Source organism: Arachis ipaensis, chromosome B3 (genome assembly GCF_059453495.1).
Source record: "Arachis ipaensis isolate K30076 ecotype BB chromosome B3, ASM5945349v1, whole genome shotgun sequence".
NCBI classification, from domain to species: Eukaryota; Viridiplantae; Streptophyta; class Magnoliopsida; order Fabales; family Fabaceae; genus Arachis; species Arachis ipaensis.
The window spans coordinates 131769317-131912328 of record NC_142438.1 but is presented as its reverse complement, the minus strand read 5'-3'; the positions used below and the strand labels follow the sequence as shown (position 1 = coordinate 131912328).

Sequence of the window (143012 nt, the reverse complement as noted above, 5' to 3'; positions counted from 1 at the left end):
TTTTTGTCACCCTTAATATATTCAATTTTTATTGGATATTGTAACAAAAATAATTGCCATCTTACCAATCGTCCATGATTATAATCAACTTTTAAATTATATCGTATGAAACCTGTTAGGTAACTTGAATCTGTCCTTAATGTAAATTCTCTGGGTAGTAAATCAATTTTCCATTTCTTAAGAGATTTAATTGCTGCTAGAGTTTCCTTTTCATGAGTGGTATATCTCTGTTCTGTTGGAGTAAAAGTCCCTGAAATATACCTGCAAAGTAATTCCTTTGGGGAATATTTAGAATCTAGTGATTTTTTTTCTTATTCCAAACTTTTTATAGCTTTCTTAGCTTTTAGACATCCTGACCAAGTTATGTCTAAAGCATCTGTTTCTACTATTAAGTAGTCGTTTTCTTCTGGAATATAAAGTTTTGGAAGTTTTTCACATAATTCTTTAACTCTTTGAATTTGCATACTATCTTTTTCATCCCATTTCCATTCTTTTTTAGTATTTATTTTTGGAAATAAGCTTTTAGTGTATTCTGTTACATTCTTTAAAAATCCTTGATCAGAAATATAATTTATACATCCTAAAAATCTTTGTAATTGTTTTCTATCTTCTATTTTATTAGGAAATAAATTTACCTTTTCTAGAACATTAGGTTGAAGTTTTAGCTTTCCTTGAGTGGATAGAATTAATCCAAGAAACTCTATTTCTTGTTTTGCTATTCTTGCTTTCTTTTTGCTAAGAACTAATCCTTTTTCTTTACATCTTTCTAAAACTATTAATAATTTTTGAAGATGATCTTCTTTATCCTGTTTTGTAAAAATTAGTATATCATCAATGTACACTAAAACAAATTCATTTAACTCTTTTAGATTTTCTTCCATAAATCTTTGATAAATATCTGGGGCTTGTTTTAATCCGAATAGTAATACATTCCATTCATAGAGCAATACACTTGTTGATTCTTTTGTTGGGCAAGTAAAAGCAGTTAATTTCTTTGTTTCTTTGTCTAAACGAAGTTGTCAATATCCTGATTTTGCATCAAGAGATGAAAACCAAGTTGTTCCTTTGATTTTTTCTAAAATATAATCTTTTCTTGGAAGTTTATGAGTATCACCAATAGTTGTTTCATTCATCTTCTTATAGTTAATAACCGTTCTTCGTTTTCCCCTTTTAATTTCATTATTGTTTTCGACATAAAAGGCTGGAGCCGCATGAGGACTTTTACTTAATCTTATAATTCCTTTTTTCAAAAGATCTCTACATTCTAATGAGAACTCTTCTCTATCTCTTGCGGAATAAGGAATTTTATTTGGAACATTTATCTCTTTTGTAGGATCTTTTAATTTAATGCTTACTAATTCGTTATTTGTATTTTTAATATCTAAAGGATTTTCAGCACAAATTTTGTAATACCCGGTCTAACCGAAATTAATTAAATAATAAGTTAAATGGGAGCGAATATGGTTGGAAGATTTGGCAATTGGAATTTGATGATTTAAATATGATATTTGGATTCAGTGAATTTTTTCGAGTCGGAAAATATAGTTTTCTGCGCAAAAGCGCGCAGTGGAATTTTGACCGGCAGTACCGGCTGAGATCTGTCTGGTACTACAGCTGAGAAAATTGATTATGAGTAAATAAGATTAAGAAATGAGGAATTATAATTAGGGAAGGTAAAAATATTTGAAGTGCGATTTAGAGCGCTAATCTTAAAGGTTTTGGTCCAAAATTGGGCCAACGGACAAAAATAAGTGAACCGGGCCTAAGTGAGCCCAAGACCTAACATATATAAACATTAGTTATGAGTATTTCAACTCATTTTTCCCTAAAGAAGGGGTGTTGGGCGCTGATTTGAGAAGAGAGAAGAGAAGAGAGAAAACCTAACTCTCTTTGATCTTCAAACCACCATAACTTGAGCTACGGAGCTCCGATTAACGAGCCGTTTGCGGCCACGCGTCGCTCTTCTCATTCTCTACAATTCTATCTAAGTTTTGTGGTGAGTATTCCATTCATCTCTGCCCAGTTTTCGAAATTCCCCACTGTTACACGTTTTTGGGTAATTAGTGTTGAAATCTTGTGATTTTGGGTGTTTAGGGATACTCCAACATGGATTCTAAGTGGGTTTTATCCCTACTTCATATGGGCTGAGGTAAGAAGTACTCAAACCCTTGTGATTTGTCATTTTTATGAGCCCTAGGTTGATGTATGTATGTGATATTGGTTATGTTAGTGTATTTGGTGATGTTGGTGCACAATTAGGAGATTGGTATTGCTTGAGGAGCTTTGGTGAGGCTTGGAGCTAAGGTTGGTGAAGACTTCCATAGAAGAAGCTCAATTGGTTTGGCTACAAGAGGTACGGTTTAAGTTTCATTTAAGTACCGTGTGTTGTGATGAGAATTCCTAGGCTAGATGCCCCTAGGATTAAGTTTGGATTGTGTAAATGGTTGGTGCTAATATGCATAGTTGGTATGTAATGTGAATTAATGATTTGGGTTGAGAATTGTGTGGCCTTGTATACTTGGTGTATTGAGAATTTGATGTACTGGGTAATGAGTATTGATTTGTGGTTTATGCATTTAAATTATGAAATTGGGCCGGAGGCCGGAAAAAGGCAAGAAAGGTAAGTTGATGTGTCCATTGTATGATGACACAAGTGATTGGATGAATTTCAGATAATGAATATATGAATGATTGGGTTGGTTATTGAATAATAAGGTTTGAGGAGTTGAGGTGTGGGATTTGGTAAATTTGGGTGCAATTATATAGATGAGGTATATTTGGTTTTGGTTGAGATATATTATATGGTCATATATGTGATTATGATTATTGATGCCTTGATGGTATGATGATGCACTAGAGATATGTATGTCGTGATATATGCTTGAGGAATGATTAATATTGATTTGTGGGTGAAGCCGCGTGATAGTGAGTACAATATTGATTATGTATAATGATGGTTGATTGGAAATAGTGTTGTTGAAATTTGGCATGAGAAAGAGTATATGATATGTAAATGTGTTTGAGTTTGAGAAAGTGTCAACGTGCGAGTTGAGGAGGTTTGATGTTGATTTTGGTATATTTTGATTGATTTCAAAGAAAAGGCTGAAATTGGCATGTTTTGATTGATTTTGAAAAGAGTTGAAAATGGCTTGTTTTGAAAATGGCACTTTGTGGTTTTGTATGAAAACATGATTTTTGGGCATACTTTGACGGGACATAACCTGGACTACGGATCTCTGTTTTCTGCCAAATCTATTTAGAAATGAAATTGGATCCGAGATGTCCATGCCGTTCGAAGAATGGGTGAAAAACGATTTAAAATGAGAGAGTTATGTCCGTCGGAAGATTGGGGGTTGAATCTGTAAATTCTGCAACTTTTAACTTGGAAAATTTTTAGCAGAACGACCCTACACGCGTAGGCGCACCTAGCGCGTGCGCGCCATTCTTCCAGAAAGCACCATCCACGCGTGCGCGTGGTGTGCGCGGGCGCGTCGATGCGATGTACCAAATGCCCAGCCATTTTCCAGAGAGTTGTGCCAGTTTTGTGCCTGGGTGCAAGAGCACCCACGCGTACACGTGGCTGACGCTTGCGCGTCGATGAGTTTTTGGCCATCCACGCGTGCGCGTGGCTCTATTTTCATGCCAAAGTTGATTTTTGAGTTTTAAAGCCAAACCTCATACTTTTAAGCCTCCGATCTCACCCCTTATGTATTAAATCATTATGGTATGCCTAGCAATGAGGAAGGAGCTAGGGGATGTGGTAACTTGCGAGTGAAGCAAGGGAAAAAGGTTATGATCAATGATGATCAGATATGATTATATGAGATATGGAGGATGACGGTGGAAGTACCGTGTAAGCCATAAGCCGAAAGGCTATAATTATTGATAAATGGCCGGTTCTTGATTGAACCATGGGCCGGATGGCTGAGTTATTGTCGGGTTACGGCAAAGCCATTAATGTTTATGGCTGAGTATAAATGCATATACGATTAATGAATGAATGTGTTAAATGGATAATAATGGAAAATGTTGAAATGTGATGTGTGACCCCGGGTAGTAGGCAGTGGCGTTGTCCACTTGCTCCGGTTATGAGACGGAAAAGGATGTTTATGATAAATGAGTTTAATTATGGAGTTTTGAATGAATGTATTTGTGATACCTGGGTAGTAGTAAGGGTTGTGGTTCGTCCCACTTGCTCCAGGTTAATGTTTGAGATTTGATAACAATGAGGATTTATAATATGAATTGAGATTGAATGAATAATGATGAAAAATGTCAAATGTAAGCATGCTTGTGTTTTCTCTCTGGTTGTAAGGGTGACAGGGCACCGATACCCTCTAATGGCGACAGGGCGCAGATACCCTCTAATGGCGACAGGGCGCAGATACCCTCTAATGGTGACAGGGCACATATTCCCTCTAATGATATTAATACGCAACAGAGAGACTGTGCCCGGGTTAGCTACCGGACATGTCGGGTTGGCTTGATAACCGACAGATGATATCATCAGGCATAGGGCAGGCATTCATCATTTGCATATGTTTGAATTGTTTGGGTTTGCCATTTGTTTTGGATTTCTACATCATATATGCCATGTTACCTGACTATATGCTACTTGTTCTACTTGTACCATATTTGTGTATTACTTGCCTGAATTGCTTGTGTTTGTACAACTGAGATGCCCTCATGCTGGTGTCGGTGGGTGTGAGGGCTGTTCTTGATGGGATGAACTGATGATGCGATTGCATGATGATGATGATTATTGAATGAGATAATCGGAGCTCCCTGGGTAGACGCAGTGATGTAGTTTCACTAGCTCCAGGCGAGGGTATGATGTATTGATATAGAATTGCTGAGGCAGAACAACTGGTGATGGTTTTGCTTATAATTCTGAGTCTGATTCGTGGAAGAGTCAGCGAGTTGGGAAATATGTGAAACATGAATTAGATTTAGCACTCCCTTATGACAGTTGCCTATTCATGGATTAGCGAGAACCTAGGATGAATATTTGGTGAAGAAGTTTAGGATGCTTAGTGAGTTTTTATTGCAGTGCATTGTATCTATTTGGCACTTTTACCGTACTGGGAACCCATGGGCCCGGGGTTCTCATTCTGTATATATCTCTTGTTTTTCAGATACAGGTCCAGGTGCTCAGAAGTGAGTTGTGGGTCGTCTGAGAGACGGCAAAGATCTTTATTTCCTCTACTTTGTGTGTTGATTAGAATCTCTCCACCTTTGTTTTGAAAAGATTATATTATGTATTGAACTCTTTTGGAACTTGCCTATAGAGGCTCTTATGTTTCCTTTGGGAGAGATTAGGATATGCTGTTGTCATCTACTTTCATACTGTACCCTAGCCGGCCTAAACTTCGCGGGTCGCGACTAGTGGCTATTTACTTATGTTATATATATCTATCTCTTAATCTCCTTTATGCCTTGTCCGTATATCGCGTTTGGCTTAGCAGTTTAACTTTTCGTTGTCGAAACGTGAGTGATATGCCTTCGCGATTTTATTTCTACTCTTTTCAGGCTTCTCGATTAATACTCTTTTCGAAATTACCTATATTTATATATTAAAAATCCACCTGAGAGTCGTACCACCGTAATATCATTGACTTATGACTCGAGCATAAGGATTTGAGTATTAGGGTGTTACAAATTTCATCCAAAAGTTCTTCTATCTTTATTTTAAGATTATTTTTTGGAATATTTATCTGAAAGTATAAATTTAAATAACATGTCTCTAATGTAGAAAATATTTTAAATTTTAAGATCTTATCTATAGTAGTAGTTGGTATTTTTATACGTTTTGATTTTTGATTTATTGAAGAATCGTGTGGAGCTTTTAAAACTATATATGTTAATTCTTGAATGAATGGATGATATAGCTTTAAAAAGTTATTTCCTATGATAAAATCCATTCCAGAATCTAACATATATATAGATGGAACAATGAACCTATAATTTTGAATAAAAATTTCAGCCATCTCTACTTTTTGGTCAATTTTATGTATTGATTTGTCAGCTATTCTAACTCTTAATGGTTTCTTTAATTTTTTCCAATCAAGTTTTATATTTGTACTAGCAAAGCATTGTGTTGCCCCAGTATCTATGAAAACATTTATAAACTTTTCTGTTATTTTTATAGTAATAAATGTGGCATTATTACTCAGTCTCTGAGTCTGTTTCTGAGACATATTCAAAAATATAGTCTAAGTTATCATCAGATTCTTCTAATGGTTCCATGAAACAAGACTTAGCAATTTTTATTTGTTTAGTAAGATCCTTTTTATCTTTTTTTTTTGGACATTCATTTGCATAGTGTCCTTCTTCTTGGCAATACCAACACTTACAATTTTCTTTTTTATTCGGGCAATAGTCATTTTTTTGTCTTTTGTTTTTATTGTTATTTCTTTTTCTAAAATACCTCTTTTTTCTCCAGTTTGGATAGTATTTTCTTTTTCTAAATTGATATTTTTTTTTCTTTGAAAATTTTTATTAAGACCATATTTTTGGGGTATCTCTTCATTATCCTGACAGCAAATTCTAATTATATTTGCAAATCTTTTTTGAGTCGCTTCTTGCATACAACGTTCTTTTATTTCCTCTCTTATTGCAAAGGTTGCTCCACCAAAATTATTTTCAATTGTCCCTCTATTTATTTCTCTTATAAATCTTCCCATTATAAATTCATTAGCAAGATATGGAAGTTTTGTTATATACATACTAAGATAATGATTTTTATCTTCTTCTTTTAATTTATAATAATGTATTCTATATTCACATATATAAGACTCCACATTACATAAATCATATATCTGAATATTAGTTAAATGATTTTTTGCTTCTTGATATTCTTTATTATAGACTTCTTGTCTATGATCTATAATATATTTTCCAAAAAATTCTTTATATAGAATCATCATTATATATAATATCTTATCATAAGCTGTTGTTTTTGTTGCTAATTCTTCTATTATTTGGTTTTCTATTGATGTCATATAATCTCTTATAATTCCTTTAGTATGAAACACTCTGTAATTCCAAATATCTCTTCCAGACAATTCACTAAGTTTTGGATTAGTAAAGGCTTCTAATAAGAAAGAATTCAACCAATTTTTGAAAATTTCTTTTTCATTCTTTTTACCGTCTAAGTCAAGCATTCTTTCTCCTTCCATTTCCTGGATTTTAGGAACGTATTTTAATGGTATTTTTGTATATTTTGAATCTTTATTTATAAACCCTTTTTTAAAAGCATAATTATCAAAACCTGTTTCCCATTTAAATTGAGATTGATTATCCTTAGATGTTCCAGCTTCATTTTTTACTTGTATTGAAATTGCTGGTTCTTTGTCACTTGAATAATCTAGAATGTGTTTTTCATTTTCTATATTTTCAGAATTTACTAATTCTTCTTCTATTTGAAATCCCTATTCCATAATATTATTTTCTTGAGCCATTTTTAATTGTTTAAAAAGCATTGTAACTTCTTCTAATTTTTCTTCAATATTCATAATTTCAATGGTGGTTTTACTTTTAAATCTGTTATGTTGATTATATTTTAAAATTTTTCTTCTTTGGGATTCTCTTTTTCTTTATTTCTTTGAAATTTTATGGATACTAATATTTCTTCAAGCATATCTACTATAGAATTTAATTGTGGGTTAAAAGTATGATAAAGATGTGGGGAATCATTTCCATGGTAACATTTTTTTAAAATTCCGTGTGAAAAATAAGTTTTTTCAGGTTTTTGAAGATCTTCAATAAAATTTATAGTAAAATAAAGATTTTGAGAAAAATCATTTTGTATTGATTTTAAGAATTCGGTGTCATTACAATTAACATTAGTTAGAATCATTAATTTTTGATCTATTAATTTTGATAATTTAATTATTTTTTCTCTTAAATCTTCTAATTTACTTTTTTTTCATTAGGTGACGCTTTTCTTTGTGAAGAGTTACGATTTTAAGTAAAAAATGTGACTTTAAAATGTATGGTTTAAGTTTTACCACATAAGTGTCTTTACCATAAAATCATTTTTGGGATCTTTATTTAATTAGTTAAAAGGGTCCACAATTCAAAGTCTTGTCTAGCTAAGGCTTTATCATAAAGTATGAAATGCATTAGCGAATAGGAAACGAAGAAGCCAAAATACGAAGAGAGAAAAGTGAAGACTTCGTGAAGAAGGAGTGTATGAGTTCGTTTGGGCGGCATTAACTCGTTGAAAAATAATTATACAAAAAAATATTTTTTATTCTTTAATCTATTTAATAAATTTTTAATAATAAAAATAAAAATACTATTAAAATAAAAAATATCTTTTTTAGAATTTATTATTTATATTTTTTTATTTTAAAATTATTTTTTACATAATAAATAAATAAAAAGATATTTTTATATTATTATATTTAAATACTTTTTAAGTTTAGCACAAATAATTAGAATATTTAAGAGTTAAATAATGTTCGATTTTAGTATATATGTAAAATTGATCCACTAATAATTATAAATGTAAAAATTTTTTTGTTAATTATTCAAATTAAATTTAATGGTAGGATAATATTAAATTCGTTTAAAATTTTTTGAAATTGAAATAAAATATTTAAAATATTATGAATCAAATTAAAATTTAACATAAACGATAAAGATTAAAATAATATTTTTTTTAGAAATATATGGAACATCAATTAAATTAAATCTTTGAAGTTGATCAAGATTTAAGAATGAAATTACGTGATTGCATTGACTTTGAACATATTGCACTTTCAAATTTCAATCCAAATCATGGCTTATTATTTTTTTTAATAATGTTTGCTTGTGTTAATTTAAGTGGAAACGAAGTTCTTTTATATATAAAAAAAATTTAAATGCAGTATATATAAGCCTATTAATTTTCATTTCTATTAATATAATGCTATATTAGCTACACGAGTTTATTTTTTTAATAAAAAAACATTTTTATAAACTGATAGTGTAAAAAAATTTATATAAGCAACTACTTATATATAGTTATATTAGTAAAAATAATTAATTTTTAAATTATTACATAAATAAGTATATAAAAATATGAATTTAATTAAATAAATTCAATTTTTTTATATTTTCAGTGTATCAAAATTAAACTAAAAAATATTATATAACATAAATTGATAAAATAGTATATTTATAAAAGAAAAAGTTATATGTCAAAATTGTATTTAAGTCAGACGACTTAAGAAAAAAATGATATTATGTATCAGTTTTTCTACACATCTAATTTTTTTTTACAACTAATTTTAACTAAGTTCGTTCAAATTTAACAAAAATTAGTTTCATTAGTGAGAGTGTGTAGACACGCTCCAACTTCGAGCAGCATCGTTGCTTTTTTTTTTCTTTTTTGCACTCCTTCTTTGCATTCCTTTTTCTTCTCTGCACGTAGTTACTATGTTTTTCTTTTCTTTTTTTTTTCATCTTTCTAGTGATTTTTTGCAGTATTATATGTCTTTTTTTTATTTGATTTTTTTCTCTTTTTCTTATTTTTATTCTTGGTAAAAGGGTAAAAATAAGAAGAATTATGTGAATATGAGACAAAAAAAAAGATGATGATGATAACGAAGAAGAGGATAAGGAATTTTGAGTTATGCAGGATTTATTAAAAAATAACACCAAAATTTTTTAACAATAACACCGAAATTTATTAATTTTGATATCGAAATTTAACTATAAAAATACAGCTTCTTTAATCCTACATTTTTTTAGCATCTTATGATGACGATGAGAGGAGTTTTGAATTGTTATTCTTACTTGATAGTAATCAGTGGCTAAGAGAAGGGGTTGAATCTTAGCCCTTTTTTTCGCTAAGTAATACTTGTTGCCTTTTAGAATGCTTCAGGAGATTTTTTTGCGTTTTGTCTCGTACCTAGTCAGGAGATATTTTTCTATTTTGTCTCTTTAGCAACAGAAACTGTAATGGAGTAGAAGAGAAAGAGAGAATCACACCAAGAAGTATCCTGATTCAGCTGCTAAGTGCAATGCAGCCTACGTCTAGTCTCCATCACAACAATGATCGAATTTCACTTATAATCAACCAAATTACAAACACCAATTCTCCCTAGGAACTACCCTTCCTATCTGGGAGAAGTCCAGAATCTATCCCTAATCCTGAACTTGACTTGGTCATCTACCAAATTTTCAACTGCTAAGTGCTAACCCAACTTGCAAAGGGATCCCCACAGAATCATGATACACAACACATAGATGTACAAAGGACCTCTAAGACACCTATGGCTTTTTTTTTACTTTTGTACACTTTGCCTTTTCCACTTACTAGCTTTTTCTTACAAACCTCACACTGTTTGCCTTTTTCACCATGAGACTCAGACAGACAAAACTAAAGAAAATACAAAATGAAACACATTGAAGGAGAAGAACTTCTGTTAGCTTGGGTAGCTATGAGAACTCTGTGCTTACTTTCCTTGCTTCAACCCTTGGCCGTTCACCCTTATTATAGAAGGGGAAGCTTCCAAGGTTGAAACCGGTTGAACCAAGCCACCTTTCTTCTTCTTCAATAATCAAAACCGGTTCGGACAGAGAGAAGAGAGAGAGAAACCGAAAGCAAAATTAACATGCAATTACCTCTCTCTCATCCCTTCTCATCAAGCTTCATCAATCTGAGCCTTCCATCTTAACTTGGTCCCCAAGAAGGATTTCTGACCCTTGATGAACCCTTGACAGCTCCATCTGTTCTATTTTTGCTTCTTCTTCCACGTAGCTACAGTAGCTACCTTTTGTGATGGATGAACAAAAAGTAGAAATGAGCTTCACCTAAGGGATCTTCTTCTCTGACCGAAATGGATTGCTACCATTTTAAGTATGGAGATCTTGAGGCTTCTTCACCACATCTTACCTTTAGTGGTAAAGATTTCAGTCACGTCATACTGTAGATCTTCTTTTTGCAAGGACCATCATTACCTTGGCTGCTTGCTTCTTCCTAGCTTCTCTGCTTCTACCTCTGATAGCTTCTTCCATCTTCTTTCCCTGATGGAAGTGACACACGAAACTAGAGAGAGAAGAAAGAAAACTTTGGAAGTAATGAGTGAATTAAAATCAATTAAAATCCACTTTCCATACTTTATGCATAGTAACGTGTGAGGCATTTAAAGCAATCAAATCAATTTGTAATTTTCTCTTTCCTGTTACTAATGCTTGCATTAAATCCAAGTTAATTAAATTTGAATTTCATCAAAGAAGGGAGTGGGTAACCGAGAAAAGCATGCATCATTGCTTTCTTTTTTCTTCCAATTTTCAGACCAACTAATTGTTGTGTCACATAGAAGCATTGCTTTTGGGCTTGCTCAATAATTTTCTGGCCCAATTATCTTCCTAATCAATTAAACATTTCAGCCATATATCATATGTAATTTTGTACAAGGTTGAATATTGACATTACATTGGGCTTGTGTAAATTTCGACCCAGTAATAAATCTGCACAAAACAAAATTGTTAAACAACCAAATTATAATCATAATACAATTAATTTAACAATATGTAATTAATCTTTTTTAATCAATGTTTGATCATCATACAAATTTTGGACTTTTCCAAACTCAACAATCTCCCCCTTGATGACTAACATTATTAAAAATTGAATTGAAAAAGGATAAGGATTAAGAGTATTTCCTTGAAGATTTTGGATCCTCTCCTTTTTTATCTGTTAGATAGCTCCCCCTTAATATGTGCTATTTTATTAGTGGAAACATTACCTGTAACAGTCTTAAAACCAAGCTTAATACAGTTCCAAAAATATAATGTATTCAACATATAGAACATAAAAATGTTGAACAGCTTAATTTTTGAGCAGGTGAATAAAATAATCAAAACTTGATTTGTTATCTTTTTAGATAACCTACTGCTCAATAAAAATAAAACTAAAGTATACTTGAGTACTTTCAAAGTAGATTGCAACAGTTAACCAAGATTCAACATACTTTATATCAACATGTTTAAAATCACTAATTCCTGTTAAACAATTTTCTGCCAAAATATTCAATAAAAAATTTTCAACAACATAAAGTTCATCCAACAAATTAAATCAAACAAAATTGGCGGTCACAGAATATCAGAAAGCTGTAATTAGAGTATCAGAGCAATAATTATAGCAATTAACATCAGATTGGCAAATCAGTTCCTCCTTTTTTCTACTTTCCTCCCCCTTTTGTCATCAAGAGGGGAACCTGCAAAAATAGTTAGAAAATTTGCATGACGATTATACAGAATAATAGTTTAATAACCAAAGCAAAGGGGTCCAAATTATCCAAGTACAGTCAACCAACAACATATAGTTAAAACAAGTACTAAATCCAAAGGAGCAGTAAACTAGACATTGTTCAAAAAAATAACTGGGTAGCAGTGATCCTAACAGTTAGGCATCAGACAGATTCACATCAGAGTCAGAGAGATCATTGTCTTTGTCGGAGGGAGCCATATCCTTTTCAAAGCTTTGGAGAAGCAGATTGATCCTTTCATTACACTTGTTCCATGCTTTTTCATTTTGGTAAGCCTACTTACGAGCTTCTTTGTAGGAACGCGCCATCAGTTTGAACATATGTGAAAGCTCATTTACAACGTCCTTGATTGATTCAGTAATCTTAGATGGCTCAGAAGGACGACTTTCAAGATCACTATCAAATGACATGGTTGGCATCAAGCTTTTTCCTTTATTTCCTTTCCTAGTTCCAGAAACTCCGCCTCCTTTGATGGTAGACACCCTGTTTTCTACAGGCTCATTGATTAAATCAACATGAAAATGTTCAAAGATACATGTGAACAAAATATCATAAGGCAGATTCGCCTTCTTATCACTATGTACACAGTCCCACATGTGACGCACTATTAAATAAGCAAATGAAATAGATGAAGAAGTAAGAATAGCAAAGAGAACTAGGGTATCACAGACTGTTACTCTCTGATAGGAACCACTCTGTGGCATTAGAATTTGATTGATAATGCTGTGAAGCAGAGCTCTCACAGGCCCGAGAGCTCTGTGAGTCAGAACAGTCCCATCAAGTGCAGAGAAATTTTCACAAACTTGAGTTAGGACAATCTGATAAGAAATCCCAACTTGAGAGTCCCACTTTCCTGACATATATGTTGTGGCTCCTTCATCAGTATACCCTAAGGCAACACTAATAATTTCTCTGTTCAAGGTCAGATGCACCATCTTGACATAAGAATGAATCGCTCCATCATGGTACATCATGTTTTCGTAAAACTCGCGAACTAGATTTGGATAAACCGGCTTTTGAATCTTGAACAGTGGAGTCCACTTGAGATTGTCAAACAGAGTAGAGAAGTCAATTCCTTTTGTACTCAGGGTCTCCAGATTTACTATGTGAGAGGCACACAGTTGACGGTTGACCAGAACTTGACCATGGAACTCGTAGGCAGCGCAAGAGTTGAACCGAGCCGGATCAAAGTGAGAATGATTCTTGTTGAACTTATTCTTGAAGTCTAGAGAATCCAAGTTTGGTGGTTCTCTAGTGTTGCGAAGAACGTAACCTTTTGAATGCTGAGAGCTTCGGCCAGATGGATGAGGAGTTGATCGCCTTGGGGGTGAAGGAGGTGGAGAGGATTATGACGCTTCTTCTTCTTTGACCATAGGCTCTTTCTCTTTTCCAACCTTTTTGCGAGAAGAGCTTCTCTGAGCAATTACTTTCCTCCTCATTGATGCGGTTGAGTGTGAAGAAGGGGAAGAAGATGAAGCAGAATGTATATAGATATGGCTGTGAGTTTGGGGAGTAGAAGAGGATGGAGGAATTTTGGAGGAAGGGGTTCGGTTACTTCTTCTAGGTACCAACTTCTTTTTCATGATAAAAAAATAAAGAAGAGACTGAGAAGATGAAAGAGATGGCCGAATAGATTGGAGAATGGAGAGAGGTTACAACTGCATTTAATGCTGAGTGGAGAGAGGATTAATGGAATAATGGGCATTTAATGGGGCGGTTATCATCAAGGAAATCTTTTAAAATTAAAAGTAACTGAAAGATCTTTTCCTTGAATCAGGGGAGAGAGTAGGGGAAAAGATTTTGATTTGACATGAACTCCCCTTATAAAGGTATGATGTGATAACCTCCAAAAATTATTTTTAAAAAAATAATGAAGAAATCCAACGGGCCAAAGTCATGGAATGGGTCAAAAGAGTTTGGTGGGCCTTATGTTCAGTAACACTTGTGATCAGTCTCCCCCTGTTTCCTGGCTTGCTCACTACCTTCCCATATTGTCTCCTTCCAACCTACGAGACAAAAAACAAACAGGATCAATAAAATCACAATTTTTCAACAGAACTTAAATCCAGCATACCCAAGCTGTTCTTCAATGAACAGAACCTATCTTCACACAGAGGTTTAGTGAATATATCAGCGAGTTGTTCTTCAGATTTCACAAATTGAATATCAATGGTACCTTTTTGCACATGTTCTCTAATAAAATAATATCTAACCTCAATGTGCTTAGTTTTAGAGTGCAGAACAAGATTTTTAGAAATGTTTATTGCACTCATATTATCACAGAATAAAGGTATACTATTGATTTTCAATTTATAGTCCTCTAACTGAGTTTTTAACCAAATTAATTGAGAACAACAAGTAGAGGCTAGGGGTGGCAACATGTTCCCTACCCGCGGGTATCCAACCCAACCCCACCCGGTCGGGTAGGGTTGCCAACCCGATCCGCAGCAGGTAGGGTAGGGTGTGGGTAGGGTTCTCGTGCGGGTCGGGTAGGGTGCGGGTTGTGCCTCAACCTTACCCGACCAACCCGCACCCTATATATGTATATGTTATATACTTATATAAAAATATGTTTTAAGTGGATATTGAACGAAAGACCTCTCACTAAATGAAAAGATCCTTAGTCATTAAAAGAAGATCATTAATTGATAATTTAATATTTTTTACATAAAAGTCAGTTCTATTTTAAATTATCATCAAGTTATATAATAATGTTGCATCTTTTTTTGTAACCCGCGGGTGGGGTCGGGTATCCGCGGGTTAATAGTGGGTAGGGTTAGGGTTGAAATATTCTCAACCCGCGGGTAGGGTTAGGGTTAGATCCAAACCCTACCCTACCCTATCCATTGCCACTCCTAGCAGAGGCAAATATGTATTCGACTTCAGTCGTGGATAAAGCAACAGTGGCTTGTTTTTTGCTTGACCACATGTTTAGTGAGCTTCCAAGGAAGCAACACATTCTGGATGTGCTTCTTCTATCCACTCGATCTCCCGCATAATCTACATCACAAAATCCTACTGCACAAAAATTATTAGATCTAGGATACCATAAGCCAAAATCACAAGTTCCCTTAATGTATCTAATGATTCTTTTGACGGCCGAAAGATGGGATTCTTTTGGGTGAGATTGAAACCTTGAACATATACCCACACTTTGAACAATATCCGGTTTAGAGGACGTAAGATACATGAGTGAACCTATCATTCCTCTATACCGTGTTTCATCTACATCTTTGCCATTTTCATCCTTTTCAAGTTTAGTATTTGGATGCATAGGTGTTCCCATTGATTTGGAATTTTCAAGGCCAAATTTCTTGATTAATTCTTTTGCATATTTACCTTGGTGAATAAAAATACTACTAGGAGTTTGTTTAATTTGGAGACCAAGGAAAAAGATTAATTCTCCCATTAAACTCATTTCAAACTCACTAGTCATAAGTTTTTCAAACTCTTCACACAAGGTTTCATTGGCCGAACTAAACACAATATCATCCACATAAACTTGAACAAGAAGAATATCATCATTAGTTTTTTTGATAAATAAAGTAGTATCAGTAGTACCTCTTTGAAAGTGATTTTCCAACAAGAAGGCACTAAGCCTTTCATACCAAGCTCTTTGAGCTTGCCTAAGGCCATAAAGAGCCTTTGAAAGTTTAAAAATATTATTTGAAAATTCTTTATTTTCAAAATTGGGGGGTTGTGCCACAAATACTTCTCTATCTATAAAACCATTAAGGAAATCACATTTAACATCCATTTGGAACATTCTAAAACCCTTATGGGCAGCATAGGCAAGAAGCAACCTAATTGCTTCCATTCTAGCTACTGGGGCAAAAGACTCATCAAAATCATTACCTTCCTCTTGATCGTAACCTTGGGCCATTAATCTAGCCTTGTTACGAACAACACTACCATCCTCATCCAATTTATTTTTAAACATCCACTTTGTATCGGTTACCTTCTTACCATTTGGATTTGGTACAAGTGTCCAAACCTCATTCTTTTCAAATTGAGCTAGCTCCTCTTCCATGGCTTTGACCCATGAGGGGTATTCAAGAGCTTGCTTTATGTTGAGAGGTTTCAATTGGGACAAGAATGCAACATTGCTAGGTTCCAATTGCTTCTTGCTCGAGGATCTAGTGGTTACACCTTGGGAAGGATCACCAATGATAAACTCATGAGGATAACCCTTCAAAAACTTTCATTCTCTTGGCCTTTGAGGTAAGGTTCTGCTTTATTTGATGAGTTTCAGCAGACTGTTTTGTTTCGGATTCTCTAGCTTGTTCAGGAGACAAAACTGAAATGTCTCCTCCATCCTGATGAGACATTTTTGGACGGACAGGTTCTTCACTTGGGACAGTTTTGGAACTTTCTTGACTTGGTTGGTGGTTCATATCAGCTTCACTTCCTGTATCATCATCTAAAAGGGCACTGAGAATTGAATTAGTATCACAAAATGACACTTGTATGGATTCCTCTATGGTTCTATGTTCCTTGAGGTAAATTCTAAATGCTTTGCTAGTGGTGGAGTATCCAACAAACATTCCTTCATAGGATTTTAGATCAAATTTTCCAAGATTTTCTTTATTGTTAAGTACAAAGCATTTGCATCCAAAAATTTGGAAATACTTAAGATTAGGTGGGGTTCCTTTCCATAGCTCATAAGGAGTTTTCTTTAACTTTTTTCGAATGATAGTCCTATTCAAAATATAACAAGCTGTATTTACAGCTTCAACCCACAGAAATTTTAGAACATCATTTTCACAAAGCATAACCCTAGTCATTTCTTGAAGACTTCTATTCCTTCTTTCAACTACCCCATTTTGTTGAGGAGTTCTAGGACATGAAAAGTTATGTGCAATTCCAAAATCATCGCCCCTCCTCGGGCGGATTCCTCCTTTTGCTCCTCAGCCTATGGGGTATTAGCAGTCGTTTCCAGCTGTTGTTCCCCTCCCAAGGGCAGGTTCTTACGCGTTACTCACCCGTCCGCCACTGGAAACACCACTTCCCGTCCTTATTCAGCAATAAGCCAATATGAGTCTAGTACAGATATTTGTTACTGAATATACTTCTTAATATAGATATTATTAGAATATCCGTTAGAATATATGCACATAGATATATCTATTATCTACATATCGACTCATTAAAGGACAAAAAATTCGATTTACCTAGTAAAAAAACATATAGTTAATAAAAAAGTTTATTGATATTAGATTTGATTTTCAATGATAACAGAATTTTTCGAAATCTTGATTTTCAAATTCTTTTCCATGATTATTTCTTAAGTGGGCAATTTTCAAATCTTTTTCATTTTAAATTCTTTTACAAAGAGTTGAAAAAGCATGGAAAGTATCATTCTTATGAGCTAGGAAGAGTACCCAACCGAATCTAGAGTAGTCATCCACCACCACCAAACCATAGTGTTTACCTCCTAAACTTTGAGTTCTAATTGGACCAAAAAGATCAATATGCAACATTTCTAATGGCCTCTTGGTAGAAATTCTATCTTTTGGTTTAAAAGAGGATTTTACTTGTTTGCCTAATTGACAAGCATCACAAGTAATATCATTATCAAATTTAATGTTTGGAATTCCTCTCACCAAGTTTTTCTTAACAAGCTTAGAAATTTGGTACATGCTTGCATGACCCAATTTCTTATGCCAAAGCCATTTTTCAGATTCAAGTGAAGTAAAGCATGTTACTTTTTGATCTTTTAAATCCTCAAAAGTCAATCCATACACATTATTATACCTTTTAGCTTCAAACAAGATTTCTCCAGATTTTTCCCAAATAATTAAGCAATCCAATTTCCTAAAAATAACTTCATATCCAAGATCACATAATTGGCTAATGCTTAGTAAATTGTGTTTCAACCCATCAACAAGTAAAACATCATTTATGAAAGAAGAAAAACTCTTACCAACTTTACCTATGGCCACTATCTTTCCTTTTCCATTATCACCGAAAGTGACAAATCCTCCATCATATTCATCAAGCTTAATGAAGAAGGTTGCATTTCTGGTCATATGCGTAGAGCATCCACTATCCATATACCACATATTGTCCTTTCGCTTGGATGCTAGGTAAACCTACAAAATAAGCTCAAGTGACCTTAGGTATCCAAATCTCTTTGGATCCTTTGACGTCAAACTATCTTCTTTGTCCCAAGCCATTATAGTCACAAACAATTTTACAAACTTTGTTTTCAGTCATTCTTTCATCAAAGAAACACTGAATAGGAAAGTATCCATTCCGGTTGTATAATCTACAAAATCTATGAGTTGTTGTTTTCACAAAGCTTGTTGGGTTTTGAAACCTTACATCATTTGAGGATGATGCCATGTTTGTAAACGAAGGTTTTTCAACAAATTTTGCAGTTTTATGAAAATCCAACCCAACTTTATCATAAAGAGGTTTTTGACTAGCCAAGAGTTGATTTAAATTTTCTGAACTTTGAGTAAAGGTGGCTAAGTCCTCTTTGAATCATTTTACATCTTTGAGCAGCTTCTCATTTTTTTCAAAACAATTAAGATATGCAACCACAGAATGTTATTTTTCACAACCTTTTATTTCAGCTTTCAACCGCTTGTTTTCTTCAACAAGATCAACAGTGGTTTCAGCTTCTCTCAATTTTTCTTTTAAAAAATCATTTTCAGCTTTAAGAATTTTGATTTGAGACTTAAGAGTTTAGTTTTCATTTAAGAAACATCTAATCTTTTCAAAAAAAGTGATCTATAATGAGATGAAGGTCTTTAGTGTCAGGGTTATGGAATACTACCTGCTCTACGTGATCTGCCATGAGGCAAGTTTGAGACTTGGTTTCTGATTTTTCATCTTCATCAGAATCATTTTCCAAGTCTTCCCAAGAGGCCATCTGTCCTTTCTTCTTTCCCTTCTTTGGCTTGTCCTCCTTCTTCAGTTTGGGACAATCGGATTTGAAGTGCCCAACCTCTATGTAGTTGTAGCAGATCACTTTACTGAAATCCTTCTTTGGTTTTCTTGAGCCGCTCCCTTTGCTTCTTTCCTTCAGTTTTACCATTTTCCTGAATTTCTTAGCAAACAAAACAAAATCATTTTCAGATGAGTTATCACTGGATTCATCATCCAGAGGGTTAGTAACAGATTTGAGAGCTATTCATTTTCTTTTTGTATCTTTTTTCAAATATGTGTTTTCAAAAGCAAGTAAATTTCTTCTCAAATCATCATAAGTCATAGAATCAAGGCCACTACTCTCAGATATTACTATTGCCTTAGTTTCCCACTCTTTTGTGAGACTTCTCAAAATTCTCCTCACAAGCACAGATTCAGGATATGTGATCCCCATAGCATCCAAGCCATTGATGTTGATGATGATGTTGAACCTTTCAAACAGTTCATCTATCGATTCTCCTTCTTTCATTGAGAACATTTCATATTCTCTATTCAGCATGTCTATTCTGGTCTTCTTTACTAGGGTTGTGCCTTCATGAGTGATTTGAAGTTTGTCCCAGATTTCCTTTGCCGTTGTGCATCTTGATACCCGTCGGTATTCCTCGAAGCTAATCACACAGTCGAGCAAGTTGATCGCTTTGGTGTTGAGCTCCACCTTTTTTCTGTCTTCTTCTGTCCAGTTGGCTTCATTCTTGAGAGAAACCACACCATTAGCTCCTGTAGTGGTTGAAAATTGAGGACCTTCCAGGATTATCTTCCAGAGTCTGTAATCTACTGATTGAACAAAAATCTTCATTCTTTCCTTCCAATAAGTGTAGTTCTTTCCATTAAAGAGTGGAGGTCTGTTGCTTGATTGCCCTTCTGTCAAAATGTAGGCCACCATATTTAAGCCACTGTTATCTGCCATCAGAATCTTTTCTCCAAGCTGCAAAGCTTGATCTTTTTGAGACCAAGCTCTGATACCAACTGATGGTAATCAGTGGCTAAGAGAAGGGGGTTGAATCTTAGCCCATTTTTTTCGCTGAGTAATACTTGATGCCTTTTAGAATGCTTTAGGAGATTTTTCTGCATTTTGTCTCATAACCATACACGAGACATTTTCTTTTTGTCTCGTACCCAATCAGAAGATATTTTTCAATTTTGTCTCTTTAGCAACATAAACTTTAATGGAGTAGAAGAGAAAGAGAGAATCACACCAAGAAGTATCCTGGTTCAGCTGCTAAGTGCAATGCAGCCTACGTCCAGTCTCCATCACAACAATGATGGAATTTCACTTATAATCAACCAGATTACAAACACCAATTCTCTCTAGAAACTACCCTTCCTATATGGGACAAGTCCAGAATCTATCCCTAATCCTGAACTTGACTTGGTCACCTACCAAGCTTTCAACTGCTAAGTGCTAACCCAACTTGCAAGGAGATTCCCACAGAATCATGATACACAACACATAGATGTATAAAGGACTTCTAAGACACCTATGACTTTTTCTTTAATTTTGTACACTCTGTCTTTTTCCACTCACTGGCTTTTTCTTACAAACCTCACACTGTTTGCCTTTTTCACCATGAGACTCAGACAGACAAAACTAAAGAAAATACAAAATGAAACACATTGAAGGAGAAGAACTTCTGTTAGCTTGGGTTGCTATGAGAACTCTGTGCTTACTCTCCTTGCTTCAACCCTTGGCCATTCACCCTTTTTATAGAAGGGGAAGCTTCCAAGGTTGAAATCGGTTGAACCAAGCCACCTTTCTTCTTCTTCAATAATCAAAACCGGTTCGGACAGAGAGAAGAGAGAGAGAAACCGAAAGCAAAACTAACATGCAATTACCTCTCTCTCATCCCTTCTCATCAAGCTTCATCAATCTGAGCCTTCCATCTTGACTTGGTCGCCAAGAAGAATTTTTGACCTTGATGAATCCTTGATCCTTGACAATTCTATCTGTTCCATTTTTGCTTCTTCCTCCACGTAACTACAGTAGCTACCTTCTGTGATGGATGAACAAAAAGTAGAAACGAGCTTCACCTAAGGGATCTTCTTCTCTGACCGAAATGGATTGCTACCATTTTAGGTATGGAGATCTTGAGACTTCTTCACCACATCTTACTTTTAGTGGTAAAGATCTCAGCCACGCCATACTGTAGATCTTCTTTTTGCAAGGGCCATCATCACCTTGACCGCTTGCTTCTTCCTAACTTCTCTGCTTCTATCTCTGATAGCTTCTTCCATCTTCTTTCCCTGATGAAAGTGACACACGAAAACTAGAGAGAGAAGAAAGAGAAGAAAGAAAACTTTGGAAGTAATGAGTGAATTAAAATCAATTAAAATCCACTTCTCACACTTTATGCATAGTAACGTGTGAGGCAATTAAAGCAATCAAATCTATTTGTAACTTTCTCTTTCCTGTTACCAATGCTTGTATTAAATCCAAGTTAATTAAATTTGAATTCCATCAAAAAAGAAAGTGGGTAACCGAGGAAAGCATGCATCGTTGCTTTCTTTCTTCTTCCAATTTTCGAACCAACCAATTGTTGGGTCACAAAGAAGCATTGCTTTTGGGCTTGCTCAATAATTTTCTGACCCAATTATCTTGCTAATCAATTAAACATTTCAGCCACATATCATATGTAATTTTGCACAAGGCTGAATATTGATATTACATTGGGCTTGTGTAAATTTCGGCCCAATAATAAATCTGCACAAAACAAAATTGTTAAACAACCAAATTATAATCATAATACAATTAATTTAATAATATGTAATTAATCATTTTTAATCAATGTTTGATCATCATACAAATTTTGGAGTTTTCCAAACTCAACATTACTTCTTTTTTTAGGAGCATTACTTCTCATATTAAACTTGAATGAACATGTATTATAATTTTATTTAATTGAACGAATGTAAAAAATTATATAATAAAAGATCACAAGATAACACTGAAATTACTTGAATGAACATGTTTGTACTATATTAGAATCTTGTTTAGTTGAATGAATACATGTTTATATTTATTGGATTGAATTTTCGTTTGAAATAAAAAAAAAACATCGAAATTTCTTAATTTTGATACCAAAATATTGTTACAACTTACAAAAACAAATAAATCCCTTATTTAACGATGTATTTTTTTGTTTTTTATTCTTTTTTTTTCTGTTGTTCTTACTTTTTTTAAGAGTATTGCTTTTCAATTAGACTCGAATGTATACTGATTGGATTAAAATTTTACATGTGCAAAAATTTCAAAGAGAATGAAGAAAGAAATAAAACAAGGTAATTTACGTATAAAAAGAAAATGACAATAATGATAATGATGGAGGAGGAGAAAAAAAAAAGAAAATAAATTCAAATAAAAAAAAAAGGAAGAAGAAGAGAAAGAGCTAGTAATAGTGGTGACGACGACAATAAAAATATAAAAAAAAAGATAATAATAATAACGACATATGAAAAGAAGAAAAAATATAAATAAAAAATACATTATAATAATTTGATTAGGTAAATGGCTTTGATGTAGAACTTTTTTGATTATGTAAAAAATTATTTAAATTTATATGACTTTGACGTAATTTAATGCGGAGACTACTTAATAAAATTACAATATTACCAAAATGAAATCCAATCCTCCAATAATTTACAAAAAATATTGTTATTAGAAACTCACTCGATTTGAATAGAAAGTATGAAAGACAAAAGCAAATTGATTGTTCAACCAATGGAGATTCAAATTTTCGGCTTCGAGCCTCTTCCCCAGCCAAAACCGCGCAATCTCGTCTCGTGAAAAGTTTAAAGTTATGCAAGAATAAACAATACAAAATAAAAATGACATACTTCTATTAATTTCTATCATTCTATGCAATTCAGTGTGTTAAAATAATTGCACTTTTACATTATCTATTAAATTAATACTTTAAAAATAGATAAATTTTAAAATAATTTATAATTTAATTTTGATGCATAATAGAATAAAATTTACATATACATTTAATTATATAATATAGATAATACTAAAAAACTAGCAAAATTTAATATTTTTAAAAATATTGACTAAAAATATGTTATTATATTATTAAGAATATTAGATTACTAACTAAAAGTATTGACCAATATAAAATAAAAAGAGTAAAGTAACATTTTTGTCCCCATTGTTTGGGATAAGTCCTATTTGTGTTATTAACGTTTAAATAGTTCTATTTGTATTCTTAATGTTTATAAAAGTGATTCAATGTTATCTGACTATCAATTATACTAACAAATTAGATTATATTTTTCAATTATTCTCATTTAGATGTATTCATTCTCAATTAGGTCTCACTTGGATGTGTTCGATTTTAATATTATACCCACTATTTGTGTTTAGATTCAATTATGTCCCTAAAAAAGTGATTATGTAAATATTGTAGGAATTAGTTTCAACATTTGATGAGCTATTTTTTGGAGTAGATCATCGATTCTGTAGACATTTGTATTCTAACTTCTAGAAGAGATTTTTAAACTTAAACTAGAGCGCTCATGATGTGTAATTGATGGCAGGATAACATTGAATCACTTTTATAAACGTTAGGGATACAAATAGGACGATTTAAACTTTAGGGACACAAATAAGATGATTTACCCCGAACGTTGGGGATAAAAACGATACTTTACTCAAATAAAAATATTAACCCTTAAACTTTTTTCATATAATATTTCATCAAAAGAAATTATGATTAAATTTATCACATGATTATTTAAAAGAATAAATGTTATTTAATAATTGAATTAAAATTAAATTTATATTTTTAATATATTAAATAATAAATGTTAAAACCTTTCAAATAAAGTAAGGGGTATAAGTCAATTAAGAGGTTGCGGGTTCGAGTCTCCTATCTTTGGTAAAAAAAAAAAAAGTAAGGGGTATAATATTTTTTAAAAAAGAACTTATTATTAGAAGTAATAAATAAAATACATGTTATTATTTTTCATTAATAAATGTAATTAGTCTATTTAAAAATATAAAAAATAGTTAATCGGATTGATAGGATATTTTTTTAAATATCAATAATTCATATAAAATATAATAAAAAATATAATTTAACAAAAATAGTGTTTAAAGAAGCTCCTTTAAATTCATTCAAAATTTTAAACCCTGAAAGTATTAAATATTAATCACCAAAAGAAAAGTTGAAAAATGTAAGCAGAAGTAGTGAAGAACAAAATGGTAATTTCACACAGAATTCATGGGAAGTATATAAAAAGGCAGAGAGAAGAGAGAAAAAACTGGTGGTAATTAGGAAAATGAAAAAATCGAATTGTACAATTTCCATCCTTTTTCCCTTTTGCTACTTGATTTGATTTCTCTCTCTCTCTCTTAACTTGTCACTCCCAATTCGGACTTCAAAGTTGAAGCTTTTTCTCTCTAACTATCCCTCAACCCTTTCCCTTTCAATTCATTTCTCCCATTCGCATAGCCCTAACCTCAATTCACAATCCTCCACCTCCGATTTCGGCCGGAAAAGGAATCAAAGCTGCCTTCTTCCCACGTCAGCAAAAAAATACGGTTTTTTTTACGATACCCAAAAAGCTATTCCTCTGTTTCTCGGTTGGCGAATCACGAGTCATTTTCCGTTTCCGTTTCCGTTGTGTTTGTTACTATTCGAGGTTGCCGTTTAGATACCCGCAAAGGCTGGTCTTTTTCTTCTTCTTTTTTTCGGTTTTTCTTTTTACGAGGGGCCTGGTTGCTAACGTGAGCCCGGGTGCGTAGGATTAGGAGGGTGTGTTATTTCTTTTGTAATCGGGGGCGTACACGTGTACGGCGGATGGGAGCGGAGGTGATGGTGACGTGGGGAACCTGGGAAGAGCTTCTCCTCGGCGGAGCTATTCTCCGGCACGGCACCCGTGACTGGACCGTCGTCGCCGCCGAGCTCAGTGCCCGAACTCACCTTTCTCCCTGCACTTTCACACCCGAGGTAAATTAATCATTTTTAAATACAATTAACTAAGCCTATCTATCTAATCTTTATGCTATTCTGTTTTAAAGTATATATAATAGAACAAAAATGATTTAATTTGTGATAAGTCGATAACATTCCAAACCGTTACGTGGTCATGACTCATTGCTATTATAGTAATACTATATTTGCTTAGCTGGAAAGTCGTTTTTATCATTCCCTTACTTTAATAATAATTATTATGTTTGTGACTTAGATAATAAAAATAATATACTTTCTAATCGCGGTCAACCAAACGGAATGTTGAATTGAAACGAAGATCTTAGATTGGACCCTTTAATGGGTCATTACTGAAATTATTATTCTAAGAAGATGCGAATACTACTACAATGAAGAACATTAACAAGTTGAAGAAATGAATGGTTTGCGTGAATTTAACGTGGAAATATAATAAGTGGCGTACACGAGGGGCACTTAGTTATAGTTAACACTGCTTGCATCATCGTTTGCACATGCTTGCTCTCAAACCATACCTCTCTTTTGTAACGTTTATTTAATAGAAATCGCCGCCATCACATGGCAGGTTGCCTCAACATATCTAGAGGGTTCGAATCTTGTGGCCTAATTGCTATTTTTAATTACTATCATGTACAAAGATGGTTATTTTTGTAGGCCTGCAAAGCCAAATATGAAGACTTACAACAGCGTTATTCTGGGAATAGCACGTAAGTTGAATAACTACTTTTTTTTTTTTTTTTTTCATTCAAACTTTCCCTGTTTGGCTAGTACATATAGAATAGAAGTCTAATGCTTTAACTCATTTCATTGTGGTATCAGGACTTGGTTTGAGGAGATTAGGAAGAAGAGAGTTGAAGAGCTTAAGAAAGCTTTGGAGCTATCTGAAGATTCTATTGGGTTGGTTGCATGCTTTCTTTCTTTCTTTCTACGGAAAGTTAATCATATTCTGAAACATAGGATGGTACCATTTTTTGTATTCCAGGTGTCTTGAATCAAAGCTTGAATCCCTTAAGGCTGTGAAGAATGAGAATATAGATGATTGTCATGTTGGTGATGGCTCAGCTGGACCTGAATTACATCCTCCTCCACAGAAAATGGCAAGAGTTGAATCCTCCGCTAAAGAGACGTCGAAGGATGGGCTATCTGCCGGGAGTTTCACACACGAAACTCGGCCGAACTGGTCAACTGAATGCCAGGTTCCAGCAGTGTCTTCTGAAGATGTTGAGACTAAGCCCGAACTTGCAAGGTCTACCGACCACGAGAAAGATTTAGATGTAGATAAGGTAGAACAAACTATAGATGAAGGAAAAGGTGTAAGTTTGAAAAAACGAAGAGGGACGAGAAAGAGAAAGGATTGTGGCAAAAATGCTAATGAAGCTAGCGGTCCTGAAAGTGACAATTTGGTTTCTATTGATGCATCACGGTGTAAAGAAAGTTCTACCAGCAACTGTGATGATGTTGCCAAATCTTCCGGCATTGGTGAGGACAATACAAACCCTAAAAAGGATGGAATACAAGAAATGATGGAGACTTTAGATTCCATTTTGGAAACCAAAGGTGCTTCTGCCTTCCGCCGCAGACATGATAGTCAGGTATGTGTATATTAGAAATCCCATCCCATCCCATCTTTCTATAGTTGGCTCCTGAGTTTTGTCACCATAAAATTGCTATTTAATCACTGATACAACGAAAGAGGGATGGATGTATTTTACCAATAACTATATTTCATAACAGAAGCGCGGAAGGTACAAGAACATGATCCGGCAGCATATGGACTTCGACACCATACGAACAAGAATTAGCAACCAAACAATTAAGACATCGAAGGAACTTTTCAGAGACTTTCTGTTACTGGCCAACAATGCTCTAGTCTTCTACTCCAAGTGCACCCGTGAATATAAAACTGCCCTATTGCTTAGAGACCATGTCACTAAAATATTGAGGGAGAAGCTAAATGCTTTTGGCAGCAGCATCACTCATGCTAATGTCTCAACTGCATCGCTGACCACGGATCCTCCTGTGGAAGGTGGAACTGTGCGCCCCAGTGATTGCAAGATTGCTGCACCGGCAACAGCTGATGGCAGCAAGGCAGCCAAGAAAGCCAGTGAAGTGGCTTCGCCGCCTTCAGTGGAATCCTTGCCCGTCAAGAAAGCTTCTGCCAGAACCAAAAAGGGAGGACGCGGAGCCGCGGTTGAGAGAGCTGCAACACCAGTGAAGGGAAAGAAAAGAGGGAGAGCAAAGTAATATTGCTGAGGATTAATTTTAATTTTGAGCGGTGTATGTACAAATATTTCCCTTTTTCAGTTAGATTTTTTTGGTTGCATGATGAACCTTGAATGAGGGAAGCTAACATATGAAATAGTTCTAAATTACAGTAGTTAAGAATTAAGGTAGTGTGGTCTGTGTCTAAATGTTCTATAAGATGTAAATACGAATTTTGTTTGTATCAATAGAGAACTATACTAAGCTTATTAGTCAAGTGATTGTCTTGTCTGTTGAGACTAAATTGCTAGTATTTAGATTTTATTTGACTAGGAAGATGAGATGTTAGTTAGTCTTATAATTAAACTTGGATGTAAATTAACAGAAGTGAAATTTTTGTTAATATCATTATTATTTATTCAATAGTCAAGGCCATTGGTAAATGGGTTCTTGGCCTGACCCATTGTGATTTTGGTTTGGTTCGGTTCAATTTCATCGTTGTGAAATTGTTATTTCAAAAGCTTCATAGAGTAGCATGAATGATATATATTGAATAAATTATCATTTAGCCATATAAAAATATGTATAATTCTATGAGAAAGATATTTTTTTTAAAGAGAATAAAAAATAGTATATAATTTACTTTAAAAATTAATAAAAATAAAAGTGACAGTTTTTTTTTTAAATGTGTTTTAATTTTCATTTTCTTTATCCTGCTTAGCATGCATTCCGTTTATTTTGGTTTTGGTTAGGTTGGGTCCGGTTTGGGTCAACCGGTGGTGTGCAAAAACTAGTCTCTTCGAGAGCGGTATACCTTACAGGGAAGATGAGGTACCGAGGCGGCGGCGTAATCGGAGGGTTACCGCCGCAATCCCAACCGCAGCGTAGGAAGAAGCGGAAGCACAAGCCCGCTCACCCTGAATCCGTTACTTTTGATTCCGTTAACGGTTCTAACCATGACTTCGAAGTCAACACCAGTCAACTACTCGCTGAGGTCACAACCGACGAGATGCCTACCACTTCCGCCACGGAACAAAGTACAGCCACTGCTGCCAGCGGCCACGGTTTCAGCTACGGCGAGCTGCGGTATAGAATCCTTAACGGCGGGGCTACTTGTGCGGTTTCGGCGCTTGATGACGGTAACGCCAAGGAACTTAGTTCGGTAACTTCGGCAGAGGTTGAGAATTCGCAGAAAGAACTGGTCCTGAGTGGCGGTGGTAATGTTGCCAGATCTGACACCGTGGAGTTGAATCGTGTTTTGCTGGTTCATGGTTCTGATTGTGAGTACAAAGATCCAATTCAATTAACGTCATTGCTTTATTTCATGGTTCATCAACCAATGGGAACTAGTGAAGCAGTTTCTTACCTGCAATTTGGTGTCTTATTCGTGATATTGTGCTTTATATGTTTCAGCGGATAAGTCACCTGTAACATACTTCCTGGAGGAACTGTACAATGGAAATTCTTTGAGGGGCACAACTACTCTTGGCGACGAAAAGGGAAGAGAAAGAGTTTATGACACTATCTTTCGATTGCCGTGGAGATGTGAATTGGTACTTGTATGCTTTCATTTGTTTTCTTTGTTCACCAGTAATGGAAAACAATAAAATGAGGAAATCTGGTTGCAGTTCTGTGATGCCTCTATGGGTTTATGCTCCATTGTTTAGACCTTAGTCCTTAGGTGATGTCTGAGTTATGGGGAAAGGATTTGGCTTGAGACTTTATGCTGACTGTATGGTTGTTATTTTTTACAATTGCGTATTTCTAATGACTTTCCACATTTTCTGTCCTGTTGTCTCATACATGAAATCGATTTGCAGCTTATAGATGTTGGCTTCTTTGTCTGTTTCAATTCTTTTTTGTCATTGTTAACTGTGATGCCGACAAGGATTGCTATCACCATTTGGAGACTTCTAAGAGCAAGGTCTGTGATTCACCTCAATATTTTCTCTTATTGTACTTAAATATAATCTGCAAATGGCAGTAGGATTTTGATGATAGATTTATCCTGCTGTGCTTGTTTTCTTTTGCTTATTATTTCTGGTTTAAGCAGTGTCCATTCAGTACAAAATCATTCTTCCATGTACTCAGGCTCTGAAATCGTAGTAAATCTTTGAAAAAGAGAACAGGGTGATTGTAGTTGAACCATGTTACCTGTATTATGCTGTTAGATACGTTGTAAGCTATACAGGCATTAGGCCTCAAAGTCTCAAACTTTTACTGCTTAAGCTGTGTTTGCTGAAGAGATTGGAACTTTATGATATGATCTTCCACTTTATGTGCTTTGATTTGTATGCTTTTCTACCAACTCTCTTTTACTGTCCAAAAATTTGTGGTAGGTTCTCATGGTTTTCCTCATTATCTTATGATCTTTTCACGCCTATGACAGGAAGTTCAAGAGGCCATCTACTGTTGAGTTGTCGGATTTTGGCTGTTTTCTTATGATGGTATGTGGAGTCATTCTTTTGCAGCAAATAGGTACAGTGATAGTGTGCTTTGATATTTATTGGTTATATATTTTCTTTTTGTATTAATCAGTTTTGTTTTGTTGTAACAAATTGGTTTTTATGCTCCTCCTTTTTAATGTTTGTTGTCTTTAGATATCAGCTTAATATATCATATGATCCGAGGTCAATCAACCATCAAATTGTATGTGATCTACAATGTATTAGAGGTGAGCATAAATTATTATTTGAATCTGGATTATACTGACTAGTGACTAATTAGATACCCAGATATGTCAAATTTATGGACCTCTGATTGCAAGGTTGATATTCAATTAGATTTTGTGCATGACATTTCCTTGTAATGTGAGTGTCTGTAATGCGGCCTTTTGGTATTTGAACAGTTTACTTTACAATTACACAAATTGTAAGCCAAGGAGTCAGATGCTGTTATTTTTGGTGCGTTGTGCACTACTATGGCGATTACATTCATTTCTTAATGTTCTGGACTGAGTGATCGTTGTACTTTCTTGCAGATATTTGATAAATTATGTCAGCATTTTAATGGGGATGTAATGAGAATGTTATTTCATTCAGCTGAAGGACTAGCAAAATTTCACCCAGAGATGGAAAGTACGAGATTCTGGATTTGGAGATTCATTTCTGACCAAGTTGTAGCTATTGTTGCTTCAAATATCCTTTTTCTTTGAGGATAATATTTTTAAGATTAGTTTGCAATATTATTTTATTTATGAAGGTTAAAGAGAAAACTGAAGTGCCGATAGTTTCCTTGACTAGTTGTACTTGTTCATTCTTGCATCCTGTTAGTTCAAGCAATCACTTTATCAGCCTGTATGGTTGCTCACAATAATGCATTGCCAGCTATGCTTGTGTCAAATAATTTTGCCGAGATCAAAAGCTATGTGTTCAAGGGTTATAATAAGGATAATGTTCGCAGTTTGGTGTACTTCGGTGAGGTGTCTTTTTCCCTTTCTTTTTCTTACTATATTTTGTGCAGTTTGGTTGGGATATCATTCTTTTTCATTTCAAACTTGGAAAAGAACAATAATGTTTGTACTTAACACCTTGTTGTTAGAATACTGTGTACACGCCAGCATAATACTTGCTTTCCATGGAGTGCATGTCTAGCAATTCATGTTTGTATTTAAGATGTGCGTGTGCGCGTCCATGCATGTTTATATTTATAGCATTTGTTCTTAATTTATCAATTTCTGTTTCCCATTTCTATTTTACTGCTGACAAGCAGATTCCATAGAGAGATTCCACATATCAGCACTTATCTTATTCGTTTTGGCTCAAAATATTCTGGAAGCAGAAGGCTCTTGGTTAGGAAGTTTTCTCATTGTAAGATCATTTGGAAAATTATACATTCCCTATGTTTATTTAATGGAAATCAAATTCTCTGCTTCTCTCGATCTTGCTACTAACACAGGTATTCTGTATGGTGCAGAATATCCTCTTGGTTTTTCTATGTGAAATGGCTATTGATATTATCAAGCATTCGTTCATTGCTAAATTTAATAACATTAAGCCCATTGCATTCTCTGAGTTCCTTGAAGCCTTGTGTAAGCAGGTATTGTCATGACTTTTTATTTTGATCATCCATTTGCCGAAACATTTTGTTTGTTTGTTTTTTTTAATGGACCTTCTTTTTTAATACACCTGACTGCTATTTTTATTTATTAGACACTAAATATAGAAACCGAGGATGCAAAGAAAAACCTAACTTTTGTCCCTATTGCTCCAGCATGTGTGGTAAGCATGAATTATTTATTCTGTGTTTTACCATGGTTTTTAGCTGTTGATTCCATGTCTTTATATCTTCCCTTTTTTCCCCTGTTCTTAGGTCATTCGAGTTCTGACTCCAGTATATGCTGCTAACCTTCCTTACAACCCCCTTCCTTGGAGGCTTTTCTGGATTATGCTGTTTTCAGCAATGACCTACATTATGCTCACAAGCCTCAAGGTTCTGATTGGCATGATTCTTCAGAAACATGCCACTTGGTACATTAATCGCTGCGAAAGGAGGAAACTTCATGCAGATTAATTTACATGAGCTACTGAGTTACCGTACACTGCTGCTCAAGCATTCCTTTGTGTTGTGCCTCAAGAGTGAAGACCACATGCTGAGATGGATCTGTTCAGGTGAAGTATTAACTCTGGGATCATCATAAGGACCTGCCACATACAAGAACAGGTTCAACCAGTTTTTTAGGTTTAACTTGGAGTCTCAGAGTGATTTCCCCTTTGAAAATTTGTTTGTAAGAAATAACTTATTGATGGCTTCCATGCAAGTTGCCTAAATAGTGGGTTTCTCTAGTAAATAGTATTGTTCCACTATAGTTGGCATAAAAAGGAAAACTATGTCTGGCTACTATATTTTTTATTTTCACTGTTACGCTATTGTATTAACTGCAATTATTGAGTATAGTAATCAATTTTTCGTTATTCTATATATTAAGTTTTACTGTAATGAAAGTTCGTTTTTCCCTTGAGGAAAGCTTCTCATTTGTTCATAATTATTAATTAATTAGAAATGTTAATTTAACCTCATTTAGTAATATGTGGATGATTTACCAATTATCACTACTTTGTTTGAATATAAGAAAGAAAATGAAAGGAAAGAAAATGAGAACAAAGAAAATAGAAGGGAAAGTGGAGTTATTTGTGTGTTGTTTGGATGAAGAAAAAATGAATAGAAAGAAAATAAAAAAAAAAAATTTCTTAAGATAAAAAAAAAAGTTAAAAAAAAAAAATTATAATGGTGTAAAATTATATTAATATCCTTAAGTATTTTGTTTTCTTTGATTTTTATTAATCAAAGGATAAATTTGTATGTTTACTAATCTTTATCCATTTTCCTTCTATTTTCATCTCATTTATGGGGAGAAAAATTTTTCATGAGACCCATATTTTTTTTTTTCACCCAATTTTCACTTCCCGTCCAAATAATAAAAAAATTCACTTTTCCATCTTTTTTCTTTTAACTCATTTTTCTAGGGGTGTATATGGGTTGAGCCACACCGAATTTGGCTTAATCTATACCCGATCCGAAATATAGACCGGATCTAATGTATAGACCCTAACCCGATCTTAGACCCGATGAAATCTATGCACCTTCGGGCCGGGTAAAAACCGGATGAAAACCGGGTCTTTAGCATGTAAAAATCACCTAATCTCCAACCATTATTTCATAATTTACATAGTAAAATTCACTTAAAAAAATATAACAAGAACCAACCCTTTTCTAAAATTAAAGCATAATCATAATCAATACTAATATTGTCTAATAACACCAAATATTTGAATCAATACAAATAACACAATATTATGCATTAGTCTAAAGTCTTATGATTTTAAACATAAAACATTAACTTATAATCTTATAATGACTAATAACACAAACTATTAAGGTTTACAATATTTAAATTCCACATAAGAATAACCATCATCTATCACTAATAACACAAAATATTAATTGTGTATGATGATCGGACCACTGGGCCAAGTTCGGGTGACCCGAGCTATGACCCGGACCTGACCCGAAATAATGACCGAGTCTATTTTTGAGACCCTTACCCAGCCCTAGACCCGATGAAATCACACTTAATTAGCCCCTAAAGTGTTCGGGGTCGGGCCGAGTATTCGGGCCGGGTCGGGCCATGTACACCCCTACCATTTTCTTTCCCCTCATTTTTCATAGATCCAAACAAGTGTGTGTTTGGAGTAGAGTTTACAAACCAAGTTGGTATAAAATTGATTTTACAAACTTGATTTTGATGAAAAGTAAGTTTGTATTAAAGTGATTTATGTTTGACAATCTTTATATTAAAATGGATTATAGTAAAATAAATGTTGTTTGAATTACACTACTTAAAATTACTTTTAGATAAAAAATTATTAAAATAGACTTCAACTTAAATAATTTTTTATATTATCCTATCATTTTAATTTAGATATTTAAATAGATCTTATTAATTAATTTTATAATAGAATTAATATTTATTTACTAAAATAAAAATAATATATAAAAATTAGTATATATATATATTACATTTTTCTTAAATTTTAAATATTAAGATCAGAATGTTAATTTAGTATTCTTTTTACATTGTACTTTTATTCTAGTACTCTCAATAATCTTATCCTTAATATTATTTTGAAATCCAACGTTTATGATTTTATTACTATGTATGATTAATTTTTTATTTAATTTGTCTTTTTTGAGAGAATCATAATCTATATATAAAAAAATCACACTAAAACATAGTATACGAGAATTATAATTATAAAAGAGAGTACTAGAAATAATAAAAATTAAATATTTACTTTGATAGTGATAAAAATAAATCTAAAAATTTTTTATGATATTTTTATATAAATACTTTTAATACTCTTAATACTTTTTTTAGTACGCTATAATTTTACTATTATTATTTCATAAAAAAATAATAGATAAAAAATTTATGTAAATAAAAAATAATAATATGCATGAGAGAATATTAAAAAAATATTATAAAAAAACATCAAAATTAATTATATGAATAATTAAGGACAAAATTAATAAATAAAAAATAGATTTTAATTTAACATAAAAAAATGAATGCAAAAGTTAAAATTTGTAACTTTGAATAAATTTGGGTTGGAGAATAAAATTACCCAAACTAAAAAATAAAACTTAAAAAAAAAAACTAAACCTATGTTTGATCCTCTAAACGCTAAGCCAAACACACTGCTGAAAGGTTGAGGCAGGAATGCATGGTAGATAACCGACTAATAATATTGAGTAAATGGCAAGTTAATTCTTAATCAGATTTTAAATTAAATTTTGGCTAACCAGAAAAGCCACACCTAAGGGTTACTTTTTCGTGTTTATTTAATGCGCCGACTAAGATATGGAAACTCCCTCGATCATAGATACAAACACGTCACACTTCATTAATTATTAGTTATAATTTATTTGTGCTTAATCTGCTGTCTTCCTACTTTCGAAGATACACATAAGAAACTGTCGTAAAACTTTTTCATGAACTCGAGAAGTTGTTGGATGACATACACAGAACAATAGATAAAGACACTAGCCAAAGTGAGAGTTTTTTTATGAGTGAAGGAATTGCTAAAAGGGGCTCTTGATATTGTGTGCGCCAATTATTAGAAAAGCACACCATTAGAAAAGGTTGAAGGGACAATATATAATCATTAAGTTAATAATATTAAATATTGAGCAATCTCAATTTCTCAACTGTTGAATTTGCCCAACAACTCCTCTGTTGTCTGACTCTAAATATACATCTAGCTTCAACAATCAAAATCAACCAACTATATATATCTTGTTAGCTACTCAAACTTTTAGGTTAAACTGATTTAATTTGGTGTAGGTCGTTAGACACGTATCCTGTATGGTGAGCTTAACAACCGGGATTAGAAACACCAACCGATTATGTTTGTTAAGATTATGATTACGAAGAAGCCTTCCCTGGAATCCAAACGTGTAATTGAAAACCTGAATTTACAAGTAAACAGATGTAAGAGCAAATGAGCAATCTACATTTCAACGTTAGTTTAGTTAGCCTAAGATATCATATCTATACTTTCCTAGTGATTTGTTTCAAATTCCAAGTTTAGCCTTTTTTTTTTTATAGAAAAGAGCTCAACATAAAATGGTGGAGAACTAAAAAAAGTTAATTAGCTAATATGCAAAATGAAATTTTCTTGGGATTATATTAATTTTCTTTATTGGTATGAATTTTCAGAAACGAGTGAGTTTCAGATCAGTAGAACAAGGAGAAATTCGTGTTGAGGCAGCAGCTCCTCCTTCCTCATAGTCATTCATGTGGAAGCAATCATAGCAAGATAGCCACAACCTTCTTTTAACTCTCTCTTTGAAGCTAGTTAATTTTTGTACTATAATCTGTAGACTCTGGTAGTCTGGTATATATATTGAAATAGACATAGACATGTCTATAAATTCATACATCTTTAGTGCTCAGATAAGATTAAGCAGATGCAAATGTTATCTCAAATTATTTTTTTTTCCCCTTAAGAAAAATAGGTTCATATGTCAGTGTGGACATAAAACTATAAAGATGAGACATTGAACAAGGAGCAATTGGTGTCTAGCATGACCACTCAAATCAATCAACTTTCGAAATGTGTAATGGCATTGCTTTTAGAAGCACCAATTAGGAATAAGTACTAAACTAAATAGCATCCATCACAATTCACAGATATGAAGTATTCTAAATGTCAAATGTCCAAGTCTTAGTGTTCAACTTCAATTTTCAGCTTGATATCAAGAGTTCGATAGGCACTGAATTCCTTGCCAAAGAATCACAAAATTGTAACATATGGTTATTTAGACAACCTAAGGTCATACTTACCTCTAATGGATTCCCAGAAGGCAGGTATTGAGATTTCATGAGGTACTTCTTTAAATGAAGGGAGATAATTAACATCCACAATTACATGATCTTGCGTACCTTCCTGAATTACAACATCAAAACCAAAGATAGTAAGCTGAAGCCTTCTTCTAAGCCAATTTGCAGCATCTGTAACCAGTTTAACATCAATAGACTCTCTGCTTGTCATGCTGCAGTCACCACTGGCTGTGGGTAAAGATTTTAAGCTGTCAAACTCTATAGGTTTGAGTTCAGCACCGTTGGATGATTTCTTCAAAACATCAGCATTTGGTATCGACTTCTTGACAGCATGGAAAACTTTCTCACCCAAGACATAAAATTTATACAAAGTGGACGAATGATCCACATATTCCTGGATAACAGCTGGAAGAGGAACATTTACATTCTTAAAATCATCAACTCTGAAAACAATTGCCATCTTATGTGCATCACTGACACCACAAGCAACCTTAGGTTTCACTATACATGGAAGAGACAATCTGGCTTCAGCTAACCCAGTCTCAAAATTAAATTCTTCAAAATTATCGATCTTAAGAAAATGGGCCCCTCTGATCAAATGGCTGCCTTCCTTATTTAGTTCTTCTAAACCACGTAGAATTTGCTGTATTTCTAGTCTATCCAATAATGGATATATGTTCTTCAGTGGGTCAATCACACAAAGATCCTGGTGAAGTTCCAAATATCTTTGCAGTTCTTGTATGCTGTCCATGAAAGTAATTTTATTGTCTTCAATGGATAATATCTCATCTGTGGCTTTGTGGAGAACTATATCAACGTCCTTCAATTGAGTTGATAAAGGAAGCATGGGTGTGAGAGGCACGAACATCAACCCATTTTGAGTAGGACATAATGGAAATGCACCCCTCATTGCAAAATCTTCAACTCGAGAAGGCTTCATTATATAACCCACAGTTGCAGCATTAGTTCCGGTTGAACTTTTATTTAACTGGCACATAGTCAAGGGAAACTCTGCCAAATTTTGTATTCGAAGTGCATCTGTTGTGTAATACAAGGTTTCATCTCCATCGTTCAAAACAACAAGAAGCCATTTATAACTGCTTAATTTAGGTAAGACCTCCTTCTTGTTAGAAACTAGATAAACAATCCCGCCATCAGTATTAATGCTCCATGCAGGCATAATCTCACTCGTAGGATCATTTAAGATAAAACAATCAAAAGGGTACGAACTTGCACTTTGAAGAACACTCACCTTGTCATCTGGAGAGTTTACGTCATACGAGATTCCTATATGAATTTTGGACAGGGAGAGGGTTTGGATGAGAGACTCAGCTCCCGGCCGTAGTATGAATCCATTTTTATCCCCACCACCTTCAGTTAAGAGTGCCGATTCATCCAATATCACTCCTCTCACTACACCCATCTGATAGTGTGAGCAACAATACAAAAGACATAAAATTATTACAAACTTTGCCAAGTAAAAAAATGAACAAGCATGACTTAGTAATGATCAAGTACACGCTATCAAAGTTTTTCCAATCAATCTACTACAAATTTTCAAAAAGAAAGAAATGAAAAATGCACTAGATTTATCCGGCATATATATTCTATATAGTATATAAACAATGGTCTAAATACCAACTTTTCTTTAAGTTTCAATGCATCCAAAAAGTTCAGGGTCCCCAGTTTCAACCCCCCCCCCCCCCCCCCAACCCAAAACCCCCAAAAAAGAAAAGTATCCTGTTTACTATGACATGATTAATTCCATAGTGTCTTCCATTACCTATTTTATTTCATATATCATCAAAGTTGAGCAGATCTCTAGAGGGGGGAAAAGGCATTTAATGAAATCGGTAGATTACAAGTTTAAAATTTTGGAAATAGACCCAAATTGACATTAGGAATTAGTTTATCAATGAACATGGCACTGGGAGTGTGAATGCGACCCAAGAAAAATAACCTCAAATAGAAACTTGTGGATGTAACATAGAATACACAAAGAGAAATAGCAACGTGTAAAGTGAAAAAACCCAAACATGCATGCAAAATTGGATGAAGAAATCATGGAAAGGGTGAAGAATTACCGAAGACCTGGTACGGATTTGAATTTGTCTCTGCGATATGAGAAAGTTATGTGTCCTAATAGGTAGCTGGAATTGCGAGGGATGGGTTCTGAGTACGACGCTGTAAATCACAATTTCAAAGCTTTACTAACTGAGAGTTTGGAAGAAGAAGAAGGAGGATCAAGTGCAAATTGCATTTAAAGGAGTGCATTCATACGACGCTACTTAAATTAAAATTAGAGAAAAGGATAAATAGTTTTCTGACCTTTTGTACTGCTGATATTTTGTCTCTCACCATTAAAAAATATTTTTAAGTTTTTGATCTTTACAAAATTTAGACGGATTAATCTCTTCGTTCAAATGCCTTCGTCAGGGATTAATCTGTCTAAATGTCTCTGTTAGGGATTGATCATTTCAAGTTTTGTGAAGGTCAGACACTTAAAAATATTTTTTAATGATCAAGAACAAAAATATTCACAAGAGATCAAGAACCTATTTATCATTTTCTTTTAAAATTAAATTAGTTTGAGTCAGATTTTTAGTTTTTGTCGCTACTTAAAAAAACAAAAATAACAAATTCAATTTCACAAAATTTAATTTGTACTAGTTTTTTACCTCCTCTTATGATATTAGCCAGCATTTTATTAATATATTTTTATATTACAGACCATTAATGTTCAATACTTTCCATGCAAAAAACATTCATATCATCAAGAGCGCACCTACATTGTAGTAAAGAGGATAATGACTCCTTTAATTTTAATTTTTTATAAATAAATTATATATTTTTTATAAATAAATTATATGTAAATTTTAGTTTAGTTTTTTTTAAAATTTTATTTTAATTTTATTTTATTATATAAATATTTTTTGTCTTTCTCTAATCTTTCATTTAATTCGGTCCCTGGATATCATATAGCACCACTCAAGAAAATTATGTACACATGTTAAAAATGTAGTATGTGCATAAAGAAAAATACCTTAAAATAGTAGTTATAAGATTATATTCAGCATTACATATAAAATAAATGAACAGAGTATCATAAATACGAAAAGGGTGCAGATTGAATCACTTTTCATACCAATGAAGAATCAGCCAAATTGAAGGTAAAAAATGAAGGCAGTTTTGGAGAACACAGTGATAAAAAAAAGGTTTCATCACAGTACTGGTTTTTATGATTTTCAAACAAGTTCTTAATGTAAAATTTGAAAAAAGCTACTTTGTCAATGCAATAGAATAAAATTAGTGGTCGTGTTCATGCATGTGTGGGTCATAAAACCCTAATCACATGGTGAGTGTGAGTGTATGTGTACGTTGACATGCTAAATTGACTATGTTAATGGTAACATAAAAACACAATAAAAGAATTTTAATTACATGCCATGTATATAGATAGTTCTATTAGAATGAGTAGAACCAAAGAAAACGCATTTTAGAATCCTATTATCTTTCATATTATTTAATTCTTAATTCTACTTATTAGTTTGGGTGCGTGGCATCAAGTTATTGGACCAAGCTCTTCACACCAAACCCATTGATTCTAAGCTCTCATCATTTTTTATATTTAGGAAATGGCATTCACATAGAGATTCTGACAATCAATTGCCACTAGCGTGTTAATAGTAATATTTTATTTCTTGATTACTCAACATTTTAATAAATCTCAGTTGAGAATCATCCGTACGTTGGTTTTCTAAACAACACAAGCACTAGGAATTTAATTAGTTAACATGATCACCATGTAAAACCTTTATTATTATTATTATTAGTTAAAGCTATTTATCCATCACCAAACTCAGCTTTTTCAATTATACGCATGTTTCCCCTTAATTAATTAATTAATTAATAGTTACAAACTTACAATACAACTCTTTCTCCACTCTGTTTCATTTTCTGTCAAAGATAGGAAAAAATATTGGGCCTTACACAAATACACATAGCTGTCATCACTCGTATAAATTTCATTATCGTGTGCTCAAATAAATAATTGGCTACTCATTCATATTTATGGTTTTTCTTCTTTTTTTTTTTTTTAAAAGCATTTCCCCAACAGTGCAAAGTTCGAAGTATTAATAATACTTTTTGCTGCTTAACTTTTCTTTCCACCACGTTTTCCATGTAATAGCGCAAAAGAGCAAATCCAGTTTTAAAATTTTACTACTTTTTTCTTTTTTACAAGAAAAGATTCTTTCGCTTAACTTACCATGTTTCATTAAAAGATTAATACCAAAGAGAAAATAAATGAATAAAAATTGAATAGTTGAATACTATTCATAGCAACATCTCACGAGATTATATTAAGAAAAAATCTTTTGAAAGATGAGTATATTAGAATTTTAGTCCGACAATGTCTATCAAAGCAAAAATATTATAAAAAGTTAAATGTAACTATAATTAAATAAAATATGAAAAATAAAATAAAATAGCCGGTATTGTGACCGTATTTAAGAATATATAGTAATCTAAACAATATCATTATTTATGTAACATAGTATCACGATTCAGGAACCGACAGTGTTAGCGAATAATTTAAGCGTTTGAATACTTCAATATTGTGCTCTTTATTCCATGAGCAAGATTTTGATCCTATATTTATTGTATTTTATATTGATGATTTATTATTTTAATTAGTTAAAATTTTCATAATATATTATTTATGATGATAAAAATTTAAATAATATCTTACTTTAATAATTAAAAAATGTTAAATAATTTAATAAGTTTAGCTAAATTATTAAATTTTATATAAAATTAATTGTATCTAAATTTCTATCTTAAATATAACATAAATATATAAAGAATTTTATTGTACTATAAAACACATTAGTATTTTGGTTCTAAAGAGTAAAAACTATGTAAAAATAAAATATCAGTAATTTTTGAGAAGCAAATATGTTTAGAAAAAATTTAAATATATTAAGAATATTAGTATTTTAATTATTTTAATAGTTAATCTAAATTATAAAAAATATATATAATATATATTAATTGAAATCAAAGGCTAAAACAAGTGAAAGACTGGTGCAGAGGAATGTGAGCACGTCCTTCATAACTCTGTTGAAGTATTTCTAAATTTGGATTACAGTAATATGTATGATTTATGGGTCCAATGTTTTTCGATTTCTGAGTTACCAAACAAAGATGAATGAGCTTTATAGTTGTTATAGCTACCACCACCATCCATGCACTCCCATTCTTCACTCTCTCCCTCTTTCTCGCTCTTATCGCCACATTTCTCTCTCTGTTCTTTTTGATCTTCATCTTGGTATTCTGATCTTCAAAGTTCCTCTGTTTTCCTTTTTTTCCTTCCTGCCCTTTTCGTTTTCCTGCCTATTCTATCTCTATCTCCATTGCCTTCTCTCCTTTTTCGCTTAACATTCATGCAGGGGGGAAGATTTTCAAATGTAACGAACCTCTCATTAAAATAAGTTATATCCATCATTAACTTCGTTTTTGGTTTTTGTTGTGAAGCTGTTATTTTGGGTTGTGACTGAAAGTTAACTCTTTCCTAAATGGTATTGAGAATAAACTCTAGGAGGAGTTAGATCTGATTGAAATGGTAACAGTCGTTTTCTTTCTTTGTTTTTTTCTGTGGAAAGAAAGTACTTTTGTTTTTTTTTATCCTCCTTCTCATGCCTTCGTTTATATATTTATTTTCTTTTTTGCATTTAGCTTATTTCATTTTTTTTAATGGGAAAATCAATTGGAATTTGCTGTGAAAAAAGAATTTTGATTTTGAGGTGTGTTTTAGTTATGGACAGCTATGCATATTTTCATGTGATCCTTGGTGCCGTGGATTCCAATACATAGAGTTCTGTTTCCGTGTTTCTGGGTTGCTTGTTTTGTACCATACTATCATGTGATGTCAGTTTCAACAGAATTGCTTTGGTTTGGTTGTTCTCTTTTGTTGCTATCTTATTATGATTGAGGTTTTGTTGGTGGAGTAGATAACTTAATGAGTGTTGATTAAGCAACCTGAGATTCCCCTTTTTGCCATGATTGCCAATGTTCTAAGCATGTTTATCTCAAATTCACATGATGAAGTGCCTCTTTCTTCTCACACTCATAACAAGTGCCTTTGTTAATCTTGCCAAAATCCTGCATGAAATTCACTCAGTTCTAACAAAGTTGTTTCTGTTTCATACCTTGGATTGACTTTGCCACTAATAGCAATTCTGGCAATCGTTGTAACATAGTTTCTGCACTTTTTGTTTCCAGCATGCAGTGTTTGTGATGAATAAGAGACTCAATTTTCTATGAGGTCAATCAAATCATGGAGGTGGTTGATGGGAAGAAAGATTGTCTTGTCTGATGGTCTGTTCTCTTTACTTTGGAATCACTGGCCTTTAGATTATTATAAGTGGAATTTCTCGTATACATTTTTTCAATATCGAGTTCTTTTGTGCTTTGTAACCCTCAGTTGTGCTTTCTTGATGCAGGGAAAGTCAAGTTTCAAGATGAGACAACTGCCTATGGCAGTTGTTTGTATAGTGATGTTGTTTGTTTTGTTTAGAACTATAAATTATGAGTATTACCAAGAAGAGGTATGAGATATATAGAATTCTTCTGTTTATTCTATTCTATGACAATTTCTATTTAGAGAGTATCACAACATTGCAGTGTGCTGCGTGTGCTAATTTGAAAATTTCTTCTTCTGTTAATCATTCTGGCATAATCAGATAGAGAAAAAGTGGAGTTTCTTTGGAGAAACAATGTCACAGGTATTTCAATGTCTCTATCTTGCTTTCTGCAAATTGTCAAACTCTTTGTTCCAGATTTTATTTTTGATGAATTAAACAAAGCATTCGATGCGCACCATCCTACTTTTCAATTATTGATTTAATTTGATAATGTAACTTGGATGCATATGTTATTCACACTGGTACTTTTGATGCCTTTGCAGGAGAATGCTGACAATTTTGCAAAGTTAAAAGGCCTGCCGCAGGGTATAGTACACGCTACTTCAAATTTTGAGTTGAGGCCTTTATGGTTACCAAGTGGATTAAGGTCAAAGGTAGGCATTGTTGCATTAATACCATTACATTATAGTTCTATTGAAACTGAGATTTGATGGCCAAAATTTGGTAATGAGCATTCCCATGTTTATAATGTTGCTTCACCTGGTGATGAGCATTCCAATTATTTGACTACAGGTTAGTGATTACTCTAATAGGAACTTGCTGGCAATGCCAGTTGGAATTACACAAAAGAACAATGTAAATGACATGGTGCAAAAGGTATTTTCATCTTTTATTATATTATCAAAACTATTCGAACCAGCATTCCTTATGTAATTTCATTGATTTCAGTTTCTTACAGGAAATTTTACAATTATTTTATTCCATTATGATGGCAAAGTGGATGAGTGGTCAGGTTTTGATTGGAGCAGAACGGTCATACACATAGCTGCTCAAAATCAAACTAAGTGGTATGTATTATGATGGGTGATTTCCTGTCTGAAAATCTTATATTGCGAATCATATGTTCATTGGAGGGAGATTACTCTAAATCTTTTTAGGAAAACTAGGAATGAATGGCGTATCTTTTATATATTAATGGCAAGGATTCATTGAACATCAAAAGGGTTCTTGAGAACAAAAGGAGCCAGTGAAGTTTGTAAGCTTCATTGAAGTTGGGAGAACCATTTATTCAATTAATGCTGTGGATTCCATTGTTATTGTTACCCTTTTTCTTCCTGGGAATCAACACTAACCAACTGAAAAGAATTTGCATAGCAATATAAGGTCTCATTGAAACTATGAGATGGATTCTCCTCTTACTTTGGTTTCCTAACATTTATGCTTTCCTTTTAAAAAGACTTGCAACTTATGGACTTCAATTGTTTACGATATTAATTCTTGTGTTCTTTTCTAGGTGGTTTGCAAAAAGATTTCTACATCCAGATATTGTATCTACTTATGATTATATCTTTCTCTGGGATGAGGATTTAGGGGTGGAGCATTTTTCTCCATCAAGGTATGACTGATTCATATATTCCTGAGTGTTCATTCTTATGTGTCAACTGTCAATAATGGAGATGCATTATCTTGTTTCAATTTAAATATGGACCTGTGATTTCAGTATTTCTAAAATTATTTCCCACTCTATTACATCCTTATTAGATTGATGGGGTCACATTATGTTCCTACATGATCTTTCCTAAATAGTATGAATGGCTGTTTTCGTAGATACATTGAGATTGTGAAGGAAGAAGGATTGGAGATATCACAACCAGCTCTTGACCCAAATTCAGTAGAAATACATCACAGAATTACAGTTAGAGCTAGGATGAAGAAAGTTCATAGGTGACTTACATGTAGAGATTATTGAAATGTACTGCTAACCAACATTTGTTATACTCATACTGGAGCTTTTATACATGCAGAAGAGTCTATGAACTTAGAGGCAAAACTAAATGTTCAGAGGAAAGCCAAGGGCCACCATGTACCGGGTAGCTCTTTCTTTTAATCTGATCTCGCTGTTTAGTTGTTCATTCTGGATTTCATTCATGTGGTACCATCCTTCTATCTGCCATCAAGATGGGAGGAGATTTTCAAATATAACCTCTCAATGTACTGAAAAGGAAATTTAGTAAAATATTTTATTTTGTTCTGTAATTTATGATAAATTTTACCATTTTGGTATACATGGTTAATCATGTTATGAATGACATAGATTTAACTACAATCTTTGCAGCTTTGTGGAGGGTATGGCTCCTGTTTTCTCTCGTTCGGCCTGGTTTTGTACTTGGCATCTTATACAGGTAACTTGTTTCCAACTTTTCACAGTCCAAAGGAACAGAAACAACTCAGGAATTCCTTTCAAAAGTATACTGTTATGAGCCGAGTGATATGATGAAACCTTAAACACTCATTATTCATTTTTATCTGTGCTCTCTCCTCACTCATGTTCTACTCCATTAATCTTCCACTACAATTTTGTTAGGCTCCTCCCATTCCTTTCCATTCCATATTCTCATCGCTTCTCTGCTCTACCCCCTTTCATACTATTTGGTTCCCTGCTTAAGCCTTTTTGAATAAACAGCTGTTATGAACCTAACATACTTCTATTTTTGTGGAAGCATCACTTTATTATATTCATACCAGTTGTTACAGCCTGCTTACAACTTTCAGAGATGAGGTTGTCGATTGGCTTTTTGTCCTCATCTAGTAGCCAAAAATAGAGCTTAATTCCAATATACTTGGATTCAATTACATTTTACTTTGATTGATTTCATGATAAAGTTTAACTTTTTCTCATTATTGAATCGTTGCATTGGATCAGTAATAGATCAAAATAGTCCATAATTTTGGTAACTCATTGTCATAGTCATTTTCGTTTTGTCAGAATGACCTTGTCCATGGATGGGGAATGGATATGAAGCTAGGATATTGTGCACAGGTATACTTAAACATCTTTTTAATTGTGCATCAACTTGGAATATATATAAAACTTGGTTGTGTTTACACTAGACTGATCAGCACTTCTCCTTTTCTTTAATCTTCATTTACTGAATGACAAAGATCATGAACTGCGCAACAAATGCTATTTTTCAGGGTGATCGCACAAAAAATGTGGGGGTTGTCGATAGCGAATATGTTGTACATAAGGGAATACAAACTCTGGGTGGTGATTTAACAAAAGTATTCTCCTCCTCTTCAAATATTTTGAATTAATTTTGGATCAATTAGCTGCCTTTTCAGTTGTTTTGAAAATATCTATCTGTTCATTCTTTGTATAGTTGATCTTAAGATTCTTTTCCCCATTTTTGTGCAGGATGCAAGTACTAAAACACCACCTACGGTAGATCATTTACTTTTGAGTGTCATTTAGACTCTTCTTCAGTTATCTATAATCCTTATCTATAATTCACTTAACATTCTTGTTGGTTTACTTCAGAAGCATGGCTTGGACGTGCGAACAGAGGTGAGGCTTTTGAACTTCTTTCAAAACTTAGGCTTGTTTCAATCATCACTCAAAAAGTAGCTTAGAAATGATTTTATTAACATTTTGGCATTGCTAATGAGCAGATACGAAGACAATCAACATGGGAACTTGAAGTCTTCAAAGAGAGGTGGAATCGGGCTACTTCTGAGGACACTAGATGGGTAGACCCATATAAAAGTGATCAAAGGCGCTTCAGACGAAGGCGCAACAGCAAACGGCTATCATAACTGCTTGTTTAACTAACTTGGTTTGATTGTGTTAGCCCTACTTCTTTCATGGGTACAAGTCTTGCTTAAAGGTGCAAGGCCAATTGCGGTATTGGGAAGGTGATATGTAGCCTTATAGCCTTATCTGCAGCATCAAAGAGGCCGTTTTCTGGCTTCATACACAGGCATGAGTCTTCTTTATAGGCATATTAGCATTTTGGTAGCTCAATGAATCCTCAATTCATTCAATTTTGAAAAAACATTCTTCTTTTTTTTCTTCTCTTATTCTTTTGTTCTTTTTTTTATATATCCTATATGGCCAGATTCTGCTACTAGCAGAATTGGCTACTTCCATTTTGTAATTTCTTTTCAATGTAATTATCATATATAGATAAAATGCAGCCTTAGTATTTACCATTAGAGCTGAAAATGAAGAAGTTTCAATTTTCTTATAGTGATTTTGATTTTGGATTCTATGTCCATATAGTACTGAACCTCTACAGCACATACTGCTATATATTTGGGATACATCATAGTATTAGTATCATGTTTATTCATTTATTTTTTAGAATTTATCAGCTGTCGTTATTGTTCTTTTTCATCCTATTAGTGGATTTTGATAAGATGGTGTAATTGTAATACCAATTGCTACCTTAAAAAAACTGTAGCTGCTGCAAGACATTTTCCAATATGCAGAAGGGGAAAAAAAAAAAAGAATCAATACATTGTTTGTGTTTATAAAAAAATTGTATAATCTTTTAATCATATATTTGTAATATTAGATTAACACATGATTATGTAAAATTAATATCTTAAGGAAGAATGATTTGTAAAGGGCTCGGTACATTAGTAAGGTTGAGAAGTTGGTTATCATTTATTATGCCATAAAGGACACTAATTTTAGGTAGGGTTAACATAACATATCATGTATATGTCTCCTCTTTTTTGGTGACTGTATATGTCTCCTGACTCTCCTCTAATCTCCAACTTATATTACATAATTAATAATTAAATATGACTAGTAAATAAGTTTTACATCTTGGGTTGGACTAAAAGGTATTTGCGAATATAAGTAACTATTTATTAAAGTAAAAATAATCAATTATATTTTTATATAAATATAAATAATAAAATTTAGGTATATTTTTAAATTTTAAGAAAGAAATATTTTTTTTACTTTTACTATCAAAAGATATATAATTATATATAGTTAAATACTTAATATTTATTTTCCAAACAAAAGTTAAATAATTAAAAGCAGTAACGCAACGTTAAAAATGAATTTTTTTAATTTTTTTTTTCACTTGATAGTATGAAGTATGGTTATTAACTCTTAAACGTTTTTTTTTTAATATTTGTTTGTCTTACTTACAAAATTTATAATAAAAAATTATACTTTATCTTTTTAAATGAGAAAAAAATTGAGAAAATTCAATCCGGACAAAGATTAGCATCCAAGTTGAAGACATATGGCCTAATTTTTGAATAACAGCTTTGGAGAAAATGAGGGAATCAAAATTTGAAAACAAATTTGTCCTCTTTCTAACAGCAGCTGCACAAGACACATTGGGACAAAAAAATTATTGATTACCTTTTTTAATTTTTTCGGGGTGGTAATCACCTTTTCTCTTTTAAGTTTTAACCAGAGGTATGGCAACACATTATTTTCAAAAGAAAACTTGATTATGCTTTTCTGTCACCGAATGCAACTCTAGTTCGTTTTTCAATTCGGTCTTAATAAACCAAATTAATAAAAGCTCACATAAATTAAATTTTATAACATATTTTTTTTACTGAAAATAAAAAAATTCGAATCCACAAGTTCTTAAATGTGTATGAAGAGATTATGCCATTTAAATTATAATTCATTAGCAAATTTTATAACACTTACTCTAATTAAAAAACATATAATGAATGATAATTCGTACACTAATTTTTCATTAAGAAAAAAAACACACACAATGAATTAAAATGAAATTCCACAATATTCATTTTTATTTTTTTAAAATTTACATTCCAATACTTTTTCAAGAAAAAATTTAATTTGTTTGGAAAAAAGTTGATTATTATTTATTATTATTATTATTTATTCTTTTTTTTTTTCTTGGTTCATGAGCAAAGTTGAATTTGAAAGCAGAGTGTCTGTGTTACTCTGTTTTCTTCTGTATTAAGCTGACCAAAGATAAGCTCTTTTCTTTTGTAGCTGTAATTTTTGCTTCTCTTCTTGCAAACCCTTTCTTCCCTTCCCAACAAAGTTTCCAACTTTCAGTCTCAGCTATTCGAAAAATTCTCTCTTTCTGGTTACCCATTTGACTCTGTTCTCCGCAGAGTCCCCAGATCTCTTCACCCCCTTTATCTCTGCTTCCAATTCCAATGGCTGGTCGCTATGACAGTAACCCCTTCGATGAAGAAGAAGTTAATCCCTTCTCTGTAAGTCCCTTCTTTGCGAATTTTTTGTTTGATGTTTATCATTTTCGGTTGACTTGTTTTGATTCTATAATTGATGTGCTTGAGGAAGCTGGTTTTCGGGGCTAAGGTAATTTTCTTTTGGAACCAAAAATAACATGGTAGTTATAGTTTTTGTTGTCTGTGGTTCTTCATGTGTATATGGGATTTGGTGCTATCAGATTTTAGTTTTGGATTGTGAAGCTGTCTTTGCAATTGGGTATAGTGACCGACGTTTTTTATTGAATCAAGATGAAGTAATCATCCCGTATGAGGTAGGGTTTTGAAGAGATTTTCAAAAACCATTCTTAATGAAAGAAAAGAAATATTAAACCAACTAGTCTTGAGTATCAACTAGAAAGCTAATGATAATAATTTAGTCCGTGAGACTGCAGAGAAACCATAATTTTAAAATATGCAGGTTAAAGCTGTATGATAGTATGGTTGATCTTTGGCTGGAATATAATCTCTAGCTTATTGTCAAACTTTATTTTTGGAGAGTGTGATTGTTAGATGCTTTTACTTGCGCCGTTAGAATTCTGAACAAACAATTCCCAACTTATGCTCTGTATTGTTTATCGATTGTCAGAATCCTGGGACTGTTGCCCCTGCCACAAATTCAAGGCTTCCACCTCTGAAGCCGGAACCTGCTGATTACAATTATGGCTTTGGTGCGACTGTCGACATACCTCTTGATTCATCGACGGTATGTATTTAGGTTCTTGAATTCCTGCTTCATTTATATGTGTATTTCGTGTATTGTTTCTATGATTGATTGTTTTTTCTGAATCTATTTCAAAATTTAGGATATGAAAAAGAAGGAGAAGGAACTCCAATCCAAGGAGGCTGAATTGAGAAGACGGGAACAGGTATATACCTGGATGTTTGGTGGTTTTACTTAGTTTGGAGTTTCCATGATTGGTAACCATAACCTGATAACATGGGAATTAACGTGCATCTTATTTCATTTGATGTATCAAAAATATAGGAACTGAGAAGAAAAGAAGAAGCAGTTGCACGAGGTATACATTTCCTTTACGGCTACATTTTTGGAAGACCTTAATGTTTGCTGATTTGGGTTAAATTACTGGAATAAGCAACTATGAGGCATCTTGTATTTAATGTTTTGGCTTGAGTTTGCTTGTTTTTGTAAACTTGGTGATGAATTTTTTGGTAATGAATTAAATTCCATGTTTTTTCCCTTTTAAAAACTCCATGTTTCTTTTGCTATTCAAATTCTGTGCTTCATGTATTAGATTCTGTTTTGCAGCTGGAATTGTTATTGAGGAGAAGAATTGGCCACCTTTTTTCCCCATTATCCATCATGATATTGCTAATGAAATTCCAATTCATCTTCAAAGACTGCAATACGTTGCATTTACTACGTTGTTAGGTATGTTACTCCTCTCTTTCTCTTTCTCTTTCTCTCCCTCTCTGCCGGAGTATTTGAAGGTGTTTTATGCATGTTTATTATTATTATTCTTGTTACTTCATTTCCATTCTTTAAGAAGATTCTGGTCCAGGGATCTTTTTGTATGTAAAATTTAATGAAAATAAAAGAAATGTTTTTTGCACCCAAAGAAAAGGGGAAATTTTTCTAAAGTTGTTGTCATTAGCTATCACTTTACATCTTCTGCTGCCAACATGGAACATTTTATTCTTTTTACCCCGAAAATCTTTTGAAATGAACGATTTATAATATTAAAAAAAAAAAACAAAGCGAAGAGGTTAGGTACTGATAAGCTAGTTTTATGAGCAATCAAAACCGCTAACATGTCAGGCTGGAACTAACCTTTTCTCCCTCCTTTGAGTAAAATAATGGCTTGATAAGACATGGTTCACTGTGGAATGTATCTGTGATATATATTATTATATTTATTCACATGTCATGTTATATCATTCATTTCACCATGAAGTTGTACGGATGATGTGTAGTCCATGGCCATTCATGAAAAGTTATATTTTGCAGGATTAGCATTGTGCCTGACATGGAACATTGTAGCTGTCACTGCAGCTTGGATTAAGGGTGAAGGTCAGTTTAAGGATATAGAATAAGAATATTTCTGAGTACTGAAAAGCTAGAATGAAAATTCTAACATTTCCAAATTCCATGCATGTGGAACTTGGCCTTTTCTATTCTTTTGTAGGTGTAAAAATATGGTTTCTTGCTATTATCTACTTCATAGCAGGGGTTCCTGGAGCATATGTTTTGTGGTATCGCCCACTATATCGTGCTTTTAGGTATTTTTCTAAAAGCATAGGAATTTTAGATTTCTAAAGTAAATGAATTTAATATGATTGTGCTTGTTCCTCCTAAATCAATTAATGCGTTATTCAACGGGACACAGTTACCCGAAGCGAACCTCTGACTAGTATGCCGCAAACAACTCCTAGAGGCACCGAATCTTCTTACTTGTTTCCCAAGTAACACGCCCCTCTCAGCCTCTCATTCCTCTCTACTGTGTTTTTAACCCCAAGTAACTAACCACGATTAACTGCGGATAAGCACATCATTATGCGATTGAATGTATTTCCTCGAAATCACGCCCCTTCTCTCTCAATCTCAGCCCATTATCCTCTGATTTTTCCAGCCCCTTTTACGGTTTTACCACAATTAATTCAGCCAAGACTCAGATTTTTATTTAAGGAATCCTTGATCACAAAATTCATGAAACACTATGCATTTTTGCACAAAATGGCAGAGTTTTAGAGAGAGAAAGAGAGTGAATTCCTGCACTTCTTCTCTGCGTCCCAGCCCTTATTCCAGCTGTTCTTCCAATGTTCTTCAAGTGTTCTTCTAGATCCAAGCCATACAAACACAATTCACTAATTCTTGTGTTTTTACCGAAATTTCAGCAAGGTAAGCTCTTGTTCCTTCTCCATTCTTTTGTTTTTTCAGCAGTAATCATGATGAATTCTTGCTCTCTTCCATGCTAGAAAACCTCTCTTGAAGCCTATATGGAGCACACCTAAGGAGCCAGAGAAATTCAAGCTCAAAGAGGCAAAATTTCATCACTTTTTGTGACACTTTTTGGCATAAAAAAAAACTGCACCACAACCAGCCATGTCCCTGCCTTTGTGTGTGTTTTTTCTGGTGTTTGAGAGGTCTAAGAACTGAATTAAACAAGAGGTAAGGGTTAGGACTAGATAGAACATGTTTGTGCTTGTTTTAAGAGGTCTATGAACACCGAATCAAGCACAAACATATTCTAACTATTCCTAACCCTTACCTCCCCAGAAAATACTCTCATAAAGGCAGGAACTCGGCTGGGTATTGTGCAGTTTTTTTCTTGGCCGAAAAGTGTCACAAAAAGTGATGAAACTTGACCACTTTGAGCTTGAATTGGTGTAGCTCCTTAGGCGTGCTCCATATGGGCTTCAAGAGGGGTTTTCTAGAGAACAAGAATTCACCATGATCACTGCTGGAAAAACAGAAAAGAATGGGGAAGGAACAAGAGCTCCCCTTGCTGAATTTTCGATAAAAATGCAAGAATTAGTGAAAACGGACAAAGAATTGTGTTTGTATGGCTTGGATTCTTGAAGAACATTGGAAGAGCAGCTGGAATAAGGGCTGGGACGCAGAGAAGTTCAAGAATTTACTCTCTTTCTCTCTCTAAAACTCGGCCATTTTGTGCAAAAATGCATAAAGTGTTTCATGAATTTTGTGATCAAGGATTCCTTAAATAAAAATCTGAGTCTTAGCTGAACTAATTGTGGTAAAAAGGGCTAAGAATTTCGTGGTCAAGGGCTGAGGATTAATGAAGAAGGGGCATTAAAACGAGAAAGTTTGGTCAGCGCTTTCATGTCGAGTTTATCTACAGTTAACCACAGTTAGTTACTTGGGTTAAAAACACAGCAGAGAGGGGTGAGAGGGACGTGTTTACTTGGGAAACAAGTAAGAGGATTCGGGGTCTCTAGGAGTTGTTTGCAAAATACTATTTTGCTAAAAGCATAGGAATTTTAGATTTCTAAAGTAAATGAATTTAATATGATTGAGCTTGTTTCTCCTAAATCAATTAATGCCTTATCAACAAAAAATGTGAGAATATTTCACTGATGATAGGGGATTTTATCGAGATATCCTAGTCCTGACCAATTATTTTCCTTTTTATGCTTTTTGGAAGCATTTACTGGAACAATAGTCATTATACCTGCATATTTTGGTCCTCCTTATTTGGTGTCACAATAGGTTTTTGTAATTTTCTCAATTATTATTTTTGCAGGAATGAAAGTGCTTTGAAATTTGGATGGTTCTTCATGTTTTACCTGGTAAATTTATTATATTTATAATACAAGCGGTATACTTCAATTGGAAGGAATCTAATCGCTTTTTCCTTTTTTCATCTGCCTTCAGCTTCACATTGGATTCTGCATCTTAGCTGCAGTTGCTCCTCCTATAGTTTTCAAAGGAAAATCCCTGACGTATGTTGCCTTCATATATCTACACGCTATTTAACATGCTACTATTAGTTATACGACTTCCTTTTGGTAACGAAGGAGACCGAACATCAAATTTCTTTTCCTTGCAAAAGATAGATCCCTTTTCCTTTTTCATTTTAGGCTAAATTGAAGTACATATCTTTTCATACTTATTTATTTATTTACCTGACGGTTGCCACTGTGTACTCATTGATGCAGAGGCATTTTGTCTGCCATAGATGTGCTGGGTGACCATGCTTTGATTGGCGTAAGAATGCTCATCTGGATTCTTAGTCCTGCATATTATTTAATTATTTAATTATCCAACTTGATTTTTATGATTTATAATGATTTAGATATGTTCAGTTGAGTATTTTTATCTTCATTTAAGATTTGTTCTACACACGTGATTTTAATGCAAATACTGCTGAACTCAAACTAAGTTGATCATTCGTTTTCGCTTTTCTCTTTTTGCTTGTAGATCTTCTACTTCATTGGATTTGGACTATTCTGCATCGAAACATTGATCAGCATTTGGGTTATTCAGGTTTGTTTCCACCTTTTTCAGATTTTGAATGACATGATTTACCTTACCATTCACCTATTCATTTTCTTTCTTGGTTGCCATATACAGCAAGTGTACATGTACTTCCGTGGCAGTGGCAAGGCTGCGGAGATGAAACGGGAGGCTGCAAGGGGAGCAATGAGGGCTGCAATCTGATCAAATCATCTCGTACCAGAAAGCAGTGTGGTCGGCGTTGTGCCTGGATCAATGTAAAAATCAGTAGCCACAGAAATCATGACAGAGAATATGTTACCTAGCGTGATTTTTGTTTATAACGTTTGTTCATGTATTTTCCCACCGTTTTGTTTTACATGCTACCTATTAATGTGGTTTGTGTACTGTATATTATAAGCAGAGTAGTAGACATAACAGTGGCTTGTAGAAACGTGCTCAAATTTATTCTTAGTTTTGGTTCACTATTTCTTCCCTCTACATGAATTCTGATCACTTTCTTATCCCAGAAACTGGTACTATCAATCTTGAATGTACAAAGAGATCAGTGATATCAGGCGTGCCAAATAAAATGAAATGCATCATTGCAAATGAATAATAGCAGCTGAACAAACTCCATTCCGATCAACATGGATAATATATAACAACTTTTATTTACTGATGAGTTTCAGACACTAGTATGGTAAAGCGTGGAGGACTAGAAGCTTCCCTCAACAATAAGCAGTGCACTTGTTCTTGCAATCAATGGTGCAGCCGCCGCCACCGTACCCCCTGCCAGAATGGCTGAAGTAGTAAAAGCACCTAGCTGGACATGTGACCTTCTTCTGGTAACAAGGACCTCTGTCTTTGAAGACAACAGTTGTCCTTACTACACCACCCCTTGAATACCCTCCATTTGGACCTCCATATCCTACTCCAATGTCGATTCCAAACCTGGGCACGTCGAACCTCCTCTGGCCAAAACAGAAACGTTTCTCTGTTTAAAGTTTAAACCGTCCTATTGAAGACTCAACTTATTATCTTACTTCATTCTCTGTGTTATTATATAATTTATGTAAATTAAAGCAACATAGTCAATCTTGCAATATATATATTAGGTGTGGAATTAATGACACACATGACATGCTTGTTTTGTATAATGGAAGCAGCATAATTAAATACATACAGCTGTGCAGTTTCCCTTGTGGAAAGAAGAGATTTGTTTATATGACAGTAATTAACGATGGCATACTCTCATTTATTATATCAAATGATGTTGTTGCAATACTTCATTTTCAGTCTTGGGAGTAGGAATCATGCCTTATTAAATGTTACTTAACTTTTTATTATTCATACAATGCCATACACTAGTAGTTTTCATGATACCAATACTGATCATTCAGCAGTAACATAATTGGAGTTGATACAGGGGGATCTCTACTATAAGGAACTGCATATAATTAACAGAAAACAAAAGATTAATAATATTATTCACATGAACACAAGTCACAACATGCATGCATATCAACAAAAACAGTCTTTTAAAGGCAAGAGGAGGTCCAGCTAGCATCAATAGCATCAATGATCTTCTCATGCAATGTGGCTCCACAAGAAGCAACTATACCACGATCAATGCCTTCTATATCTAATCCTTTTGAGAAGTTTAGGGGACTCCCTCTAGCATCTGTTACCATGCCACCTGCCTCCTGCATGATGATAAAACCAGCAGCATGATCCCATATTCTTTCCTTGTAACCTGCCTTTGCAAACTTCATGAAAGCCTCAGCATTCCCATGAGCAATTGCTGCATATTTTGCCATGCTATATACTTTTAATGGTTGCTTCCTGCATAAATATTGAGTTATTGTGAGAGTAATTTGAGGGTATCTAATAGTGATAATGGAATGAATCAAAATATATGCACCTGAGACCAACAGTGTGAGCTAGTCCTTGAGTAAAAGAGTGACTTATTGGATTAGCTTTCTCAACTGTTTCACAGAAAGTGGCCAATGAAGGATCCTCAATGGAAGAGAAACAAACTTGCTTTGCATGGTTTGGCCACACAAACTTGTCATGAGCATGGAGAAGAAGTGGTTGCTTCCAAGCCTTGCCACTTCCTCTTCTGGCATAAACCACACACCCTTTGTTCCAAGATTCATGTGTTGGAGGAGCCAACTTAGACATGATCCTAAGATAGCTGTAAGGATAACTAGACCATTCCTTTTTCATAGGGTAGTTAGGACAACCAAGAACTCCAAGAACCACTTCTCCATCCTCTATGAGTGATAGAGCTACAGCATGCTGATCAACAGGACTAAGCGTCCAGAATTTTCCAGACAGACCCCCAACGAAGTTGTTGCAGTGACTTTTGATCATGTCAATAATCTCTGAAGCTCCAAGAGGTGATTTTGTTTCATGGATTCCAAATCGAGGCGATTCGGCTAGAATTTCGTTAACTGTTTTGACAACAGATTCTAACAAACCAGATGCATCAGTTTTGGTGAGAGTTTTGACATCATCTTTGACTAGAATTGAGAAGTTTTCATTCCCTAAACACCGGGAGAATATCCAACTCACAATTGCTTGGACACTCCAATCTGTTTCAAATAACATAATGAAGTACTTTAACATGACTGAATTATTTGAGTATATTAGATCATGAATAACCACTATGAATTCAAGTTGGAAGTTGGAACCAAGATCACTAGTCTTAAGTATGATAACATGTCCAAGATCATAGGATAAGCAATTGATTTCTTCAACATGGAAGACCTTGGAAGCAGTTCAATCAACCAATAAGACCAGCTAACTTGTACAATTCCATCATGATTATTGTATAACCCTTGAAATCCTCCAAAACTAACATTTCATTGACTTACAAGAACTTTAGAATATATGTATAAGTATTTATTTTGATGATGATGTCCCACAAGTGAAGAGGCCACTTGTTATAATTTTACTGGAAACCATGAATCTTAGCACAGGTACTATGTCCGTACACTATTTATTCACTAAAATATGTTACCGCACACCTCTATTCTCGAAAATTGTTCCAATATAATCTAACATAACCCATGTTTCTTTTAATAGAAAATTCCGTAAAATAAGTTTTTGGACAAACATAAAAGTATAAAATGTCATAAAAACAAAGAGTTGTGTTATCTGTACATGTTATTTTTAAAATATGAGTCGATATGTCTCTAGCATTATATATATATATACACATGACAATTTTGTAGAACACATAAGGTTCAACAATTATGCAGTTGAGGAACATTGACCTGCAATTTCATGTGTAGAATTATGATCCAGCTTGTGAGAGAGGCAGCATGCCATGTGCACTGCTCTAACAGCAACATCCAACTCCTTAGAATAACATTTCTCTTGTTCAGATGAGACAAGACCAAACATTTTCCTGTCCTCCTCCATGGCATGAGAAGAGTAAATTTCGTCGAATTTCGACGCAAAACTGAGGTGCCTAGATAGATTGTGAGGGTGTTTATGATGGAGGAAGGACAATAAGGAAGAAGTTGATGAAGGCTCTACAAGGGTGTGTGTGAATGTGTCATGTTTCAAGGTATATGGCAAGTTTGCACACAAGGGGTAACAATATAAAGGCATCTTTAGTAGTACCAATATGATTGAATTTGATTATTTATGGAGTAACCATAGAGTATTATATATATTCTCATTAATTCTATTATGTTTACATTTGCTCTTAGTAACTTTTTCAATAAGAAGGCTATTTTTATTCAACCTCCATGACATTAATATTAAAAATTATATTCTAAGACAGCAAACTTGTTGATACTCCGCCAATGAGTTATAGCTCAAATGGCATAGTCTCCCATACTCAATTAAGAGGTTGCGGGTTTGAGTCTCCTATCTTTGGTAAAAAAAAAAAAAAAAACTTGTTGATACTCCATCATTGAGTATAAATCTTCTCTTAAATAGTAAACAGGGCTCGTGTGAATTTTAATCTTTTCAAATTTCATTCATTACCTAGATTAGAATCATTCATGTTAGTTTATCCTCAAGTATAATTTTACCCTCCCCTTTATTTGGAGCAGGGAACAAAGGGTGATCCTCGAATATGAGCTCATCATCGTCACCATTTTGTAGATATCTAAGAACTTCTTTATTAGTTATTCTTAGAATAAACAATTACTCTTGCCAAAAATAATAACTAAACTTGTTTTCATTTATACATAGTGTATGTATTCTCCCTTTTTCAAAATAAATGTCTCTTTCAAAAACATTGAAGCAATTTGCAAATATATTAAACCTTAAAAAAGAATGATATATGATTAATTTTTATTTACCCTCAGTATCCCCCAATGGGTGTTTTGAGTTATAGGGTTAATCATGTAATTCCTCTATTACATACTATTAGTCTTTTAGTATTAGGAATTGTAACTTGGATTGGTCGAGGGTCACTCGTTCGCTTAAGTATGTATCGAGGGTTCGAATCTCACTTTGTGCATGCAGCAACCCATTGGTTGGTCAGTAGTAACAGGAATTGTAACCGATGAATTAGCCAATTGGGTCAATTATTGTACTGCCTCACGACAAATTGGCGGTAACCATCACTAAAGCAGTGAGAACATACACAACACATCATTCATTTTTTTAAGCCATAATCAAGTGTTAATTAATTCAAAAAGTATGATATATCCATCTAACACTATCCTTTTGTGTGTGAATGACATAGACATGTGCCATGAGTTTCAGTAACCTTGTTCATATGATTCAATATAAGCATGATTGGTTATGCAAGTATGTTGGTGTTTATACTGCATATACATCTTTTATAATAAACACAGTTTTAATATTAGTATTTTTTTAATAACTAAGTATATATCTTTTAATTATGAAAAATTAATTTAAATATATAATTAATTAATAACAATCATATTTTTATACAAATATTGAGAATATTTAGTGTATAAATATTTTTTAATTTCATGGGTTTAACATTTTTTATTTATAATAGTAAGCGTCTGACTTAATAATACTAGTAAGAAGTGTAACATTTATTGATAGATTTTGACTTTTTGCTTTTCTTTTTGTAAAAATATATATTCAGTTATTTGAAAATTCAAAAGAAAAATATAATTAACTTAATTAATAGCATAGGTTATTTTTTTAAAATCTCAATTGTATATATATAATATAACAAAATGAAAAATTACGATTTATAGTTCTCTTTACTTAATAAAAAATATTTAAGGATGAATCATATGCTTAGATTCAATTTGTTATAATGATGAACACTATTAATTTGATTGAACAGAATATATTGCGTGTACAATGTGTAAGTCTGAAATCTGAATGCAAGAAAATAACTGAAGACAAGAAAGCTCGTTTGATGGTTGATGCTACCACATACATTCTGAAAAAGAAAACAAAACTTGATCATTCTGGAGTGCTGGCCCTTAATTGCGGGTGGGTTCAATTATAATATTGATGTGAAGTCATTCTTACTTTTATAGATAAATTAGATGTACTTAATATCTAGCTGTTCCTCTATGACGTGAACCATATGCAAAAGTGATCTCATCCATTCTCTTGTTTTTTTTAGTTCACTCCTGTATCAATCATATATGAGTGAAGTTGTTTATTTAAAATACTTCTCCTTTTATCAAGTAAATTGGACAATCTTCAATAGTAAGTATCACAACACATCCACACTACATAATCACTCACACAACATTAAGCCTCAGCTGCATTTAAAATATTTTTTTTAGTTGTCCGCGATATTCTTCAACCCGACAGGCTAAAGACTAATTCGTCGCGAATTAAAGCTCTATTTAAAGATCTGCCGCAATAAGTTGCAGCATGCACAAGTCAGAATTCACATTTAAAATACTTTTGAGTCTCTTTTTTTTTTAGTCTCTACTTTGTAGAATTTTCCTTGCACCAAGAGCCCGGGTTCTTCAACTAGGTATTTTGTTTTTGGTACATAAAGGGAAACAAAGTTTGACATAGGGGCCGAAGCCCAAGAGGGAAAACATTTTTTTTTGGTTCGATCCAAGAATGGTAAGTTAAAGCTACGTTATATCATTTCATAAAAAAAAAAGCTAGGTTACATCATGTCCAAAAAAATAAAACAAAGCTACATGTATAAGGTTGACATGAGATAATGGCATGCTAATTAACCCAATATTATTGCAGTAACAAAATTATGCTTGAAATTTATTGGGTTTTCCTCACAGAACTACAGAAATAAGTATACGATGATATGTGAAAAACAAAAAGAAGATAAGTATGAATGAAAGAAATTAATTTTATTTATAAAACTTAGTTTCATTTATGACTATATTTATCAAAATTCAGAATTTTTATTGATAAAAATGATAATTTATTCATTTTTGTAGTACAAAATTAATTTCATTCATCCATAAATAAATTTATCAACTTTCTAAATTTGTATGGATAGAAATGGTGGTTAGGAATGTGTTTGCGTGCGGTTTGGATTGGATGTTTTTAAAAAAAATCGATCCGATCCGATCTAATTTCAAGCAGTTTTGATTGGATTGGATTTGCGATTTTGTAAATTAAAAACTTAAATATATATAACAAGTCTCAACATCAAATTTTAAATAACCAACAATGACATAACAAGTCTCAACAATATCTTAAAAAACTAACGATAACATAACAATAGAAATAAAATTATAAGTTAATTAAAAAATAAATAAAATCACATTTTGAACATAAATATTTATTAAATAATAATAATTGTTCCGTCCTGAGTGAGCTTCCGAAGTGTACTCGGCGTCGAGGCAGAGAGGGGACTCAGAAGCGTTCTCCTGCGAACTGTTGACTTCGGCGTGGACCCTAAAAAAAGGACTCCGACGCTCAAGTCAGTTATGAGAATAAGAAACTCGGAAGAAAATAACGTTAAGAAAAATAAAACAAAGAAAAAAAATGGAAGATGATGATTGCTCGATATTTCTTGTGAACCGTAGATTACTCGTCTTTTCCTCTTTTTCCTTGACTTGACGAGTTATGCTCGTCTGTTTAAATAGGTTAATATTCGAGTAATGCTCGGTGTTGTTTGTTATTTGGATTGGGCTTCCGAATTTTGTTACGCAAGGATATCGGCATCATTTGACTTGGTGGACTTATTCTCGGTTGTATAGTTTGTTGGACGAAGATATTGGAAGATTTGGCCGAGGATATCGGGAAGGTACACAGCCCCCAAGCTCGGCATGAGAAACATGTTGAGCTTTTCTATATCCTCGGTCTGCTGTTTTTGGAGCTTTTGTTAATGTGGGTTTCTTGCCTGGGGAGCCCCCAAGCTCAACGTGTTCCTCTTGCGAGGCTTGTTTGTTTTTGGGCTTGGTAAATTGGGCCTTGCGTAGAATGTGTTGTGGTGTTTTTTTTTTTTTTTTGAAGGCGGGAAGTGGGGGGATGCCAGTTGTGGTTAATGGGGAAGTGGAGGGGGCTACGTGGGGTACTGTGTCGAAGTAACTCCTTGTCCCCCTATCCGTTAGGCTTCTGCGAGTTTGGTTTTTGTTTTTGAGTAGTAAGATGAGTAAGAAAGGTAATCTTCTTTCAGTTTCCTCTTGTCTTTTCGTTACTGTTTGTAGTTGGCTTGCATGGGTAAGAAGGGAGTTGCTTTGGATGAAAATGACCTTTATGGTTGGGTTGATAGCGACGTTAAGTCTCGGGTTTCGGTATTTAGTAGTTCTAATATGTTGTCGCAATTGAATAGTGCGAGGTGGGTCAGGGGTGGAGACAGTTTGAGGGTTAGGTTCTTACCTTGCGAGAAGAGTGATAGAGTATGTGAGAAGAGGGATGACTGGGCTTACTTCTATGTGTATACGTGCATGTTGAATGTATTTGGGTGTTCGCTTTCCTTTTACTGATTTTCAGTGTGGTGTGTTGTCTCTGTTGAATTGTGCTCCCACGCAGCTTCACCCTAATTCGTGGGCTTTTGTTCGTGCCTTTGAGTGTCTTATGGAGTATCTTGGTTGTTATCCTTCCCTTGGGGTTTTCTTTTCGTTATTTCAAGCGAAAGGTGTTTGGAAGGGTGGCTGGGTGAACTTGAGTAGTCATCTTGGACGAGCTATCTTCAGCCTGTACAAGTCTTCTTTTAAGGATTTCAAGGAGTTCTTTATGAAGGTTCAGATTTGTGAGGAGTGTTACCCGTTTTATCTTGACGCTATGATGGAAGAGAGGTTTCCGTTATTCTGGTCTGCTGATCCTCGGCAAGTTTTAGAATGCGAGGATAGGGTTAAGAGTGAAGATTATCTGATTGGGTTTCTTATGTTTGCTATGTCCTCCTCCGAGCTTTTGTCTATTCAGGCCTTGCTGAGGCTTGAGGGGGATAGGGAGGCAAATGTTACTGAGTTGGTGGGGTTGAAGGCAAGGGTTGCCGAGCTTGAGGAGGAGGTTTTGACTGCCTTTACTCTTGGCTTTGACCGAGCTGTGGCTCAGGTTGGTGTCGTTGCTCCGGATGCTGATGTGAGTTTACTTGATGTTACGAAGATTGTAAGCGGTGGTCGCCTTATGGATGATGGTACCCTGCCTGAGAATCAGGGTGAAAGTGAATCAGTTGAGAAAGGAGCATATTAGAGGACTGCTTTTGTAATTTATGTTTGTTTAATTGGGCCTAGGTGTTTTGTACCCGTATAGGGTGTTTGATACTTTGATTTTGAAGGTGCGCACATTAACTGAATATTTGACATATTGGGATAGTTGGTATTTATAAATAGATGTTCTGATTAGAAAAGTGTGTAGTTGATTGTTTTTGTTAAGTATATGACTGATATGGGGTGGGGGACCTCATTAAAACCTCTCCAAGAAAAACCCTGTTTTTTGGAAAAAACCTTGTGAGTAGGAAAAAGAGTGTCTCCCCATGGCCATATCTTCTTATGATAAGTAAGATCTAAGAGATGATACATTCCATATTCCAGGGATGTCATTTCCTTGTAATGTTTGAAGTTTATATGCTCCATTGCCGAGTATTTGTATTATTCGGTAGGGACCTTCCCATGTTGCTGCGAGCTTTCCATGTGTTTGTGGTTTCCGTGCTTCTTCCGTTCGTCTTAAGACGAGGTCTTCTTCGGCGAAGGACTTGGGTTTGACCATCTTGTTGTATTTTCTTTTTATTATGCTTTGTATTGCTTTGTGCCTTATCTCAGCTTTGTATCTGTCTTCCTCTATTGTATCCAATTCCGCTTGTCTGACGTTGTCATTGTTTGGTGCCGATGTTTGTGCTGTTCTTCCTGATGTTAGGGCGATCTCGACTGGGATCATTGCGTCGGCGCCATAGACAAGTCGATAAGGGGTCTCCTTGGTGGTTGTTTGTTTTGTTGTATTGTAACTCTACAGTATTTCTGGGATTAACTCCGCCCATTCTCCTTTGGCTTCGCCGAGTTTTTTCTTAAGTGCGATGAGAATTACTTTGTTAGCTGCCTCGACGAGTCCGTTTGTTTGCGGGTGTTCTACTGATGAAAAGTGATGCTTAATTTTGAAACCCTGCAAAAATTCTGCCAGGTTTTGATCGGTAAACTGCCGACCATTGTCAGTTATAATAGCATGTGGTATACCAAAATGACAAATAATGTTTTTCCAGAGAAAAGCTCAGACCTTTTCAGCCCCTATTTTTGCTAAAGGCGTTGCTTCTATCCATTTCGAAAAATAATCGATTGTTACAAGTAAATACTTTACCTGCCCGGGAGCTTTGGGGAAGGGGCCGAGAATATTAAGCCCCCATTTCTAAAATGGCCAGCTTACCTCCGAGGTATGTAGGTTCTCGGCCGGGTTATGTATTAGTGGTGCGTGCTTTTGGTAGCTGTCGCATCTCCTTACCTTTTCGATACAATCGCTCTTCATTGTTGGCCAATAATAACCTGCTCTGGCAACCTTAGATGCCAGGCTTATTCCTCAAATGTGGTTACCGCATACTCCTTCATGGGCCTCGTCCATGGTGATCTTAGCTTCATATGTGTTTAGACATCTTAGTAGTGGTTGGGAGAAACCTCGTTTGTATAGTTCTGTTCCTATCAGTGTGAAGGATGATGCTCGCCTTTTGAATGCTCTTTGGTCTGCAATTGTTGTTGGTATGGTTCCAGTTTGTAGGTATTGTTTGTATGTTGCCCTCCAGTCTTGTTCCTGTGATATAGAGAATATTCTTTTGCTAAAGCTCGGTTCAGCGAGGGTTAGCTGAGATATAACAGAATCATGCATACATTTCCTAGTTGTTGCTAGTTTTGATAAAACATCTGCTCGGGTGTTTTGTTCCCGAGCTATATGTGTGATTTGTATTGAAGTAAATTGAGGTATAAGTTCTCTTACCAGTGCGTGATATTTTTCTAACAATTGATCCTTTACCTAAAAATTCTCTGTTACATGTTGTACCACCAATTGTGAGTTACAGTATACCTGTAGGTGTGTTATGTTTAAAGATTGTGCAAGTCGAAGTCCGACGAGTAAAGCTTCATACTCGGCTTGATTGTTGCTTGTTTGGAATGAGAATTTGATTGACTGTTCCGCTTGGAGGTCGGATTTGTCTGTTAGGTATACACCTGCTCCCGATCCTTCTGAGTTTGAAGCTCCATCTACATAGAGCTCCCAAGTGTGTTCATGATCTGCTTGGTCTGTTAATTCGGCGAGAAAGTATGCTAAGAATTGCGCCCTTATTGTCGTCCTCGGCTCGTATGTTATGTCAAATTCGGATAATTCTATTGACCATTTGGTGAGTCTTCCTGAGACCTCGGGTCGAGTGAGGATCTGTCGCAGAGGCTGATTTGTTTTAACGATGACTTTACTGCTTTGGAAGTAGTGCCTTAATCTTCTTGCCGTAAGTATTAGTGCATATGCTAGCTTCTCCATTGGTGGATATCTGAGTTCGACATTTTGTAATGTTTTACTGATGAAGTAGACTGGCTCCTGCTTATCTTGTATCTTCGTGACGAGTAACGAACTGATAGCCTTTGAGGATACCGATAAGTAGAGTAATAGTGGTTTTTCTAAGTTCGGCTTCTGTGAGATCGAAGGTGACGAGATTATGGATTTCAACTTCTGGAAAGCTGCTTCACACTCCGTGTTCCGGTTGAACTTTGTTTGCCTTTTTAGTATTTTGAAAAAATGCTGAGAGTGTGTTGATACACCTGGTAGAAATCGAGAGAGTGCGGCTAGCCTTCCATTTAGTCTCTGGACTTCCTTTATTGTTCGGGGACTTCTCATGTTAATGATTGCTTCACATTTTTTGGGATTGGCTTCGATGCCTCTTGATGTCAACATGAAGCCCAGGAACTTTCCTCCTTTAACCCCGAAGGCACACTTCTTCGGGTTAAGTCGCATGTTATGTTTCCTTAACTGGCCGAACACTTCCTGTAGGTCGGCATCATGGGTGTGTTCTTGTTGAGTTTTGACGACCATGTCGTCGACGTATACTTCCAAATTTCTCCCTATTTGTTTGTTGAAAACCTTGTCCATGAGGCGTTGGTAGGTAGCCCCTGCATTCTTAAGTCCAAAAGGCATAACAGTATAATAGTAATTTTCCAGTTCAGTTATGAAAGCTGTCTTATCCTTATCTTTTGGATGCATTAATATCTGATTGTAACCAGAATATGCGTCTAAAAAGCTTAAAACGTTATATCCTAATGCATTATCTACCAGTTTGTCTATGCATGGGAGTGGATAAGCATCCTTGGGGCATTCTTTATTCAAATTAGTGAAATCTACGCACATTCGCCACTTACCTGAGGCTTTTCTTACCATAACCACGTTTGATAGCCATGTTGTGAATCGGAGTTCTTCTATGAATCCTGCTCGGAGGAGCTTCTGGGTTTCCTCCAGACACGCTGCACGCTTTTCGTCTCCCATGTTGCGTTTCTTTTGAGAAACAGGTCGAGCTCTTGGGTCAATTTGTAATTTGTGGCAGATGAGGTTCGGATCAATGCCAGGCATGTCTGCCGGTATCCAGGCAAAAAGATCGGCGTTTTGCCGAAGTAGACTTGTTATCTTCTGTTTTGTTCCTGGAAGGAGAGAAGAACTGATGTGAGTGTAGTGGTTAACGTTGTTATCTAATTGTACCTTTTCAAGTTCGTCGATTGGTGTTGGCTTGTCATGAAGGTCTCATCTCGGATCAAGCTCGGTCGTTCCCGATATGTTAGCAACGTTATATGTTTCTTGAGTCAGCCCGGCTCCTTGTCGGTTGTCTGTTCTGATTTTCAAGCTTTCATTGTAACACCTGCGAGCTTCAATGTGGTCGGAATGTATGGTGGCTATTTGGTCCTCTTGTACCTGAAATTTGACACACAAATGGAGTGTGGAAACAATGGCACCGAAAGAATTTAGGAAAGGTCTGCCCAAAATAATATTATATGGGCTAATGCAATCAACCATGAGGAACTGCACATCCTTGGTTTTGCTCATGGGATGTTCTCCTAAGGTCTTTTTCAGCCAGATGCTGCCGAGGATTGACATACGCTCTCCTGAAAATCCAATTAGCTCCCCTGAAGATGGCAGCAGAGTTCATTCACTGAGTTTCATCCTTTTGAAAGTTGAATAGAACAGGACGTCAGCACTGCTGCCAGGGTCGAGGAGGGCTTTCTTTACTAGGAGGTCCCCTGTTTGAATAGAGATTATGACAGGGTCGTCCAAATTATCTGAGTTGGTTTGACAGTCTGATTGTTTGAAAGATATGTTAGGTATTCTCGGTTTGCTGGTCAATACATCGGCCGTCCGCTGGAGTGTCAACATATCCCTGTAACGTCGCTTTCGTGCCGAGCTTGTTTCGCCTCTGCTCGCGAATCCTCCAGAGATGCAATTGATGATTCCCCTGGTCGGTGGGGGTTGGGTTTTGGCTTTGTCCGAGGTGTGTAAAGCTCGCTCTTGGTGTCGGTCACTAGGGTCGTCGGAGGTTGCCCTTGTTTTGTTGCTGATGTATTTGTCCAAGTGCCCTTGTCTTGCTAGCCTTTCTAAGAGGTCTTTTGCGACCACACATTTATCAGTGGTGTAGCCGAACTTCTGATGAAAGGCACAACGTTTGGATTTATCCACATAATGCTGGTCTTGGTACAAGCCGGCTCTGCTTGGTGGCTTTATTAGTTTGTTATGTAGTATCTTCTTAATGATGTCTTCTCTCCTGGCGTTGAATCTTGTGTACGAATCGTATTTTGGCGTTAGCCTGAAAGGCTTCTTAGTATCTTTGGCGGCTGACTTATCCTCGTCCCGTTTGTTCGGCTGCCTTTCACTCCTCCAGTTTTCTTGCAATTCTTCTATTTCGATTTGCCCAGTTGCTTTTTCTCGAAACTCTTCTAATGTCTTTGGCTTTGCTACTGCTATGGCTTCTTGGAATTTTCTTGGGCGCAAGCCGCTTTTTATGGCATGTAGTTGGACTTCGGGATTAAGGTCGGGAATCTCCATAGCTGTCGTTGTAAAGCGGGTCAAATAATCCTTTAGGCTCTCGTGCAGTCCCTGCTTGATAGTACTGAGGTAGTCTGAGTCTCGTACGTAAATCTTGGAGGCCGGGAACTGATTAATATATAGCTTGGAGAAATTGTCGAAATTCGTTATTGAACCTGCAGGCAAATTGGAAAACCACAACAGCGCGGCACCATCTAAAAAAGTAGGAAAATATCGGCATAATATGGGGTCAGAGTCACTATTGAGGAACATCATGGATTCAAATTTAGTAACATGAATCTTAGGATCTCCGATTCCTTTATAAGGTACCAGCGTCATGGGAAGTGTGAAGTTTTGAGGCATCTTAAAGCTCATAATTTCCTCAGAAAAGGGGTTAGCTCGCCGCCTCCCTGTTTTCGGGGCTCTCTCCTCCGTCTTGGCATTGGATTTTGATTGGTGTTCGTCTGGTTGGTCAGCGTTCACCTCCTTGTTAACATTTTTTCTTTCACCTTTATTCTGCAAGGTGGCTAATAGCTCGGCCATCCGTTGGTTTTCTGTAAGCAGTGCTGCGTTTGCTGCTACGAGGTCGGGACCGGCATGTTGATGGGTGCCCGATTGATCCGTCATGCTTCAGTTCCTGAAAAGGCAAAAAAGAGCACAAGGTGTATGGGGTTACACTTGAAGATGAAAAAATTGGGCCCCACGGTGGGCGCCAATTGTTCCGTCCTGAGTGAGCTTCCGAAGTGTACTTGGCGTCGAAGCAGAGAGGGAACTCGGAAGTGTTCTCCTGCGAACTGTTGACTTCGGCGTGGACCCTGAAAAAAGGACTCCGACGCTCAAGTCAGTTATGAGAATAAGAAACTCGGAAGAAAATAACGTTAAGAAAAATAAAACTAAGAAAAAAATGGAAGATGATGATTGCTCGATATTTCTTGTGAACAGTAGATTACTCGTCTTTTCCTCTTTTTCCTTGACTTGACGAGTTATGCTCGTCTGTTTAAATAGGTTAATATTCGAGTAATGCTCGGTGTTGTTTGTTATTTGGATTGGGCTTCCGAATTCTGTTACGCAAGGATATCGGCATCATTTGACTTGGTGGACTTATTCTTGATTGTATAGTTTGTTGGACGAAGATATTGGAAGATTTGGCCGAGGATATCGGGAAGGTACAATAATAATACATGAATAATATAAAAATATATAACAAATTGAACATGTTATAGGTATAAATTGTAAATATATAATAAAATAATAATATTATAGTACATTGTGTGGTTTAGATTGGATTGGATCGATTATGAAAAGTAAATCTAAAATTCAATCCGAATCAGCAGTTTGTAAAAAATAAAATCCAATCAAATTCAAATTAGTGCGATTTTAATCAATTTTTTTATTTAAATTGAATTAGATAAAAAAATTAATTTAAATCGAGGGCAAATCACATAAATAAACCAATGGGAGCAGAATATTACACAAATCAGCCAAACCAAAAACTGGTTCACGAATCAACCAAACCACATTTTTATGTAGTTCAAACTAGGTCAATTCGAACTTGAAAAGCATGTAATTCGAATCAAGGTGATTCGAATTACACACAAACGCACACACTCACTAATTCGAATCTACCTGATTCAAATTACACTATGAATAATTCGAATCAGGTTGATTCGAATTACACAATTGCACGAAACCCCAAGTAGTTCGAATCTGGTTGATTCGAATTAGTCACATTTTGCCTCTAGTAGTAATTCGAATGGGGTTGATTCGAATTACACTGGATTCGGATATAAAAGGAGTCCGAACCCACCTCATTCGAATCACTTTTCCATTCTCAAACCCCACCAAATCTCAGAGAAAACGACCCAGATTCGCTCCGACAAAGGCTTGACCAGGATACTAAGGCGATGGGGGACGATCCGGAAGGACTATATCGTTTGGATGGAGTTGCTTATATAGCCGGGGTCATCAACGACGAGGTTAGTATTTAGAAAATTTTTTTTGTGTGGTATATTTTAGTGGTTTTGCATGTGGTTTATGTGAGTGGTTTTGCATGCGGTTTATTTTAGTGGTTTTGCTTGTGGTTTTGTTGGTGGTTTATGTTAGCGGTATTGTTAGTGGTTTAGGGTAGCGGTTTTGTTGGTGGTTTATGTTAGTGGTTTTCGATGTGGTTTTGTTAGTGATTTTGCACGTGGTTTATTTTAGTGATTTTGCATGTGGTTTATGTTAGTGATTTTGCATTTTGGTTATGTTAGTGATTTTGCATGTTGTTCATTTTAGTGGTTTTGTTTGTGGTTTACTTGGTGGTTTATGTTAGTGGTTTTATTAGTGGTTTCGAATGTGGTTTATGTTAGTGGTTTAGGCCAGTGGTTTTGCAAGTGGTTTATGCTAGTGGTTTAATGCCAGTTGTTTATGCTAGTGGTTTATGTTAGTGATTTATGTTAGCGGTTTATGCATGCGATTTTGCTAGTGGTTTTGCATGCGGTTTTTGTTAGCGGTTTGTGTTAGTTTTTTCTGTTAGTGGTTTCCGTTCATGGTTTACGTTGTTAGTGGTTTCTGTTATTGGTTTTGTAAGTGGTTGTAATTATGCGGTTCATCTTATGCGCAGCCCCAGCAATGCATTTCGATTATGCGGCGGCAGCAGGGCATGCGACTCGATGAGAGGTACGTCCTGTACCTGCAGATGGCCGGATTATACCATCTTGCAAGGCTGAATGATAGATGGTTCAGATTGGATGAGCCTCTTGTCAATGCTTTCGTCGAGCGGTGGCGTCCGGAGACGTACACGTTCCACATGCCATTCGGGGAGTGCACCATCACACTACAGGACGCGGCGTACCAGCAGGGCTTGCCGGTCGACAGACGTTATGTGAGTGGTTACTTGACAGACTTCCAGATATACATCCAAGGTGGCCGTCCTGCCTGGGTGTGGTTCCAGGAGTTGCTTGGTGTGTTACCTCCTGTTAACCAAATTCAGAAGTTCGCAGTGAACTGCACCTGGTTCCAGGAGACTTTTGGAGAGTGCCCCAAGGGAGCCGACGATGAGATAGTGAGGTACTACGCTCGTGCCTATATCATGATACTGTTGGGCACTCAGTTGTTTGCCGACAAGTCCGGCAACCGTATTCACATCATATGGCTACCCAACGTAGCTAGGCTTGAGGAGATGGGTGGCTACAGCTGGGGGTCGGCAGCACTAGCGTGGTTGTACCGGTGTATTGCCGAGTGGCCAACAGACAAGTGGTGAAGTTAGCTGGCCCGTTACAGTTACTTCAGTTCTGGATTTTTTGGCGCTTTCCTGGGTTTAGACCTGGTGGGTATGATACGTTCAACTGACCCTTGGCATCGAGGTACTGTTGTAGGATTTTTCTATTATGAGTTAAATTATTTAATTCCATGTCCGCTTAGATTGTTATATTATTTTGTCATACTTTTCTTTCGTCATAACACCGATGTGAGTTGTAGGTGGTCAGGTCACAATCCTTCCGGTAGTGAGTGTAACATCCCAACTTTTTTAATCAAATTATTATTTAATAACTAATTAATTAATTAAAATGGTAATGATTTAAGATTTGAATTTCAAATTTAAACATATGAGAGTACTAGTAGTAGTAAATCTCTAACCGACAATAAACAACCTTTTAAAATATAGTCATAATTAATTCTACGTTTATTAGATTTGAATGATATTTAGTTATATGAAAAGATAAGAATACTAGCTCTATCCCTTAAGTTCAGTATAAAATCAAATTCAAATTAAATTAGGTAGATAAATCGGTTACGAGTTTAGAGTAGAAAATTGCGCACTTATCAGCCAGCCTGATATACTAACAGTATTTCAGAAATATCTCAAACTGTGGTTATCCGATTTACTTCGTTTAAGATTCTTTTTAAAGCTAATTCAATTCTATATAAATTTTTCTCTAATAGATAATTCCAAATTCCAAACGTAGAAAAAGTTATAGGGCTCACAAAGTGACGATCCAGATTGAAGATTTCACCTAAATGCCTCATAACATAATCTGCACATACCTGAGAGCTATTTGATCCTTCCTTTCTCATTCTATTCCCTTTTTTTATACAAAATATTCTAGTATACACAAAGTCTAGCCATGAAACAAGTCTCTCTTCACTAACAAACTGCATCTATTTGCATCGGAATACCTAGCGAAACTTCACTCGAGGTAGGGGGTTTTATGCTAAATTTTATATGTCATATCTTAAATGTTTTTTATATAGATGTTAGCATTGCATGTCATGATATAATATCTCTTTCCTTCATATCTTATGTACATTAAAGAACTGAGGGAATGGTTCTTCGGTAAGGGAAGGTGACCCCTAAAGACAAGATAATCGAGATGATCCTTCGGTAAGGGAAGGTGATCGGCAAACTTTTGGGAACCTTCGGTAAGGGAAGGAAACTCCCATCAATTTTATAATAATATATATTTTGGTTGCAATAACTTCCTTCTTGTGTATGTCTAAATAACCTTGATTGTAAATTGAACTGAGGGAATGATCCTTCGGTAAGGGAAGGTGACCCCCAAAGACAAGATATCGAGATGATCCCTCGGTAAGGGAGGGTGATCGATCGAGATGATCCTTCGGTAAGGGAAGGTGATCGCCAAAATGTTCGGGATAAGAACCTTCGGTAAGGGAAGGGGACTCCCATTTTTATACCGGTTTGAGCTCAATACCTTCCATAAAAGCTACGAGAAAAAGTAATGAAAAGTACAATGAAAAGTGTGATTATGATTGTTCTTATTTTATCTTTTTTTTTATGATTATGTTTATTATTGCATTCAAAGATCCTTCTTTTTTCCAAAGTTCCTTTTTGTATGATGTATGATATTGTTTAAAGATCTTTATTTTATTCAGATCTATTCTGTTTGACTTATCTATGGCAATGTTATTATTCTTCTCTTATTTATTATTTATTTTGTCTTGCTTTATGGCCCATGAGAACATCATACTAAGGTTTATGAGTTACCTTCATATGTTTTAACGCTATAGGCATTTTGTATGCATCACACATGTCATAGCATAAGTAAATGAGAAGCATCTAAAAGTCACACCACTCCGACTAATCAAGACTTTTTGAAAATAATAATTGAACAACATTGCATCATCACTGTTTTTATTTTAAAACTCGGAGTGGCTGGAGATGGATACGATGATACCATATAGATAAACTATTGAGAAACTTTTGTTTCTCACCCCTCTCTCCGTACCATCTTCAGGAACGATGCAGTACGAAGCAATACAGTTGAGGTGAAAAGACAGGTGCACTAGTGGGAGTAAGCTATCGAGGACGTAGATATAAAACATTAAACATTTACCTTAAGAAGGAAGAATATGCGATTGTTTTAGCCATAGTTAAACAAATTAAGAGAATTAGGATTTCTTACGTGTCTTGTTTTTATCCTTATTGACTGATTGCAATTATAACTATTATGTTTCCTTTTTTATTTGGTATGAGTAAAGCTTGTCATTGTTGTGCCTTCATGGTTTAGCACACCGATTTTTCATGTTAGTATTTTCAAATCCACTTATATTTTTCAACTAGTAACTATTCTAATAAAAAACTAATTATTCAATATTTTTATTTATAAATTATTTTATATAAATATTTCACATTTATTTTAAAAGAAAAATTTCGCAAGGTTTTGAATATCAGCTACTAAATATAATCCAAATAAAGTTTAACTCAGTTTAAAAGTATTAGGGTGTTACAGCGAGAAGGGACCTCGAGTGTAGATGTGGAGGTTGAGAATAGACTTGTTACAGTCCACGGATGTGAGTATACTCATCGCTTGTGTTAACTTAATTCACCTTTCATAGTTCACGTCACGAACCAGACTAAGATTGTTGTTGTTATTCTGCAGTTTATCTGGATGCCGTATAGCTCTCCCGACGTCCTTCAGGTTGTGCATCCTGAGGTGTTGGAGCCTCGTCATACGGCGTTATGGCAGTGTGTGACGTCGTTGATATACTTTTCCGTGATAGAGTGGCATCAGGTTGACCGGGTGTTACCGCAGTTCGGCGGAGTTCAACCCCGCCCCCAGCCCGCCCTGAACATCGACTTCTTGATGTCGAAGGATGGTAGAGGCGGTGATCGTTGGTTCCCGTACAGTTTGCAGTTCTGGCATCTTCATTGGGAGAGTCGTGCGGATCACGTTTTCTAGTTTGATGTTGTCGCAGACCCCGGTACCTCACATGACTTCTTGGACTGGTGGCGTCAGCATGGAAAGAGGTTCTTGTCACCAGAGATGTACCTGGAGGATCCGAGAGCCGTGCCTATTCCTGTTGAGGCTACGCAGAGGGGTGCTAGACGAGTTCCTGAGATGGACTGTGTGGACGACGTTTTGGATAGGCGGCGGGTTGAGCGGAGAGCGCGTGTCGGGACCCGACAGAGCCAGCATGAGTGGAGCTGGCTCGATCAGGCCATGAAAGATGGTGATGCGGGGGGTATGGGTGCAGGTAGACGACGAGGGCGTGGAGGCCGACGCAGAGAGCGTGCTGCGGTGGACGATCACGGTGATCATGATGACGACGACGACGATGGTGATCAGGGCGGGCCTGGTGGAGGAGACGCTGGAGGTCATGCTGGTGTAGGGGGTGTTAGTCCCCATCATGGAGGTCATGGTGGAGAGTGGTACGGTTCCGGTTTGGGAGATGGCTCGGCCCATCGTGACGGTGGACTTGGATCTGGGCCGCTCGGCGATTATTTCGTTGGTGTCCCCACTGACGACCACACACTTCAGGAGAGTCAGCCATGGGTTAGTCCAGGGACTCTATTTTCAGACTTGCTGGCCAGCGATGGTCTTGATGCGGATTTTGGCGAGTCACACTTCCTAGATGAGATCAGTGCCATTATGCAGGAGGATGATGCAGCACGTCGGCCGGGTCAGATACCGAGGACACAGGCACCATTAGATGTCAATTTGAACGAGCCTCCTACCATGCCAGCACCTGAGTATTTTGCATTGGGTAGTACCCCTCCTTCCGCCTTTACTACTGGGTCACATTCAGTTGCCGGAACGTCCAGGGCACCCGTTCGCAGAGAGTCAACCCCCTCAGGGTCTTCCTCACGACCGTTGCCAGTCCAGCCTAGGCCACCTGCACAGGCAGACCCGGATGATGACGATGATGACATCGAGGACGAGGAGCCGCTCGTCAAGAGAGGCCACAGGACACGGGTCCCCCGTCGTTGCTTCACCGGTTCACACCTATTTAGATGATCTGTTTATGGTGTATGACTTTTGTCACATTCAGTGTTGTATTTTAGCTTCCTTTATTTATTTTGGCTTTGTATGCTTAACATCCGAGATGTATTTTGTTATTTATGGTATGTACCTTATTACTTTCTCGTGTATCCGTTACTTTGGAAATTGGTGTACATTGTGTATTTAAGTTATTCAGACATGTTGGTTGTCCACCATCACTTGATTTGAAGATTGCATTATTGCTTTATGTATTTTTCGGAGAGGTGACATTTTGTTTCAGAAAAGAAACACATGGAGTAATTATTAACCAACGCAAAATACATCACATTAAGCTAAACAAATTTTTGTACTTAACAACTTCAAGTAGCATACCCTCAAACAGTTGACACTAAATACAAAAGTGAAATCACTGTTATAATAAAGCTAACAATAAACCAACTCTGTCCCACCCGTGTGACTTGGTCCCCCGACCTGTGGGCAACTCCAACGTGTGTGTCCTGGTTGCCGACAGAGTCCACATCTCTTCGGTCTGTTCGGATCCGCCTCGTCCATAGTGGTTTGTATCCTGGTGGACCTGGGACGTCCCTCGCTCGCACGCCTCTTGTTGGGGTCTGGTATCACTGTCGGCCCATCATATGGTGGCCAGAAACCCTTAGGAATGGGTGGTGTGAACCCCATCCGGTACACACTGAACACGGAGCTAAGACGATACACCTGGTGGACATACGGCTGCCAAGTCAGCTATGAATAGGCACAGTATGCCAGGGCGTGGGGACACGGGAAATGTAGTGCCTGAAAGTATCCGCAGTCACATGTCTGAGATCCGAGTGACACCCTGTAGCTACCGAGGAAGAACGAACCAGTAGGAGTCGTCTCCGAGACAGTGAACTCCGAGTTATCTCGGTCGTACAAAGTCATCGTGAAGCACCTCGCCGTCTTCAAATTGGCCTCAATACACTTCACCAAGTGTTGACTGAATTGTTGTCCCGTACCCAGCTGGGCCTCAGCCTCTCTCCCCTTGCGGACGAATAGCTCGGCCAACCTCCCGTAAGTTGCCTTCACCAGCGAGCAGACAGGGAGATTCCTGACTCCCTTCAGGATTGAATTAACACACTCAGAGATATTTGTCGTCATGTGCCCAAATCTCCGACCCTCATCCTGATGCTGTGTCCACAATGAATACTCAATCCGGTTTGCCCAGTCACACATGACAGGGTCTTCAGACCGCAGAATATCAAACCAGTAATCGAACTCCACCTCCGTCTTCACATACGCTGCATTCATAAGAAGCCTCATTGCATCCTTGCCCTTGAAGGTTAGGGCAAAATTTGCTGCCACATGCCGAATGCAGAATGCACGGTAGGTAGCAGGAGGTAGCCATCCCCCGTCCGGAGCCTCAAGCGCAGCCTTGATGCCATTATGCCTGTCTGATATAACCAGCAGACCTGGCTGAGGGGTCACGTGCTGACGCAGGTGGGAGAGAAAAAAGGACCAAGACTCGGCATTCTCACCCTCAACCAGTGCAAATGCAACAGGCAGAATGTTGGAGTTCCCATCCTGTGCAATCGCGACGAGCAATGTTCCCCCATACTTTCCATACAGATGGGTGCCGTCAATACTGACCAAGGGATTGCAATGACGGAATGCCTCGATACATGGTGGAAACGTCCAGAACAGTCGGTGAAAATAAGCTTGCGACTCGTCCGCCTGTCCCCCAACTCGAACAGGGCTGCTCCTGAGGACTGCATCAGTACCAGGCATCGTCAGCTGAACTCCTAACACCCACCTAGGGAGCTCGTTGTATGACTCATCCCGATCACCATAGATGTGGGCAACGGCCTTCTGCTTCGCCAACCACACCCTTCTGTAGGTCGGCCTAAACCCAAAGTGTGCGGTCGTCGCATTAAGGAGCACCTTGATGCTGACGGATGCATCAGCCATAACCATTGGCATGATGAATGCTGAAATCACATGATAATCCAAACTCCTGTGGTCGTTGGAGATGGAGGTCGCCAGACACGTATGTGGTCCGTTGTACCGTTTGACCTCTCAAATGCCCTTGCGCTGCCGGAGACTAAGACGAATCAACCATGTGCACCCATTCCCAAACTCAGAACACTTCCCAACATACCGGCGATAGTCAGACTCCACCACCTTGTACTGTACCCCGCGTCGGATGCTGTAGGTCTTCACACTTAACACGGCCTCATCTTTATCCTGAAATTACTGACCAACCTGAAATTCTGTAAGACCTGCAGACCCTTCGGCATCTCTAGCACCAAATCCAGCAGGCTCCCCAGGAACCCCCTCCTGCCTCATGGCATCCAAGTCCAAAGAAGAAAAGTTCGGAGGGTACTGCTGTGTGCCAGAGCTAGAACCACGTCTCCTACCAGCAGGCTCACTCGCTCCAATATCATCGCTGCTGTCATCAGCAATGATATCCGGCTCCACATCATCATCGTCTAGATCATCCAACAATGTATCTCCAAGACCAACCGGTGCAGCACACTGTAAAGAGCTCGGCACAAAATCCCCTTGTCCAACCTCTCCGCCTCCACTATAGTTCAGATCAACAGCGAACGAAGGGGACGCGACAGGCTGGACCGGAGGTTCATACACAGGAATGGAGGAAGATGCACCAGCAGGTCTGGAGCTAGAACCGGCAACCGTGCCTACAGTGGGGGTATTCCGGTTCGAACCCCCAGAACTGGATACCACATCAACCAACTTCGCCAACAGTTCATGTGTCCTAACTTCGGGAAACTGCCGGCGACAATGAAACATGACCTGCAAGTCCTCATCACTCCCGATCGTGAAACAATCGTACTTCACGATTTCCTTCAGCACCGAGATTGGAATGCGATAGAAAAACTTCTTAACCCGCTTCACCCCCTGCAGACCAAGTTTCTGTATCACAGAATTACCAAGGTCATCGTAGCTCGTCGTAGGCCTCACGAAAATACTGAGAGGATTCTTATCGGTGAACTTCACACCAGATCGTGTTTTCCTCTTAATCGTTCCTCTGTGGTGAACCAAAACTACAAAACTCTCCTCACTAGCCATTTTCCCACTCTAATGAGATCAATTCACGTTCACACCATATATATACACTTCTGGGCCTTTATAATTCGAACCAGCCTAATTCGAATTACACATTGAGTAATTCGAATCAGCCTGTTTCAAACTACTTGGGTTTGCGTGTTTGAGTGTAATTCGAATCTCCCTGATTCGAATTATTCATTGAGTAATTCGAATCAGGTGGATTCGAATTAGTGTGTGTGAGTTTTGTGTATAATTCGAATGAACATGATTCGAATTATGTGTAAATTGAGTTCGAATTTAGTTGATTCGAACTACATATAAACATGCATTGGTTGATTCATGAACCAGATTTTGGTTTGGCGGATTTGTGTAATAATTTCCTCCCCTTGACTTATTTGAGTGTTTTGTCTTTAAATCGATTTAGATTTGAACACCTCTAATAACAGTGATATACTCAAATATATTTCTATCAGCCAAACCATAAAAGATCTACTAAAAAAATTACTTAATAGATCATAAAAATGGAACACGTACCATATATAATAAAATGAAAATCTCAAGTTAAAATTTCGTTTGATTCGTACATTGATAGTGTAAAAAATTATATTCTGTGTTATCATTATTTGATCGGATTCACATATTTAAATCACTCTACTGTTTTTAAGTAAACCTAATATTCTTGAGTGATCATTCATAAACATAAATAGTAGTATTATACTTGTGTTAGGTATTTCCTATCGAGCGTTGATTTATCATCGGTTTTGACTTTTGACTTTTGACTTTTGACTATATAGGGTTAGTCGTTAGATACATATTTATTTTGTTATATCAAAGTAAATGGCCTTAGGTATATATGAGCTAGCTGAGTTGTTTACCTTACCAAACTTCAATCATGATATTTAATTATTAGATCATCTCTGAATACAGTAATACTGGGAAAATAAAAAAAATATCTTATTTAATATTTATTAATTAATACAATAATTAATAAATATTAAATAAAATAAAATTTCATTGTTTTTTATTAATTTTTTTTTGTTATTAAATATTTCCACACTGAGTGCTTAGCGTTTCTTGTCCTTATCATGAGAACAACTTAGAAGATCCCAAAATCAGAGAACCTTGGCTACACAATCTTTAGGCTGCATATTCAAATAACTTGTCCAGTAGTGTATATCCTTATAGTACAATTAAATCTAGTTATGATAAATCATAATCAAAGTGAGCCCCATTGCCGCTTTTGTCTACATACATACAATACAATGCAAGATATCTTGGATAATTTAATTTGATGTAGTAGTTTTCTTTCCTATTAATTAAGGCAGCTTCCCCCACTTGTGCTAATTAATACTTGAATTATTGACCACTAAACTAAAACATTGAATATATCCAGCCACTTTATTTTGTGCTGTCACGTTTGGGTTGTCAGATCAATAATATAATATATATAGGTATCTCTGAGCTTTTAGAAAGCATAATAAAGCATTACTAATAAGTTAGGGGCAGTGGAGCTTTACTACTTTTATAATTTGTGGACAGATTCACATTCCTTTATTCAAAAGCATAAGCAAGCAAGATTTTCCACGTGAACAATATGCAACATGGCACCAAACAATAATATCATTGGATTCTGAATGAAAATATGCCAAAAACATGAATTAATTTAATTTAGGGTAGTCTCTTAAATTTGTTTAACCTAACCCGGGGTACGATATAACAGAGATACTTCTTTGAAAATTTATCTTTTGGTAACAACAGTGAGAAGATCAGTCTCTAATTTTAGTTAAGTTAAATTAAACATAACAAGTGATTATTCGAAAATTTTAACAAATAAAACACTTATTAAAGATATTTACTGCTTAAACAATAATATCCTAAACAAATTTGTGAGAAACTTTGGGCATGATGTGTTCAAGTTTTGAATCGTTGCTTGCGTGAAATGTGAAGCATGAAATCAGAACATGCATAGTATCTGGATCGGAGGGGACCAATTGGTGATGGAAAATGTCTGTGGACAATGTAACATTTTAAGATAAGACAAGACTAAGACTAGTTTAATGAGTCCAATAATTTCAAATTAAATGGGACCATGGATTTTGACTATGGTGATAGTAATGTGGGGGCATAAAGTGATGCCTTGTGGTTGTGGGGATACATAATATCTGTTTTAAGAAGTAAAAAAATAAAGAAAGAAAGAAAAGGAGTTACCATCTTTAGAAAATTGTTTGAGAAATGAAATTTTGAAAAGTTCCATTAAACAGTGAGACTTTTTTAAAAAAAAAATTAAGTTGCTTTGTCTTAAGAAAAATATTTTGAGATTAAATTGGAATAATTGTTTGTTTACTAATACAAGCAGAACTCAAGCAAAATGTTGAATCGAGTCAAAACAAAAATGAATAAGATAGTGACACTTATTATTTTTAATATTGCTCGGGTATGTGTGTGTATTACAAGATGGTGAGACAAAAATATGTTAATTTCCTGCATCGCTTAAGCAAGTTTTAGGGTTCGAATTTTGTTTTGTGCATGTAGTAATTTATTGGCCAACGACAAACTCTTAAATGGAACTTTATTGACTAACAATGATGTGCATAAATCATACTTATCAATTTATATTATTTAATTAAAAAACAAATTAGATCTTATGATTTACGTTGGTCACTAAAATTAGCTACTAATATATTTGTGTATAAATATATGTGTGATTTAATTTATTTTTAATATATATTTATATTCTAATATATATTTTATACTGATGACTAATTTTAGTGTCCACGTAACATAACTCTAACAAAATTTGTGCCCACTAATCAAACCGTCCTTTTTAGTTTTAAAGATTTTAAAAATTCCCAACCATAAAATCGGATGATTCCAATTTAGAGAAGTCAATATTTGTTCTAACAAAAAATATAAAAATAAAATTAATAATTATTAATTATTAAAAAATAATTTAATTAAAATTATTAAACTATTTAATAACTCTCAAACTATCAATTTTACGTTAAATTAATTTTTGTCCAAAACACAAAATGACTAGAATATAGGGAAAAAAATGTAGGCGATTGTTGATGCATGAATCCTCCCCGATTCAAAATTGGCTTTCCGTCCCCGTGAAAGCAGGAAGAGCATAGTGGGTGCTGTGTCCTGTCCCACAAACGTGGCAGCAAAATAAGACAAGGTCAAAACCGTCAAATCATGCAGTGGCAGCCATTGTAATTCCAATCCTAACCCTGGGGCCAGGGTGAAGCGTCTATATAAGGAAACGTCAAAGGCCAGAGTTACTCATCACTCATCACTCATCGGTTATCACAAAGCATCTTCTTCTTCTTGTGAATTAAGAATATGGCAGGAGCAATGATGATGAAAATTCCAAACAACAGAAGGAGGTTGAGTGGGCGTCCAATACCAAAGAGGGGACAGGTCAAGATGGGAATTGTGGTGGGACTCGCAAACTCCGTTGCTTCCATCTTCTCTCGCACCTCCAACTCCGCCAGATCCACTTCCTCACCTTCTCACTTCCCCCGTTAACTTAACACATGCGCCACCGCCACTCAATTTTGTTGTCTCCTCTTCCTTTTTGTACAATCCCTTCTGCTATGTATCAATATTAGTCTTGTGTAAATCTATTGCTAATCAAATCCAATCCAATCTACACTTCTCCCATCAATCTTTATTTTGTAAACTCCAAATAGTAATCGCCTAAGCAAAGTCATTAGAAGAATGCAACAAGTAATCTTAAATATCAATTAATTTGGCAATAATTGAGATTAACAACTGTCCCTCAAGTTATTATAATGTTTAAGCACTAGTAGTACTATATTTTAAGAATGTATTTTTAGATTTCAAATTTAAAAAATTAGGATCGTAAAAAATTATATATTTTTTTATAATAATTAATAAACCTTCTATTTTTAATTAGTTGGCTTTAGTTACATCTTCCTAATTAATTCTCTAACACGCAGAACTGATATTTTAATTATCCGTATCTATTCTTCCCTCAACACAATCCGACATGATTAAACCAATGCCCTTTAAATATTAGGGTACGTACGTTTCTTCTTGTACATTGTATCTACTATCTACGGCCTTTTCATTACAAGATTCGTTGCACTGCAAAACTATGCGTCTTTTCTTTTTCGTCAAGGTCTCTTATCCACTGTTATATGTTAAATTATATAAAAGACTATTTAAGAATTAAGAGTGAAAGCTACCACTCCGTGTTCGAGTTCAATTATTTAATAATATTATGGAGTTTAGATCTTTTTTCTTTGGATCTAGTCACACACTAACATTTTGCATTTCTTAAACCAATTGAAAATCAAACTTGTAGTAGACAGTTGTAATTAATTAATTGATAATTACTGTGGCTTTGAACAAGCAGGCAATCATATCAGCAAGCAAACAACGTAAAGAAATAAGGATTAATAGCTGAGAACCTCTAATTAATTTACAAGCCAATAAATCATAATAAGATCTAACATGTTCGTCGGTGTTTTGGATATATTAGTGAGATGGACTGGCTTGCACCCGGGGCTCTGGATGTTTAATTAATTAATCTTATGAAAAATATATTTTTTTTATTTTGGTATATTTTATGAAAAATACTTTATTGTTAGTGGTTGGTAGGCCCTTAAACTAAGCGACAAAAAAGGATACAGAAATATATGCTTGAGGTTCTCTAAAATTAGAACCCATTACCATTAATTTTCTAATGAAGGAATCGTCCACGTGATTTTAATGCCAAAAGGAAAAAAATAAAAAATCATAGGTATGATTATCATTACAGTGCAAGTTGCAAAAGGCTTATGCTTATCTGAATCTTCTCAAATTAAAAATTAATTATTGAATTTATGGTTATTACGCTACGTTAAACAAAAACAGGCTGCTGGGCTTTTAAATATAGCCGGCGTTGGGGACCAGAAAATAAAGTCATGATAACGATATTTATATTATTCAATCTTTAAGTGCATTATTGTGATCATTTTAATATCTTTAACCTTTCCTCATTAGATATCCGATGATTTAATGGGTGAAATATTAATTCATCGCGAATTAAAATTTTATTTAAATATTTATTATTGGTTAATAAATTAATTTATATAAACTAAAATTTAAATTTTTAATATTTATTTAAACAAACGAATAATTTTATTTTTAATTATTAATTATGTTTAGTAAAAAAAAAATATTATAAAAAAATAATCTTATTCTTATATTATAAAATATATTAAAAAAATAACAAAATAATATTAAAAGTATTTTTTAAATATTAGAGAGAAAAAAAAGTAAATTTTATTAATTTTTTTATTTTTTTTTTTATTTTTTTTATTTTTCTCCCCAATTAAACAATATAAAATAATCTTTTTTTTTTCTTTCTTCCCTTATGTTTCTTTTCATTTTTCCTTCCAACAAGCATAGCTTAAATTGATTTCTGGAATGCGAAATATATTAGATGGTAGGCAGTAGTACCTAGCCACCCACCACCGATGCAAAGTCCAAAATAACACTAAAAAGTAAAAACAGACAAATAGTTATGCAAAACACATATTAGGATGTATTTAGTTTATGTTTTGATTTGTAGTTTTTATTTTTAGTATTTTTTATTTTTTAAGTTTTATATTTTTTATAAAATTTTAAAAATAAAAAATATTAAAAATAAAAAATAAAAATACCAATCAAACACACCTTATTATTATTATTTTTTTGAATGGTATGATGTCCTTGACTATTTTTCAATGGAATGGTACGTTTTGAATGGAATTCAGATTTCCAGAGCCACAAATGATGTACTAGATTTCAATCAATCTTAACGACAAAAAGGTCGCGTTACAATTTTATTTATTTAGTTTTTTTTTTCCAGTTCACACTAGAACGGAATGTGCCTACATTTTTAAACCCTTCATGTAGGTGTGTACGCAAATTTTTCCTCTGTTTTGGTTAAAATTGTAGCCACTAGTAGTCTTATGAAAACCCAGGGTATTATGACTATTGACTCATTGACTGCCTTTTCCAAACTTTTGAGAAAATATTTATTGATTTATAATAGCTTTGCAAACCAGTTAACTAGTGTTGACAATTGATTATTAAAGCTAACTAGACTCCGTATATATTATGCATGATAATACAAATCCGTAGCCGTATGTAACGCCAATAACTGACTATTGTTGACCTTACTTATCTTATATAAAGGATTTGCTATAATTTAATTTTTCACGCATATTTTAATATAGTTTCACACATGTTCTCTCTATTTCCCCCCCTTAATTTGATCTCTTATTTGTAGTTGTTCTGTCCCATTCTAACGGGACAAACCAGTACGAGAACTAGTGTACTTGTTTAATTTTTTGTATCCAAAAAATATTATTTATATATTAGCAAGGTCAAGGAATCACGAATCACAAATCCCAAATTATCTTTATAAGGAAAGGAAATTTGAGTTTTGCAAATAAACACACACAACAATTTGTTTACAAAAACAATAACAATACGATTAACTTATTAAGCTTGAAATATATAGAGAAAAGAAATACTAGCTTGAGAAATAAAAGATATAGATAAACAAAGGGTAGAGACAGCTGGCAGAAAAAGTAAGACGGCAACCGCTGGTGCATTCAGAAAAGTACAAAAGTAATTAAGCGGAAAATACGGGGGCAGTATTGTAAATAAGCAGAAGGTGAAGTAAGTGTTGTACTGTTGTAGTAATATATAAGGTGGCGAGTTACATGATAAAGACGATCTGAAAATGGAAGTGGCGGTGGTGAGAAGAAGAGATGTTAGGATGAGCAATCATCATCAAGCGGGGCGTCTGATTCCAAAGAGGGGCCAAGTAAAGGTGGCCATAGTTGTCTCTTTGTATCACTCGCTCTTCTCCGTTCTCTCCTCCTTCATCGTTCCCTGTGTCGATTCTTCTTCATGAGGGACCACTTGTTTCTGTACATAGCTGCCAATTCATCATCAGTTAGTTTTCTTACTCCATGGATTGGTCTAGTTTAGTTTGTAATCTCTTCTCACTGCGAATCAGATATATGGATATATGTTTTGCTTAAAGAATAAATCTAAATGTATCCTAACAATCGCATTTCAATCTTTCAACTGCAACTTGCTGTGTCTTCAATCCCTTTTTTTTTTTTGGACTGGGCTGTGCCTTCAATCCTTAAATTGCTTCTAAGAGGACTTCTGTGATAATATTACATTATTACGTTACTTCTCTAAAATGTTATCACGTAAAACTAGTTCTAGCATTAATTCATATAATTCTCAAGCAGGTAAAATTTATTTTATGTTACTTCGAAAATTAAAACTTGTCCATTTAAAATGAACTAATAAACGAATTGATATAAATATCATACATTCTTTGAGAATCAAATTAATATTCATGAACTTTTAAAATACCAAATTAATGCCTCAAATCGGTATTTCTCTCTGATAAAGGCGAAGAGATGTGCGAGAGAGAGAGAGAGGGGAGAATAGTAAAAATGTTATATTTTCTCATGATTTGGGGTTTTTTTTTTTAATTTATTTATGCCATAAAAAATTTAACAATTTGTATTAAAAATAACATGGGTACAATATTTATTTATTTATTTTTTAGTTAATTTCATATGACATGGCCTTTTTTATGGGTATAGATATTTAACTTATTCTTTTATCTACTTTGTAGAAATTATGGAAAATATAAATAAATTATTTCCAATGAACACATTATATAATTATAAAAAGGAAAAAAATTGATTATGTACTAGAAAATATAAGAATAATAGAAAGTTGTGACAAGAATTAGTTATTATTTTCTATATTTGATACTAATAAATTGCCAGGCAAAAATAATCAAAATTTTAAAAGACTTAATAACAGAGAGAAAAAAGAGAGAGAGAGAGAGAGGGAAAGAATTGAGTGAGTGATTGTGCTTTAAAGGTAGAATGGGGTGTCAAGTTTGAAGTTTGAAGTTCCAAATTAGATCTTGCTATTGTCTCTGCCGAAGACCAATGTGGTTGCCCAGTTGACTGCCACGTAAAACCTGTTCCTCCAGCTTAGTACACGTGTCAAGTAAGCAGAACGCCATATTAGCCAGCTGACAAAACCAGCCAGTGAGACCCCCTTTGAAGACTGCATTTGGAAGATATACAAACATGTTACATTGCACTGCAGTGAATGATACCTATAGTTGATGATAGATAAATCATGGATTCACCTTTGACTGGCGCAGGTCAACGAGGGCTTTATAGCCTCCTACTGATGCCATGCTGCCAAGATGAGTGTACACAAAAGGGTCTCCAAGAGGGATGCTCTTAGCAGAGAAAGCCTTCCCTCCATTTTGTTTTCCCATCTTGTTGAATAACTCCACTAGGAACTTCCCTTCCCTTTCAGCTACCTGCATTCATGCAAGCATTTTTAGCCATCATTCACTCATGACTTCCATGCACTCCTCTTAGTTCTAGTCTTGATCAGTTTTAAGAACATGCATGATAGGAAGAGGCTGTATGTATTTAATACCTGAGCTAGAGCTGGAAGCACAGGCCTTTCAGTTTGTTCAAGAAAACCAGCACAATCCCCAAGGGCAAACACATCTTCTACAGAAGGAACACGCAGCCATTCATCCACACCAATCCTGTGTAATAATTAATTCAACACAACAATGTATAAATGAGTAAAGGAGTGGAATGAAATCACTCTCTCTGTTTCTTTCTGCACAACTAAAATACCTTCCACCGGGAGACTTGGGAAGGTTCAGTGTCTTCACAAACTCAGAAGGTCCAACCCCTGTGGACCATACCAATAGGCCATAAGGAACTTCAGTTCCATCACTCAGAACTACTCTTTTTGGATGAACCTCCTTCACAACACCCTTCATTAGATGAACCCCACTCTGATAACAAAAAAGTTGGATGTGTCAGCCTTATGTATACATGAAGGTTGGAATAATATGAGCAAATTGGCCAATTTTGATAGAACAAATGATATAATCAAAATAATGTTTACCTTTGTTAAGTGCCTTATAGCATATTTTCGTAGGCTAACATCAAAGGATGACAATATCTCGTTTGCCTAATAATGAGAGTTAACATTGTGGTTAACTACACCAACTTTATAGCAGCTTACAGAGAAGACTTTAAGATATGAACCATATTCACTTAGGTACCTCAATGAGTGTGACACGAATGTAATCTTTAACATGAGTATAGCGCTTATGAACATCTCCCATGATGAAATCACTCAATTCACCGCTGAATTCCACTCCTGTAGGACCACCACCAATAACTACACAATGCAAAAGTCGCTTCTTTTCTTCTTCTGATATGCCTGATATAATGAAAACAGAATGTGAGTTGCATTGAAATACAACAATTTTTCTGTTAAAATGACAAAGAGAACCATGAGAAGACTCATAAAGAGAAAATTATGAAGAATATGCTGTGGTACACACCAGGATTTTCAGAAAGCATAAGGTTGAGGAGAAGTCTCTTCCGAATTTCTTGAGCATGGTTTACTTCACGAAGGAAAAATGCATTCTCCTTCACTCCCTTGATACCAAAAGTCAAAGGCTCAGATCCGGCTGCAATCACAAGCTTGTCATATGCCACTTTAAACTGGTAAGGCTCCCTAGGTAATCCACCATTATTAACTGCCTCACAGTACACCTGTTGATACAGAACACAAATCACCCATAAGCATCTCACCACAAAAACTTCACAACCAAACATAGCCTAATGGGTAAATGATTCTTCTACTCACCTCATGCTTGTTTGTGTCAATGCCAGTGCAAGAAGCCAGAAAGAAGTAGGAACTGGGGCCATTTGAGAGCGCATTCTGTATTCTGCTGACAGGCTCAGCAACAGACCTGAATTCAAGTGTTCCAACACATGTTGAAGCCAGCAAAGGAGTGAAGACCATATGGTTCCTAGGTGATATACACACAACATCATAGATTCTGGTGTCTAGCCCTTTCAAGAACCTGCAAGCAGCCCAACCTGTTCCAAGAACAACCACCCTTGGCTTCTCACCTGGCTTTGTTGCCTCTAGTCCTGCATATCTTGGCTCATCATGTTCCAGCTCCGAATCGGACTCCTCCAGAACCCTCTCTGTACTGGCAGAAGGATGCTGATAATAAGGAGTTCCTGATATTCCCCTCATTGAGAAATTCATCAAGTTCTGTTCCTTAATGCTTGGATTATATGAAAGATTGTCACCTGCCTTGGAATTTACATGGTAATAAGGTGATGTTGATGAGAATTTGCTTGTGTATGCTCTTCCCTCAGACAGTACGTTCATCTCAGGTGCATAATTGCCAAAAGCACCCTCTGATCTTCTCAGGTTGGCCCTAGCAATTCTTGCCAATGCCATCCTTACAGAAGCAGTTCTGCAGGCAAGAATTTATTACAATCTCCAAAGCCTTCTGAAAAAGGCCGTAGTTAGTTCAGAGGTGTGTATTCTAAAATTTTAACTGCAGTAAGAGAAGTATGAGACGCTAATGTGCATGAAATAACAACATTATATACACACTCTGGTATACTAAATGAGTGCTACTAAGTTCAAAACATGAATAGAGACAAAAAGGGAAGAAGTTCTGAGTTCATGACAAGTTGACAACCTTCTTTTCCAATAAATTGGACATGAGATATAAAGCAATTGACCTACATAAAAAATGTATAAAACTGCCAAAATGCTAACTGATTCTACGAAATTCGGACACACAAGTATAAAAAGACAGCATATTCAGCTTTGATGAGTAATTTTGGTTCATCTTAGATTAAGACGAACCTGTACAAGGGTACAAAATTTGAATCATAAAAGACAGAAATGGTACCGAGTTATGTTAAATGGCAAATCTTTAATCTTGCAAACTGCATCATTTACAGAGGACAAAGTGCAGCATATTTATCTAAGCAAGAGTAACAAGCAACCCATCAAAATTGATCGAGATCCGTTTTCATTCTATAGATATCATCATATAGTTAAGAAAAGGAAGATTCATACCCTTGTCTTTGTTGAATTTTGATTGTGCTTTGTTTTGGAAGGATGAAGAAAACAAGGTTTGTTGGTGTGCCAAATTGTTGCCGCCACCCTATAAGTTGGGAGCAGTTAGAATTAAATATTTATTGTAATAATGAGGCCACTTGGGACCCAAGAAATTAGGGCGTTGCGGAGATTCATTCTAGATCGAAAGCATGAAAAGAAAAACTCGAACTTTGTAAAAAAAAAAAAATGACGTTGGCATTGGCACATGCATTTTCGTATATTCTCAACGAAAAAGACTAAAATGTCATTAGGAAAATGAAGGCGGTGTTTGGGAACTGGGAAGTAATAGAAGGAGAGATGAGACTTTGGATCCAAAAATAGAACCTTCCAAGTTGCAAAGAATACAACATTGAATTGCATCATCAGTGACATTCGAGTTTTAGAATAAATAATTTTATTGCATAATATTAGACTATAACTAAGAGTTTAGAATTTAGATTTTGTTGCTCGAAAGAATTTAATACAAAACAAAAATGGACTTGCACACATTTTACGTATTAAATTTTTTAGTTATTTGAGAGAAACAAAGAAATGGAATAAAGTCTAGGAATTTGTGAATAATAATTTTTGTTATTTTTTAGGATATCCTCAAATCCAAACCAAAGACTAATGAATTCTGTTTAAAGGTTTGAAGCTGTTAATGGTTTGCTTCTTGCTAGTTGCTACACTTGTTTAAGACGAGTAAACTAATTATTTCACTCTGCCAAATTGGTTACAACAATGCTAGGAACCAAAAGGGTATTAGTAAAAAACTAGCCAAATACTTCTGAGTGAATCCAAAATCTCTACGAGTTAATATATATGGATGTTTCTTCTGCTAAGTATCAGAATGTTTCTTTTTCATACTAAATGGATATTCTTTTATATATTTTTCGAATTTTTTTATATTGGCTTCGAGTGTGAGGCGTGAAGAAACGGGCTTTATTCTGCGTCGTGATCCTAGGAGCAGTTTTGGAAAGATATTACTCAAAAGTTGATTTTAATTAAACAACAATTAATAACAAATATTGTAAATTAAAAAATTAAATTAATTAAAAATAAAATATAAATTAATGCGGTTTTGTTTAGTTTTTTGCTGGTAATCTCTTGGTTCCATATACTTTTCCAATTGGTTAATGTAAAATTGTTATGAACAATTGGATTTTATTTCTTCAATTTTCGGAAGAACAATAACTTTAGCCATCAAAATTTCATGATTTATCCATAAATAAATGACAAAGAAGATCATGTTACGTTTTTCTTTTCAAACGAGTCATATGATTAAAGAAAGTGAGAAACCATAAAAAATTTAAGTCACAAAGGAAGAGTTTCATAGCTCTTCAAGTCTCATTATTGATCTAATAATAATAATAATACATAGACAATAAATGTTTTTGTTACAAATTATTACGGAAAGATGTCAACTACTATTCATAAATGAAATGACCAACAATATTGGAAGGAAATTAAATGGATTAGAGACCCTATGGTTATTAAAAAAAATTTAAACACTAAATTTTGTAGATGTTTAATTAAGTAGCTGCTGCAAATCCTTCTTCAGAGCCACCAAACACTTGGTTCAAGATCATGGCTAACCGAATTCCACCTTGAGCAATTCGTTTCATCACATAGGGCATCCTTGAGTTAAAGTAATCATCTATGAAAATCACCAACCATACCACAGTCAAAACATAAAATCTAATGAATGTAATGTTCAGTACCATAAATAAAAAAGAACTCTTGAGACCTGCAATTTTTAGTATTTTTAACCATCATCTGACCAGTACAAACACTAAATTATCTTTAATAAATAAATTTTACTAATTCATGTGTGTAAATTCTGAAAAATGTGGATACAAACTGTATAAAAAAATGTGTGTAAACTCTAATAAATATAGGTGCAAACTATATGTATTTTGTGTATAAAATTCCTATAAATATGAGTGCAAATTATTGCTGGATAAGTGCTGGTAAAAAATGATAATATTTGCTGGTCATATAGCATTACTCAATAAAAAATGTTGAGTGAATACCCCGTCTAGTCCCTGACAATTACTTCGAAAGGATAACGAGGTCCTAAAAAAAACATCAAACCCGACCCTTGATCTTTTTTTTGGAACTGATTAGCTCATGTGCTAAAAAAACAACATTGACTTTTTTTGGCACATGGGCTAATTTGTCCCATAAAAGTAAAGCTCAGGGGCCGGGTTGATTTTTTTTTTTATTAAGGGTCTCGTTGTCTTTCGTAATTGTCAGGAGCCCTTTTGGGTTTTTTCTCAAAAATAATGTTAGTACCTGCTAGAGTTTCCCCAGCTTCAACTCCATTGTAACCCCATTTACAAGCTATTTGAATACTCTCTTTGGCCCAGCTATGATTTCAACACAAGCATATTGGTGAGAATTAAATGTGAGTTACAAAAAAAGATGATAAGGTATGGAAGGATAATAGAGTTCACCTAGTTACACATTTAGAGATATCACTACAATGTTGCCATGATGAAACGTCACTTGACCATATCCCCTGCATGTGTGTGATTACATCATAAATAACTTGTCATGAATCTAAACTAAGATTATTTATTTTATTTGGAATATAATAACAAGCACAAGATGCATGTGGAATTGAGTCTTACATCAGTGTAGTTCCTTTCAATGTCTTGTAAGAGTTGATCCACATCCTTTTCATAATAGTCTGCTAGTGCTGTCAGGATGATTTCTCTGTCCCAAACCTAAAGAAAAGAAAGAATAGAAAAATATGTCACATGAAGAAGTGATTTGTAAATGGAGATTTGAGTTGGAAATTTATGTCTACATTTGATCCGTTTTAGTTCTAGATTAACATATTTGGCTTGGCTAGAAATATTAATCTGGTTTTTGATATGAATTTTGATTCTGACTTACATGGTGCAGGTTGGATTTGTGGCGAAACCATCGCAGTTCGATTGTGTTTCCTCCTTCATCAGTGGTGAATCCAACATGCATTGGCTGGAAAAGATGAAATAAGGATTATGATTTGTGTAACAAGCTATGGTGAAATGGAATTCAATTTCAAAGAGATATTTGTACACACCTGATGTATATCTCCCATGAAGTGTGACAAGAACAATAAGGCCTCAGTCATGTTGTCTGCAAGATTGTAACATTAGAAACTAACAAGAATTAATGCAACTTAAAAAAAATCATAAAGAATTCAACTCAAATTTTCTCAATGGGGGGAAAAAATTCATGAACTTGGCCCCTTACATCTCCTATCTGCAGTGCCCTCTCTGTAATGCAAAAGCTGAGAAGTGAAATTTTTTACAGCACCAGCAACACACATATCCTTCACTCCATGCTGATCATGGCAGTCCCCTATGGCAAGAATAGCAAAAACAGAGAGAATTTTGTATTAATATTTTTAGAGCAGAAAGTTTGACATAAATAGAAGCCTTTAATCTTTACTTGATACTCACTTGAGTAAGAAAAAGAACAAGAATCATCTGGTGTGTCAATGAAGTGAAGTGGACTTGTCCACCTATATTTGTACCAGTGCCTTATTTGGTCTGGCCATACACAAAGGGCTGATAAGTCTCCTTTAACATACTCAGGTAACAAATGATGAACAGCTTCTGCTGCCTCAGGCTCTAAAAGTGACTACAAAACAGAAATCAATTACAATTTAATTATTTGTTATTTAATTCATTAGCCAATACTCATTTTTTTCGTCGAAACCACATGTATCTTCCAAGAGAGGCGCTTCTGCTCGAACCACTAGTCGCCTTAAATTAGAATTGAAGTTTACCTGTGCAATTTTGCAGGTTATCATATGACCCTCTTTGCTCCAAGCATTGGCACCAGGTGCTGAATTGAAAGCAGCACCTAACAACAAAAGAAAAGCTAATGGAAGAGAACCCCACAAACCTCCAAGCCTATCCATCTCTTCTGAATATGTTTTTCTATACTGAAACAAAGAAAAATAATCTTGCAAATGAATAATAAGCCTCTAAAACCTTTTTGTTTTATATATTTATAGTTTGTTAAGAAACACGTTAAGGGGTTTTCATTGAGTGCAAGATTTAACTATCTGCTTATTTAATTTAGGTACTCTCAAAGTTGACCTTAAACACAAGCAAGATTGGCATATTCTGGTATAAATAAGGAAGCACCAACATAACAACCATACGGAACCAAAAAATAGTAGTTGTATGCATTAAAAGAGTTGACTAAAAGGTGAAAGGTTATGTAAAGTTATGGAACACTTGCCATGAAGTCTCTACAAGCAACGTGTTAGTGTGATTCCTACACATAAAAAAACACAAGCTTCAAGCATGAGCAATTAAGTTCTATGGAGCAAAACTATGGAAAGATGGGTGTGTCGTGTTTGATGCTTACAACCTTGGGGTAGCCTTTCGTATACAACAAGCAGCAGAATAAGGAAGCAATTATCAATTATGTATGACTCTATCTCTATGCTATGAAATAGTGATAACTGATAGGAGTAACCAACTATATCATATATATTTCATGACATTGAAAATGAAAATTGGCCATGTGATGTGAATGATTATGGACAGGACAATACTATAAAACAATTAATCAATTAAGTGTTGGTCAATTGGCAAAAGCTATAGTAATAAATAATTTGTTGAGCCAACATGTGAAAGAAATAATTTGAGGAATAAGTCGTGAGCTAGGGGATAACTAAACGGATTTGTTAGGTGATACCTCTAATTAAGTTGCATTTTCCATTGAATAATGACCTTGAAAATCACATGATTAAGAAATTTATTAGTTCATGATGTGAACGGTCTTTCTTAAACACAAATTTATGTATGTCATATCCGCTGGCAATAGTTGCTGGACAATGAATATGTAACCCAAGATGTGACAATTTTATCATAGAGATATGTTGTGTGCTGTGCAGGAAGTTTCTTGGGTCATTAGTTATATTCTCAAATGTGTTTTTTCTTTAAAGTTTAAACACACGTGCTTAGAAGTTTAGAAAAAGGTTGCATAAACGTGACGTAAATAGTTTCTAGGGTGTCAAGCTGATCGGTACAAGAACCTCAAGAAATGGCACAAATGAAGATAAGATAAAGAGCATTAACATGCTAATCTTTGAATGTAACTGAATGGTCCTTATGAGGTAGCTTCATTGAATCAACCAACTTTAGTACACGTGCCCAAAGGATTTCACATTTCACTATCTATCTATCTATTCTGCTATGGAAGGAACCCTGGCTGAAGTGGCTTCTGAATTTGTTTTGTTTTGATGCTATGATTGAGCAATTCTGGTCTTTGAAGTAAAAATCCGATTGAGGATTGCTGCAAGTCGCACACCAGCTTGTGCCAGCCTTTTCTCCACAATAGGAAGTCTTGAAAGGAAGTACTCATCTACATTATGGCGATACAATCATAATTTATGAGAGTCCATACTTCAATGATCATGCAAATCAAGTAACAATACTTTTTATATATGATAGAGCAAAAAAAAAACCTTCCAAAGTGCTTCCTGGTGTGGCGTTCCTGTAGGCAAACTTGCACGCTAAGCTAATGCTTTCAGAAGCATACCTGAATGATAACCAACAAATGGTTAACTAGTTATTATGATTGATTAAGGTAGTTTCAAGCTATCATACAGCATCTGTTCACTTGGTTTCATGGTGTAGAGTTAGCCAGTTAGGATAATCAGACCAACAAGTCAAAGCATGAAATTGGTCAATATATATGAAAATAATCACTGCTAAGCAATAAAAACCTGGAGTGGAAGATGTAAATAGTATAATATTCAATTAAAGATGCATATACCAATTTGGACAAGCTGTATAGTTGTGTGCACAACTTTCCCAAACATGTACATCATTTAACCAAATGTCCTGCATAAAGTAGTAAACAGTCAGTCTAGGCACATTATGAGACTAAGCAAAGTAATAAACGAACTTACTGTAATATTGCTTTGAATAGCTTGTATCATAGTTGAAAGATCTGAACCGTAGAAGGTCTTCAGAGCAGATTCAATTATCATGTCATCCCAAACCTAAAACATAATGAAAATTTATTAAATCTACTGCATTACCTATAGGGAACCATTGCACAAACATTAGACCAGACCAACCAAAGAATATGCAGAACTTGATGACAATGACATAAAGATGCAATTTTGAAAGCAAAAGCATCTTTAGCTACATATGCTTGGGCATATAGCATGTAAAATACAAAGTACCTCTAAATCTGGCATCAGATAGATACTAAGTGTAGGAATGTGTGCAGAACATACATAGGGATGAAATTAAGATTGGAACTAGTTCTCTTTTCCTTATTCCAGCCATGAAATCAAAATTAAGATTTGAACTAGTTCTCTTCCTAAAACTATGTATGATCGATAAAAGACAAGACGAAAAGGAAACAACACATTCTCTCCACCAACCACTGAATTAGCAGTCAGTCATAGTATCTGATGCATACACTTACATGATGAAGATTTGTTTTCCTCCGATACCATCGTACTGTTATGGTGTTTCCACCTAGGTCTCCAAGAAAACCAACATGCAGGGGCTGCATCAGAAAATGAACACAACAATTATTAAATCCTTTAAAGCACAAGTATAGAGAAGAGACAACAGGATCCATTAAAGTTTGAAGCTAAACTCTATACAACTAAATCAAGAAAAACATTTAACCTGATGAACATCGCCAACAAAATGTGACAAGAACATAAGTGCCTCTGTCAAATTATCTGCAATAAAAAAAAAAAAAAAAAAACTTAAGAAGGGCAATAATGAGCAAGTGAAGAATGAAGATGCGTAAGTAAATGGTTACAGTTGAGTTGCGATTTGAGTTGCATTGTATAGTTGTAAATAGCTGCAGTGACACAGACATGTTTATGGGCATAGGAATCATGACAGTCTCCTGCAAAATGAAGAATTAGACAAGGGAAGGAAGAAGCAAGAAAAAGAAGGAGTTGGAGCAACGATGGAAAGACTGACTGCAGTAACGATAGTTACAGATGAAATCAGGGGTGTCAACGTAATGCAAAGGTTGGCTCCAACGATAGTTGTGGGTATATCCAACGTCATCGGCCCAAGAGCAAACCGCCGCCAGATGGCCTTGGGCAGAATCGGGAAGAAGCTCTTTCACAGCAGATACAGCATCTTGGCTCAGATAATCCTTCAAACATAAAGAATGCAATGAGGATGAAGCGGATGGGATAAGCAGTAAATAAAATAAAAAAAAAAAGAAGGGAACCTGTGCAATCTTGCAAACTGCATAGTGCCCGTCCTTTCCCCAGCACAGAGCTGTTGGGAATGGAAACAACACCACAACAACAACAAAGGACACTATCAACAGTGACATACTTCTCACGCTGAATTTTTTGCGTGCTACAAAAACTTATTTGTATAAATTTTTTTACACCACCTTCTGCATATAACAAGTATTTTTTTCATATTCTTGATCATTTAATATTCATCCTATAAATATTTACATTTAGAATACACAGCAAATTAATTTTCAAAAAACAAAAATTCTCAATTAAGTTTTTATTATTCAAGATGTTCTCAACAGATTCACCTCTCTCTAAAAAAATTAATTTGCCTTATAATATTTTTCTAGAATCTAAATGCGTTATAATAAATTTGTTAGAAATTTATTTATCAACTAACGTGTTCAACATTTTATTGAAAACGTTAGAAAGTTAATGTCTAACAAGAAAATTCTCTAAAAATTTTAGTTGAACATTGCCAAAATAATATTGCATTGTTATCAACTCTTTTAATTTAATCCTTCCATAAAATAGAAAAATCTGATTTGATTGTTGTTCTAGTTACGCTACATTCCTCCTTATTTGGATTTTGGCATCGCATTGCTCAGCTGAACGATTAATCAGTCTGCTTAAAAAGAAAAAAACGGGGAAATAACTAAGCCATGCTTGGTTGCATATTGTTCACTCGTGCTTGTGTGTTGCTCTGTTGATGCAATTTGATCGGACAAGGAAATATCTTACTGCTTAAAAACGTTAGATACAAAGCAGCAGCGTTCAAGAATTGACAGGAAAATTCATTTGCCAAATAATAATTTTACTTGTCAATAACTCTTTATGGCTAAGATACATAAATTTAGTCAAGTGAAACAGGGGAAAAGGGAGGGGTAAAAGCAATAACTCACTACGCCCTAAAGAAAGCCCCTCCCCATTCAAAGGCAACTTGAAGCTTGCTGGTGCATGCAGCAATGCGCTGCTAACCGTCCTGCTTCTTGGATCTGTGAACCAACAACGGACGATCTCTGCAGCAGAAAAAAGAAAATATACCTTTTCAGAGATCGGTGTCATGTAACATGGATAGAGTGATAAATTAAAATCAAAGTTTGAACTTTATACCCATTGGATCAGTAAGATAGAAGTTAGAGCTTGGAGACCATATCAGTAATTCTCCATAATTTTTTTGAAGAGCTGCTTTGGTGCTGCATATGCAAACAATGGAATCACAGAAATTATATAAGATACCCTAACCCAATCCTATCAGAATAAGTACAGACAGGGGAACTGAAGCTGATTAAAAAGTACACTGAACTCGGTTTACTAAAATAGTACCTGGCATTCCTGTATACTTCTCAAATTGTCCGTATGCTTGTCCAAGAAACATCTCCAATCCTGTAACAACAGTAGCTCCTGATTCTTCTGCTTCCGTCAAAAGTCTAGTCATTTTGGGTGTGTAGACAGCATCAAAAACCAGGGAGTAGTATTTCAATGCATGCTGCATAAACAAAAGAATGGTTGGTTCTCTGGCACTCAACTCACTCACGTTCCACATATAGGATTGTCAATAATAATATCATACTCAAAACAATGTTACAAGAGCCTAATTGGTACAGTCATATCAAAGGAGCAAACCTTAGAAACAGGTGTTTCATCAACTTTTGGTTGCATTCCAATAGATGTCGTGTTTGCAAGAATCATACCATCCTCCGGATGGTAATTATCTAAATCAGCAAGAGCTAAAGCATCTCCTCCAATTAAATCAGCAAGTTCTCTAGCACGATCTGTATAACACAAATGATACTGTAGTACTACACTAATAACGAACGAGAAGTAATAGCCAACATCATTTCCGTCAAAAAAGCTATAAAAAGAATGTGAATATGTTAAGAAGTGAATGTGCATATTAATTCTGGACTACAAAGAATGTGAATATGTTAACAGATCTAACCATTAATATTATCTGTGCATGCAATAATATTGCCAAAGAATTAAACCGCCATAAGACCATTTTTTTTCTGTAACTACAAGAGAATTTATCATACTGTCAGCTATTTGATTAGCTCCCAAGTATGGAATTCTGTCAATAATGATCCTAGAAGGATCTTTGACAATTCAATGTTTTTACTTTAAGCACAAAAATGCAAATCATGAAGCTTACCATAGGTTCGGTTGGCAATCACAACCCTTGCTCCTTTCTCTTTTGCACCATAAGCAAGTGCCTTCCCAGCACCACCAGCACCAATAACAACAAACAGTTTACCAGCTAATGGTGAAACAACTGTGCCACTGCCATTTTGTTTAGCTGCCAAAAAATACACAAGATGTTCAGAAGAAAATTTTATGGCAAAATGCCCGTGTAAAATGCTTAGCCACTAAATTTGACAACTACCCCGTAGCCCATCCTCAATTGCAGAAATAGCACCAACGTAATCTGTGTTATACCCAATTAACTTCCCATCTGTTGGTCTTCTTATAATACAATTGACAGCTCCAATTGACTGCACCCAAAAGTAACTTAGAGAATTCAGAAAAGAATGGAGCAAAAAATGTCAAATAACAAAAATTAATATTAGATGTTCGTGACACTTTTTAACGCAACCTGTGTAAGTAACCAATTACCTTAGCCACAGGGTCAACCTCATCACAGCACGTAACTGCTGCCTCCTTGTGAGGAATGGTAACACTGAAATAAAAATAGTTAAAGATCAAACTCCATTAGTTGTGAGAATCTTTAACTATCTAATAAAGGAAATATCAAATAGAAACCTGAACAACAAAAAAGTGATGGAGCAACAAAAGATAGAAATGAAGAGCTTAAATGGATACTTGGATAGGCTTTGATTTTGTCAATGTAAGATTCATAGAATTGGATAAAAACAAGGAACCACACAAGATCTGTTGAAAAAGGGATTTGATCATAATGCATAATAATATAATATAAAGATACAGCTCGTCTACTAGTTGACTTTTGTCACTTGTAATTTGTATATCTCTATGGCCTGCATCCCTATATTTGAAAGGATTACAATTATCCCAAGCCAAAAAAGAACAAGCGATAGACCCAGAAAAGTTTAATAGCATACAAAAAGAAGCTAGAACATGTTACCATCATTTAACCATACAGACATGCAAAAATCATCAACATTAGATTTCTTAATTAAAGCAATTATCATAAGGGGTTAGAACCTGAATCCCACAAAATCTGTAGATGAGTAAGTGCTGAGAAATTTGGCAAGGTCATCCACCAACAAAAATACATAAACTCCATTGATTCCAAGTGACTTGAAGGCCTCATTAAACAATGTGGGTGATTTACTGTGACCAACAGGCTTTCCGATTATCCCAAATACTTTTGTATCAGGTCCTACTTGTCTTAAATTGTATAGATGCAATAGATCCTTAAGTGTAGGTTGACCAGGAGCTGAAACTACTCCTGACTCAAGGGTACCAAAAGTGAGATACCCACCAAATTTTGCGCAAAGTATCCGTGAAATCAATCCCCTATCACCCATAACAAGTCCAATAAATGGAACCTGGAATCCAACAAGAGTTATGCTAAAATTACTTATTATCATATAAAAAATACTCAACATACAGCCATCATAAACTTCAGTATCACCAGCAAAATTAGAACAAGAGGAGTATTGCTATAACAGTGATGAGACTTGAAATTGGGGGGAAATAAAATAAAATAATTAAGCGTTAACAAATAAAACACAGAGTTCAAACCTACTGGAACATGATATTTAGAAACAATGTAAGGACTTTGGAGAAAGTCAAATTTGGAATCAGATTACCATTGACCAAATTTTGACATACGCTTCTTACTTGAGAATGCACCATTATTTGAAACATGCGTGCCACATCAGTGATCTCCAAAGCAGTTGTTGCAATCTTCACTATGTCTGCCCTGGTTGCTTGTATTCTAGCAACAAGGTCTCCAAGATCCTCAACTGACGGAGTTTGCTGATAGTTGTGAGATGAAACAATGACCTTGGTTTTATCATATGTCTTTCCACGTATAAAGTCATAGAACTGATTTGCAACCTTTGGATATGCAGAATAAAGAGGAAATGTTTCATTAAGTTTCAGAGTTCAGATTTTGTTATTAGCAAAGCAAATAGTATAAATGATAGTAACTGGCTTCATCAGATGAGATTAAAAGACAAAAGAACGACTTTAAACAGGTGACAAGGATAACTACTTGCTTTTGAGTCCAATACCTTAGATTTCTAGTCACTACTTTGACTATATAAAGCAAAAGCCGAATGCCAAATGACAGCAGGGTGAAATATACCCTAATTAACACATGCAAAGAATCACTCAAAGACTAAAATCTAACAAGAGAAACCAAACAATCAAAAGGTGGCCTAAAATGCAGATTTTCTGCAGCATCGTCATGGGAAGCAAAATAATCATAATGCGTGGAACTGTTAAACTAAGATAGTGGCACACGAGGAATGAAAAAGCTAAATAGTATAAACATAAAACTAAGCAAGCACATGCTCACAGTAGCTACTTTTACTCCATATGACTTAAAACCAAAAACCAAAAAACAAAAAATAAAAAACAAAACAAGGAAATGCTAAGGTGCTAGATTGAGACAATTTGGTACATTAGAATCATCACATCATCAGAACCCGCCAGAGAGCTTATCCGAGTGAAGTAAGATTCGTACGGATTACAGTTTGAATCCAAGTAATTTATATTCTAGTGAATCAGAAAAAATACTGTTAAAAGAAAACAAACGAACCTTGAGTTCAATGTCGATGTAATCAGCTCCGAGCTCCATGGCCAACCTCAGAGCATGAAAGCGTGTATTGTCATCACCTTCATACATACCACCTTCCCAATTGGGCCTTATAAACAAAGACATAAGAGTTTCGATTATTTAGACTGAGAGCGAATCGAAATTGAAAGAGGTAGAGAAAACAGCGAAACCTGTAAGTAAATAAGAGCGGCAAAGGACGGTTATTGATAAGAGTGGGAAGGTGCGAAGAGGGATTGAAGGTCTTCAAGGAGTCCAAACGAATCTCGACGAGGTCAGCGCCGCTGGCTTTGGCCTTGCTGACGTCAAGGTGCATCTTGTCAACGGAATCCGCCATTACAGGAGCGCATAACAACGTCGGGTTCTTCCTCATTCCTCCGCCTTCACCTGCCGAAAACTGCGACGCTACCTGCAACAAGCAAAAGTAAAGACGAAGAATGAGATTAAGGAATTGGTAGTATTAGAGATGAAGGAGTTGATGGCAAAGAGAAAGACGTGCCAGAACGTTGGGGATGTCCATAGGCGCGTGTGTCACACTCACTCACTGTTTTGATATTGGGTTTAGTTGGTTGGTAATGGTATTAGTAAGCAATGGAAATTGAAAAGTGGTAGGTAAATGTGGTGGGTGGGATCTGGCTGCTATGCCCACCATCTAATCTGCCGAAAGCAATATACAAATAAAAATGTTATTCTTATACTAAAATTAGTTACTAGAATCAGTTATCAATATATTTGTGTATAGATATATATTATTTAATTTATTTTTAACATATATTTTATATCAGTAACTAATTTTAGTGTACACTCACACGTAAACCAGACATACTAATGGTATTCTGGTAATTTAATCAAAATATGATTAATCTGTGCAACCTTTTTTGTTCATCTATATTTTTTAAAATATAAATACAAATTATATTGCTTCTTATATGTATCTATGTGGGAAAAAAATGATAAAATGTCAAAAGCTCAGTATATTGATGTGGTTTTATTTCTAAGTTATTCGATACCTCTCTTTCTCCCAACTCAAAGTAAAATCTAGTATAGTCATTAGTCAAAGATTTAGTGCTATTGTAATTTTAATACTATAAGAGTGAGATATTTGTATATATGGATATAACTGTAACGTATAAGAACATGAAGATTAAGCAGAAAGAGAAGATAGGGGCACATTTGGTATTTGGTGATGGATCATGTGTTTGAATTCAATTAGTACCACACAAACTCGTGGAGTTCATGGCCATCTAAAAAGACTTGTCTTCTTCTGCTTCTGCCTGCTAGAACAACATGTTAATTGAGCTGTACTCTCTGTACTGCGTTTAATCATATATGGTACACAAGATCCGTTAGACCGCAAGGTAAGAAATGTTTCCGTAACATAATGTTTTTAAACTTCTATTTATTCCATCACTCTATAACTCTGTTGCCTTAAAATTAGAGTGTAATCTTAGTTTCGTTGTAAGTTTATATTTCATCTTATCTATTAATAATAGAATAATGAGTCAGACAAGTTTATAAAAAAAATAAAAAAAAAATTTGTTTTTCACGGTATTTTTTAGCTTGACAAGTCAAAGATTAATCTATACAAATTCGAACTGCATTTAAGGATTTGTCATTGGCCAATGATTTACTATAGGTATAATACGATATTTGAATTCCTAACACTTATTTATACGAACTAATGAACTAATGAATTAACTACTAGATAGCATAAGTTCTATTTTTTTATTTTTTGGCATAACGTAGCATAAGCTCTATAATTATCATTGTCTTGTGGCCAAAAATTAAAGCAAGAAAGATCATCAAGAATATGGAACGGCCCATCAAGACAAACATGTTGAAAGGGGACTATAACGAATTGAACAATTTTGGTGCAATATGCATATGGTAAACACGTGCATGCATGTGCCATTTGGGCTTCAAATCTTGGGCCATTATAGGTTTTCCCAATTTGTTACGCAAGGAAAAAGCTTTCTTTCATTAGAGTAAATTACCAAAAATTTTGCTAGATGAGGCCCATACATAATGAAAAATGTTAGGGGTCAACAATCAAAATTCTTTCCTAGTGAGTAGTGTAGTTGCTAGATTAGTGTGTGTGTGTGTGTTTGTATGACCAAAAAAAAGGTCAGGATCAAATGGTAGATTTGGCTGCATAAACTGCACCAGGTTCCCGTCCCAAAAAAAAAAACTTCACCAGGTTCAAATATCAACTAAGACTCGGATGAGGTTTAATTAAGAACATCATGGTCAAAATTCTTTTAAACTTAGCACGTATGGTATGCCTTTTAATTAGTTCTATAATACCTGCAATAATGGTTTCCTTCAATAAAAATCAAATGTAGACGAGTGCAATAAACAAAATAAATTATCGCAGTCATTCTATGTCATTAACTATGAAAATCCTGCTATTATATCTTTTTCATAAGTAGTTAATTAATTTAATATACCAGTACTTTTGTGAAAAGTCAACAACAACTAACTACCATTGGGATGACTTTGTTTTATTTCGAACAAACATATATATAGTTGACGAGGTATGTGTTCTTTAAAACTAACAAGTTACAGTGATAGCTAAGAATTTGGTTTCGACTTTAGAAAATCTTGAATGTGAACATGCAAGTTCGTCATCATCAGCATCTGAAAATTACGTCTTTCTATATTTTCATTACTATAATATAATGCCAGCTGTCAAAGGGCTATAGTAGTATACTAGTATTCCAAATATTTCACCCTATTTTAATTTTATACCCTTTTTGGTTTTGAATCTTCCACCACCACCAAACTCCTCGTTTTATAGTCATGTTTAATATATATGATTATATACTCAAATGACAAATAAAATTGTTATAAATTAGTTAGAATGGAGCCAACGATACAACAAAAAATCGGATTTTTTTCTGTTAGTATTATTTGCGTGTGAAGAAGAGGAATGAATGTACATGAATGCATGGAATGTTGGGAGATCAAGTCGTAATAAACTAGTGATTATTATTGTATTATTGTTCTGGGAAAGATATTCTTCCCAGGCTATACGTCGGCCTCTTGTTGATCTTGGTGTGCTTGATAACTTGAGCCAAACCAAAAATACTCTCGTAAACTCGGATCCAAGCGTGGTACCTGTAAAAAGGACTCTGACGCTCAAGTCAATAAAGGAATCACTTAAACAAAAGTGTGCGTATGATCGGGACGCTGTTTGGTAGTATGTTATTGTGGAATGAATTTGCTGTGTTTTCTATCGTTGATGTCGTGCCCATTTTATAGCCCAGTTTAGTGTGGAGTTAGTAGTTGGTTTCGTCCGAGATCTTAGTGACTGATCTCGTCGCAAGATTGTGGGGAGCGTTCTGATAAGATAAAGCCGTTTTCATTATAGGTCGTGTCGAGGTATGACTCGGTTTTGTCCGAGATCTTAGGGGTACAGTACACAGCCCCAAACTTGACTTGTTGTAATTCAGCAAGTTGAGCTTTTTCTTTTAGAGTTATACCTCGACATTTTGAGGTAGAATACTGAAGCCCCAAGCTCAACATGTGTTTCAAGCTTGGGTTTTGAAAAATAAATTGATTTAAAATATCGAAAATAAAAAATATTTTTGAAAAAGTTTTGTTTTGTGAATTGGGCTACAATAAATTTATGTTGGCTGTGTTGGATCCGGATCGTTTTGCATGGGGCGCGTGTTTATTGTTTTTTCAACTCCCCACTAGAATAGTAGGTTGTAATTAAACTGTTACCGTTTTTTTTTTTTTTTTTGGAAAAACATGAGACACAACTTCAGTTGTAAAATTTTGATAAGTGTGAGAAGACATGTCTTCCAGATGTTAGTCTTCTCATCTTCTTACTGTCTTCTCGTCTTCTTATTGTCTTCTGGTTTTTTCTCCTCTATTTTCTGAAAAAAATGGCTAAAGAAAAAGAAAGAAAAGCTGAAAGTTGTCGAAGTGAACAAAGAGAACCCCTACCATTGGGTTCATGTTGATGTAAAAACTCGTGCGTCGTCATACTGTGATTACAAGTCACTTCGTGGTTTGGAAGCCCTAAAGTTTGTTAGAGGGATTTCTGGCATTCGTATTGAATTTCTTCCTTCCACCAGTGAGGAGAGGGTTTGTGAGAGGAGAGGGGACTGGGGTTATTTTTATATGTACTTCCCTTGCTTGTCTGAGTTGCATGTGAAGTTTTCTTTCTCAGATTTTGAGTGTAAGGTTTTAACTCAACTGACTATGCTTCGTCGCAGTTACATCCAAATTCTTGGGCACTTTTGCGTGCGTTTGAATGTCGGATGAATTTTTGAATTCTCCTACTTATCTTAATATTTTCTTTTCTTTGTTTCAATTGAAAGGGGTATGTAAAGGGCTTTGGGTATTTCTGAGTAGTTTTCCTGGCCGCTCTATCTTCCTATTGTATAAATCTTCCTTTAAAAACTTCAAATCTATGTTTGTAAACGTTCATTCTTTGGAGTCTGAATATCCTTTTTATTTAGATAATGAGTTGATAGAGAAATATCCTTTGTACTGGTGTTCGGAACCGTTGCAAATCCTCGAAGCTAGTGAGAGAAGTGAGGAGGAAGACTGTTTGTTAGAATTTTTAATTGAAAATTTTGCTACTAGGAAATGTCTATCTATTCCTGATTTATTAAGATACGAAGAGGAAAATAACAAAGAAGGGCTGGAATTGTATATAGGTAATTTTGGTTTTATATGCTTCGATTTTTGTTTGGTTGCCTATTATTCATCCTTTGCTTTTCGTTGTTAGTAGGGTTCCAAATTTGAATGCTACTAAATTTCAAGTGTACCTGAAAAAGAAAGGTGAGAAAGGTTGTAGTGCTTCCGGGGTTGTTAAAGAGACAGATGGTAATGTTGCTTTTTCCTCTGCTCAGCCTCCTGCTTCTCCAAAAAGGAGAATGACTGAGTCGAAAAAGTTTCTAGAAGTGATTTTCGAAGGTGACGCTATTGTGAAGTCTGTTTTTGAAAGGCAATGAAAACTGCATGATTTTATTCCTGGAGTGAATCCGCATTCTATGTGGAGTGATCAGTTTCCAATTTCCGAGCTTGCTGATCACGTGTCCCAGTATCCTGGAGACATGGGTCTCACGCGTCAGACTGGAGTTGAGGGGATGGGCAAGTTTATTCAAGTTAGATTTTTTGTTTACCTCTTTTTTATTGTGTTTTGTCCTTGTCTCTGTAGATTGTTGCATCTCGGCTGTTGTCTGTTGGTTGTGCTACTGAACTGTTGGGCTCGGAACAACAGGTAATGATGGAGAAGGGGTCGTCCCTTGAGCGTTTGCTAAAAGAGAGGGAAGAGGTCGTCATTGATGTGACCTCGAAAATGAAGGAGAGGGAGAATGAAGTTTCCCGTCTTCAAGAACAAATTAGACTGTTACAAGCTGAGGTTAAGGAGAATGATAAGACCAAGGGTGAAATGACCGCTCGTCTCAACTAGCTTGAGAAGTAGAAGATGAATATGTTTGTAGCTGGTTTTGATCGTGCCGTTAGCCAGGTCACATTGTTTTCTCCGAACTTTGATGTAAGGAAACTCAATGTGACCAAAATAGTTGTTAATGGAGAACTTGCAGACGATGAAACCGGCAAGGAGCAGGCTGAGAGCGTTCCTCCTCCTTCTTAAAAAATGTGTGTACTTTAGTTGTGTTTATTTTAGAGTTGTTTTTCAGTTTTGTTCGTAATATTTTGAACTTGTTTTGTCCGACAATTTTGGTGTCAGTTTTAACTGCTATGATACTTTATAAACTGCATGTGGATGAATGTTGACTCTAGCTTTCTTTTGCTAGTTAGATAATAAATGTTGATTTATCTCTACAAATAGTTTGGACAAGGATCCCGGATTGGGAACTTTTAGTTTTTGTTGGAAACTCTTTTCATTTGTACTGTATAGTATGTTTGAAGTTTGGAATGACTTTGTTCGTCCCTTGTGTGATGATGATTTTTGAATTTGGCATTTCCGACCTATGTGGTCGGTTTCATTATTAGTAAGATGGATGTGATTTCCATCGTTGTTTTGTCGGTTTGATGATATACAGTTAGCAGAGTATGATGAATTTATTGGTATACGAATCAGTCTTTCGAGGAAGGTATGAAGTGGTCGGCCTCGTTAAAACCTGTTTGAGTAAAACCCTCCTTAGAGATAAAACCTCGTAATTAGGAAAAAGAGTACCTGACAATTTCATATGTACATAGCAATTCAACTGTAATAGATTTTTAAAGATGAAATATTCCAAGTGTTAGGAAGAGTTGTTCCTACTAGTGTTTCGAGAGAGTATGTTCCTTTTTCGATGACTTTGGAGACGCAGAAGGGGCCTTCCCAATTAGCAGCTAGCTTCCCGTGTCCTGGTGGTTTCCGGACTTCTTCCATTTGTCGTAGGACCAAGTCCCCTTCTTGTAAGGTTCTTGGTTTCACTTTTTTGTTGTATTGCTTTTGCATTGCTGCTTGCATGGCTTGCTGCCTTAGTTCGGTGAGGTTTCGTTCTTCACTTATTAGGTCGAGCTCGGTTGATCTGGCTTCCGAGTTGTCCTGCTCATCAAAGTATTCGGTTCGAGTGGACCCTTGGCTGATCTCAATGGGTATCATACAGTCTGCACCATAGACTAGTCGGAACGGGCTTTCATTTATTGTTGTGCGGGGTGTTGTGTTATAATCCCACAACACTTCTGGTATAAGCTCGGCCCATCGTCCCTTAGCATCTGTCAATTTCTTTTTTAAGGCCTGCAAGATAACTTTGTTAGCCGCCTCCGCGAGCCCATTGGTTTGTGGGTGTTCAATGGATGAAAAATGATGTTTGACATGCAGATCGGTTAGATATGAAGCAATCTTTTTATCTGTAAATTGTCTTTTTTTCTGTTATTTTCACAAGAGGCTGTGCTTCTATCTATTTTGTGAAATAATCAACAGCTACCAAAAGGAACTTTACCTGTCATGTTGAGACTGGGAATAGTCCGAGTATGTCCATCCCCCATTTGTGAAACGGCCAGTTGACGTCTGAGGTATGTAATAGCTCGGCTGGGTTGTGGATGAACGGTGCGTATCTTTGACATGCATCATAGTTTTGTACCTTATTTCTGCAATCTTTTCTCAACGTTGGCCAAAAGTATCCTGCTCGGAGTATTTTTGTATCCAAACTCCTACTTTTGGTATGGTGTCCGCAGATTCCATCATGTACCTCGTCCATGGCAGTTTCTGCTTCTGCTCGGCCGAGGCATTTCAGCAGAGGCCGGGAAACACCTCGCCTGTATAGGTCCGCCCCTAATAAGGTATATTGGTTTGATTTGTATCTAAATGTCTTTGGGTTTTCACCCTCTGGTATTTCTCTGCTTTTTAAGTAGCGAATAAATGTGCTTCGCTAGTCTTCTTCCTATGACATACTTAAAACAGATTTTGTATCTAAACTGGATTCCGTTAGTGTAAGATGATTCAATTTTCTGTTTGATTAGTTACCCTATATGTAGCTAATTTGGATAAAATATCAGCCCTGCAATTTTTTTCTTTTGGTATATGCAGTATTTCAAAATTTTGAAAAAATTTCATTATGGTTTTGACCGAGTTCAAATATTATTCTAGAAGCGAATCTCGTACCTGAAAATGACCGTTTACCTGTTATACCACAAGGAGGGAGTCGCAGTGTACTTTTAAACTGGAAATCCCTACTTCCTTGGCTAACCTTAGGCCTGCTAGTAGAGCTTCATACTCGGCCTGGTTTTTGGTTGTTTCGAAAAGAAACTTTATTGACTACTCAGCGTGGACTCCATTATTATTGTCTTTCAGGAGGATTCCTGCTCCACATCCATTTTCGTTTCATGCTTCATCCACGTATAATTCCCATGTTTTGATGCGCTCCTCCTTGTCTGTGAATTTCGAGATGAAGTCGGCCAATGCCTGTGCTTTAGGTGATCCTCGTGATTGATATGATATGTCGAATTCAGAGAGCTCTATCGCCTTTTTCATCAATCGTCCTGCTAGGTCTGGCTTTGATAATATGTGTCGTAGGGGATGACTGGTCCGAACTATAATTAGGTGTGTTTGAAAGTAATTCCTCAACCGTCGAGCAGAGATTACTAGACCGAATGCCAATTTTTCTGTCATCGGGTATCTTGTCTCAGCATTTTGTAAGACTTTGCTTACAAAGTACACCGGGTGTTACTCTTTCTGTGCTTCTATTACAAGCATAGAATTGATAGTGTTAGTGGAAATTGAAAGGAATACAAAGAGTGGTTTACCTTGTTCCGGTTTCTTAAGTATAGGTGGTGACCCCAAGATATGTTTGAATTCAGAAAAGGCCTTTTCACAATCTTCTGTCCAAACGAACTTATCCGACTTCTCCATGGTTTTGAAGAAATGATAGGATCTGGTGGCTGCGGCTGGTAAGAATCTGGATAGGGCGGCTAAGCAACTTGTGAGACGTTGTACTTCCTTGATTGTTTTTGGTGACTGCATGTTTAGGACTGCTTGACATTTGTCGGGATTGGCTTCTATACCTCTGTTTGTGAGCATAAACTCAAGAAATTTGCCTTTCTGTACGCCAAATGCGCATTTTTCTGGGTTTAGTCTCATATTGTATGTTCAGAGTTGCTAGAAAATCTCCTAAAGGTCGGCTTCGTGTTGTTTCTTTGAACTAGACTTGACGACCATATCATCGACGTATATTTTGATGTTTCGTTTGATTTGATTTTTAAAGATTTTGTCCATCAGTCTCTGATAAGTTGCTCCTGCATTTTTTAGTCCGAAAGACATTATCTTATAGCAAAAATTACCTTGGTCAGTTACAAACGCTGTCTTATCCTCGTCATCTGGGTGCATCTGTATCTGGTTATATCCAGAGTAGGCATCCATGAAACTCAACACTTGGTATCCTAGGGGTGAGCACGGGTAGCGGGTACTCGATTACCCACCCGAACCCAAACATGAACCAACTAAATTGGTTCTGGTACCGACGGGTAATCGGGTCCAACCCGAACCAAACCGATGACATTTGCTGATTATTGGTTCGGTATCGATTTTGGGGGCGCGGAACCCAAACCAAACCGTATATTCGAACATAATTAATTAAATAATTAATTATATATATGACTTTTTATGTGTTTTCCAACTCATAACCCTAATACTAGACAAATATTTCTATTGCACTTTTATATTTAGATTCTAATGTTTAGATTTTAATGTGTTTTGGTTTTAGCTTCTTTCAAAGATTATTCACTAGACTTTTGTATTTAACTTCTAATATTTCTATTGCACTTTTATATTTTTATTAGACAAGATTATGATTATTCACTATTAATATGTTTGGATTTTGATGAGTTTAGTTTTTAATGTATTTGGTGTTTAATATTGTATTTGTTGAATTTTTAAGATAAAAATTTGCCAATTTGAACTTTTTATGAATTTCAAAGTGATCGGGTACCCGCTATCCGAACTGAACCAATCCGCTCTTAATCAGTTTGGTTTGGTTCGGGTACAAGCACAAAAAAACGTAAATCCGAACCAAACCGAACCAATTACTTTTTGATCGGTTCGGTTCTAATTTTACCTTGAACCCGAACCAAACCGACCCGTACTCACCCCTATGGTATCCAAAGGTGTCGTCTACTAGTCTGTCAATGTTTGGCAGTGGGTGGGAATCCTTCAGGCAAGCCTTGTTCAGATCTGTGAAATCTACGCACATTCGCCATTTTCCCGAGCTTTTCTTAACCATAACCACATTTGCTAGCCATGAGGAAAAGCGGACTTCTCATATGAAACCTACATCAAGTAATTTCTACGTTTCTGCCGCTGCTGCATTTCTTCTTTCTGTGCCCAGGTCGCGTTTCTTTTGCCTTATAGGTCGGGCATTAGGGTTGACTGCTAGCTTGTGGCATATGAAGTTCAGGTCGATCCCTGGCATGTCAGCAGGGGTCCAGGCGAACAGGTCGGCATTGGCCTTCAATATGCCTTCCAAGTTTTGTCTTGTTCCTGTAGAGAAAGCCGAACCGATGTTAGTATGTTGATTTATTTCACCCAATTGTACCTTTTCTAGGTCGTCTGTTGGGGAGGGGCGACTGTTGTTGTCCCTGGGGTCCATTTCGGCAAGAGTGGGAATATTTTTCGAGTTGTATATATAATGGATTCTCGGAATGGTCTCCTTTGGGATTTTCTTCAAACTCGCGTTGTAGCATTGTCTGGCTTCCTTATGGTCGGCATGCACCATCGCCACTGTGTTATCCTGCAAAGAGAACTTGACACATAGATGAATGGTAGAGACAATATCTCCGAAAGAGTTGAGGGATGGGCGTCCTAAAATAATATTGTAAGGACTAACACAATCGACTACCAGGAACTGGATGTCTAGTGTTTTGGAGTTTGGGGGTTCTCCCAGTGTTGTTCTTAACCATACGTAACCTGATACAGGGACTCTTTCACCTGAGAACCCTGCCAATTCTCCTCCTGATGGTTGCAATGCCTTGTCGCTTAGCTACATCTATTTGAACGTGGAGTAGAATAAGACATCGGCACTGCTTCCTGGATCGAGCAAGACCTTCTTTACGGTTAGTTCTCCCATGCGCACCGAGATCACCAATGGGTCATCTAAATTTGGTGTTTGCGATTTAAAGTTGTCAGTATTGAAACTGATGTGGGCAGCTGAGGTCGGAACTGGTAAGCTTTGATGAGATCCTTCCATTGTCATCATAGTCTGATAACTCCTTTTCCTGACTGTGTTAGTGACTCCGCCTCCAACAAAGCCACTTGATATGTAGTTTATGACTCCTTTGGAGGCAGGGGTCTCTACTGGGCCACGCCATGTTCCTTTTTCTCTGTGATCCGAGTCGTACCTCGGTTTGTCCATGTCCTTGGTTGGCTCTTTCCGACTTCTGGAGCTAACGTATTTGTCCAATAGTCCCTGTCTTGCTAACCGCTCCAGTAGGTCTTTAGCTACCACACACTCATCAGTGGTGTGACCAAACTTTTGGTGGAATGCGCAGTGTTTGTTTTTGTCTACGTATTTCTGATCTTGGTATGTTCCCGCTTTGCTTGGTGGCTTTATGAGTCTGTTGTGCAGTATCTCTTTAATGATGTCCTCTCTTCTGATGTTAAACCTGGTATACGAATCAAATTTTGGAGTTAGTTTAAAAGGTTTTTTGGAGTCTTTGTTATGGGACCTATACGGCTTGTCTTCTTCTTTTCGTGATGGTGGCCTCTCGTTCCTTCGAGTTTCACGAAATTCCTCTATTTCGATTTGTCCAGTGGCTTTGTCCCGAAACTCCTCTAATGTTTTCAGTTTTGCCACAGCTATAGCTTCCTGGAATTTTCCAGGTCGGAGACCGCTCTTGATGGCATGTAGCTGTACTTCTGGATTAAGGTCGCGGATCTCCATAGCTGCTGTTGTGAAGCGTGTCATGTAATCCATTAGACTTTCATGATGCCCTTGTTTAATTGTGCTGAGGTAGTCCGAGTCTCTCACATAGATTTTGGACGTTGCGAAATGATTGATGAACATCTTGGCGAATTCATCAAAACTGGTTATGGATCCTACAGGCAAATTAGAAAACCATAATAAAGCAGCTCCACTAACAAAGTTGGAAAAGATCGGCACAGGATGGGATCTGAGTCACTATTGAGGAACATCATAGACTCGAATTTTGTGACATGAACTTTAGGATCTCCGATCCCCTTATATGGTGTTAGAGTCATAGGGAGTGTAAAATTCTTAGGTATTTTGAAATTCATTATTTCTTCGGAAACTTGGTTCATCGTCTTCCAGTTTTGGGGGTGTTCCCCTATCTTTGCGTTGGACTCTGACTGATGCTCTTCGTGCTGATCAGCGTTTGTTTTTTGCTGTCAACTTTCCATTCTCCATTATTCTGCATTGCTACTAACAGCTCGGCCATCCACTGATTTTCTGCTAGGAAGACGCCGTTAGCGGCCACAAGATCAGCATTGGTTCGAGGATGTTGCTGAGTCTCCAAGAGATCATTCATGCTTCCTTTTCTGCAAAGAAAAAAGGGTACAAGGCAGATATGGATAGGTTATAAAAATTAAAATAACAGGATGGGGTAGAGTTAAACTTTTGGGCCCCACGGTGGACGCCAAATGTTCTGACAAGGATACTCTTCCCAAGCTATACGTCGGCCCCTTGTTGATCTTGGTGTGCTTGATAACTTGAACCGAATCAGGAATACCCTCGTGAACTTGGACCCAAACGTGGTACCTGCAAAAAGGACTTTGACGCCCAAATCAGTAAAGGAATCACTTAAACAAAAGCGTGCGTTTGATCAAGACACTGTTTGATAGTGTGTTATTGTGGAATGAATTTGCTGTGTTTTCTATCGTTGATGTCGTTCCCGTTTTATAGCCCAGTTTAATGTGGAGTTAGTAGTTGGTTTTGTCTGAGATCTTAGTGACTGATCTCGTCGCGAGATTGTGAGAAGCGTTCGTTTTCATGATAAATCGTGGTGAGGTATGACTCAATTTTATCCGAGATCTTACGAGTACAGTACAATTATTTATATTTATAATTTCATATTTATAGCGTCTCTGATTACATATTTATTATTATATCTAAAATTAAATAATTATTTTAATAATAATTAATAAATATTAAATAAAACAACTTTAAACTATTTGAGTTTATTTATTATTGTCTCCTAAATAGTATTATATCATTATATAATAGACGGTGCATGGATAAAGATTTTAACTTGTTGAATCCTCTTAGTTATACTTCACCCTTAGCTAACCATTATCGTTACTGTGACCATTATCGTTTACTCCATCTTCTCTATTATATATAACAATATTAATTTTAGTTCATCGTCCTCACTCGCATAGTCTATATATATTCAAATAATTAATAAATTAAATCCAACAAAGTAGGACTAGTTAGTTAGTAATAATAATCAAATTAAGTTAATTTAATAATTAATTTATTAATCTATTTAAATAAATATTAAAATTTAAATTTTGTTTTGTATTTACTGAAGTTCATAATTTATTGACCAATAATAAATTTTTAAATAAAACTTTGATTTGTGATAAATTAATCTTTAGCCTATCGAACCGAAAAATAATATGAAAAGAAGAAGGAGCTACCTAGTAACTTTAATTTCTTGATTTGTCAAACTCCTATCCACTTATTTAACAAAGGGAAATATACCACATAGGCACATAATAATGTAAGAATTTTCAATCAAAAAGTTCCAAAGAAGATAATGGCAGGTACAGTTATATATTAGTGGTAGTTAAATAAATTCAGGGCCTATATATTATTAGAGTGGGTTTGATGATTTTATTTTTAGTATATTTTATTTTTTGAATTTTATAAAAAAAATTGAAAATAAAAGATAAAAATAGATTTATTTTTAAAAAATAAAAATAAATAAAATAGTAAAAATAAAAGCAGAAAATAAAACACACAAACTAAACGCTATCCGAATACCGAATGCAGTTTCAGTTTCCAGCATTGACAGATTGAAATATCTTGTGCTTTAATATTTCCTTATGTATGTTTATCCTTTAGGGTCCTGTGGCCTCAATGAAATATGCCCAATTAGTCAATTCCACAACGACTCCCTTTAGAATTAGGACCTAAAATAACCTAGCTAAGGAAACTACGTATGAATATATTAATTTGATATACAAAAGGAGAATGAATCAAAATAATATAACACTAAAATATAATCTACACTTATCAGTGGATGCAGTTGAAAGTGCACACATACATATATATCAAGACAGCTATTCAAATAAGATTATAAAAATATTTTTATATAAAAATATAATTTATTTATTTATTTATATTTTAAATAAAAATAATATTTTTATAATATATTAAAATATAATTTTATAATTTATCATTCAATACTTAAAAAAATTATATAAAAATAATTATAAAATTTTTATTAAAATATCTACTATATATAGGGGTGTCCATAGATCGGATTGTATCCGCAGATCCGCAGTAAATATCCGCATCCGATCCGAAAATTGCGAATACGATCCGATCCGCGGATCCGCAGATCCACACTATAATAATTAAAAATAAATAAATATATATATGTTTGATATTATATTTACTTGTTTGTATGTTTTAGTTAGTAATTATTATTCATATATTGTATTATTTATTTTTGTTATTTAGAGAGATTTGATTAAAAATATTTTAGAAATAAATAAGTTTAAAAGTATGAAAGAAATATTTTTATCAAATTCTTTTAATAGAAATATGATTAAAAAGAGAATGTTTAATTATGCGGATCTATCCGATATCCGATCGGATCGGATCCGGCACTAAAAAATGCGGATATCATATCCGATCCGATCCGATGAAAATTGTGCGGATCGAATCAAATTTTCGGCCATATCCAATTCGATCCGATCCGCGGACACCCCTAATTATATATAAATATACGAGTGATTTTGCCGACAAATCCATATTTCACATTTCAGTACTTCTGTGCACTAAATATATATGCAGAAACTAAAAGATATTAGTATATCCCTAGCTAGCTAGCTAGCCGTCGTACTCATACACCGAACCAAAAGGAATAATTATCTGAACTCATTATAAAAGGTTAAAAGTTGTTCTTTTAATAATTTGGTCCGTAGAACTTTTGTTGAATTTTTATGCGTTTTCTTTGAAAAATTATACATTTTTTCTATTTAGATTGCTTCTTTTGTGGGTAAATCATGACGACTGATTGTTCCCCTTGCATCACTCGTAAAATATTTTATACCCTTTTTTTTGGTATATAGCACTAGCTAGTGCAGTAGTGCACTATACGCTGCATATTATTATTCAATTTTCTTTTAAAAGAAAATTAAAACATCTCTAAAACTATATGAGCTTCTTATTTATTTTCGTAGGAGTTGCGTTATAGCTGTTTTATAAGTAAAAAATGCCCTGTTATTGCCTTCTTATTTAATTCACCGACAAAATAAAGAACGCTGATATATATATATATATATATATACATATAGTTATTCAACAAAACGCACTAAAAAATATACGACGGAAGAAGACAGTTGTATCATTTGTAGTGTATTTTCTAAATCTTTATTTCATATATTTTATAATTACAGAGCAGTGAGAGACACATAAATAAATATTGATAATAGTTTGATTTTTAATAATTTTTTTATTTTTTATTTTTTATTTTTTTGATTTGGTTATTAGAGAATTTGTCTATCAATTTTTTTATGCAAAGACAATCTTAGTCTATTTTTTTGTTACTACAATAAATTTTTTATAGTATCAACCAAATAAATTTGTTTAGTCACACAAAAAAAAACAAATAAATTTGTTTTTTATGTTGATGATATCATTGACAAAAAGAATATTATTTTTTTTGTTGTGTATCTAGCAAAAATTTTTTAGCATGCTTAGATATAGTGAATTGAGTTAGAAAGATAGTTGATAATTATATTGAGAGATAAATTAAATGACACTCTTAAAACTTCTTTTTGTTAAGTTAAACACAGACGGTTTGGTTCTACATAATAAAAAAGGAGCTTGCAGATGAATTATTAGAGACACATGGATAGTAGGGGTGTTCATGGTTTGGTTAATCCAAAAATTAAACCAGTTTTTTGGTTAATCAAAAATATAGTATTAGTTAATTAACCAAATTGGTTTTACATGATGAAACCGGTTATTAAATTAAAAACCGATTTTTTAAAAATAATCGGTTTTTATTAAAAACCAATTTTTACATTAAAAAGCCGGTTTACATAAAAAAAACCACTTTTTATACTAAAAAATTGGTTTTGATACAAAAAATTAGTTTTTACATGTAAAAATAGATTTTTACACAAAAATTAATATTTTTACATACAAAAACCCAAATTTTTAAATCTTTTTTTAATTAAATTTTTTTCTTTCTAAATAATACGAGTAACATTTGTAACTAATGAAATCCCTTCCATTGCTTTTGTTCCTTTTTCTTTCTTATCTCTTTTCAGCATTTTCTATAAATAATTTTTTCTAATATAAATAATTTTCTTTCTAAATGATACGAGTAACTTTTTCTTATCTCCTGCTTCCCATCTCTCTCCTTTTCTCTCCCCCTCCTCTTCTCTCTTCCTTCTCTCTCTCTCTCTCTCTCTCTCTCTCTCCCCTTCTCCTCTTTCTCCCCCTTCCCCCTCTCTCTCTCCCCTCTCTCTCCTATTCTCTTCCTTTTCTCTCTTCTCCTCTCTTTTTTTCTCTCTCTCCCCCTCCTCTCTGTCTATCTCTCTCTCCCCCCTTCTCCTCTTTCTCCCCTCCCCTTTCTTTCTCTCTATCATTCTCTCCCTCTCTCTTCCCATGCTCTCTCTCTCCCCTTCCCTCTTTCTCTCTCCCCTCCTCTCCCTCTCTCCTTCTCTCCCCCTCCTCTCTTTTCTCTTTCTTCTTCTACTTTTCTGTCTCTCTCTTCCCTCTCTCTTTCTCCCTCTTTGTCCTCTTTCTCTCTCTTCTTCTCTCTCTCCTATCCTTCTTCTCTCTTTTTATCTCTCTCCTTTTTTTCTTTCTCCTCCTCTGTCTTCTCATTCTCTCTCTCTTCTCTCTCACTTTAGAGAGAAGAGGAGAAAAGAGATAGAAGAGGGATAGAGATTGAGAGAAGGTTGAGAGAGAAAGAGAAAAGACAGAGTAAGAAAAGAAAGAGGAGAGAGAGAAAAGAAGAAAAGGAAAGAGAGAGGAGCGATAGAGAGAAAAGAGAAAAAAGAGATAGAGAGAGAGAGAGGAAGGAGAGAGAGAGAGAGAGAGAGAGAAAGAGAGAGAGAAGGATAGGAGAGGAGAGAGAGGAGGAGGAGATATAGAAAAAGGGGGAGAGATGATTAGAGAGAGAAATGGGAGGAGAGAGAGGAAGAGAGAGAAGGGAGGGGGAGAAAGAGGACAAGGAGAGAGAGAGAGAAAGTGAGAGAGCAGAGAGAAGGAGAGAGAGACAGAGAGAGAGGGAGAGAGGGAGAGAGAGAGAAAGTGGGAAAGGGAGAGAGAGAGAGAATGATAGAGGGACAAGGGAGAGAGAAAGAAAGATGAGGTGGAGAGAGAGAGAGAGAGAGAGAGAGAGAAAGAAAGGGAAAGAGAGAGATAGTGGAGAGAAAGAGGGAAAAAGAAGAGAGAGAGATGAGGAAGAGATGATGGAAGGGAGAGAGAGAGAGAGGGGGGAGAAAGAAGGAGAGAGAGAAGTAGAGAGAGAGGGAAAGGAGAGAGTGAAGGGGAGAGGAGATAAAGAGAAAAATGAGTGAGAGATAGAGGGGGGAAGGAAGGGGGAGAGAGGGAGAGGGGAGAGAAATAGGGGGAAAAGAAGAGAGAGAAGGGGAGAAAGAGGAAAGAGAGAAAGGAGAGAAAGAGGAGAGAGAGAGAGAGAGAGAGATGAGAAAGAAGGGAGGGAGAGAGAAAGAGAGAGGAAGGGGGAGAGAGAGAGAGAGGAGAGAGAGAGAGAGAGAGAGAAAGAGTATGTAATTTGGTTTTGAAATTAGGTTTTGATTTTAATTTGGTTTTGGTTTTGGTTAACCGGTTAAAAACCGGTTTTTTTTTAATTTGGTTTTGGTTAACCAATTCTAAAAAATATGGATATGGTTTTTAAAATTGTTTTATTAAACTGGTTAACCACAATGTGGTTATAGTTTTTTAACCGGTTAACCATATTTTGGTTTTTTTATGAACACCCCTAATGGATAGAAGGTTTCTAGCTGATTTTAGTGCAAACCTAGCTTTTACCTCGGTTACTTTGACAGAGCTCTGAAAAATTTTAACGAGTGTGGACTTTGCTGTAAACCTGGAGTATAATCATGTAATTGTAGAGGTGGACTCATCAGTTGTTGCAGTAAAGTTAGTTTGTTCTTCATGATGATATTCATTTGCATTCTTCTTAAGCTCTTATTTTAACAATTAGAAAAAGGTGCAGCAAATTAATCAACTAGAGAATACAACATCAATTCCGAAGACGTTGTCTCTAACCCATTTTTCAGGCCTTATTTTCCTTGGCTTCAATACAAAACAGAGTAGACACCATAGCAAGGTCACCCAGCAGTGACGACACATAGTGAAGAACAGAAAACCTGCGATACTAGCGAAGATCAGAGAACGAGCGACCGCAGAGGAGGAGACAGAGAGATAGAGAACGAGCGACGGTTATTGAAAGAGAAGAAATCCTAGCAAAGCAAAAGTCTATTTTCTTTGAAATTCTAATTTGAAAAGAAAAGAAAGAATGTCTAAAAAGAACAAATAACATAAGACAAATAAAAAAATTGTACAAAAATCAAACAAATCTAAAAAAAAATTTACTTAAAAGAGAATGTTAAATATATATTTCTTTTATCAGCTTAAACTTGTGAAATGAGTAATTTTATGATGGGTTAACCACTCCCGAATTTTCCAGATGCTGACAATAATGACCCCCTCTTATGTTATTGACAAAAATAACTTCGAATAATTTAAAAATGCACACGAAGTACCCATTCGTCAAGAGAGACATATTTCGTTAACGAAAACGTTTGACGTGACAAACAGAAAAGCATATGTAGTAAACGAAAATGCCTAACTGGCAAACCATTCCCAAATTTCCCAATTCTTAACCCTAATCCCCAGTCTCAAAATTATAACGCGATGTATGTAAAAGGTGATTCAACTATGGGTGGAGCTGGAATGAAGCGAATGTATGTATCAATGGCAGAAGCAAGCAAAGATCAATGGGAAGAATATATTTCGAAGTGGTATGATGGTACATACTTTTTTTCTCTTGCAGTTATTGCTTTGAAGTCAAAGACCAAGCTAGGCAACCTAGGAACCATGACTTGTTAGTCTTGTTGTGCAATCAATTACTAACGTTGTTCTTCCAATGGAAAAAAAATTAACAAAATAAATCCTAACCAATAAAATATAGCAAATAATTCAGAGACAAAAAATCAAACTTCTAACACTCACAAATTAACACTGTTGCATACTTGATTAGTTGCCATTTTTACCATCTAAATCATAAGTAACAAGAAGAATATGAAGAACACAAGTTACTAATGGAGAAGATAATAGACGAACCTTCTCATATGAAGAACCTCTAAGATGCGACAATTGTAAACTTCGTTAAATTAGTAAATAATTAGTCAATAAATTAGTTTAAAATAAATAAGATTAGAAATATGAATATTATATCAAATTAGGATAGAGCTCATCGAAACGAGAATTTTAACACTAATTTTGAAGAAAACAGTCTAAAATTGGACTGAACGGACCGAACTCGTTAAACCGGATCTAAACCGGGCCGTGGGTCCAACCGGCCCTCCAATTAAAATGAGCCATGGGCTCTTCTTTCTCTCCACTTTCTCAACAAAGTAGAAAGCCTTCCAGGGAAGGAAAGAAGAGAAACCCGAACGTTTACGGTAAATTCAATTTGCCGTAACTCCTTCATCCGAGCTCGATCGCCGCACCGTTTGCAGCCACGCGCTCACTGCGTTGAGCTCTACGTTTTCACAAGAACAATTTCATAGGTAACTTGCTATTTCATCTCAACTTCTTCATCCCCAATTTATGGAGAATTAAGTGGAGATGTTGAATTTTTTTTGTTCTTTGATGTTTTAGGATCCAATTAGCTTGAGAAAAACGTTCACTCTTACCTATGTGAAGCTTGGGTAAGGTGAGGATACCATAATTATATTTTAATTTTATTAAATTTGAGCTTTGAGTATTAAATTGGGTATATATGTGTTATAAATGTGTATTAGGTTGTGAATATATAATTGGAGCTTGAAATTGTGAATACCGGAACTTGGAGGAAGATGTGTAGTTGAGGTTTTGGGGCTGTGATTGGTTTTAAATAAATTGCCTTGATCGTTACGTGGGAATCGGCCAATGTATGGTTTAGGTTTCTTGCATTTAATATATAATGTTCTGTGAAAACTTAGGCTAGATGACCATAAGATAAGCTGGAATGCAGGTGTATATTTAATGTTTAGTAATTTGATTATTGAACATGCTTGGTCTGGTTTGGTGATTTGATTATGAAGTAGAGTTTGTTATTAAATGGATTTTGAAGGGATATATGGTTGAATTATTGATTATATGATTATATTTTGGTTTGGTTGAATGGTGATTGATGAAATAATATAGAGCTTGTTGTATTGCTGTGGCATTTTGAGTTGGTGTTGATAGGTTTAGAAGTGAATAGAGTGGAAATCTTGAATGAAAAAGGAGGTTTTGAAGAATTTGCTAAAGTTGGTTTTTGGCCGAACTTCGGCGAGGTATAATTTAGCTTCCAGACCTTCAATTTGTTTTCAACTTGTTTTAAAATGAGAATTGGGCTCGTGATGTTTATGTCATTCGAAGAACGGGTGAAAAATATTTTAAATCGCAGAAGTTATGAGCGTTGGAAGATCATACCTCAAAACTGCCATTTCTTTTGCAATACTGCAACTCTGCTACTGCATCTGCCTTGTTTTTTTAAAAGAATGTGCGCCCACGCGTACGCGTGGAATGAATTTTTGGTGATACGTATGTGACTGGTCCCATGCGTGTGTGTTAGGAGCAAACAAGCATGTCCACGCGTACGCGTGACTGACGCGTACGCATAACAAAGGGACGCGCGCGAGCTGCAGTTTTGCGTTCCCACGCGCACGCGTGAGCCACGCGTATGCGTGGACCCTATTTTAGCAAATATGGTTTTTTAGCATTCTAAACTCTATTTCAAACTTCTAAACCTCCATTTTCATTCCTTTAGTCATAAATAATAGTGTTAAACCTGATAATCAGATGAAGTTAGGAAATGAGGATAACTTGGAGAGGTAGTAAAGCTGAAAAGTGATGAATTGACTATGAAATGTTACGAATGATTATGAATGACACTTGGCTTGATAATCAAATGAATGATCATGTATAATATTTGGTTTGATTGATTAAATAATCTGAGATACGAGTTTTCCTGGGTAAAGTACTGTGGCTTGCCACCACGTGTACCAGGTTGAAAACTTGATACTCTGTTGACCCTACGACGTAAGAGTGACCAGACCCTTATAAATTATCGGGAATGTTAACCCCTATTGAGCAATATTGATTATTTGAGAAAAAGCTATGCATAGACTCTTGCGGATGCACGTCGAGGGACAGTCTAAGGTTTTCGGACTTGTCGGGTTGGCTGGATAACCGAAAGCTGAGCCTCATCAGCCATAGGACAGGCATGCATCATATGCATACTACTTGAATTACTTGTTTGTGCATTAATTGGGTGTGCCTAAATGTACTTGCCATGCTAAATGTATATTTGTTACTTGCAGTATTTGTAATCCTCTTGTGCTTGCCTTTATCTGTTTATTTGTCTGTGAAATGTTGACGGAGATAGAGGTATGGAGGAATGGCAGTATGAGACTTAGATTTAAGGTTAAGTTAAATTAGGCTTAGATACTCTTAAAAAACCACCTCTTATGACTTCTGTGTAATACTTTAAGCTCTATAATTTGAGAGTCGGCGTTCTAGGATTGCCTCTAGCATTCCCAGGACCTTATATATTATGTGTGTGGCACCTTTATCATACTGAGAACCTCCGGTTCTCATTTCATACTATGTTGTTGTTTTACAGATGCAGGTCGAGAGGCATCTCGTTAGGCGTCTGGACACCTGAAGCGAAGTGGTTACTGAGTTATTTTGTTGTACAGTGATGTATATATATGTACTCAGCTTTCTCTCTGCATAACGTACTCTTTTGGTCCTCTTAGAGATTTATGGAGAGACAGGATTTTGTTTACGTACTTTTGGGTTTTGGATGTGTGTGTGGCACTCTATTCCTACTTTTATAATCTTACGTTTAATGGCTATAGCTTCCTTAGCGCGCAAGTTAACTCGTTTCTTGAGCGTTGCGATTTTATTTCGCGATTTTTATTTCCTCTATTCTTCAAGGCTCCTAGTGTATTATAATATTTCTGCTATTACATATACACATTTTATTTTAGAGGTTGTAATACCACACTACCTCTGTTTTACGACTTAAATGTAAAACTCAGTGTGGTAGGGTGTTACAACAATGCCTCCTCCTTTCAGAGATGCAACAATAGTGGATGAATATCTTCAATGGTGACTCAACGAGAAAGAGAAGATGGAGAGGCGATAATGGTTCTCGTGGCGTTTAACCCTTTTACTCTCTTTGACCCTTTTTTTACAGTATTTAACGTTTTAACTTTTTAATATGTAATTGGTAATCAAGTTAATAAAATTGGGGTTTAAGGTTAAGAAATTGGGGATTAGGATTAAGAAAATGGACAATTTAAAAATAATTTGTTAATTAAGCATCTCCGTTTGTTATATATGTTTTTCCATTTGCCACGTCAGGCGTTTTTGTTAACAGAATACGTCTTTCTTGATAGATGGGTACTTCGTGTGCGTTTTTAAATTATTTGAGTTTTTTTGTCAATAACAAAAAGAGTCATTATTGTCCACGTATAGAAAATTCGAAGACAATTTCAGTAGTTAACCTATGTTATGACAAATTATATATTCAAATTTATTTATTTTAGTTTTGAATTGTTTTTAATATTTAATTTTAAATGATTAATCTTGGCTATAATGTTAGTCGAGTCCATAACTTTTCATTTCGATCCAAGGTAGGAATAAATTGATTATATTATATTATATATTTTGAATTTGAATTATTTTATTAGCAGTAAGCAGTGATTTCGTCCACATCGCATCTTGCTTTTGTCTCAACTTTTTAAGCAAATACAGGGGTACTTTCGTCTCTCAAATGGACCCCGCAAAACAAGTCAATTTCATAGATTATCCGTGAATGGAAAAGGGATAAAGTTTATATATACTTATCTTGTTTTTATATGGAACCGACCATTTTATCTCTTACCAATAGAGACCACGGTAGAGAAGAAATATGTGTACGTGTGTATATCCTATTATTGTTTGAGCAAACTTAACGATAAACAGAAATTAAGGACCCGGCTATGGAGAATATCCAACTCCCTTGTCGAGTATCTTATTATTTCTCAACTCCCATAATTACGGTGTGAATTTTCAATTTTTATTAGAATTTGTTTATTAAAATTAATTTTTCAAAATAGTTTTTCAAGATTTATACCAACTATATTTGATAAATTAAAAAGTAGCTTTTAATAAATACACGTTATAAAAAAATATTTGGTAAAATTATTTTTAACATTTAAGATATAAATATAATAAAAATAAACATAAATATTCATTAATATACGACTACTGCATTAGATATTTTAATTTTAAAATTATAAAAAAATTTTGAAAAAAAAATATAAGTAATTTTAAAAATATTTTTAACTTTTCAAAGCTAAAAGCAAAAGGATAAACAAAAATATAATCTTTTTTATTTATAAAAAATATAATTAGATACTTAGATAAATACCTCTCTAGAAACTTTACCAAATCAGATCTATCTATCAAAAAAATTGGATTTTAGTATATATGGGTGTCATTATCAGGCAGTTAACTAACATTCAACTGTATAAATTTACCAGATATTGCATAGAATTAATAAACCTTAAACTTAAGAATATTAGATTAGGAGATCACTACCTCTTTCCCCCTTTTTCTTTTTCCTTTAAATATTTAAAATTTCTAAATTAAAGATGGTCCACACGTCAATCATAATTTTATATATGTAATATGTTATCCTCTCATTCACACACATACATGCATATATCACATCGTTCTTTTATTAGTCAAAAATTAAATATTTAATTCGAAATCTTTACTTATACGCTCAAATTCTAAGTCCATCTCTACCATGAATTAAACCACCACTACAATTAAATTTTCCTATGCAAGTTGAACCATTTTAGTTAAGCTTCTTGATTGTATAGTCATAACAATTAATACTTCTACCCAACTATATATATATACGTTGATGCATCGTGTTTACAATGCCCTCCTTCACAGGGGATTCATATCCACTACTACACTAGCAAGTGGCTTAGACTCAATCTCCTGTCATTAACATTTAATGATTATTACAAATCATATCATATACTATATGATTTTATGGATATGGAATGATAATCTCTCTCCCATTAATTATTAACAAACTTTTAATAAAATGAAGGTTTTCTAAAGGTTTAATTATTCTGTTGATCCTTATAGTTTTGTGAAATTTTTAATTAGGTTTCTATACTTTTTTTCTTTTTAATTGGGTCCCTGCACTAATTTTTTTTTTCAATTAAGTCCCTCTTAGTAGTAACTTACTTAATTTTATAGGGACCCAACTAAAAAAAGAAAGAATTGGTATATGGACCTAAATAAAAGGAAAAAAAAATGTAAGGACTCAATTAAAAAAAAATTTGGTGCAAGGACTTAATTAAAAGAAAAAAAAAGTATAGGGACCTAATTAAAAATTTCGCGAGACTATAGAGACCAACAGGGTAATTAAACTTTTTCTAATTTTTTTTTTTAATTTTTCACGGTATTTCGATCTGATAGATCAAGAACTAATTCAGTTTCGTAAAAATTTTTAAGAGTATATATACTATAAAAACGTTAAATGAATTGAAACTTGAAAGTATAAAAATATTTCTAACCTTAAAAAAAATCTTAAATAAAAAGGGAAGAAAACACCAAATTTATTGATACAAATGTGTAATTTATATAAAAGTAAGTCGTGCATTCCCCTCCTTTTAATAATGTTCTTTCTCATGTATGTAATTTAGCTTAAAAATTGAATTTTAATTTTAAATTCATATAGTAGACTACTTATAAATATTTATAATTAAAATAATTAAAGATACTCTTAAAATGTTTAATCTAACTATTAGATTACGGTTTCTATATAAATAACTTTAACATAACTTTTTCTTAAAATAAACTTTTTTTTAAAGAAAAACTTATCCAAAATTCCAAACAAACATTTCAACATATAAGATTGAAATTCAGATTTATTATTTTATTATAGTTTCGTAAATTATTATAGTTCCAGCGCGCAGCTGTAGTTAGTAACCACTTTTTTATGCGTGCATAAATGTATATATTTGTACGGATATTTCTAGAAATATATGGAAAAATCATTGAAGAAATATTGACGTGGAAATTCTTGCCCCACCGACCACGTCCTAACCATTCTCTCAAACCAAAAATGAAAGTCATCTATGTAGTTTCTGCCAATTAAAATTACTAGCTTGAGTTAGAGTGCACCCAATATAATGTATGCATGCAATTCAATAATAAGGATAGATTTGAATATATATATAATTATAATTTCTGAAAGAATAACATGAGCAGAAATTAAACAAACACAAAAAAATATCGTTTAATGTAATTATAAACATAATTAAAAATAAGAAGAATAATTTTTTACTCCAATAATAGAAAATAATTTTTTGCATTTTTATTTTTGTTCCAGACACAAAACTCAATGTTAAATATATAATTATTTGTATAGTTTCTTCTATCAATATAAATTTTCGGGACAAATAACAGATGAATATTATATTGTAAAGCGTTAAATAATTCAATTAGATACATTCAGTTAAACATATCAATCAATCTAACGGTTTATAATGTAATTTTTATGTAAAAATTTCATCATTAAAATATCCACTTAAAAATTTTTATGATCAAATGATCTAACATTTAAATAATATAATAATATATAGAAAAATAATTAAATTTGTTTATAGTATTATAATAAAAAAATTATAAAATGCTAAATATATTTTTTACATATAGTGGTTATTTTTTTATACACATTACATGTTTGTTTTGTATGTATATTTAAAGTTAGCTCCAACGAACTAAATGTTATAATTAAGGTTAGCTTACCTTCTAGCCATAGATAACGAATCAAGCTTGATAGATGATCCACGTAATATCTCTTATGAAAGCCACATACAATGTCCATTCCCACCAGGTGAAGATCGAGTCACATCCTTGCAAATTAAAGCCCCCATGCTTTCATGCTCCATCAACTTGCATTGTTGGACAGACATTTTCGTGATAGACATATATCATGTATACGAAAAGTATACAAACCACAGAATTGTTGCGGATCATAGTTAATGAAGTTATGATTATGTGTGTGCCTGTGTTTTCTGTCTTCCCTCAATTAATAATAATGTCCATTATGAATGATTACTTTATGAAAAAGTATTAGTAAATAAGCCAACTTTAAATAACTATAATTAATAATCATTAATTTATATTTTTAAAAAAAATAAAATTTAAATAATTATCATTAATTAGTATGGAGTACAATTTAAAAATGTTTGTTGACTTATTATTGATTAAACCTTTATTAATTACTCAGCGAGATTGTTACTTTATTTTATTGCACAAATAATATTAGTGCTATATAATGGGAAAATATTATATTTTGGGTCAATAATATTTAATTAGTAATAGTTTATATACATATTTATAAAAATTTATACACATAAAATACATAATTTATATTTATATTTATATTTATTAAAATTTGTATATATAAATAAATAAAATTTATTTGTTGATTAGTTAATTATTAGTCAAAATTACTAAAATCTACATTTCTCAACACTTTCTGATGTTCATATTCTCTTACACTATACATGCATGGTGTTAAACTGTTAATTGTTAATTTATTGTAGATTTATAATACCGAATTTTCACTCTCGTGATATGAATTCTTTTTATAAGTAGAATAAGTTATTAGAAATACATAGGATCATTCATAGAAGTACATAGTCTAATCATAATAAAAAGAATTTCACTGAAATAAGATAAAACTACACAAATCAACCCCAACAAATTAAAAATAAAAATAACTCTAAAGCCTCAACAAGACTAGACATTCACCACTTTGTATAAAGTACTATAAACTATTGTTTACCTTAGCAGTATCAAAGATTCAAAGTGGAGCATGAGTGAGATGAGAATGAATGATTGTATTACTTAATTAAGAGTTATTGCACTATATTATAGTTCAGAATATTTTTGGTTAATTACTATATATAGATAGAGTAACAGTAACCAACCTGCGGTGAAAGAAAAGGGAAAGACTAACAACCATAAATAACACAAGTAGCCTAACTATACTTTACCCCTTGTCATTTACATCATTACCCTTAATAGTTTAAGCAAGGTTAATTTCCATCACAATAATCATGATGAATTAATTAAGTATAGAAAAATTATTAAATTATCTTTTTCTTTATTTTCTCATTATTTTTTTTCTCTTTCTTAGTTATTATGACAAAATAAAAGATATTAATTCTTAAGTCATTTTTCAAACATTTAAATAAAATATAAACATGACAAAAAATGTCAAGAAACAATGTTAATATTTACAAAAGTATTTAAAAAAATTAACATTTTGATTTTTATTTAAATTATAAATTTAATTTTAATGTATTGATAATATAAAAAATTTTATACGAATATCTAATTAAATTTATATATTTATATATATTTTAAATAATAATTTAAAAGTGAGTTAATTTTAATAATATGATTAATATTTACATACTAAAATTAATTACTATATATTTATGTATAAATATATGTATAATTTAATTTATTTTTAATATATATTTTATATTAATATATATTCTATATTAATAATTAATTTTAATGATTAATTTTAAAATATACTTAATATATTTGTATACAATTAGTAACATGTATGAAATATAACGAAAAATCTTAAGATACAAAATTTTTTAATAAAAAATTATTAAATTTTATTATATTTAATTAATAAATATTAAATAAAATAAATTTAGACTATTTAAACTTTTTTTTGTACTTCTAGAATTACCGAAAATATAAACCTAAGGTGTACAAAAGATTCGGCGACAGTATAAAAAAAAATTAGAAAAGTATATGGTACTAACATATTATCTGTCAATTTTTGCCAATTCTTATTTATAATTGTGTTTCATGAAAGTATGTTCGTGAATGTGTCTAATAATTAATATATTTTAACTACATATATAAAGAAACACATTCAAAAAATATATCTATAAAGATACTTCTATTAAACACAGCTATAAAAAAGATATTTTTATTAGACACATCTACAAACACACTTCTATGAAACATAATTATAAATAAGAGTTGACAGAAAAATTAGCAGATATGCTCTTAGTAACGTAACGAAACCGAAAAAAAATTTATTAGGGCAGTGCCACGGTAGCGGCTACTGCAGTGGCATATAGTCAAAGCAATTAAGGCAACACACGTAAAAAAAATAGGGGCAAAGCCGAGATAGAGACCTGGCATGTTCCAGAATTATATGAAGAAAAAAATAACTACCTACCATTCCCAATTTCCCATATCTATTTTATCTTCTATCCAATTGCTGTGTGCCTACGACCGGGAAGCATCACCATGAACCTCCCAAACACATACATAGATATAGTTATATATTAAATTATTAATATTACATATCTTATCAATTTCACCGTAGTTTCTCTCCTCTTACACTGAAATGTATGTGTAACATCATATCATTGCATTATGTCAACTACTTACTTACGTTTGGTGGAAATTACCATGTAACGGGATCGATGCCTACTCTCATTAAAAATTTTAATTTCATAAAACAATTTAACAAAAAAATAAAATTATGAGTGTCAAAAACTAAGCGCACACATCAACATCAATACAAGAAAGTAGTGTCAAAAAGGTATATATATCCCAGATATATTCAAGACGAGCAAACCGTAAAATATACTTGTATAAAAAGCGTTGTTTTTCTATTATTTTTCAAAAAATATAATAATAATATACGTGTCTTTCTCCATATATATGATGTACCCAGAACCAGTACTCTTGAGAAATAGTCACCATATAAAATCCAACGCTTCAGATTTCACCATCACCTTTTCTGCTCTATAAATAGGTCATCGTTCATTCCAGTTTTCAGTATCTCACACACACTCAATCTTCATAAATTTCAGTTATTAGTTCAACATGGCGTTCCTAATTAGTTCCCTGAAGCTCTTGTTGTTCTCCACGTGGCTCATCTTCACCGCTTTGGGACTCAACCTCTCACTTCCAACCATTACTTACTTCTTCTCCACCCACGTGCCTCTCACGTGGAATCTCTGTCTCACGTACCTCAAGCCACCCTATCTCTTCCTCCTCCTCAACGCCATCATCCTCTCTATCGCCGCCTCCTCCATCTTCCACCACCCTATTCCTCCTCCTTCTCCTACTTACCAACCGCTTCATTTTGCTTACGTCACCAAACCATCCCCACCACTACATCCGCCCTTATCCTTACACCACGATTATCTTCCTGCTCTTGTCGACGTCAAGCCTGTCGTCGTTAACGGCATCACAGCCGCGCCCGAAGAAGAGGAACAATACAAAACGGCGACGGCGGAGTTGACGTGGATACCGGCGCCGGAGACAGAGACGGCGGAGTTGACGTGGAAACCGACGCCGGAGACAGAGACAGCGGAGTTGACGTGGACATCGACACCGAAGACGGCTCCGTCGATGGCGCCGACGATGGATGAGGTGTGGAAGGCGATAACGGAGGAACGATCGAGTGCGATGAGGAAGAGATCGAAGACGATGAAGGAGCGGAAGAAGACTCCGATGGTATGTGGCAGCGACGATAATGAGAAGAGGAGAGAGGCGGAGGAGGTGAGTGATGATGAGTTGAATCGGCGAGTTGAAGCGTTCATAAGGAAGTTCAACGAAAATATGAGGCGGCAGAAGAAACAATCACTGAATCGTTCGCTACGTGAAATTGGAAACACTGATAAACCCTGCCAGTGATCATATGTATGGAACTGTATACTATTTTGTGAGTAATTACAATTTAAAAATATCTTCCAAATTCAACTAATTAAAATTCCTTTTTCAATTTTAGTTCTTCTTTCTTATGCCGTAAAAGGGGGTTGGATTTGGATTAAAGGTTTTGGTTAATATTAGAAATTAAATCAATATTCTTAGTACAAAATTTAAGAATCGATTAACGTGTATATATAATTTCTCGTCAATGATCCATAATAAATAAATGTTATCATTTTGAACTATTATTTTGTCAATAATAATTTATATTTATATTTATAAATATTTATACATGAAATTATAAAAATTTGTACATATAAATTAATATAATTTATCTACTAAAATTTATATATATATAAATTGATAAAAATTAATATTTACACGGAATAAAATTATTAATTATTGTTGAGGACTTGAGGTTAATTATTTGTTAGCAGTAGTCATGCATGATATTTTCTACTTAGCGTGTCTTAACTAAAATAAACATTCTTATTAAGTAATGATTATTTAATGAGTCCTGACAGGCTAAATGAGTTACAAAATGAACATCACTTATCTTAGAAGTTGATGCTAATAAAAAAAAAAATACTAATAATTATATTTTTAATATTTTTTAAATCTCTATTTTACACATGTACAAATATTTCATTGGCTCCCTACACTTTTTCTTATTTAATTTCTGTCCATGGTCCGCGCTTCAACGCTTTTGAATTCATTTTACGTATTCGGGATTATTTATATAAGGAGCAACCATAATAGACCATATATAGAGGTCAGAAGTAACCTTGATTTGTTCCTCATTATATATAGGTAACGAGATAATTTAATTTATATGGTTATCCTAATAAACAACAATTTACTGTATTGACTAACAAATATACAGTATTCGCAGTACTATTTCACACGTTACTAATCATCATATTCAAGCATTCCTTTATTTTACTTTTCTTTTTTCTTTTCTCTCTCCTTTATTATTTCACTAAAATATATAAATGTCCGAATAAAATTCGAGTGTTATTATTTTTCGGGTATATATCATGATCTTAATTAGACTAAACAGATTTGTTTCTTCTAATAATTCAACAGTCAACGTCTACATACTCAACAAAGTAGTTGGGAACAATATATAATAATGGCGGTTGATAAAACTTTTAATCTTTTATTTATTCTATTCTATGAAAGTTACCTTCATTATACAGCATGAATGAATAGGTATTAAGATTTAATTTTTAATAAGTAATATTAATTATTTTGTATTGTAAGATTATTTTTTAAATTTTACTTTTTAAAAGATTTAAAATTTAAGATTAAAATTTAAAATTTAGAATATAAACTTTAGAATAAAAAACAATTTTTAAAAAATTAACTCTCTATTTAAATTCAAAAAACATGTGTTTCCAAAAAATTAAAAGAAAAAGAGACCAATTCTATCATGTCATTGTCTATTATATCTACAAAAATAACTAAAATTTTATCTCAAAAACTCGTAGCAGATACAATAATACTATACGTATAAGCGTTTTTTTAATTAAATTTAATTAAGTTGGTACAATTTTAGCAAGAAATTCTGTGTGTACATTACTTTTTTTTCTTTCTCTACACTTCTTCAATATAAAAATTTTTGTTGAATAATACAAAATTTATTGATATAGTATAAAAATTTATATTTAACACAGAATTTTTATGTTTAGCATATAACTTATCAATATAGCATGAAAAAAATTTCACATACCACAGAAAATTTTATACACAGCATATGTGAATATATTTTGTTGATTTAATGTTTTAGGTATATGATCTTTAAAAAAATTATGTGTTATACATTAAAATTTTTGTATTATACTAAATTTTGTATTACATACTAAAATATCTATTGTGCGTATCTTATTAATTAAGTGTTAATATTTTAGATATATAATCTTTTAAAAATTTGTGTGTTGTGTATTAAAATTTATGTATCATGTATAAAAGTTTATATGATAAGTAGTTTTATAAAACATATATAAAAGAAAAAGAATAATAAATTAAATAAAAACAAAATAAAAAAATGAGAAATACAAAAAAAATAGAAAGAGAAGTTGAGGGAGGAGGCCTGGTTGAACAAAAAAAACATGTGCTGACTTAAAGTAAAATGTTTGATCGTATAGTTTTATTGTAATAAATATATGTGGCATAATCTTTTTGAGTATTTAAAAACTGAGTTAAACAGTAAAAGTGGTGTATTATTAAAATTCAGTTAGTGAATTATTATTAATAATTCCTTAAAGTGTTCCATAGGTGATAAAAGGAAGAAAATTGTCTTTAAAGTTTAAAGTAACTTAGGTTGCGTTTGTTTATAAAAACAGTATATACACTGAGATAGAAATACAGAGATATAAAATTATATTTGATAGAAGAGACATAGATAGAGAATTAGAGATAATGTGTTTAAAAATATTGAATTAATATATTTTGTGTCTATCCTGATAGAAAGGATACGAAAATACTAACAAAAGATAACTCTTATTTTTTATTTTTTTTCATCATTTTTATTAATTTTTTATAATTATATTTTTTATTATTATATTTTTCATTTCAATTTTTTTAAATAAAAAAATAAAAATAAATTAAATTTTTATAATTTATTATAATTTATCATTAAATAAAATAGAAAAACACAAAATTTTGTATCTCTGTTCATCAATATTATATCTTATCCTATTTTAAGTGTCTTATTTTATCTTTATGTCAGAAACAAACGCAGCTTTAGGCATGGTAACCGCGGCGATAGGCATCAATTAAAAAAAAAGGGCGCTCCTTATAACAATTAGTCCGTAGAGGAAACATGCTCAGTTATAGCTTTATCTACTGCATACGTGGCAACGACTATATTGATTCATGTCAACCCATGACAAACGAAAAGAAAAGACAACATTAACGGATAAATCCTAAACTAATAACCGCACCTGTGACTGTATGGTGAAGGATTAATATTGTCATGTTATTTTATTTCAAGGTTCAAGGTGAAACATTTGGAAGGATAAGAGAGGGAAATAAAAGAATAGAGGAGATTGCGACCATATCGATATCTTCATAGGACCCCTCATTCCACAAATTAAATTGCATCAGAAACACTCGTCAATCTGCGGAACTGGGCACATGTTTCAGTTCTAGTAGCTTTCTTTGCAAATTGCAATTGTACATGTCATCTTACTATCTTCTTCCACTACAGGACCCGCATATTAATCACAGGTAGAACTACCGTACCATATGTCTTCACCACAAAATCCTCTCTATCATTTTTTTGAACCGTAATATTATATCATCAATAGATTTTATTGTTTTTAAATGAGTGATTAATAAATAATATTTAAAAATATTAATTAAAAATATGATATTAAATTATTAAATTAAAAATATTATATTATTGGCTAAAAGTACTAGCCAATGTAGTGTGACTTTTTTTTTTATTATTTTCTTAGGTTTCAAAATATATATAGTTTAGGAAAAGTTTCAGGTATGCCAATTACTTTATTGGAAGATTGAAATTCCGATTGTTATGTCCATTAAGATATAAAATAAAAAAATGTTAATGGCTCTGATTGTTTTGAATGAAATTGTGGTAGAGTCTTTAATTTTGTAGTGTTGCAAAGACCTTAACCTGTAGTGCCGTTATACTAACATGAGGGTTTATTAATTACAGGCCATGTGTAGCTTGTCGCAGCTGGAGCTCAATCAGGCTAGTCAACTAATGTGGCGAGCCATTCTAACATATGCAGCCATAGCAGTTTTGGATCTAGGTATAATGGGCTTGTATGTTTTTAATAAAATAGAGTTTTTTTTTTGGATCTTATAAACATTAAAAGTAAAGGAAATAATATTGGAAAATATTGATTAATGATTTGATATTGTAGATAAGTTGGTGAACAAAAAATAAAAAAATTGTAGATAAAAAATTGAATCATAAATTTTTAGCAAAAAAAAATTGTAAATATTTTTATATGGCAATAGCTTATAAAGATAAAAAAGGTATTGACGATGTTATGAACATGCTGCGATTAATACAATAGTAAAAATTTTTAAAAATTTATTAGTTTTGCATAAGATGAAAAAAAATTAATCAAAGTTTATTTATAGACGTATATGGTCTAACTATAGTCATAATTTGATAAAAATTGGTAAAAAATTACTTGTAAGTAAATATACATGATTATGATTATGGATACAATTAATGTTACTTAAGTGAAAAAAAAATTTAAATGTTGAATGACTTTAGATTTGACTCAGATAATGATGAAGTGAAAAAAAAAATATAAGACACTTTTTATATATATTAGAAAAAAATTGAATGAGTGAAGTATTTAAACGTTTATAAACTCGAAATTTTTTTATTTTTATAAATAAAATAAATATGATAATTATTAAAATAAATAATTTAAAAATTATTTATCGTTTTAAATTTTAGGGTCTTATTTCGTTTACTAAACGAGATAGGACACGTCAGCTGTCATGTGGGTATCTCGTTTATACTGTAAACGACATATATGAAATGTTCATCTCGTTTACAGTGTACACGAGATAGATACAAGATGGTTGAATTTGGAAAACTTGAATTATTATGATAATCAAACATTATTAAAATATTAATTAAAAAATTATTAATTTGACAAGCATTATCTCATTTACAGTGTAAACGAGATACCCACGTAGCAGCTGACGTGTCCTATCTCGTTTACAGTGTAAACGAGATACACGCAATGCCATCTCATTTACACTGTAAACGAAATAAGACCCTGGAATTTAAAACGGTAAATAATTTTTAAATTATTTATTTTGGTAATTATCATATTTATTTTATTTAATAGTAGTTTTATAAATTTATAATTTAGAATGGTATTCTATTAATTCCAATATTTTTTTACAGCAGGAACTTAATTACAAAATCTGATAGAATATAGGGAGTCAATCGAAAACAAAAAATATAGGCACCTAATTAAAAATTTAATGAAACTATAAGACTAATAAAATAATTAAACCATGTAAGTTTTAGAATTTAGAGTAAAAAAAACATTGTTTAGAGTTTAGAATATAGATTTTTAATAAGAGGAATTAATTACATATAATATTAGTACATATTATATCTATAATATTATTGACTCATTTATTTATGAAAATGTTATGGTTCATGGTTCAACTATGAGGGTTTATTTTAGGATATAGAATTGGGTTATAAAAGTTTATTTTTTAAAGTTTAAAGAAATATTAGTACATATTATATCTATAATATTATTAATTAAATCACTTTTAAAAAATTTATGGTTGATAGAACAGAATTAAGGATTTACTGTAACACCTCACTACCAGAATGTCACGCTTCCGGCTGTGCCACTCTAATTGCAAGAAATATTACGACTACTTTATATACTTAATATTAAAATAGGAGCCTGTGACTCAATACCGTATTGCTGATTTCTTTGAAAATCGGAAATAAATACTTTATCTTAAAAAAAAAACAAGCAGGCATAGATTCATATACATGACTTCTTACATAATATCTTATAATATAATATATATAAATCATACAACTCCTATCCCTCTTACAAAATTGTAATAACAAAGACAAGGGAAGAAAATCTAATTAATACAACATATAAAACATACACGCAGTTTAACTCTTCTTATTGCTTTCTCATCTGGTTCCTGAAAAGATTAAGCTGTAGGGGGGTGAGAACCTAACCACATGGTCTCACCACGGAGTTTCAAAGTTGTCATAAGAAGATACTTAATAAGAAAACTGTTTTCAAGCTCAGTGATTATCATTGCCTTATGAATCTTTTAAAAACCAACAGATAATCATTCAAAACCTTTTCAAAGAAACAATGGTTAATCTTTCAGAAATTTGAAACCTTTTCTTTTTTATAAGAAAAACCTCAATCAGAAACCAACCACGCAAACAAACAACACAATCATTAATTCAGCACCAAAGTTCATTCTCAAATGTAACACATCAGGACAAACACAGGCAAGACAGACAAGGAAAGCACAAGTAGGTAGCAGCAACAGCAAACAGTTCAAGTAGCAGTTAAGAACAGTTTAGCAATTAGGCAAACCAAAACAAGTTCAAACTCAAGCAAAGCATATAAATGCATATGATGCATGCCTATCCTATGGCTGATGAGGCTCATCTGTCGGTTATCCAGCCAACCCGACAAGTCTGAATTGTCCTTAGACTGTCCCCCGACGTGCATCCCCAAGAGTCTATGCATAGTTTTTTTTCTCAAATAATCAATATTGCTCAATGGGGGTAACATTCCCGGGAATTTATATAGTGCTCGGTCACACTTACGTCGTAGGGTCAACAGAGTATCGAGTTCTCAACCTGGTACACGTGGTGGCAAGCCACGGCACTTAATCCAGGGAACCTCGTATCTCAGATATTTCAAATTCATAAGCCACATAAATAATTCATTCATCATTCATCAATATCTAAGCCATTCTCAGTTTCATCATCATTCATCAATCCATATCTCATTTTCAATTTCCAATTTCATTCAAAATCATATTTCAAAGAAAATCCTCATCATCCTTCTTTCCATTCCGTTCACTAACAATTCCCAATCCAAAACATAACTCTTCCTTTGATAAATAAAGTAATCTTAAACCATGTAATGCTTAAAATTAAACCTTTTTAGAATAATTACTTTAAATAAAACTTCTAATTTTATAAAATTCCGGCAGCATCTCCTCTATAACTCGGACACTGCCACCCTTTTCGGGTCCCATCCAAACATTTCTCATCCATTTCCAAATCTCAAACATTTTTCAAAATTCAACTAGTTCCAAATATCAAATTACTTCCAAATCGAACCAATTCCAATAATAAAACGCCTTATAAAATCAAACCAGCTCAAGTATTAAATAATTTATAACATCAGACCAACTCAAAATCAAACTGCTTTAACTCCAAACTAAGAAAATCACTTTTCATAATAATCAGGTAAATAACTTTTCAAATCCATTTCTTATCAACAACCATACGTCACTCAAGCAATCAAACAACCACATCCACAAGACATACATAATCACATAAATATATTTTTTGCATTAATATCTATTTATAACAACTCTGTAATATAAAATAAATTTTAAAAAAAACCCTACCTCGAATAGTCAAAACCCAAACACAACGTGTCAATTAAACTCCTTTCCCTCAGCCCGAAAACAACGGCGTCAACTCCAACTAAATTCGCAGCGACAACAGCCTTAAAGGCACCAGCCAATAACAGTAACTCCACCCTAAAATATTATCATCGCGTAAAATTCAATAATCTATAATAGGACAGCAACTGAAAGAGTTCGGAGCAAGGATGTGATGGAACATTTTTATAAGGTAGGACAGAATTAATAGAACATTATAACGGCACAAGGTACAACTAAATTAGCCTTACCAGAGAAATATAAGAATGGAACCATAGCAGCTCCGGTGACAACTCCCAATGATCCGCACAGTGGCAGAGAGCTTCGATGGCGACGCAACAGCTAGGTGTTGCATGCGACAACCATAAAACTCAACATGCAAGACCCGAAACTCGACCCTACGCAACCTACATTTCAGAATTTCACCAAATTCTTAATATAGCACATATACACTAGATACCGCTGTAGAGTTCCGCGACCTGGACCTTCGCGAAGGTGACGGCGAAACAGAACGCGACGACGACGATACCGCTGGCGACGGTGGGGACCCAACGAAGCTGGCGGCAACGGGTTTCTTCCACGCTTGCGAGCACAACAGCGGCAATGAAGAGGACGACCCGGAAGCAGTGACAGCGCGATGCCCCTCACGGCGCCTTCCTCCCTCGCACTTCTCTGCTCCGGCGATATGCTAAACGGCGACGATGACGGGACGGTGGCGACCGTGGGCTCCTCGCTGGCGCCGTTCCTCCTCTCTTCTCCCTCGATACCCATTTCTCCCTTCCCTGTCTTTCTTTCTTCAAGCTTCCCCTATTTCTATTCTTTTCCTTTCTTTCTTTTTTTCTTCCCTGCCCCCACTTCGTTCTTCCCTTTCTTTTGTTTCTTCTTTTTTTTTTCTGAAGGCTGATGTATAAGGGGTGAGGGGGTGGCGGTGGTAAATTAGGATTAGGATAGGGTGTTTTAGATAGTTTTAATAAAATTAGGGGTATAGAATATTAATTAAAAACCTAATTTTAGTCTATTAAAATTACTTTGAAAATGTTATTTGATTATTAATTTATTAATTGACTTTTAATAGAATATTTTAATTTAAAATTAAAGATAATATAATTAATTTTCTTTGTTTATAAAATTAAAATATTAAATTTTAGAATCTCTATTATTTAACTAAATTGTATAAAATTCTTATTCTTTTGCTACTGTTAAGCTGTATAATTTAAATATACAAAATTATTCAATAATTATAAAATTAAGTAAAATTTTTAATTTAATTGTCAAAATTTGATTTAATTACTTTTAATAAAATAATTTCTAAAAATAAAGTCTTTAATGAATAAATAAATTAAAATTAACTCATAATAATATTTTTCGAAAATTATGGATCTTACATTTACTGTTAAGAATTTAGGGTATAGATTTTGTTTTATAAAATTTGAGTTAGAAAGTTTAAAGCAATATCAATGATTTTATGATTTACTATGTATGAGTTATGTTACAACATTGCATAATTATTCATTTCTAAATAATTATGGTATAAGATTTTTCAGTTTAGGTATCTAATTTAATCAAGCTCCTTTTGAAAAAATAATTTAAATAATAAATATTTATATGAAAAATAGTTTATAAATAAGTTATTTTGTATTTGATTTTTTAGTTTTAAAAGTGTTTATATTAAAAAAAATGTGATAAAATGCTTTTTATTATGAGAGAAATTTTTTTTTTAAACTTTTCTATAACCACTTAAATAACTTCTTAAAAAGCTACAATTTAGTTTTAAAAATTGTATCAGACATTAATATTACTACTTTTTATAAGTCAAAAACTAAAAAAAAAAAACTTTTAAAACTTTCCAAACGAACCGATAATATTAAAACTTTAGTTAGTATTTAAACGCAGATTTAAGGTTTAACAAAGTCATAATGATTTTAGTTAATTTTGAACTATTCCTTTCCTACTTTATAGAAAGTGCATAATTTATTTTTTTTTATTTTAATTTTTATTGCATAGATTCTGTTGATAGACATTTTTGTTATATTAAATAAATTGATATTATTTATATTTTTTTGAATTATATTATAAATTTAGAGCACATAGTTTATGACAGTTTTACGTTTTTTAAAATTTATATTTAGTTCGAAAACACTTGTGTTACGTTAAAGACATCAATATTAATTTAAGTTTTCTAAAAGTTGTATATTTATATAATCAAATCATTCATTATTTATCAAATAAAAAAAGTTTTATGATTAACAATAAAGTTAAAATTTAAAGTTAAAGATTTATACATGGTTTGACAAGTTTTTATTTTTTTTATTAAGGAAATTAAAGTGGCTATTTATTGACGTTGTTGAATGGTTTTTTATTATATTTATACTATTTTTGAATTATTCATTAATCTCTTATTAATGATTGGAACATGTAGTTTATCGCAAAATTTTTTTACTAAAAATAGAAAAACTTAAATTCATAATTTTTAAATAAATATAAAAAAATATACTATTTAAGCTATACTCAGATAATTTATCGCAATTTGGGTTGTTAAAGGTTTGTGTTTTATATAAGTTGCAAATTTATTTTATATTCATTAATCTATGTTTGAGTTGCGCACTACTAGACAAGCACTTTTACGCATAATGGGCTCTAACTGTTCCTGCTTTGCCAATCCATCAAGCCACCCCAACGAATCCAACTACTTTGGCTTCTCGCTATTGGCTAGAGCTAATATTAGGAGAAGCTTATAAGCTATCCTTTAATGTCTTTTACATCCTATTTTGAGGGGCTTTTTAGTCCTTTACCTACCACATAACGACAAAACTGAAACTCATTACTGGACCGTACATGGAACTCTGCTCTTCCAAAAAGTACACATTCATACCAGAAAGTCTTCCTATAGTTTATATCTAGGTAACTATATATTTAAATAAAGATGATAAAAACATCTTCTTATAAAGATGCTTTGTTTAAAAATATGACTTATTTATTTAACTATATTTTAAAGAAAAATAAATTTTTTATAAATATTAAAATCTAATCATACAATTCATCATTAAAAAAAAATATTTTTACATAAAAACAATTATAAAATCTGTCTTTATATATATATATAACTTGTATTATTAAGTGTGTTGTGTAGTAGTTGAGCAAATTGCATTGCAACATCAAAATTCAACAGTTCTTATAATTTAAAATATTTATTATTGTGGTAATTAAAATTTTGTATATATTGTATGGTTTAATAATTTTATAAGTGTGTCTCATTATTTTTCTTTTAATATTTACATATGTATACTTAGTTTTGATTTAGGGAGCAAGCTCCGCCACAAAAAGGAGTACAGTATTGGCATTTAATTTGTATGATATTAAGATTATATTCTTGTAAATATTTTTAATTGGATAAAGTAACTTATATCTAGTTATATATAAATAAAATTTTATATATAAAAATTTAATTCTATCCAATATGTAATAATACTATTGTTACGATGGGTAACCGGAGATTAATGGGTTGGACTCGTTGGGTTGGCCCAATCGTCTGAGGAAGGAAGCCTCCGAGCGGATCCGTGTCTTTGGAGCCTCCGTCCGACTTGTGAGTGTGAGAGAATGGGGGGTGGTACCTGTAAAGACACTCCGATGCCTAAGTTAGCAAGGGTGTAAGCAGGTCTAGAGAGTATTGGGACTTAGTAACACCTGAGGGGTGTCAGTGTATTTATAGTGGTGAGCCAATAACCACCGTTGGAGTAGTTCCACCTTTTAAGGGGAATAACCGTCCCTTTATCTCAGAGAAGTTGGGATATGGCTCCTGGAAGTGGGTTGAGAGATTTTAGGGGCAGTTACTTATTTGAATGAGCGTTATCTGCCAGCTAGCCTCCATTCCCGACTTCTTTAGAGCAAGTCGTGGTAGTCACCGACCTCTTTGAGGGAAGGTCAATGCAGAGTGAGGGTCAATCCTTTGGATTGGGCCTCTTGTTTGTTCCTGGGCCTTGGCGTTGGGCTAGGGTATGAACAGTGCCCTTACTCGAGCCCAATCTCCTTTTAGGAGGTGGGGTCGAGTATCTCAACTCAGGTTTGTAACCAACTTGGTGATGAACCGACGTGATTTTCTAGAACCGACGTGTTTTCAAAATTTCTCAACAGTCGCGTCTAATCAAAACGTCGCGTCCGTTAGGAATTTGCGTATTCACACGCGGGGATCAGTTACATTGGTAACGGTGCACCTCTTTAATGAAGGCCTCCATTTTTACCATTATGCCCCTAACGTATTTATAAATACTTTCCCTCTCTTTCTTTGTTTCGTTTCTGAAAACCTTCGCATTTGCTTTCCTTGTTCAAAAGAAGAAAATACTCTGTTCGCGAGGATTCCTCCTTTCTCTGAGCCTCTACTGTCCTATCCTTTTTCAAGCAAAGGTTAGTTCTTTTCTCTACTCTCTTTTTAAGAAATGCTTTCGTTTGCATGTTTTTATTTTGAGAGGAGGGTTGACTTATAGGCTTAGCGACTTTATTTTGTTTGAGGATTTTGTCCCAGGCCCTTAGAGACCCTGTTTTTTATCTTTTTTTCTTTTTCCTTTGTAGGTTTCGCTATCCCCTTTATTTAGGAAAAGATGTCTTCTGTAGAATCCCTCGCTCTGTGGGTGGATGTTACGGTTCTTGGGGAAGAACCTTTTGTAGATACTGACTACATCATCGATTTTCGCACTCATCATAGGATTTGTGCTTCTGATGAGGATGAGCCAAAATACGAACTGGTTGCCCCGGGTCTGGAAGACCGGGTTTGTTTTGGAAGGGCTTCTGATGAGGACCTTCATTTCTTTTTTTATGTATGAGAGTCTCTTCACTCGACTGGGAGTTTTTCTACCTTTTTCCTCTTTTGAGATTTCTATTCTGCACCATTGCCGTGTCACCCCTACTCAACTTCATCCCAACTCTTGGGGTTTTTTGAAGGTTTACAAACTTATTAGCCAGGCTTTAGATTTTCCGACCTCTTTGAGGATTTTCTTTTATCTTTTCCATATGACCAAGCCCTTTAGTGGGCAAAACAATAAACAACAGTGGGTGTCTTTCCGGACTATTAAAGGTCAGAGAGTTTTCAACCTTTTTGATGAATCCTTCCATGATTTCAAAAATTTCTTTTTTAAAGTTCAAGCTGTAGAGAGTCACCACCCATTTTTTCTGGATGAGGATTCTGTTCCATGCTTTCCTTTATACTGGCTAGAGGCTTCTCCTGTGGAGAAGTATGGTTTGGATGACCTGGATGAGGTCGAGGAGGCTGTCGTGGGGTTCCTCCGAGAAGTTTGGGGGAGGGCCCCTTATTTGGATACAATGAAATTTCTCCAAGGGTCTCCAAATTTTGTTCGGGCCCAGATAGGTAGATACAATTTGTTTTTTGATTATTCCGACTTGTTTTTGAATGTTTCTGATTCTGAAATTCCGACTTCTTTGTGAATTGACTTTTTGTCTTCTTCTTTTTCAGAAATGGTGAAGAAAGCTTCTGTCTCCTCTTACCAAAAGGTCCAGGATGCCAAGAAAAGATCTCGGGCGCGGGTGGATGCAGCAAGGGCCACTGGCGATCTTCCCCCTCCTCCTCCTCCTCCTCATAATTTGGAGACTTCCTCCCGTCCTATTATGGTATCCTCTTCCTCTACTTCCTCTCTTCCTTCTCCTCCCTCTCCGCCCCGACCTTTCCCTGAACCCGAGAAGAAGAAACGGATGACTTCTGGCTCTTCTTCCGGGGCTGCCTTTGATGGTCCTCAATTTGTCCGAACCCATATTTTTCCTCATTCA

General features: G+C 34.4%; 14 protein-coding genes and 1 long non-coding RNA gene across 23 annotated transcripts; 7 read left to right on the top strand and 8 right to left on the bottom strand.

Annotated features, from left to right (window-relative positions):
- The first annotated feature begins 24370 nt into the window (after window positions 1-24370).
- LOC107631033 (uncharacterized) lies at window positions 24371-27815 on the top strand. The gene is made up of 5 exons (XM_016334344.3): window positions 24371-25144; window positions 25799-25851; window positions 25964-26041; window positions 26127-26736; window positions 26879-27815. Exons 1-5 carry the CDS (start codon window positions 24995-24997, stop codon window positions 27386-27388), a joined length of 1401 nt encoding a protein of 466 aa, XP_016189830.1. The 5' UTR covers window positions 24371-24994; the 3' UTR covers window positions 27389-27815.
- A 243-nt stretch (window positions 27816-28058) lies between these two features.
- LOC107631032 (protein POLLEN DEFECTIVE IN GUIDANCE 1) lies at window positions 28059-32264 on the top strand. Its single transcript, XM_016334343.3, has 11 exons — window positions 28059-28626; window positions 28760-28899; window positions 29167-29270; window positions 29736-29824; window positions 29947-30020; window positions 30327-30483; window positions 30595-30762; window positions 31058-31155; window positions 31262-31384; window positions 31498-31566; window positions 31658-32264. Exons 1-11 carry the CDS (start codon window positions 28173-28175, stop codon window positions 31856-31858), a joined length of 1677 nt encoding a protein of 558 aa, XP_016189829.1. The 5' UTR covers window positions 28059-28172; the 3' UTR covers window positions 31859-32264.
- Window positions 32265-35954: 3690 nt separating this feature from the next.
- LOC107631034 (inositol 1,3,4-trisphosphate 5/6-kinase 4) lies at window positions 35955-38474 on the bottom strand. The gene is made up of 2 exons (XM_021119437.2): window positions 38273-38474; window positions 35955-37611 (listed from the first exon to the last, which is right to left on the bottom strand). The coding sequence occupies exon 2, from the start codon at window positions 37609-37611 to the stop codon at window positions 36163-36165; it is 1449 nt and encodes a 482-aa protein (XP_020975096.1). The 5' UTR covers window positions 38273-38474; the 3' UTR covers window positions 35955-36162.
- A 2903-nt stretch (window positions 38475-41377) lies between these two features.
- On the top strand, window positions 41378-46976 carry LOC107631036 (uncharacterized). Of its 6 annotated transcripts, none has more exons than XM_021119435.2 (16): window positions 41378-41517; window positions 42471-42566; window positions 42692-42796; window positions 42932-42973; window positions 43156-43266; window positions 43406-43489; window positions 43562-43680; window positions 44127-44228; window positions 44441-44557; window positions 44638-44703; window positions 44949-45015; window positions 45600-45653; window positions 45809-45895; window positions 46029-46055; window positions 46152-46178; window positions 46283-46976. In XM_021119435.2, exons 2-16 carry the CDS (start codon window positions 42564-42566, stop codon window positions 46424-46426), a joined length of 1155 nt encoding a protein of 384 aa, XP_020975094.1. In that variant the 5' UTR covers window positions 41378-41517; window positions 42471-42563; the 3' UTR covers window positions 46427-46976. The 6 variants fall into 6 exon arrangements, with proteins under 6 accessions (XP_020975094.1, XP_016189834.1, XP_016189836.1 ...); XM_016334348.3 differs by having other exon boundaries at window positions 41435-41811; XM_016334350.3 differs by having other exon boundaries at window positions 41437-41656.
- A 1535-nt stretch (window positions 46977-48511) lies between these two features.
- On the top strand, window positions 48512-54253 carry LOC107631037 (secretory carrier-associated membrane protein). The gene is made up of 12 exons (XM_016334351.3): window positions 48512-48835; window positions 49440-49556; window positions 49657-49719; window positions 49839-49872; window positions 50121-50243; window positions 50820-50882; window positions 50998-51091; window positions 53074-53119; window positions 53205-53272; window positions 53489-53537; window positions 53751-53816; window positions 53904-54253. Exons 1-12 carry the CDS (start codon window positions 48779-48781, stop codon window positions 53988-53990), a joined length of 867 nt encoding a protein of 288 aa, XP_016189837.1. The 5' UTR covers window positions 48512-48778; the 3' UTR covers window positions 53991-54253.
- Window positions 54254-55085: 832 nt separating this feature from the next.
- Window positions 55086-57579, bottom strand: LOC107631038 (3',5'-bisphosphate nucleotidase AHL). Its single transcript, XM_016334352.3, has 3 exons — window positions 57047-57579; window positions 55690-56362; window positions 55086-55610 (listed from the first exon to the last, which is right to left on the bottom strand). The coding sequence occupies exons 1-3, from the start codon at window positions 57384-57386 to the stop codon at window positions 55307-55309; spliced, it is 1317 nt and encodes a 438-aa protein (XP_016189838.1). The 5' UTR covers window positions 57387-57579; the 3' UTR covers window positions 55086-55306.
- An 8678-nt stretch (window positions 57580-66257) lies between these two features.
- On the bottom strand, window positions 66258-67757 carry LOC107633626 (uncharacterized). Its single transcript, XM_016337231.1, has one exon. The coding sequence runs from the start codon at window positions 67755-67757 to the stop codon at window positions 66258-66260; it is 1500 nt and encodes a 499-aa protein (XP_016192717.1).
- Window positions 67758-73573: 5816 nt separating this feature from the next.
- On the top strand, window positions 73574-74368 carry LOC148572479 (uncharacterized). The gene has a single exon (XM_088508473.1). The coding sequence runs from the start codon at window positions 73574-73576 to the stop codon at window positions 74366-74368; it is 795 nt and encodes a 264-aa protein (XP_088364599.1).
- A 726-nt stretch (window positions 74369-75094) lies between these two features.
- On the bottom strand, window positions 75095-76114 carry LOC107633628 (uncharacterized). The gene has a single exon (XM_016337234.2). It carries the CDS (start codon window positions 76112-76114, stop codon window positions 75095-75097), a length of 1020 nt encoding a protein of 339 aa, XP_016192720.2.
- Window positions 76115-85082: 8968 nt separating this feature from the next.
- LOC107631039 (internal alternative NAD(P)H-ubiquinone oxidoreductase A1, mitochondrial-like) lies at window positions 85083-87736 on the bottom strand. The gene is made up of 8 exons (XM_021119430.2): window positions 87128-87736; window positions 86820-87033; window positions 86535-86695; window positions 86375-86440; window positions 86098-86261; window positions 85889-86003; window positions 85587-85766; window positions 85083-85501 (listed from the first exon to the last, which is right to left on the bottom strand). Exons 1-8 carry the CDS (start codon window positions 87734-87736, stop codon window positions 85349-85351), a joined length of 1662 nt encoding a protein of 553 aa, XP_020975089.1. The 3' UTR covers window positions 85083-85348.
- Window positions 86881-87974, top strand: LOC148572478 (uncharacterized). Its single transcript, XR_015907513.1, has 2 exons — window positions 86881-86985; window positions 87154-87974. It is a non-coding gene; the product is annotated as an uncharacterized LOC148572478 (long non-coding RNA).
- A 1725-nt stretch (window positions 87975-89699) lies between these two features.
- On the bottom strand, window positions 89700-92409 carry BFN1 (bifunctional nuclease i). Its single transcript, XM_016334359.3, has 9 exons — window positions 92172-92409; window positions 91843-92023; window positions 91634-91741; window positions 91461-91516; window positions 91292-91375; window positions 91024-91119; window positions 90847-90911; window positions 90686-90759; window positions 89700-90047 (listed from the first exon to the last, which is right to left on the bottom strand). The coding sequence occupies exons 1-9, from the start codon at window positions 92304-92306 to the stop codon at window positions 89923-89925; spliced, it is 924 nt and encodes a 307-aa protein (XP_016189845.1). The 5' UTR covers window positions 92307-92409; the 3' UTR covers window positions 89700-89922.
- Window positions 92410-93428: 1019 nt separating this feature from the next.
- LOC107631042 (endonuclease 4) lies at window positions 93429-95846 on the bottom strand. Its single transcript, XM_088509425.1, has 9 exons — window positions 95615-95846; window positions 95356-95536; window positions 95189-95278; window positions 95050-95105; window positions 94841-94924; window positions 94314-94406; window positions 94178-94245; window positions 93867-93940; window positions 93429-93763 (listed from the first exon to the last, which is right to left on the bottom strand). Exons 1-9 carry the CDS (start codon window positions 95720-95722, stop codon window positions 93645-93647), a joined length of 873 nt encoding a protein of 290 aa, XP_088365551.1. The 5' UTR covers window positions 95723-95846; the 3' UTR covers window positions 93429-93644.
- A 500-nt stretch (window positions 95847-96346) lies between these two features.
- LOC107631040 (bifunctional 3-dehydroquinate dehydratase/shikimate dehydrogenase, chloroplastic) lies at window positions 96347-101056 on the bottom strand. 4 transcript variants are annotated; one of them, XM_088509423.1, is made up of 12 exons: window positions 100892-101056; window positions 100566-100801; window positions 100378-100483; window positions 99453-99671; window positions 98811-99157; window positions 98244-98307; window positions 98014-98122; window positions 97783-97926; window positions 97257-97405; window positions 96957-97119; window positions 96744-96826; window positions 96347-96649 (listed from the first exon to the last, which is right to left on the bottom strand). In XM_088509423.1, exons 1-11 carry the CDS (start codon window positions 100910-100912, stop codon window positions 96786-96788), a joined length of 1599 nt encoding a protein of 532 aa, XP_088365549.1. In that variant the 5' UTR covers window positions 100913-101056; the 3' UTR covers window positions 96347-96649; window positions 96744-96785. The 4 variants fall into 4 exon arrangements, with proteins under 4 accessions (XP_088365549.1, XP_088365546.1, XP_088365548.1 ...); XM_088509420.1 differs by having other exon boundaries at window positions 99444-99671; window positions 100566-100797; window positions 100888-101043; XM_088509422.1 differs by having other exon boundaries at window positions 100566-100797; window positions 100888-101043.
- A 28086-nt stretch (window positions 101057-129142) lies between these two features.
- On the top strand, window positions 129143-130139 carry LOC107631043 (uncharacterized). Its single transcript, XM_016334361.3, has one exon. The coding sequence runs from the start codon at window positions 129231-129233 to the stop codon at window positions 130044-130046; it is 816 nt and encodes a 271-aa protein (XP_016189847.1). The 5' UTR covers window positions 129143-129230; the 3' UTR covers window positions 130047-130139.
- The last annotated feature ends 12873 nt before the right edge of the window (window positions 130140-143012 follow it).

Coding starts and splice junctions, on each gene's coding strand:
- LOC107631033 (XM_016334344.3), top strand. CDS start 24,995: ATGGGAGCGGAGGTGATGGTGACGTGGGGAACCTGGGAAGAGCTTCTC. Junction 25,852..25,963: donor CGTTATTCTGGGAATAGCAC/GTAAGTTGAATA, acceptor TTGTGGTATCAG/GACTTGGTTTGAGGAGATTA. Junction 26,737..26,878: donor GCCGCAGACATGATAGTCAG/GTATGTGTATAT, acceptor ATTTCATAACAG/AAGCGCGGAAGGTACAAGAA.
- LOC107631032 (XM_016334343.3), top strand. CDS start 28,173: ATGAGGTACCGAGGCGGCGGCGTAATCGGAGGGTTACCGCCGCAATCC. Junction 30,763..31,057: donor TCGCAGTTTGGTGTACTTCG/GTGAGGTGTCTT, acceptor GCTGACAAGCAG/ATTCCATAGAGAGATTCCAC. Junction 31,156..31,261: donor GGTTAGGAAGTTTTCTCATT/GTAAGATCATTT, acceptor TGTATGGTGCAG/AATATCCTCTTGGTTTTTCT.
- LOC107631034 (XM_021119437.2), bottom strand. CDS start 37,611: ATGGGTGTAGTGAGAGGAGTGATATTGGATGAATCGGCACTCTTAACT.
- LOC107631036 (XM_088509894.1), top strand. CDS start 42,509: ATGAGGTCAATCAAATCATGGAGGTGGTTGATGGGAAGAAAGATTGTC. Junction 42,797..42,931: donor ATGAGTATTACCAAGAAGAG/GTATGAGATATA, acceptor TGGCATAATCAG/ATAGAGAAAAAGTGGAGTTT. Junction 45,654..45,808: donor AGCTAGGATATTGTGCACAG/GTATACTTAAAC, acceptor GCTATTTTTCAG/GGTGATCGCACAAAAAATGT.
- LOC107631037 (XM_016334351.3), top strand. CDS start 48,779: ATGGCTGGTCGCTATGACAGTAACCCCTTCGATGAAGAAGAAGTTAAT. Junction 53,538..53,750: donor GTGACCATGCTTTGATTGGC/GTAAGAATGCTC, acceptor TTTTGCTTGTAG/ATCTTCTACTTCATTGGATT. Junction 53,817..53,903: donor TCAGCATTTGGGTTATTCAG/GTTTGTTTCCAC, acceptor TGCCATATACAG/CAAGTGTACATGTACTTCCG.
- LOC107631038 (XM_016334352.3), bottom strand. CDS start 57,386: ATGCCTTTATATTGTTACCCCTTGTGTGCAAACTTGCCATATACCTTG. Junction 56,363..57,046: donor TTCTACACATGAAATTGCAG/GTCAATGTTCCT, acceptor TATTTGAAACAG/ATTGGAGTGTCCAAGCAATT. Junction 55,611..55,689: donor GCTCACACTGTTGGTCTCAG/GTGCATATATTT, acceptor ATATTTATGCAG/GAAGCAACCATTAAAAGTAT.
- LOC107633626 (XM_016337231.1), bottom strand. CDS start 67,757: ATGACGGATCAATCGGGCACCCATCAACATGCCGGTCCCGACCTCGTA.
- LOC148572479 (XM_088508473.1), top strand. CDS start 73,574: ATGAAAGATGGTGATGCGGGGGGTATGGGTGCAGGTAGACGACGAGGG.
- LOC107633628 (XM_016337234.2), bottom strand. CDS start 76,114: ATGCCTGGTACTGATGCAGTCCTCAGGAGCAGCCCTGTTCGAGTTGGG.
- LOC107631039 (XM_021119430.2), bottom strand. CDS start 87,736: ATGGCATTGGCAAGAATTGCTAGGGCCAACCTGAGAAGATCAGAGGGT. Junction 85,767..85,888: donor TGCTTCCAGCTCTAGCTCAG/GTATTAAATACA, acceptor GCATGAATGCAG/GTAGCTGAAAGGGAAGGGAA. Junction 85,502..85,586: donor TTGACCTGCGCCAGTCAAAG/GTGAATCCATGA, acceptor TTCCAAATGCAG/TCTTCAAAGGGGGTCTCACT.
- BFN1 (XM_016334359.3), bottom strand. CDS start 92,306: ATGGATAGGCTTGGAGGTTTGTGGGGTTCTCTTCCATTAGCTTTTCTT. Junction 92,024..92,171: donor TAACCTGCAAAATTGCACAG/GTAAACTTCAAT, acceptor TCTGTTTTGTAG/TCACTTTTAGAGCCTGAGGC. Junction 90,760..90,846: donor ATCTCTAAATGTGTAACTAG/GTGAACTCTATT, acceptor TTGAAATCATAG/CTGGGCCAAAGAGAGTATTC.
- LOC107631042 (XM_088509425.1), bottom strand. CDS start 95,722: ATGTCACTGTTGATAGTGTCCTTTGTTGTTGTTGTGGTGTTGTTTCCA. Junction 95,537..95,614: donor CAGTTTGCAAGATTGCACAG/GTTCCCTTCTTT, acceptor TTATGTTTGAAG/GATTATCTGAGCCAAGATGC. Junction 94,407..94,840: donor GGAAAACAAATCTTCATCAT/GTAAGTGTATGC, acceptor ATTATGTTTTAG/GTTTGGGATGACATGATAAT.
- LOC107631040 (XM_088509420.1), bottom strand. CDS start 100,912: ATGGACATCCCCAACGTTCTGGCAC. Junction 100,484..100,565: donor CCGCTCTTATTTACTTACAG/GTTTCGCTGTTT, acceptor TTTGTTTATAAG/GCCCAATTGGGAAGGTGGTA. Junction 97,406..97,782: donor GATTGCCAACCGAACCTATG/GTAAGCTTCATG, acceptor TGTGTTATACAG/ATCGTGCTAGAGAACTTGCT.
- LOC107631043 (XM_016334361.3), top strand. CDS start 129,231: ATGGCGTTCCTAATTAGTTCCCTGAAGCTCTTGTTGTTCTCCACGTGG.